The sequence below is a fragment of the Corvus moneduloides genome, chromosome 3 (genome assembly GCF_009650955.1).
Source record: "Corvus moneduloides isolate bCorMon1 chromosome 3, bCorMon1.pri, whole genome shotgun sequence".
In the NCBI taxonomy this organism is placed as follows: Eukaryota; Metazoa; Chordata; class Aves; order Passeriformes; family Corvidae; genus Corvus; species Corvus moneduloides.
The window spans coordinates 79,206,623-79,316,731 of record NC_045478.1 but is presented as its reverse complement, the minus strand read 5'-3'; the positions used below and the strand labels follow the sequence as shown (position 1 = coordinate 79,316,731).

Genomic DNA, 110,109 nt, shown 5'->3' with positions numbered 1-110,109 from the left:
AAGGAGAAAGGCGGGAAACATAAAAGGCACAAAATCAGCGTTGGCACATTGAGGTTGTATTGCAGTGGTACCAGAACCGTGGCTGCGCTTGCAGTTTTGGGGATTCCTGTGCCACATCCCCCGTCCTGAGAATGGCTCCCTCTCCACAGTCTTCTCAGGAAAGCACCTGGGCATTTCTATAAAGCAGAGCAATAACCCACTCTGTGAATAAAGCTGGGAGACAGACAGCGAGCTAACAAATTGAGAAATTTGACTCAAAGAGCAGATAGACCTAGGTTTGCGTAGTTGCAATGCTTGGAGATAAAACACTTTTGGTACAAAACTTGGCTGTGGGGATGTGAAAGTGTCATGGATTAAGCCCGGCTGGAAATTAAACACGACAGCTGCTCTCTCAGCCCTCCTCCCCCCGGCCCTCCCGCTACCCCAGTGGGATGAGAAGGAGAATCAGAGGTAAAACTTGTAGGCTGAAATAAGACCAGTTTAATAATTGAAAACGAAGTACGAATAAAAAAAGGTGAATATCCCTTGGCCAGTTGGGGTCACCTGTCACAGCTGTGCTCCCTCCCAGTTTCTTTTGTGTACCTTTTCCCCGGTGGAGCATGAGACAGACACACAGGGACAAAAAAAGTCCTTAAGATAAACACGACTCAGCAAAAATCAAAGCATCAGTATGTAATCAACATTATTCTCATTCTGAATCAAAACCACAGCACTGTACTAGCTCCTGAGAAGACATCTATCCCCGCCCAAACCAGGGCAGAAAGAAACATCTTGATGGAAAGGAAGAGCAGCGTCGCGTGTTATCAGGCGACTGATGCAACACCATCGCCACAGAAGAACTGGTCACCCTCCGCCTCTAGCAGTTAATCTGCTTTCATGCTTGCTTTCACTGCGCTTCATCCCTCCCCCAGCCCCCGGGCCGAGCCCGGAGGCTCAGCCCCGCTGCCGCAGGGCCCTTCTGCCTCCCCCTGCCCGGGGGCAGTGCGCTGCCGCGGGGGTGTTCCTGCGGGACACAGGCTGAGGCCGCGCCCGCAGGGACTCGCCTCGGCTCAGACAAAGCGGCCGCGGCGCGGCCCCGGCCCTGACTCGGGGCACCTGCGGGGCGGCCCCTCCGCCGCTCCGCTCCGCTCCCTCCCTTCCCTCCGCCGGCCCCGCGCGGCTCCCCCGCCCCCGCCCGGCCCGGAGGCGGGGCGGGCTCCGGGCGGCGCCTCCCGCGGCGGGGCCGAGGCGGCTCCTTCCGTCGGTGGCCGCGGCTGCAGCATGAGCGGGCCGGGGCTGCTGGGGCCCGGCGGCGGCGCGGGGTTGCCGCCGCTGCCCAAGAGCCTGAGCGGGTTGCTGAACTCCTCATCCTCGGGCGGCGGCAGCGGCCAGGGCGGGCGCTGGCGGGACCTGGAGCGGCTCTACGCGCAGAAGTCCCGCATCCAAGACGAGCTGAGCGGCGGCGGCCGGGGCTCGCCGCGCCCGCCCAAGCCTCCCAACCTGGACGCGGCGCTGGCCCTGCTCCGCAAGGAGATGGTGAGCGGGGCGGGCTGGGGCTCGGCGGGGGCGGCGGACGTGGCGAGTGGCGGCGGGGCACCGCCGCCTCCCCGGGGCCAGACCGGCGCCCCGGGCCGGTGCAGCCCCTGTAACCCGGCCTGGCTGCCGGTACCGGCGGCGGGAGCGGGGCTGGGGGTGGCGGGACTGCTCCGGGTGCGGATGGGGAGCCGCTTACCGCGCCCTGCGGCCCCCACCGGAACCCGGCACCCAGCTGAAAGGCTGGTGTTAAAAAACACCCCCAGTGTCGGTATGATTCGTGCAGCCCAAGTGGCTGTGATTAGGCGTAGTTTTCTACAGGACTCTGTTTTGATCCTGTAGCACAGCGTTATTACAGCGAAATTCTTCCGGCGACCTGGCGCACCTTTTGATTAAATACTAATTGGGTGTTGGAGCTTTGCTGGTGCAAGCTGCAGCTGTAATGACTAATAATAGCCTAAGCCTTACGTGCTGAGGATTCTGAAGAATCAGTACAAGAAAGACAAGGAGCTGCTGGAGAGGGTCCAGCGGAGAGCCACAAAGATAATTAGGGGGCTGGAGCATCTTTCTTATGAAGAGAGGCTGCGGGAGATGGGCCTGTTTAGTCTAGAGAAGAGGGAATCTCATTAATGTATATAAACATCTCAGAGGTGAGTGTCAAGAGGATGGTGTCTGACTCTTTTCGGTGGTGCCCAGCAACAGGACGAGGAGCAATGGCCATAAACTAAAACACAAGCAGTTGCACCGCAACAAGAGGAAGAACTTCTTTATGTTGAGGGTGGCAGAGCACTGGAACAGGCTGCCCAGGGAGCTCGTGGAGTCTGCCTGTCTAGAGACATTCAAACCCACCTGGAAGTGTTCTGGTGTCACCTGCTCGAGGTGACCCCACCTTGCCTTGGCGGGAGGGTTGGACTGGATGACCTCCAGAGGTCTCTTCCAACTCTAAAAACTCTATGAAGCATATAAAATACGATATTGCTGAAAATCTGCCTGGTTCAAGACTGGTTTTTTTAAACTAAAAAGGTGCTTGAGGACAAGAAGCTTTTTTGAAAGGTCCTTCTGTGGATTTAGAAGGATGGGAGTGTGCTGAAATCTTAGTCTGCCACCAGTGTTTCAACAGTTAGAGATAATTCTTAAAACTGTGTATTAGAATTGCCAGTTTGCACTAAAGCTCAGGAAGGATGGGTCTATCGACTGCCGGGGCTTTCTTCTGCAATGCTGTGAAGGGAAACAAGGACATATGGTCTTAGTCTTAAGCTTTTCCAAAAAAGTAAAGGTAATTCATTAAACAAGTCTAATCTATTTCTTTCCTAATGGGAAATCAAATGAGATACTTCTCAAAGTTATTTGATAACTAGACTTCCCTTTTAAACTTTCCTTTAATACTCTGCTAGCCTTGATGATAATTTGATAAAGTATTTCTAAAGAAAAAGATACTTCTAAACACATCAAAGACTTTCAAGCAACAGGCTCCTTGGTTCCAGATGTACTTTTTTGTGGCCTGTACAAATTAGAGAGACTCTTGTGTACTAAAAGGCTGCCTTTCATCAAGAAGATAAAAGCACTTTATTACTGATATTGAACACTCTTTTTGCAGCAAAGATACAATTTTCATTGAGTAATGGGTTGGCTTTAAATTTTCCATAGTGAGTGAGGAAGAAATGCACAGCACCATCTTTCCCTGCAGGGTCAAGCAAGGTACTGTGTATGTAAGCTTTTAAAGCTGAGAAAGGGATGGACTTGGATGCTTTGGAGAGGGAGGGAGGAAAGGAGAGGTCATTTCAGAGCTATGATTGTGAAGAACAGAGTTGATTGCATGGAACTGTGTGCCATAGGTTGCCCTATCAAGAGTCAAATGCAGCTTGGCTGGCATTAAAAACTGTGCTAATGCTATCAGGGTTGGACATTTCTTCAGGCTTTTCCTACCTCAGGGATCATACATGAAAGTTTTGAAGAGGCTGCATTTTTCACAGTAGGCTTGTTTGATAGTTTGATACTAGTGGCAGCAATAGAAAAATAAGATAGTAAACATAACCATTTGGTTTTAAGACTGTTATGTTAATTCTGCAAAGCAATTTTTCCCTTAAAGTTTGTGCTTGGCAGTCAGTAGAATTGAACTTCACAGAAAGTGCTGAAATTCTTAATGGAACTGAAACAGGAGAGCTGCTGGTGAAAATGGTCCCACCTTCCTTGGGAGACAAAGGTCACCTGTCTCCAGGTTGACTTTTTTTGGCTCACCTCACTCCTGATTGCTTTTTGAACAGTTCTGAACTGCAGTCTTGTCCCTCAAACATTTGGCTCTCATTCAGGTCTGCCAGGTGGGTCTCATGTTTGTATGTCATAGTGTTAGGTCCCGCTTCACAGCATCCTTTCTTACCTGAGGTGAGCAGTTTGTCTAGGTTATAAAGGAAGATGGGTATGAAAAGTAGCATAGATCTGAGGTGGTGGAAAGACTTACCAGTAATGTCCTGGCAGCTAGCACAGTGTCCCATCACTTGTCCTAAAATCTTCTTTAGCCTGTGCAGGACATCATGTTTTGGCTTCATCATTACACCAAGGAATTTGTGGTGTTCCTGGAAGATGTCATACCCTCTTTTTCTCAATGGCATTGTGGTGTATGATTTTTTTTTTTCTCCTCTTCTCACCTTCAGAAAGAGCTGCTGGTAGGATAGTTCAGCAATGTCGAAGTAAGATCATCATGCTAGCTTCTTGTGGTTTTCTTGTGTGCTGAGTGTATTGTCCTGAGAATTTAGAAGCATAAGGAGAGATTTTTGAGGTAAGAGTTCTCATTCTGAGTAAAATACAGCCTGGTGTTCAGGTTGCAGTACAGGCTGCTAACGTTATTTGTTTATTTATTTATTTCCTCTTGACATGAGGTTGTGGCAAAAACTTTTATTTGATGAAACTGAGGCTCACTAGGAACAGCCTGTCGGCTTAACACTTCCTTGAAAAATAAGGCCAAAATGGCTGTTTCTCTAAAATCTCTATTTGGGTAGTGGTTTTAATTTGATCTGACTTGGATAGGTGACAATGTCAAGTGAACTCTCTATTTCGTTGCCAGAGAGGGAGGCTGAATTGAGTTAAATGAATAGCTTTATTTCACTTTGCTGTGCAACATACTGGCTTTGTACCTGACATAAAGATGCAGACCACAAGGTAGCCTTTTTTTAATGGTTCTCCAGATCTGTAATTAGCTCTGGAACTAATATTTGAGAAGCTTAAGGACCAAAATATTAGGTGCTTAATTATAATCAAGCCTATGCTTGAGTGGCACGTGAAAATAGTCTGAAGATTTGCAAGATATGTCATATGTGCTTGTGTCACTTCTGTTTAGTTTTGCTGCCTGAAAGTAGCATGCTGTATTGTGCTAGACTTACCTGGGTTTGTCAGATGCCTATGTATGTCAATATAGAAAAGAAAATCAGAGTAGAACTACTCAGCTGGGAAGTGGAAAAACCAGAGTCCCATTTAAAACTTCTACTCCAGGCCATTTTAAAGAAAAACAGAGCGCCTGTGATGCTGTGAGAGAAAGATGTGTGAAAGACACACAGTATTTCTGGAAAAATATCTCCCTTGCATAGTGAGGAATACAGACTTTATGAATTTATCTGCCATGGTTCCGATAGGAGTGAACTGCTTATTAAAGTCAAGCACAGCATTGTAATACAACATTTTGAAGAACACTTTGCATTTGTTCTGCACTATTGCATCACATCGTTCCTTGTTCTTTTGTCCAGTTTATCCCGTGGGGCATCTGCCACCTTAGAAAATGAATTTTACTTTCATATTTCATAACTGTTCAAGGTGGAAAGAAGCTCGAACCTCTTGTTTAGCAACAAAAGATATACAGCATTATACAGCCATAAAAAGGCAATTGCAGTAATGATTGAATTGTTCCCCCTTCAGGTTGGCCTTCGGCAGCTGGATATGTCATTGCTGTGTCAGCTCTACTCCCTGTACGAATCCATTCAAGAATACAAAGGTGCCTGCCAAGCTGACTCTAACGCAGACTGCTCGTACGCCCTGGAGAACGGATTTTTTGATGAAGAGGAGGAATACTTCTAGAAGCAGGAAGATTCCCCTTGAGGCTGACTGAAGTTCTTTTGTCCTTCTCTCCCTGTAACACACCTCAACAAGAACAACTGGAATTTGTATGGATCCCTCTTCCTGAGGAGGAACACCCAGCTACCCCGAGTTGTGTTAAATTCTCTTATTTTAACAGGCTGTCAGTACAAGTTACTCATGCAAATACCACTTGAGCAAAGTGCTGTACTTTAATTTTTGAAGAGTCCTCAGACATGCTTGACAAGAGTTTTCAATTTAATTTGCAAGGTGGGTGTTTTCATCTTACAAACATTGGTAGCTTATAACTGGAATTTTAATCGTAGAAGACAGCAGCGACTTCCTGAGTTGTAATAACTTCATAAGGGGGGAGGGAAGCCTCCGCTGTGGTGTTAAATAGCTATAGGTGATTTTTGGGGGAGTCAGTGGCATTGATAAATGCATTTTGAACAGGCATCTGGATGCACGCACATCCTCAGCACTACTAAGCTAGTTCTGCTCTTACCGGCTGCATCCAGTTTTGTACTGGGTGAATTGTTTACACAGTTAATTTTTTTTTTTCTCCCGAAGCTAATTTATTCCTAGCTTGCAAGCTGTACATGTGATAGTGAATGTTACCAGCAGGTTTTTTTTTTCTCTGTTGATCTAATTCACTTTCTTGGTACTGCCACTTGGCATTAACTTTTATACTCTTCTCTGGATTTCTTGCATCGATGTAGCTCTTTGACCTGCTAAACGCTACTCTGAAATGGTTTGCTTAGCTTTTACTGCACTGCATAGTAAAAGCACATTTTCAAACATAGTCTGTCTGCCACTATGTGGCTTGGAATAACATGAACTCTTGTGCAAGTGTTCTTGATCATATGAATAAGGAAACCTCTCATATGACACAATGGGACAAATTGCAATATTTTATACTGGGTGAACTTTGTTGCTGCAAGGTAGATGACAGCTCTTTTTAAAAATGCGAAATAAGTATTTTGAGCACATACTTTGCATATGTTAAAACTTTTTATACTAACTTGTTCTTTGAAATATAACTTATTTTTGTTTTCAGAACTTACTAAAGCACTTGGTTAACTTTTTATTAATTCGCAGTGTGTACATGTAATGCTTAATCAGCTGAGAGTTGCCAACTATCTGAATCTTTACCCTTCTCTGTTTTAAGTAAAATGAACTCTCAATGTGATTTTTGTTTCTTAAATTTAATTCTGAAGATTGCTGTAAAGCACAGTGCCTGAATCTTGACACAAGGTAATAATTAAGGGCTTAAACCTCAAAGGGTTTTTGCATGGTTCATGTCTGGCATGCATGCAGTTTGCAGGAAGAATTGGAGATCACATTCTGGGGTAGCTCCTCTGTTTTTAGCAAAGGCTAGGATGTTGCAGTGATAAAAGCCAAGAGACTTCCAGGATGCATTCCCTCTAAAACAGGCTTGTTTTAGTGGAATTCAAAGGCCACAAGAGTAAAGACTGTGCTGTAATTGTGTATGTGTATAGTTCTTAATCTAGTCTGTGGCAATGGTTGGGTATTTTTTTAATGTTAGTTCTGGTCTAATTGCTTCACTCACCCAAAACTAAACTGAATGATAAGGAAAACACAGATAATCCAGATAGCTACATCTGTATTTAAAAGTTGTGTGCCTATGTGTGTATACATGTATAAATATATATACACACACATATTTACATGCAACTTTATGCTTTGACTTAAGAATGTATCAGCTTTTAGTATAATTTGCTGTGCTTTTGGTATTTACATGAGGCTTTTTCTAGTCTGTTGAAGTACTGCTATTTTCTTGCTCTTTCCCCAAAAATAAAAAGCATGATGTTTAGCATAACTTTTTAATGTTGTGTGTATTTTACTTTTTCAGTGAATACAAACCCCACTCCCCTTCCCAACCCTCCCATAAGAAAACTAGGACTAGTTATCACCTGAAGCAAGCAATTTTTAAATTACAGTGGAAAAGGTTCTACCTACCTCTGTTTGGAATGGAATTTACTGCTTTTCTGTCTTAATTGGATTTTACTTGTTTTTAAATTCAGGAGAAAATCCTGTTTCTACTACTAAAATTAATGATTCTGTTTTACAGATCTTTAGAGTGTCATTCCTTAATAGTTGCAGTGGTGAGAATGGACTTGAGCAAAATTCACAGTATTTTCTCTTAAAAAAATTAAAAAGTGATATGATTTATGTTTCTCATCATGCTCGTGATTTGGGCAACATGGAATATTTGGTATTCCCTGTACCAAGGGAAGCATAAAAGTCTTAAAACATCACTCCACAACATCTGGACTGAAAAATAGTATGGATTATAAGGACTTGCTAAGTTTTCAGCACCTTGTCCCTTTTAATAACACCATCTTGCATGGGAGAGAAGTTATAGTCTATATTCCTAAGGAAAACTCAAATGCCATGAGGGCTGGCTAGCCAGATGAAGGTTGTAAAAAGAAGAAACTTGTTTTTAAGTCAGTAAGCAGTTGCTCCAGAGGCTGATGTCTATGTCTGGTGTTGCAGTTGTGAGTTGTACCTCTTCACCACATTATAGCAGCACAAAGCAGGGAAATTGCTCTGGAAGAGAGGTGCTTGGTGGGAAAGTGTAGCTTAAATATTGAGTAATTGCTACAGGCAGCTTCAAGTCCGAGTTCGGTGTGCGCATGACTGAATGGAGTCACGTTACTACAAAAGCTTCCTACCTGTGGTCCAAACCACATCCCAACACAGCTTTCCATTTTGATTCCATAACCCCAGCTCATCTTAACATGTGAGTTTTTAAGGGTACCTTTTAAGGAAAGAAACTCTTGGACACTTCTCTACCCAGTGAACACTGCAGAACTTTCCCAGTCCCACATAGCACACCCAATAATGAGCAGGCCCAGGAAAAGACAGGTTTACAAGGAAAAAGAACAGTCAGGTTCCTGCTGCCCAGAGATGGAGAGCTCTGAGTACAGCAGTTCAGAAGGCAATCTGCCCTGGGTAACTCTTCACTGGCCTTTCTCCAAAGGGCCTATAAATGTGGTAAAGCAGTTAGAAATAATTGTTAGGTCTCCACTAGCTGTACTCGAAGTTTTATTTTTACTTCAACAGCATATCAGCCTCATTCCATTGCTATGACAACTGCAGAGTCATACTGTCATAATTACATTACACTTTAGTCCCCTGGCAATTGCCTTAGTCTACAAAACGAGAAGAGTCTGGAAGGAGTGCTCCACTCTGGAGAAAGTGGGTGTCAAAAAGTAATGGGTGACTGATACCATGGCAAATGTAACAGATGAGCATTTAGGTTCAGCTTCAGCTCCTGGTGAAGTTACTGTCAGTGCTATTGACTTTAGTGGGGATGGACTTCAAAGCAGGCATCTTTTCCTAAAACCAGAATTGCTGCTTGGTGTCTTTTATTTCCAAGACTGTGGAACAGCTAAATACTAAGATACAGGAGATATTCAAATAACACTCTACAAATGTACTACTCAAAGGTACTGCTTTAATGCACTGAAATGCAATAGGCAATCATAAGTATAACTTGTAAAAAGCATGAATGTTGCTTCAAAGAGAGCTTTCCAGTAAAGGTGGGGCAAAATTGCACTCAGTTTATGCATCGTTTAGGTGCTTGCTAAAAGTTGAGACTTCAGTACAATATTTGGTGTAGTCATGAAATTGGAAGACTAGGAGAAGAATTATGCAAAAATTGTGATAGTATTTGTAATTAATTTAGTTCCTAATCATAGGTAGCCAAATAATTTTGTGACATTTAAAACAAGTTGACTTTTTAAAAATTATGTTTACAATTTCTAGTAAATAAGACAGTTTGCAAAATTTTAAATGCAATGAAGAGAGTAGCAAAGCCCCCCAGTCTTTATAATTGATCCACTTAGTACTTATTTACAAGCCTAAGGTTTTGTGTCACATTTAGCCTTCATCCTAAGGAAACAAAGCTTATGCAGTAAATCTGTCCTGGCATTTTCTCTGTCTGTTTGCTGTAAACTAGGTCTGATAGGACAGAAGTTGTAGAGTTGCTCTGTTTTTAGAAGCCTTGTAAAAATTTGGAGCTGGAGGAAGAGAGAGACTTACTGCTCCTTTCTTGGACAGGATCACAGGTAAGATTCCCCTTTTGGCTGGTGTTTGATCACCCGGCTGCCAGAAGGCAAAAGCCGGGTGGTCACACGCCTGCTGGCAGCTCTGCAGTAGCCAGGGCACCACAGTGCTGGGTGCCACTGGGGCGTCTGGGAAGGAGGAGAGTCTTAGCACATCTTCTAGAGAACGAGGATGAAAACTGCAGATACAACAGGGGGCCCCGGGAACACCCCAGGTGCTGCCTTCAGGACTCAATGGGATGCTGGAAGGGAAGAGCGGTGGGGAGGAATGTTACAGTTCCTGGATGTGGGAGCTTTGCACAGTTTGGAAGGAGATGCTGAGGTCCTGGAACATGAGTTCTTTAAAATCCCATGATTGATTAGTTCTGCTGCTGACACCTTGGGGGATTTTTCATGTCCTTTTTTGACCCATTTTAGATGCTGGGGTTATGCTACTTGTCATGTATTTTTAACGTGACAGTCATTTGTTGCAGGTATGCGCTTTTGCTCAACTGGAAAGAACGTGTTTTATTTGACTTTATTTAGCTGCCTAGCTAAAGCCGTCCATTTGCCCTGAGGAATTAGATTGCTCTTAGGGTAGAAAACTAATTCCCCCACTGTGCTGTTCAGCTGACCGCTGGGGAGGAATGTGAAATGGAAGGATTAATCAGGTACATGCCAAAGGGAGCCCTAACAACAGGTCTTTTCTCCAATGTACTGCTCTGCGACCTTCAGTCACTTTGAAAGAATTTACTGTGTTTTTGTGATGCCTACCTGTGGAGGATATATTACCACTGCAGTTTGAGGTTCATACTTTTTTCATATACTACATGCATTTTCTCAGAAAACAACTCCTCAGAAGTACATTTTTCCATCCATTATCTTTGGTTTATCTGAAGTTAATGCATTAACTCTAGACAACACTGCATTACCTAAGGAAATAACTTGTTTGTTTCCTTAGCAAAGTAGTTAAAAGATTTATCTTATTTGCAAAGTCATCTTCTATTGATTTTAACATTTTCTGTGAGTTTCCAAGCTCCCAATGTGGTAAAGCCTCTTAACTGCCTATTCTATGATCCTGGCAACTGCAACTCTACAGGTAGCTTTACAAACAGCCAGGGTCTGCTGTGAGGGCTAGGTTCTGCCATGGCTCAAAGAGCCTGGGGGATCTGTGCCAAGGGACAAACCCTCCTGAGCTGAGGTGGTCTGGAAGAGCAGAGATGGCCCCACAAAACCCAGATGAGCTCTAAGGATTAAAGCCTAGGTGAGGCTGGATGTGTGCTGGACTGGCACCTGCAGCTTGTGGGGCAATTGCACCTTGTAAGAAATGAAGAGGATTAACAAGGGGTTCTCACTCAGATGACTCACTCAGAAGTGAGTTTGGCTATTTGATTTTAAATGACAGAGGAACTTTGGAGGGGATAAATATTCACTGCAAAAGTCTCTTTCCCTTAGTTTTTTGGCCCACTCTGTTTTATCTTTTCTATTCCCAAAACTTAATTAAATGAATGTGGAAGCAACCAGCCCTAAGTAATGAAGCCCACATCTGATTTCAGAGGAATGTGCTTTTAACAGTAGAATTTACATTTTTCAGATAAGGTTGGTATGCAATTTAAAAAGACAAAGCCATCTGCTACTGAAATACACAGACTTGTGACTATTTTGGCTCTTCTCTGGACTTTTGCTACAGATTTTAAATGCACTTGTGCTAAGACTTTATTAAGAAAATGTCTTCAAGAGAATGTAATCTTTCAGAATTCCTCAGTTTAATATGAGAGAAGAAATCCTATGCAAATAATGGATTGTTAAAATTTAGTGGCCGAAGCAGACTGTTTGGAATTGTTAGTGCACTGAGAGTTCAGTTCTATGTCAAACCACTGCCTTAAATTCATGTTAGCAGTTCAATCCTCCTCGCAGTGCTAACTACTCACTTTCAGAAATCACAAGCATTTCTTCCACAGGTCAGAAACGTCCTTGTGATTACCTGGCTAGACACATGAGTAAGGGCTTGTGAGCTCCTTTTGGCTCAAGATACCAGGCGCTGTCACAAACAATAAAGTTGCCTGTCTGAGCCCTACCAGCTCTTGCTTAAACTCTTCTGACTCGTCAAACAGCAGAACATTTTAAATCATTTACAAGGAGGCAGTGTAATAAGGTCGTTACTTCAGTTACAAAAGCACCTGGATGACAGGGACAGTACATTTTGTTGGGTTTTTTTCTCTTAACCCTTTACATTATTTGGTTACCTGAATCTTGATTTTAACAAAGCACTAATTATTTGTACTGAAAGCCCTCATGGACATAGGAAAATTCAAACATTGCATGCAGAGGTGCGCTAACAAGCGAAGTTTTGAACAGGTAAAGTACAATCTTAAATGGAACCACATTTTAACCTGTTTCATTATTCCTAAGCAATATCAAAGGCTGTTTGATTGTGGAATAAAATTACTTTTTATATGCTACATTGCACAAAAGGTAAACGACTGAAATATTAAAATAGTTTGGTGTAGGGGAAGGACATTTTATCAGAATCAGCTGAAAAAAAATAGTATATCAAAAGAGAGAAAATTAATTTCTCATAGCATTAGAGTATCAAAGCTCTGTTACCATTTGGTTTTTGTCCTGTATGAACACAGCATGTCTATATTCTTTCCAAGGGTCTTGCTATTCCTGTTTCTTCTGTTAGTATTGTACAAATCATACATGATCTTGACTTGCATCTGCAAAATACCCTTGCTCTTTCTGACTGATACTTCATCATGATGCTCAAGTTGGAGAAGCCTTTCCTTAAATACCTTGCATCATACATATAAGCTGTAGAGAGAATGGAATATATAGCACTTATTCAATGTGTAATTTGAGTGCATTTTTAGAAGAGGAAAGACATTTATGAACAGAGTTCTAGTGTATTTTTGGAGACTGTCATTGCACAGTTGCTTGCATACAGTATTAACCCTTATGGATAAATGAGAGAAGTAGAAATTTGCAGTAATCTCTGTGGGGAAGAAGGAATTCTGTTTTATGCATTTCTTTTATCCTGTCTCATGTCCTTTCTTACAGGATTTGCTTGAGTTCTGAGTTCTCATATGTAAATAGGTTTGTCTTGTCTCCAGTGCTTTGTGTGTTTACACAATAGGACTTTTTTTTCACTTATCACTAGCCAGTCATTCAAAAAGTCCTTTCTGTTTCAAATGTAGGACTGTTCTAGGCTTTCAATGTCCCTTCTTCTCATAGAGAATAATAGTCTTTTCTGTGCTTTCAATGCAGGTATGTATGGGCAGAATACATCATTCAGTGTTAGAGAAGCCAAGCATACCTCGTTATTACCACAGATGTTTATTTGTATAAGCATCTGCTAAAGTGTGCCTCCTAATGAAAATTTACACTACAATTTATTTTGCAAGTTAGGAGGGAGTTTGTATGGATGCATTTATTCTCCAGAAACAGAGATCTCAATGCATCATGTCCATTCTCTCATTCTCTGAGTTAAATACTTTCATTTGTAGGCACTGATTGTATTTTTGTTTCAGCTTAATGGTGTGTTACCCAGTGCCTATGTCCTTACAAAAAGTCTGTAGTAGATCTGAGATGTGCAGGCTGCCTTGTTCATTTAAAATGAAATATTTAATGCTTTGTGGTCCTGCAGCCAAGGAATTCGTCTGATGGATTTCTGTGTTGCTGGCTTAGCAAGGCTAAGCAGGGGGTAGGAGGGAATAGGAAGCATATAACCAGGAGAATAAAAGTGGAGGACAGAAACTTTCTAAAAGACTAAGTCACCATCTTCACCATGGATTCATCAAGTAAAATTGTGTATTTTCACAAAATCATATTGCTTGAATAAATGGTCGTAGTTGAAAAACAACCAGGCATCAAACTGTCACTACATGCAGTAGGAGCTGATAGGTCTCTTAATTCAGGAAAGGCAGCTTAGGTTTGGTTTCTGAGAGCCAGAATATCTGCCTGCCAGGGAGAACATCTGTCAGGAATGCCTGTCCATCCAAGTGGCTGGCGGAAGGACCTGATGACCTCTGAGATCACTTCTAGCCCTGTCTGATTCTGTGAAAACAAAACTGTTCCCAAGGGGGTGGCAGAGGCAGCTGCTTGCTCAGGACAAAGAGCTGAGCCTTCAGGAGCAGCTGCTGCAAGGAGTTTAGAGAAGACAGCACTTTCCAATATAATGGCATGAAATGACAGATGGCACCTTCCACCCTGCCATTGTAGTGGGGAAGGATCTGTGCACGAGGGCTTCCTGTTTTGCCATCCTCTATTGGGACGTGTTGGGAGGATTAAAAACACCTCTCTGAACTTTCAGTCAAAGTGCTTGTGCAGCTGAATTAGATTAGAATCACCATGCTGGCATTTTGTTACATGAAAGTAGCTGAGTAACAATGAGGGAAGTGAGACGTGATCTCTACATGCTTCTGATGCTCTTTTATCAGGGACATGACTTTTTTTTTTTAAACTGATACAATCTGTTCTGTTGCAGAATAATCAAACTACTGTGGGAAGAAGGTGCCTTTCTCACTGGTGGCCTTTGCTTTCAGTGTGGGACCTTTAAACAGACAGAAGCTGCACAACGTTATACATAGATAAGGCAGAAATGCACAGGCTGTAAGAACAGGATTGACCTTCCCTTTCCTTCCATCTACACACACACACACACACACACATCATTTACATAAATTGCACAATTCAGTTGAGCAGGAAACTATTTTTGGGAGAAATCCACTTAAAGAAGTGCAAAATACTTTTGAAAAGATGAGAATTTTAGTATAAACTAAGTCTTGTCATGTGGTTGTGTAAGGAAATGAGTACCTGCTATTGTGTTCATCTACAGCAAAGTTAATTTCATCTCTAAAGAAAAGGGTTCAAATAAGGTCCACCATTCCTGAAAAAATTCTTCATTAATCATCAGTGTTTTATTTCCACTTTGCTCTCTCCCAGGACAAAATGAGTAAGAGATGGACTGTGCTTTCCTTGCTGTGCAATCCATCTGCCATTTTCACACTACTAAGTAGGAGAAATGTCCTTAGAGGGAAACAGATTCCTGCTTTGGACGAATTTATAAGGTGTATGCTCAATGTGATACATTCACTTTTAGTCCCTATCCTGCAAAATCCAAGCCATTTTTTCTGGTGCTGGTATGTGGCATGTTATTATCCAGTGGATGTTCTCAATGGGAAATGTTTTCTTCCTAGTTATTATTACACTTCTGTTGGCTTTTGATTTTCAGTGATCAAAAGAACGCTGTAGTCCTACTGAGAGAGACTATCTCTACTGTAGCCAAGACATGATACATATGTGGCTTTGAAGGTTAGAACCAAAGCTTTATTCTGGAAGTGGAGTGAGAGACCAAAGAAAGGATCAAAGTTAAGGAGTGATGCATGTATGACAGCATCAGATGGGCTGCAGCTTCCCTGGCAGGGAATCACTATAAAGGTAACACCCACAGATGCTTACAGAGTGAATAAGCAGCTCTGAGGAAGGAGTGCAAGGTGAGTAGAAGTGCTTCTATGTTGTTGAGGTTTTGTTTTCTTGTTTAAATCTATGAAATGTTATTGAATTTGTTTACTGAAAATTACCAATGGTTTGTAATATTTTTTTAAGAAATATTTTTCTGCAAAACGTACCAGTGCTTTCTACCTCAAAGTCTCAAAGTGTTAAATATTAAGTACCTTATTTTTTCTTTTAGACAGCTGAAAGTAAGATCAGCTAATGTGCCAGTTCCCTTTGCTCCAAGTTTTTCAACTAATTTCAGATTTATTTTGGCACACAACAGCTGCAATAACTTCAAAATCATAATAAGGGATTAGTGATTTGCTGTATATACCCCTAGAAGCCTTCAGATGTGTACATTACAGAACCGCATGCCAGCGAGGGTCAGAATTAAAGCTTCCCTTAGTACAACAAAGACTTTAAACATGTCACCTTTAATATTCACATTCTCTGGCTCCTGGCACGTCTGTTTCATATCTGACATTCAGTGTTGACTGACTCCTAACAACCTGCAGCTGAAAGGACTTAATGCTTTTCATCTTTCTAAGCAGACATGAACAAATTAATCCTCCCCCAAATCCTATGATGGTGGAGATACAATCATTTTATGAAGCCACACATATGACTTGCTCAAGGTCACAGTACTGGTTGGTCTTAGAGCCAGGATTAGGATTCAGGTCTTAATTCAGGTCCCCAGTCCTGCGCTCAGAGAGTCATGGCATGCACTTCTGTGCAGCTTATGGACAACAGTTCTTTTGCCTAAAAATGTCCTCAGAATTACAATTAGAGATTGTAAGAAATCAAGGGGATCATCTGGATTTATTCCAGCAGCAGCCAGCACATGTAAAAACTCTTAGGTTCACACTCTTACGCTTCTATGTAAAGGAATTTAAAGCACATTTTTACCTAGGGGAAAAAACCCAAACAATATATATTATTCTAATGAATAGCAATTAAAACATCATTAGCAGTATTTCCTAGTTGCTTTGCAGACCTGTCATTTGTCTATACAGAGCTCAAAAAAAGCTTTACAAATTTAGGACAGCAGATCATGTTTAGGAAAAAGATTTTATGAAGCTCCTTATGTTCATATCTTCTTTCTTGCTACCTCAGTAATACAGTAAGCATTACTGGAAAGAATAAGAAGGTCAGAACAGCTAAGAGGCAGGAGACAAAATGGGAATCTTGTTATATACAGCTTCCTGCAAATTTTAACTGCAGAAACCTGAGTTTCAGATTAATTCAGCAACAAAAATCCTGTTGATTTTTAGCAGTGGAGGAATGCATTCATTCTCTCTTTTGCCACGTGAATTTTTGAAGAGCTCAACAAGACTCAGAATAATCCCAGCTTGTAGGACTGCTTAGGTTTTAAAGAGATGTCGTCCTGAAATAATTTGTATTTTATAGCATCCATGGCTTGTATCTTGAATTGACTTTGATACCGAGTCACCAAAACAAGTATTTTGTGACCTATTTTTCACCACTAATTTCATTCTCACATTTCTCCAAACTGAAGATGTTCATTTTTTAAAACCTTGAATTTGTGATTTTAAAAAACAAAAATTAATCAAAGAACATGTGTGTAAGAGTGTCTGTGTGTTCCTTCCAGTTTTGAAATCAATAGTGGTTTCCTTATCAGCTCCAGATGGCACTGCAGTGCTTAACACCACCCCGCTGGGGAGGGCTCAAGGAATGCAAAAGCAGGCAAGCCCCTGAGAAACAAGGGCCTGCTTGTTTTATGAGAAATCAGCTAATAGTTTTCCAGTGCAGATGTCCTACTTTACTTTCAGTTTGGTGAAGACTGGGGTAACAAATGGCAGCTTATATGCCTCTGAGATGGGACTTGTGTGGAAGAAAGGGCTCCCTTGTCTGTACGTGCAGGAGGTCACAAGCACAGTAGCCCTTGCCTGCACCAGTGAAGCCTAATGCAGAATGAAGGGAGAAGCTCTGCTGTTGCACAGCTCTTCCTATTCAGTGACTAATTCTAAGGCTGCACAATTGGAAATTCTGCTTTGTAAAAGTGTATTTGCAAGGCTGTAGTGCAAACCATTGAAGTAATGAGGTTACTGGTACCTTTTCTAGGGAAACCCATAAACTTTACTGCTTGGACGACATCTTTTGATATGTCATGTTGTCACTTAGACTATTACAAAAATGTCTACACTAAATATGACTCTTCTTTCATGTTCATCATTTGTAAACTTGGGAATAGGATGTTTTTCTATTTGCTTAATGATACACTCATAAACATCTATACTGCATATTTTCTTACATATTTTTCTTGAGATGCTATCTTCTTGGTTTTTATTGTCAACTTTGTAGAAGTCTGCCAGACTCCTACCTTCTCTTTTAACCCTCCTTAGCTTTTACTGTAATTCTCCAATTCTGCATACACTAATTTCTAAATACTTGTTACATGACCTGTGGACCCAGCTTAAGTTCCCAGTTCCCACTGTGCAATCACTAAACCATTGCTCAATCCAAGTCTCAGTAACACCCCTGGTTCTTCTGTGCATTTTATGCAACAGCATTCTGAATTTGCTCCATAGGCCACGATACCCCTTCTGATTCCAAGCAAAACTCAAAGAGTTTCTATAGGTTCACTTGCAGGCTGGTGTATTTTAAACTCAAGTAAGTCTTTTCCTATAAGTTAATGAAGCGACGATGATATATAGAAAGGGCTAGCTATTTGCCATCCATCTTCCAGCACAGGTAACTGTTTCATTACAAAAAGTTTATGGAAAAAAGATGAGTTCAAAAGACAAAAAGGAGTAAAAGGAAGAGAGATGTGATGGTTTTAAACAGGCAGAACCTTAAAATAGTCTTGGTTCTCTCTGAAGCACCATATGAACACCTTTTCAAAAGCATAAAAAATGCACACACCTGCCCCCACCCAGAGGGTGTCCTTAAGCTCCCTGTAGATTTATGAAATAGTAGTGTATTTGTCATGTTAGTTCTGGTACATGAGTAGCTTTAACACCGAACAATGCTGAATGCCCCACATTACTAATGATGCCTCGGAAGACTGAGAACCTGTACCACACCTGCTTTTGTTCCACAGCGCTGTAGCTCTTAATTGTCTTCTCTTGCTTCAAAGTTGTGTAAGGGCAGTGGTGGCTCCTGGCAGCATTACAGAATGCATAACTGACAGGTTATCAGTGTATGTGACACAACAGGTAAACACTGCTTCTTTCAGAATGTGTTCGTGTCCATTCTAGGTGTTCTGAAAAAAAACCTCAGAAAATACCTAAAATCGGTTTTTTAAAATTCAAAATAAAGTTTAATTTCAGAAAACTGTCCCCAAATAAAATTTATATACATAGTATTTACAAATTTGCTGCCGACGAGATCATGTTTACATATAATAACCTGCATTAGTTACACTTAAATGGGCTTCACTCAGCCTTAAGACTGAAACCGGTGCTAGAGCAAGTATCTAACACAAACCAAACAAAAACTGCCCGCGGTGGGGGGGTATATATAACCATGACACATATGATGAATATTAAAAAAAAAAAAAATCTAACCTAAGAATAAACCAAAGTACAGTTGTTACATCTAAACTGGCATGAGACATCATGCACATTTTTCTGAAGAAACATCCTGAGTTGCGGTGGATTGACCCTGTCTGGATGTTAGATGCCCACCAAAACTGCTCTGTCACTCCCCAGCTGGGCACTGGAGAGAAAATATAAGGAAAGGCTCACAGGTCGAGGTAAGGATAGGGAGAGTTCACTCACCAGTTACTGTCATGGACAAAACAGACTCAACTTAGGGAGATTAATTTATTACCAATCAAATCAAGATTCTTGCATACTTAAAAATGTTGCAGTTTGGGGTTTTTTGCTTTCTCTGACATGCTCAGAAAGTTGCAAAGTGTAACACAAATGACAAAAGTGCTATCAGCCTTTGACTTAATAAAAAAGAATCAGCAACCATTTGCTTTTCTGATCAAGTAACTTGCATAGCACGGGCAGTTGCATCAGACATGTTTAATGTCTTCTGTGGTCATAATCTAGACTTACTCTAAACCTGTTGGGAATTAACTTGAGGATGTTGCAAAACGTTTTTGATTCATTCTGGAAAACACAGACATGAGACAGCATCTGAGGAAAATGAAGAATGGAAGTAATCCCTATGGATAGTACACCCTTCCAGAACTCAAGCAGTAGAGTTAAATATTGGATGGAACAAATAGAAACTGGTCTGCACAAAAGTGGGTTTGTGTCCTTACTACTGTCTTGTGGACACTGATTCTGTCAGTTCCTTTGTGGGCCATTTAGCTCTACTTTTGCCTGCTGAGGAAGAAGGTGCAGAACTTCTATAGATGTTTCTTCACCAATTTAGGCCTAAACATTTTGGTTTGTTTGTTTTTTTAATGCACCTCTCTATTGCTGAATGACCTCATATTTCACTTTTTGCTTCCACTAAATGTGCAGCCAGATGAGGACTGGGTGTGGGGGATGTGACTTAAATGCAGAAGAAGCGGTATCCCAAACAACCCTGCATGTTTGGGATCAGTCCTTTCTCTTCAGCTTTCAGAACTAAGCAGCATTTATGAGATCACACAAAATTTCAAGTATTTATGAGATCACACAAAATTTCAAGCCAGTTTAAACCTATCGTTCAGAGAGATTACTCTGGAACTAGATATTTTATTACTTTGGATTGTTACATAAACTTTCCAGAGAATGCAGCTTGGTTTTCCCACTGTAGTTTTACTCTGAAATACTTGCCTTTTCTCTAATGAACTATTTGCAAATGTTCACTTTTCTCTTTGAAAATCTGGTTTTGTGGAAATATAAATTTTGGCTTTTACATTTTTCCACTGACTCCCTTCCTCTTCAGGGAACGATTCATCCTCCTCTTTCTGCCAAAATGCAGTGATTGGTAGCAGGGCTGGGTGTTTTTATGTACCTTTCTTCTTACAGCCACAGCTATGCAGCTAGATTTATAAAACTGTTAGGATAGTGAGACATTCATATTTTTAATGGGAAAATAAACAACATAAAGCTGAAGTTTTATGGCTCAGCACAGTAAATAGCCAAACTTCTAATGTTTCTTTGTTATCTGTCACCTTTATCCCTATGAGAAGTGTTTTTGGACCCTGCTGGCAGAGATCATTCTTAGAAAATTATCATAATGTTGTTGGTATTTCTTCATATCTGGGCTGACATTTCAAACATCCCATCCCATTTTCTGGAACAAGCAGACCACACCATTTTCAAAAATTAATCCAAAGAGGATGGCAAACCAAGGGAGTATTCGGTTCAAGTTCAATGTAACTGCAAAAGAAAACAGAACAAATTTATCACGTACCATTTAAGAAGATCATAGAAATCATGTGAGAATTCATATTAATTTGTGTGTATAAGAAATCACACAGATCCGTTCAAAGTCTGTATTCCAAAGACATGAATAAAATTAATACGAAATTTTGATTTTTCAGAAACTCAAAAGAATTCTATTTTATGTTTCAATGATCTATGATGAGTTGTCTCAAATTGTAACAGATGGATATGGTGGATATAATACCATATCTACAAAGAGATGATGGTGAGATAAGAGGTGCTTTTTTTCTTCTTTTTAAGTTTTTTTTTTGTTTCAATCACTTTCTATTAAAGTTTAAGTAGAACAGTTTTAAGCTAGAGCTATTTCAGTCACGTACCTGATACAGATTAAAAAAGATAACAACAATAATGACTTCTGTAACATCACATATACACATATACAAAAATGTACCTCTAATTGCCTGAGAGTTTGATATCAAGACAAACACTTTTATAAACGCGAGGCACAAAGGCGTGTAGTCGTGTTCCCAAATAACAGCTGGAATTAGCAGAAGCTTTCCATAGGTGGACAACAGCAGTGCTTTGAGAAGTAAAATGAAGTCAGACTTTCTTTTCAGCGTCTCAGGTGTCATCCACCACAAGGTAATAAAAATGCCAATGAAAAATGAAGTTTGTTCTAAAAGGAAGTAAGAGGAGTTGGAAAGAGAGAATGAAGTGCCAAAAATCAAGTCCACTTCTGAATGAATTTCAGTAAAATGACGTCCTAAATGCAACAGAGTCACTTTTTAAAAGCCATAGGCAAATACAAACATCCTCCATCTATGTTCATTTTAATAGCCAAATATTACTTAAACCAATTCAGTATCATGACATTCATAACAGTTCTATCACAGAATTCTATCTGTAGGATTACCATACTTGTGATTGCTGACTCCATACAGCACAGGCAGTTAAGCATAAGAACCTCTTCACTTTTTAGCAACAGGAGAGGGATTTTTTGAACTGTCTGTTAGGCTGTAAAACAAAATCAATACTTGTCTTCTTTGCAAAAGGTCACCAGCAATGAACCCTTTTCATCCAGCATGAGAAAGAACACCAAGGTGAAAATACCATTGAGCTACCAGAATTCTTTTGACACCGCTCCTGTGATATGTTGGCATTAATACAGATGTCAAAGAAACTCCCACAATAACGGTAAGAGATGAGTCACTACTGAAAAATCAGTTCAATATTTTTAATGACATGCTATAAAAACCTACTTAAAACAACATTAGACAATAAAGGATTTAAATTAAGCTCTGAATGTGTAAGAAAAATACTAGTTTTAGTATGCAAGTTTGATTTAAACACTATCATCTGAAAAAGTATGAGAAAAAATGTTTTAAGCAGCATAGAACAAAATCCCTCCCCTGCCTTCAAGTGTAGTCTTAGAGCACAGTATTACTTACTCTTTATTGGTGATGACACTGGTCTGTATTTTTGTGTATTTGTTTAAAAATACAACACAAAACAGATACATCTTTTCCCAATTGTTTACTTTAGTAAGGTTGTATCACCTTAATGAATAATAAACCTTGAAGTCAACATAAAATGTAGAATAAGGCTGAGCTCTACATTGACCTTCAAACTATGTCAACAGATTTCAGGGGAAGATTTCTGAATATTGCCACTTTTCAGTCTCTTCCTATCTAATGCTGATAATATCAGTCTGAACTGTAATGAGGATCAAAATAGGCATTTGCATTACATGCAGGCAAATCAGAGAGTATGTAATTGTGTAACCATACTGGGTTGGACATCACATCCATTCTGTATCAATTTTTGCAGTATGGGCTTGAAGTTCTTCAATGCTTAAAGAGTAGATAATACATATCACTAATCTTACCTAAAGAAGCTATGCCAAACATTCTATAAAAATCCCATTCTTTGGCATATCTGATTAAGTCATCAGGATCTGTATTTTGGCTTGAATCCTGTAGTTGCAACCACCTGAGATAAGCTTCACAGAGCAAACAAAATACACAGAGCTTCCCATGAATCTGGTAAATTAAAGAATAATAAAAGTATTAGTATTAAATCAGCATAAATTAAAGCATTAGTATGAAATCAGTATTTAAAATACATTTCAATGCCTCTACACAAGAAGTCTGTAGGTGTATTATCTTTCTTTAGAATATAAGCAAAATTACTTCTGTTGAGCCACTAGTTTAGGACATCATCCTTTTAAGATCTGTTAACATGATAGTCAATTTACAACATGTACAAAACTGCATGAATAGTTCTGTACAGAAGAAGGTATAGAACTGTGGTTTCTAAGGCCTGATCCATACTATTTTAAAATTGGGAAGGCTGTTCAGCTAGGAATGAAAAACCAAAATTGTGCCATGGCTAGTAGAATTATACTATCTAAAATTTCAGTTCAAGGTCAACTACTCCATTCAGCAAACTGGTTTAAGTACCCTTGTTTCTCTCTTTCCCTGGGACAATCTCCATTAGAATAAACTGATAGTGTAGTTATACCAAAATATTTCTTAGTTCATATAAGGGTGAGGCATCAAAAATAAAGGGAGCAGTATAACCAAACAAAACTTTAAAATATCCTCTGAAGTGACTGCAAAAATTATGTTGTGAGGGCCAATAGTTAGCATGTTTCCACATTAAACAGTCTATAAGACAGTGCGTATATGAGGTGATTTCTTATTTTATACAGATTTAAATAAGCTGTAACAATTTCTGTGTACAGATTCTACTTTTTCCATTAGAGGCAAATTATGCCAACTGCACATACATGCACAGGGCTTTGCCAGTTAAAAATTCAACTCAATTCATTTGAATAGATGAAGTTTTCACAGACAGAATCCTCACAGAAGAACATCATTACCAGTCTCCAGAAGCACCGAATTCATTAAAAATATTTAGTTAAATTCATGCTTGAAAGATGAGGCAAGTGTATTTATCTACACTGCTTAAACTGGACTGGCTAAGACATACCAACATGAACACAGCATACACTCATGCTTAGAGATTTTGCTCTAGATTAGCTTCCCTCTCCTAGGAAATCAGTCCTTACAGTAAAAATATGCAATACTAAAAAGTCCTACCTCCACACTCCAGCCTGGCCAGCCCAACTATGTAATTCTGCATCAACAACACTTCAAGTGAAAGCCACCACCTTTTGTTCTGGCTTTGAGGGCATGGTTAATTACACAGGAAGAAACTTGTGAGAAATTAGTACAGTAGGTTTAACTGGCATAGTATTGTTAATTTGGTATTTTATACTCCTATTGCTCATTTAAAAAAAAAAATTGTTTCCAACAGAAATTTAATTTGGAAATTAATTTGCAATTAGATCTTTCTCTTACAGTGTAATTTAGCACATCATCATTTTAACATCAATTAACATGATAGGCAGATTAGAGAGTGTAGAAAACTGCATGAACAGTTCTTTGCAGTTCCTTCTCTTTAACATGTAAGAGGACTGTGTACTTGCTGGTACTGTGGCATCACTTCTGTGAAGACAGAAGCTGTCTTAGTAACAGGGAGTTTGAGATTCCATGTGTTCTATTCATGATACAACTGGTTCAGCTTGCTGAAATCTGTGGAAGGGCGGGAGATGAACGAGTCTCTAAAGTTTTACAACTATTACAATCAATATATTTTTAACAAAAAAAAGTCACAAGGTAGGGACATAGCAACTTACATTTATCTTTGTATTGAAAAGAATGTGCCTGTATGCTTGTGCTTTACATAAAACAGCATTAATCAAGATGATAACAGGATCGTACTCAATGTATTTATCCACAGGTTTCTGGCAGGATTTCTGAAAGTCACAAAATAATAAGAATTAGGGGAAAAAAGTAGAAAGGAAGAGTTTATGAAATGTTCCTCTAATCTTAGTACAACTGGATAAATACAAACTAGCAATTCAATTATTATGAGTCTTTCTCTAATGTCATCTTCATTTTCAATACAGTTTATATCCATGCAGAAAAACTGCTTTTCTTCCCTTGGCACTACAGTTGACACACATGCTTCCCTTATAAAATAGAAAGATTTATTACTGATTTTTACAGGCTTTGGATTAAGATTAATAATGAACTGTGCAGGAATGGACTTCTTTATCATTCTATGCTCCACAGATGCAGAAAACCAAACTACTTTCCCAAGACTCAAGAAATGCACCAGTATCATGCTAAAGGTTAACTGATCATGGCTCATCTACTGGGTATTTTATTTGTGTTATTTTGGGTATTTTTTAGAAACAAAATTAGTTTCTTCTATCACTTCCCTCTTTTCAGAGATGCTTTATCCTCCTATCCTACCTTTTTCTTTCTTTCAAGGCGAAAGTAAATGTTTTGTGCTGTTGCATTGTTTTTCCATACTGTTAAATTTTCTGAATGTTTCAACCAGTTTTCCATCACTGAGCAAACTATATTCAGAATACTGATAATGTAGTTTCCACACAGATCTACAGCGAAAGAGTCAGTTGCCACTGAACAGTGGTAGGACACTAGACCATCACTTCTCCAACACAGCTGCTGGTTCCTGCTGTGTCTGCTAGAGAGGTTATTTCACCCACACCACTGGGAACTGCTTGTCATCAATCCCCTCCAGCTTTATTGACTTACCTGCATGGCTGATCACTCCTTGATTTGGGTTAGAGCTAATAAAAGGCTGTTATACTGTAAGCAGGAGGGTTAAATAACAATCTTACAAAAGACTCATCTAGCAGACCTGAGGGGGAAATAACTTCTAGCAGAGAACTGAGGAGCAGCAGAGGAGCAGCAGCCAATGCTTCAGCTCAAACAAGTGCACTTGCAGAAGGGTGCGCTTCTGCAGGTCAGCTTTCTCCTGCTGCTAATCCTCCCGTCTGGCTACTTGTTTCTTCCAAGCTGTCCATAGCTAATCTTGGTCCCCTGGGCATTCACATTAGCTGCCATGCTGAGAACACAACAGTCATAGAAATTATCTCTATTTCCATTTTAGTGAGTGCATGGTGGTGCACTACCAGAACAGAAATGTTGGCACACCACTTTCTGAAATGCTGGAACAGTCAAAAATTCAGCATCAGACAACACACACCTACAGACAACTCCCAGAAAAGAACATAAAGGTTTTTCAGTTTTATAGAGATTCATTGTGTCTGTCATACAAAAACCAACTAAGTACCACACCACTGCTCACTCGCCCTGCAATGGGATGAGGAGACTCAGAAAAAGGTAAAGCCCATGGGTTGTGAAAAGAACAGTTTAATAATTGAAATAAAGTAAAATATAATAATAATAGTAATGAAATGGAAGATAGTAAGAGAAAGAGAGATAAAGCCCAAGAGAAACAACTGCTCAGTTTCTCACCACCCACTACCCTATGTCCCATCCCTGAGCAGTGATCATCCCCTCCTGGCCAACTCCCCCCAGTTTATTTACTGGGCATGACACTCTATGGGGTATGGAGTATCCCTTTGGCCAGTTTGGGTCAGCTGTCCTGGCTGTGCTTCCTCCCAGCTTCTTGTGCACCTGCTGGCTGGCAGAGCATGGGAAACTGAAAAGTCCTTGACTTGGGATAAGCCTTAATATCAACAACTAAAACATCAGTGTTATCAATATTATTCCCATATTGAATCCAAAACACAGCACTGTACCAGCTACTAGGCATAAAATTAAACCAGCCAAAACTAGGACAGTGTCCAAAGTTAACATTTCCTTGCTATTTAACAGAATTATTTTTGTAGAATCTGACAATGCAAAATTTCACCAGCAAATTGACTCAAGAGTCCAACATCAATGTCAAGAAAAACATTCAAACAAATGCATAAACTGAAGAGAGTGTCTAGGGAATGCTGCAACCTCTAATCAGTGTTTCTTGGTCCAGCTCAAGGAAAAACTCAACTCATGTGGATAAGAAAACACTGTGTATGACAGTACACAAGTTAGAGGTAATGAATTAAAAAACTCACTGAATTAAACAAGGGTTTGATAGGTCTAAAATTAAAGTGAGTGAGATGGAAGAAAGGACATTAACACAAGACTACACTTACAGGATTTAATAGAGTGAAAAAGAAATTGCTACTTTAATTAGAAGCAGTGTTTTGCTTCATTTCTTTCTACTGGGAAATCATGAACAGATATTCCTACAGGTGGTAATTTGCATATGTCAAATCTCTGGGTTGATGTAGCACTGGACAAGTGTAATTTTTTTTTTTAATAGGTTTATTTCCACAAGCACTGGCCAAGTCCATACAAAATAAGATTATTCAACACAATGGGTGTCATAAAGGTTAGATGAAGGATATCCTACATACCCCCAGTTTTATCATGCTCTCAAATTCTCCTACAACAAAACATTTTTTGACCAGGACCAAAAATCTTTCTGAGTAAAGAATGGTATTTTCAATTGGAAGATGCCAATTAAACACTGATCAAAAAAATTGCTGTTAAGAGGTACTGAAAAATTTTCACTGACAGCTGACATGAATTTTAGACAATGAAAATTTATCAGACCATCCAGCCAGACAAAACCAACAATACAGAAATTTACTGCAGATATATAAGGAGACTGCTACAAATGAATACACAAATAGTGGTGTCTTCTGCACCAGAGCTTCTGGCAGCCTTATACCAAATCTTCTGCAGCTGTGAAAATGATGTTAAATTTAGTATTTCTGTCTTCTAGAGCTAGATGAGAGCCCTATTCTTCATATATCTTATATTTCTAATACACCTTTTTTTCTATCTGAGTCTCTGTTGCAAGAAGGAAAAGTCCTCTGTGCTTATCCAGCCAGTGACCTACCCAGCATGAGTTCATCCAGGGATTTGTGAGACCTACAAACCACTCTTCCTGCAAAAGGCTCACGTGTGCACTGCTATAGACTAACTGGATGATGGTTGCTATACTATTAGTATACTACAGAATTAATATGCCCTCTAGGAAGAATTTTTTCCATACCTGGCTTTTTCATTATTTTTTCCAGCTATACAACTAAAACATCTGACACCAACCTTAAATGCCTAGGAAGGAAACCTGTGACTGAAGCCTGACTTCAGCAAAATCACTGCAAGCAAGGACTGATGCAGTTTAAGCACACATCTGTTTCAGTAGATAGTTTCAGCTAGTTAAAAGTATGTAAGTTCGTGGACACTGATAATCACTAAGACTTTCAGAGAAGATTGGTATGAGCAGCTCAGCTATGGAGAACTGCTTGCACACTTAATTTTTAGTCAGGTAGTTTAGCATGAACTACAGTACTGGTGCTCATGTTTCGTTCCCCACTGCTGTTCTGCACAGCTGTAGTCAGTGGCCTCGGTAGCATGAGTGAAGAAGGCACATCTTCAAGAAACCTGAGCTTTTTCATCTTCTTTGGACTTTCTTGAAGATGTGCCTCAGTTATCACAACCAGTTCTAAAGAGATAAAAAGAACTGGATTTCTCTCTGCTTTTAGCCATTTTTCAACTTCTGCCTTAAATATGTAATTGATATCAGAAACAAGTAACTGGTATTTTTTCTTGAAAAAATAGACACTAGTTTGATTAAAAGATACTTTAAGATTATGTTGCAGAAGAAAAAAATCAAGCTTCACACCATAAATTCTATTTACACATCTTCTTCTGATCTGGTAAATTTAAGGAAAATTACGGATTTTTGATACTGACATACGAAAGTCCAACAGATCTCTCCTAAAAAAGGATGTTAAAAGTATATAAATATTCTAGAAAATTTAAATAGATCTTACTTTAAGAACTGTTTGACTAATCAAATATTTAGGAAGATTTGACTATGCTTGTCATTTTAAAAAACAAATCTTCCATTTTCATAACTTAGAAGTTTGCTTAGTTATCTTAAAAAAAAAATTAAACCAATTAGCAAGGGCAGATTAAAGAAAAAAGAAATCTTCAAAAGCTAGTGCAACCATCTTCTTCATAGTGTAGTGTATCAGACTCTTTTTTATCAAAGCAATCCAAAATATTTAAGGAAAGTAACATACATTTTAACATCTCAGTTGTATTAAATATGACTAAAAAAAAAATACTGATATGTTAATTCAAACTGCATGTTCATCAGCCTTTTATAAAACACTACTCAAAAGACATAACTCTTACTTTGTTCATCAAAGATACTCAACTTGCAAACAGTGTTCACAAATGTGTGCCCAATACAATACAGTGTACAAACATTTGAGAAAACACCTTCTGTCTCTGAAGGATAAAGTTCCTAAAGTATATGAACATGACTTTTTTGGAGTCATCTCTCCGATATTAAAACATTACTTATTTTTAAATAAAAATATTTCGGGATGGGGTTTGTGGAAAGTAAAAGAATTCTTGAAGAGGAAGGCATAGGACATGACAGAAAGTAAAAGTACACACTGAACAATAAAGCTTCATCCTGATCTAAAAATACCATGCAAACCACATCAGGAATACATTTGCAAATCTCTGGGAATTAGAAATATCAATGAAACAGTCTCATTATAGTATTCCTTTCCCCAGGGTTTGGAGTTTGGCAAAATTAAACTACAATATTTTGCTGGACTACAAATACAGCAAATTGTAACAACATTTACATAGATTTCACATGAGCACGGGTCAATTTACATAGGTTCATAAGGCAAATTAACACTCTTGTGAGAGTGCCCTTAATCCCAATTGCACCCTTAAATAATAAAACACATTAGCCGTGCTGCTTTCAGGAATGGATTCTTTATTAGAGATGCAGCCAAGTGTCATAATAGACTGAAAAACAAAACAGCCCAGTTTCAGATGCATTCCATTTCAGAAAATAAATTGAAAATACTGTTTTATAATTTTTTCCTGTATAATGTATTTTCCAGTTGTGAGCTGGTCTGTAAATAGAGTTCTGTAAAATTAGCATGTTATTTTCCAGGATGATCTTTGTACTCTTGACAGATTCTTACCATACCACATAAATGCTTTGCATTCAAAGCATTTGGTCTCTCTGCCTTGCTGCAATAAAAGAGCTTTTCAATTATTTTTTAATTGCAGAAAAGCTAAATGAAGTGTGCACTGCTCATGCAATTTGGCTTTCTTATTACAAAACACAAGGGGGATCCTGACTGAGCTCTAAATATTGCAATGAGTAATTTCTTTTCTTTTGTTATGGTCTGGAACATTCTTAACATTTTATTTTTAAACACAACAACATATATGAAATTGCAAACCAGATTTTTAAAATGTTTGCATGCGTCTCCTTCTATTTTTGCATAAGTGAAGTTTGCTAACTTCTTTCTATACTCATTGCACTTCACAGAATTTATTCCAGGTTAGCCAAATGTGTTCCCACCCCCACCCCAGAATTATTACTGTAGTAGCAGTGTTATTGGAACAGTATTTTTTCTTACTGTTCTTTAAGGTTGGTTTGGAACATATTCAGTGAAGATTTTCTGTGTTATTTACAGATCAATTAAATTGTAAGGATCTCAAAATAATTAACAAAAATTTTCTCTAGAAAGAGCAACCTAGGCTTACTTTCACCATCACTTCTCACTCAGAATAGGGAACACATCAGTACGTTCACAGATTAGGACTAAACCCAGACCCATGAGAAGCAAAGTGACCACCAAACATCACCTCCACTGGAGGCAATCCTAACATGCCCACACATCCCCACACCCTCCCCTGTTGCTCCCCAGTTACCACACTGAACAAAAAGCATATTGAAGAGGTCCATCTGTCCCTTGTACTGGTACTTCCACAGCAAAGCATATGCAGGACAAGAAAATGGTTCATCCACTAAATGGAAATCTCGAGCAAGAAGGAATGTGCAATGCCAGAGGTCTGGGCTAGGCTTCAGCTGAAAATGGTCTTAATTAAACAATACAGATTGTAAAAGAAGTTACAGAACTTGAGGAATTTGTAGCAGTTAGCCACATTGCAGAGTTATTAAAGAAATATATCACCTTTCCAACCCAAGTGTCATTGTACTGTGTGGACTTTCATGTTTTATAGAGGAAAGTTTCTTTAGTTTCTTCAGCCTGCATTGCAAATTTATTCCCAGGGTGGATAATAACACTTGTGAGGTCTTCAATGCTTGCCCACATGAAAATTACAATATGGAGTTCAAAGAAACTTTTAATTATATTAAGAGCAATAAAAAGTGCTGCGGGAACTAAACGAAAGCAGAACTAGGCTGAATTTCCAAAATTGTACTCTAATATTGTGGGCTGGAAGCACATGTTCCTTAATGGAAACTTTTAGTATTTGCCTCTGGAAAAAATTCATTCTTCCCTTCAACAAATTAATAACAGAATACAAAATTGTGGTATGTTGCTTAGGCATTCAAATTTAAATCTTTCACCTCAAAATCACACCCAGATCAGGTTAAACACATCCTAAAATAAATGTAGGGCTAGACAGAAATTGCTGTTGGGAGAACTTAGCTTCTTCAACCTTGACATAATCTTCCAAAAAGTGTTCAATGACAGGGTTGTCCTGAGAATGGCAAAGACCTTTTAGATGCAGATTTATTAATGTATCCAGGATAACTTTAAAATAGTATTGGGGAAAGTCTCTAGGTCAGTAGGAAACAGTGATGATCTTGACAATGTTCTGCTTGTTCCCAGTTTTCTGGGACCCTCTATTTTACTTACCATATGGAACAAATGTTGGGTTGTTGTCTGTTTTTTTTTCCTTAAAGTGTCAGTATTTCCAGGTACTACTTGAAAATGGGAATGAAACAAACACTTTTCAACAAAAAAAAATTATCTAGATGATGCCCACTGGCCTCATTTTGAGTACCAATATACAATCTTTCTATGAATTTTTCACTTCTCTCTTAATGCTACAGCGAAGTAGCAGTACTCAGTGCTCTCACTCCACAAAGACAGATGAAAAATGTTCTCAGGCTGAGTGATCACACCTTCTAATGTCACTTCAGACCTTCAATTTTTCTTGAATACCTTCAGCTTTTCTTAAGTTTTTAGAGGTCTACACTAAGTTTTATACATAACTGATATAAATGATGTTTCACACTGATAAGTGGGATCTTCATGTATTTTTAAGTGAAGACTTCTAAAAATCATTATTTTCACGTTTTATCATCAAGAAGATTCATAACATTGACACACTTATTATAGTCATGTCTCAGTACATATCACTACTCATGAAAGTCTGTGAACAGTATCAAATGACATTTGGTACTTGACTATTTTTTGTTGTCAGCAGCATGATGATGAACAACTTTCCAGGTCTCTGGCCAGAGCACAGCCTTGCCTGCATGGAATAGAATGCCTGCAGAGAGTTGGTACAGTGACAAAACTATTCTTGCAGATTAAATGGAAAAAGTAAACCAAGCATTGCTCTATTAGAAACCATGAGGCAGCTGGAGACAACAGTAGGGCTCTCCTGCCATACGCAGATAAAACTGAAGTCACATCAGTTCAACTGAAAGAATCTTTTGATCTTGGCAATCTTTTAACATTCTCATCTCCACTTTATATACCCTGAGCTCTCCTGCTCTCAGCACCTCCTGGGTGGCCAGAAATTGAGGGAAAGCTTTGAGATGATATGACATGCACCACATAAGAGCAGCTAGAACTGAAACTGAACCATGACAACCCACAACATAGCAGAGGAAACAGACTGGTACGAGTAAGTGAAAAATGGTACAGATCTGGGACTGCATGGAGAAAGGTGGACAGAATTCCAAGTTGCTAGGAATGTGTGATTCTTTGCTCTTTCTTTTACTCAGTTGTCTACTCTTTTTACATGAGTTTGGCATTTGTAATGAAAACAGCAACTGGGACTTAAGTCTTTGATTCTACCAGGATCTTTGGTCCGGAAATGGTTAAACAGTAAGGGGAACGAGTGCCATCTACTGGCTCCCAGGTTCCCTTAGATCTGCTTACCATCACCAGATTAATAAGCAATGAGGAAGTTGCAGATTTCAATGAGGTCTCCCCTCAGCCTCCTCTTCTCCAGGCTTGAACACAAGTGACCTCAGCTACTCCTCATACGGTTTCCTTTCTACATCCTTCAACAACTTTGTAGTCCTCCTTTAGATGCTCTCCAGTAGCTTTACATCTTTCTTATATTGTTTTGCCCAAAACTGCACACAGGACTGCAGGTGAGGCTGCCCCAGTGCAGAGCAGAGTGGGACAATCCCCTCCCTTGCCCGGCTGGTGATGCTGAGCCTGATGCCCCCCAGGACAGGGTTGGCCCTCCTGGCTGCCAGGGCACTGCTGGCTCATGTTCAACTTGCCATCGACCAGGACCCCCATGGCCCTTTGAATGATCATCACTCAGACCCTGACATTCTGGTCCAATGGCATGGGAGCTGTGTTCAACCACGGAGCCATGCTCAGATCTGCCCTTCAGCAAGAGCCAGGCCAAGCACACACAGCAGCAGACACACTGCAGTGTCCTGTACAGAAGGACACAGGCCAGTCGGGACAGCTCTACCACACAGGTGCACTCACGGAATGAGAGAAAATGACACTGGGAAGCAGAGTAGATGGAAAACCTACAGAATCACAGGATGGGTCAGGTTGAAGAGGACCATAAGGGGTCATCTGATCCAACCTCCCTGCTCAAGCAGGGTCATCCTAGAGCACCTGGCACAGGATTGTACAGAGATGGTTCTTGAACATCTCCAGCGAGGGAGACTCCACAACCTCTCCGGACAATCTGTTCCAATGCTCGGTCACCTGCACAGTGAAGAACTTCTTCCTCATATCCAGATGGAACTTCCCATGAATCAGTTTTTGCCCATTGCCTCTTGTCTTATTGCTTGCCAGCACCAAGAAGAGCCTGGCTCCATCCTCATGACACCCTCCCTTTATATATTTATACACATTGACGAGGTCCCCTCTCAGTCATCTCTTCTCGAGGCTGAACAGGACCCGGTCCCTCAGCCTTTGCTCCTAAGACACCTGGATTCAGGGAAAGCGGACACGACGCGCGGGCACGGCCCGAGTCCGGCAGCAGGGGGCGCTCCAACGGGCTCAGGCGCCCGCGTGCCACCGGGCCCACCACCACGTGCCGCGCGCCGCCACTGCCGCCTGCTGACGTCAAAGCTTCCCACGTGCATTCCTCGCCTCCTCCACCCACTGCCCGCCGCCCCAACTCACGCAGATGGAGATACGGAGCACCCCGCGCCGGTAGTCCCGGTACAACTCCGTCGCCTCCCCGTTGCACTCGATGCAGCGGTAGGCGCCCAGCACCGCCATAGCGCGCGGGAGCACGCCCCGACCCTGTCAGCGCTTCCAAGCCGCCTCCTCGTTTCCGCGTTCGGGAGCGCAGCCGAGCCGGACCGCGCCGCGCTGCATCCCGGGAGTTGTGGTTTTCCTGTTGCCGCCGTCCGCCGGGCTGCGCCAGTGGGGAACTCCATGTCCCAGGGGGCAGTGCGGCGGCGGCCCCGTGGGAGGGGCGGCGGGGGCAACCCGTGTTCCCGGCCGAAGCGGCGCGCATGCGCGCTGGGAAGATGGCACCTGCCGGCGGGTTGGCGCGGGGGCCGTCGGTGCTGCTGGCCGTGCTGGCCGTGCTGGCCCGGGTCGCTCTCGCCTTCACCGAGCGCTACCCGGCGCTGTCCCTGCTCCAGCAAGAGCGGCACAGGCAGCGCCACGGCCCGGCGGGGGAGTGGGCGGAGCAGTACTCGGCCGAGTGCGGTGAGTCGGGGGCGTCGCCGCGGTGACCGCCGGAGCCCCGGGGAGGCGGTGACGAGGCCACTGGACCGGCGTCCGGGGGCGGCGGTGGTGGTGGGCGGCCCGCGGCGGTGCGGGGTGCCGGTGGCCCCTCGGCTGTGCACGCCGCTGCCGCTCAGCTGACTCACAGCGAGGCATCTCGCGTGTGAGCTGCACCGACGAGCCGCGCCATGCCGTTGTGTGGCGCGGAGCCGCAGAGGCTGTGGCAGCGAGCCGAGGAAAACCGCTCACCCCTGGGACGGGCAAGCCTTAGGTATCACAGGGAGGATCCCTGCTGCCTCACTCACCTCCCGAGCCCAGTAGCTGGATTCTGCCTGCTTTTTAATTGCTGCATTCAGTAGTATGGGGATATGCCAGCACCCTGCGCTCGTATTACTGAGTTTCTCAGTACAAGATAAGGAGCTGCTGGACAGAGTCCAGGGGTGTGGAGCATCTCTCACGAAGAGAGACTGTGGGAGCTGGAGCTGTTTAGTCTAAAGAAAAGGAGACTGAGAGGGAATCTCGTTAAGGTGTATAAATATCTCAAAGGTGGGTGTCAAGAGGATGGTGCCAGACTTTTTGGTGATGCCCAGAGACAGGATGAGGAGCAGTGGCCATAAACTAAAACGCAAGAAGTTCCACTTCAACTTGAGGAAGAGCTTCTTTATGTTGAGGGTGCTAGAGCACTTGAACAGGCCGCCCAGGGAACTTGTGGATTTTTCCAGCTGGAGACATTCAAAACGCACCTGGACGTATTCCTGTGTCACCTGCTCGAGGTGCCCCTGCAGGAGGGTTGGACTGGATGATCTCCATAGGTCTCTTCCAACCCTGTCAGTTCTGTGTTTCAATGAGTGGGATGTGGCTTGATTTAATTTCAGCTACAGTTACATATATTTTGCTGGTGAACTGGATGCTTCTCTTTATGAGTGCCAAGTTTGTGTAGCAGATCTTCTGCTGTTTTTCATGTTAATTGATGTCTTGTAATATACGCATAATTAAAACTATTTTTATATGCTTGAGTATCTTTTGTATCTGGATCATGTGATTTAATCGGTTACAATTGTTGATCTTGAGCATGGTGTGAATGGGCCATACAGAAATGACAGTCTGAATCCCAATGTACACATAATATAGATAAAGAAAAAGGTTTACCAATTGCTTGGAATGTTACACTAAATTATATATCAGAGAATAACCAATGATGTGTCATGCCTTCTTAGCTGTCAGCCTGGTTTTGTGATTTTTTCCACCCTTTATTTCATAAAGCCTATGGTCATATCAGCAATTCCCATGGTCCCTAACAACTAATACAAAACTAGTATAATCCACTTGAAAAACAGACTTTGAGGAAATAACTTTTTATGAGTTTCCTGCACCTGTGTTTCTGCTTTCCCCTCTCCCCCATGTATGTGCTTTTGTCTTCACGTTATAAAGTTCTTTGATTTGTTTTTATCATCTTTTTTGTGTGTGTGTCTGGCTCAAATGGCTGAGAGCCATAGTGCGCAAACATGAAATCAGATTGTGAAAGTTATCTCAGGTAACCATTGCTACAAATTATTCAAGCTTAAGCATAAAACAAGAAGACTTTCACCCAGTGTTGAGATAAAAATCTGTATACCCTACAAGTTAATAAATGGCAAAGCACTTGATTACGTCTGTTACTAGACCTGACATGAATGATTGACTCAAGTACTCCTTCAGAGGCAGATTTGGAAGATTAGATTTTAATTTAATGGTGGATGTTGTTTTAAAGAAACCAGTGTAACTAGGATTGATACAAGGAATTCTGGTTAAATCATCAGGTATCTCAGGTACCTTGCATGCACTGATAATAAGGTAGCCCTTAGTTACAGAACAACATACTTGAAATAGCTGTATGCTAATTCACTCCTTGCTGTTTAAGTGTTAGGATTAAATGAATTGCCAGTTGAAAATTTCCTTTAACGTCTCGGCCTTTGTTTTAGTACAATTTGCACAGAAGCTGAGATTTTTTTGTCTCAAATAGTTTTCCCTGTAGCCTACTACAAGGTCCAAAGTACTTTCTCTGGTTGGTGTTTCTAAGTTTTTATGAAGTTGTTAATGTGGTTCAGTTTTGATTGTGTCTGACTTGCAGACAAAGGTAGATCCATTCTTCCCTACGAGTAAAGCACTTTGTTGCCCCAAGAACTGCAAGATTTGAGGGGGCCTTTCCCTGCTGTAGCTTGTGTCAAGCTTGTGGCTTGGCTGTCTCATTCCCTACCACCTTACGAAAAATTCCATCATTAAATCCTTGCTGTTGTGGAGAAAATTATTCCGGAGGTAGGCCATGCCTGCACCTCTTTGTTTTGGTTTCTGAAGTGAAAGTTTCTCAGTGAGTCTGCAGCCAAAACTCTTAAGTCACTGATTCACGAGCACCATCAGGAACAAGCAACGTGTTAATAACGCTGCCATAGCACAGGAGGGTTTGGCCAATGTGAAGAACAAAGGGCAGTGATGAAACCTCATGCTGGCAACACTCTTTTTGGGACCTGTGAGTGGTTTGTCACTGTTCTTACAGGACTGACTTTAAACTTTGACCTTCTGCTTTTTACCACTCCTGCTTTTGTTGTAAAACTTCTCCCACTGGTTATCATTTATGGCTCAATGTAGATCCAAGTTCCTATTTACAGGGAATGATTTTAGATGCTACTTTGACTTCTCTTTATAAGAAGACTGTTTCTTTTTCTGTTCTAGCTCTGGGCTTGTGAGAGATAGGGAACTAACTAACTGCAATCCTTAAGAAGTCAAAATATAAGAGCACACCCTGCCCCCCAGCCTTTCAAACTTAGCATCAATCTTAGATTTACAAACATTAAGGGAGATTATAAAATTTGGTATTTGTGGCATGGATTCAAGGAGATAATACTGTATATTTTCTTTTTCTTGTTTACTCTTGAAATAGTTAAAGAAGATAGAAGCTTTAGGATCCAAAGATTCAAAAGTTAACAATTCTGCTGGAATAGCAATTAAAAGCATCATGTAGGGGAAGTAGTAGCTTCTATAGTCTATCAATCTGAGGGGGTGTTGTTGATTCTTATTGTTACTTGTTTATTTGTTTGATATCTTCAGCTTTTTCTCTGCTATGCCAACGAGCTGTGTTTGACTTATTATAGAAATGAATCAGTGTTACACTTTTTGTAGTGACATTCTTAGTAGCGTAACTTTGTATGTGTTCAGTCAATTACAGTTCACTATTCTGGCTGCTTTTCACAGTCTTTATACCTCTGCTTCCTGCAGCTTTTTCCCTACCTCTTTATGGTCAATTCCATTTATTTTCCTCTCTGGGATTGAAATGATAATTCTATCTGTTATTTTCTGGGTGAGAGAATGGAATCGTAATGCTGAAAGGGGAAATGCCTACCCCAAGCTTTTGTTATTTGCTTCCAGCTTCCTCCTTTTTTAACTCTGCTCCATTTTTTTAGCACGTCTTTTTATTTCTCTATTTTTAGCCAAAAGCGTAAGTAGGGATAAAACTAATTGTATAAAAGCTGTCATGTCAGCTATTGCTTCCCTGTCTGTGCGAGTGCAGTGCTATGGGCAGAAAGCACTTCATGAAAGTTCTGCCCTGTGGGATGCCCAGTGGGGAAGCTGTTCTGCCAAACACGACGAAATGTGAGATGTGCTAATAGGACATATATGTAACTCTATGAGTTCCTAAAGGTTTTTTCTCTCTTTTCTCCCAGATTCATCATTTTTGCACTTCCATGAATCGGATTGTGACATAGGAGGGTCATCATCTTGTGAATCTATGCTTTCCCTGAATACAGAAAAAATTCTGGTATGTTACTAAGAATATAACGTAGAAAACAATTCTAATAGATTGTTGAAGTTGCAGATCGCTTCAGCTGCGTAACCACTTAGAATGAAGTTCAGGGAAATATCTGCAAATAGAATCTATTAATCAATAGGCATAGCTGCCCAAAAGGCTTAAGTATGAATAAACTCAAGTTGCTCATAAAAGTATTACATCATAGTAATCTGTCATGAGTCTCTAGGGCTGTCAACTAATTGAAGCTGATGTTGTCACTGAGAGCTAACTTTCACCTCAGTTAATCAACCAATTAATTTTTTGGTTTTAGGGGCGCAGGGGCTATCAAAAGGGGAGGTGCTGTAGTTTCTACCTAGAGTAACTTCCCGAAGTTTACCACAAAACATGTGTAGGAGTAATGACTTCTAGTTACTACAGAAGTAACATTGTGCAAAGATGAGAGTTAGAGGCTTCAGACCATATTTCACTAAATGTAATACAGACCTGGCATGTGAAGAATATTCTAACAAAAGAAGAGTGTATTTTGGTAGAGAGACTTCAAGAGTATTATTTTGGAATTTGGGTTTTCTTGCACCACTACTCGTAGTCTTTTGATCTTGAACAAATATAATACATCAGAACACAGGTTTGATGTTACATCTTCAGTCCAGTAGAGTACAGGTGTTGAAAATCTTCAAATAATTTCCATGTGAATATTCAAAGAAGCTTTGGCAAATTTTTAGAAATTATTGGCTATGAGGGAGTGTGGAAGCAATATTAAAACTGGAAGCAACTTCTCCAAAGGTGACACTTGGAATTAAAACTACTATCCTGCAAATCCACTAAGCCAATTATTTAACTTGAATATTCTCCTTAGACTTCATCATGTATTGGTCAGAAGATCTGTCTAGTCTAGTCCAACAGTACCAGTTCTTTCTAACACAGTGAAATGTGTATTTGTTGGTAAGAAATTTCCCTGTTTCAAACAAAAAAATAAAGGTGGTTTTAAAGAAAGCATCAAGCAACAATTCAACCTGTTTGGTTATGGTGCTATGATGAAAATTCTCCTGTGTCTTGAAGGCAGAATGATTGACAGGTTTTTTTGCATGTAGAGTTGCAGGATGTTTAACCTATACCTGAATTCAGAGTTTGTTGAGGAAGTGTGAAACCACTTTCTCTGCCACCCCAACTGTTCTGTTACTCTGTAATGACAAAACAGGTGAGGTAGTGGTACTTCTCTTGCTGCCACATGCAGCTCAGTAATCCATAGGAAGTTTTTGTAATGTGTTGTAAGATTCTTTTGCTTGTGGCTTATTTTCTAATACTCAGTGTGAAATCTTGCTATATCTTATCTTTGTCTGCAGACAAAGTTATGTAGACCTATTTTTGTAAATCCACCAAGGAAGAGGTTGTCCTTTAGTAAAAATGTTGTGGTGTTTTTCCTAATATTAAGACAGTTATAGAAGAAGAATGTTTTGCAGAGTTAAGTGTTAAAGATTATTTTCTGAAGTAGATTTTCTGGAAATTACACGGAGGCCATTGATGATATAAAAAGTCTGTATTTGTAGATGCATATGGATTGCAATGGAGATTTAGTTTTCTTATTGTTATACCTGTTGAACCCTTCTCATTTTTGTGCTGCTTTTTAATGACTTTTGTCTATAAGGGAAATAACTGCTGCACTCTGTTACTGTAGCAGCGCAGATATAGGTGGAGTAACAATTTTCAGAGTGTTGTGGTATAGTGTAGAGCTCATACATCATCTTTAATTGCAGTAAAGAAAACAAAAGGTTTGTAAAATCCATTTGGTAATCATTCATGCCCTCCAAAATACTCAAGTTCTCTGAGCAGACCAAACATTATCCTCATCATTAGACATACAGGGCAAAAACTGTGCAATGGGATTTGACCATTCTACTTTTGCACCTTGCAGACAAATAAGATGTCCATGTTGTGGACACAAGTATTGTGGCTACTTTTGATTGGACAGGCAAAACAACCTGAAAGGAGGACAGTAGAGGAAATGAGCTGTTTAGTTGAATTGAAAGAAGAGAACTGAATGGAGAGAGGTGTTATTTTCCCCCCTTGTTTCCTAAAACAGTTTGAAAGACCTATTAATTTAAATGAACATTTTGTATTTTTCTAACATAAACTACTCTGGTAGGCTTACAGCTATCTATGGAAACTACTTGTGAAAATAAACAGAGCTGAGTATCCCTGCATTTCTGAGGGGTTTGTCTTTGACACTATTGGTTTCTATGGGTGCGTTATTTAAGGAACAGACATCCTAGATAAGGCTACAATTTGAACAAAGTGTAGAACTGATAGAATGTCAGTGTTAAAAGGACAGGCTCTTTAGTATGGCATTGTGAAGTTAAACTTTCTATATTGATGGAGTGATACTCTAGTCAATGTTTATTTTCAGTGCTTTACTCCTCTGCAGTACCCTTCCCTTTGCAGGAGACGAAGGAATAATTATAGGGTAAAGAGTATAAACTTTCATACGAAGTTAGGTGTCTTAAAAAGACTTAAAAACTTCACCTTAAGTAAGTGCAGTACAGAAACATCAGTTCCTGGTAACATGCTGACAGTGTTCTTTCTGAAGCTTGGTTACCCTTATGTTAGAGCAGAAAACAGCAGCATCTGACTAAAGAGAAGCTTTTCTCCCTGTGGAAGACTCGGTTTCCGTTACCTTAGTGAAATCACGTTAGTTTTAACTTTGTTGTTTAAGGCATTCTCTTAAGGATTTAAGACATGGATTTTAAATGTTAAATTCTGTATTGTTGTTTGCTGAAGACTTAAAAACATGATGTTTTACAGAGTCAAGCGAGGTTGCTTGCGGAGCAAAAACGATTTCCATTTGCTACTGATAATGACAACACGAATGAAGAATTGGGTAAGATGCTTTATATAAGGTTTGTGCAGGTGAATGATGTGCTTATTATTAGCACTAAATGTTTTGAAAATTGATGATTGAAGTGATGCATTAACTTCAAATTGATCTTACATCTGGAAATACAGCAAGTTTCTCTGGTCATATAAAGCAGATATTTATTTCTGTTGCTAAAAACCTTTGCTGTTTTCTTCACTAGAATTCTTCACCATGTCTGCTTAAGCAGATGTTCAAAAAGCATTATGATTAAATCCTTTTTAACAGGCTCAGCTACTTCCTGTTTCTCTTTTCTGTCATTATTGATGACTAAAACTTTTCAAACATCCATAAAATTTTACCAATGCAATATGCTTTCTGTAAAACATAGATCTTGAACCTGTTTCCCCTCTCCACACTCCTGCCATCAACAGTTATAGGCAGCAGGAAGACTTTCTGAATTATGCCCTAGGCTGCTACTTGAAGTTTTTTCAAAGCACACTCAGCACAAAAAAATGGGGGCATTTCAAATAAATGAACAGGAAATACTTTTCTCAAAAGACTTGAGGCCGGAGTTGCACTGCTTCTTCAAATGCAGAGGTATCACGAGGCAGCAAAGAGATTGTTGAGGATGTGTGTCAAGGAAGGCAGCAGACCATCTTTTATACAAAAGGAAAGAGAGATTTTATTCCCCTCTAATGAACTTAATTAAGTAGATTTTTTTGGACACAATTTCTACCTTCATGGATTTATCCAGGAAAATTTGGGGGCATAATCTTTTTTCATATTCCTAGACTACCTAGCTATGTTCATAGAATCTTGCAAAGAATACCAAACCGTATTCAGATGAAAATATCTGATACTTTTAGTATCTGTTCTGTAGACTCGGAAGGCTATGCTAGAAGGTCTCTGTCCTCATGTTTGGCATGTAGGCTGGCACTATCTACCCACTTTAGTCCAAGAATGCCATGGTGTGAGGAGCCTGGGTTGGTCCTTCTTGTTTGTGCACGTTACTTTGAACTGTTCTGAGGAAAAGTGATGCAGAATGTATGGGGCCTTCTGAAGCCATGTTGGTACTGAAATACTTTGGCTAATGGATAATTGTTAACCATTAGATTTTTCATAGTGAAGTACATACTTGTATTTTTGTAATATTAAAGATTAAAAAATCAAAAAGATACCATTTAAAAAGAAGCTGATACTGTATCAGCTGGTAGCTGTCAACCACTTGTGATAGTTTTGCAGTCATAGTTCACGACATAGTTCATAGTTCAGTTTGGCATTTTGCCAAGTGTCTTGTATAAACTGTATACTGTTATTAGGAGCAAGACAATTGAGTGACAGTGTAAGTCTTCATTACCTTGCTTCCTGCAGTTTTTTTTTTTTTAATATTGGCATGGTTGAGTTGCTTTTACTTTACATGCCAGCTTTTCTGTGTTCTGAGATTGGAACCCTAAACATACTATATAGTATAGTCTTGTAGAAGAATGAAATGAGGAAAGTTCAAGAGCTCTTCATCCTGTCCTTCAGCCTGCCCATTTTTTCCCTTTTTTTGGCAATACTATGTGTTTGTGCCAAGTGAAGCTCTTTATGTATTGAGGAGAAAGCTTATGTTACATACAAATATTTCCTTCTTCATAATAGAAGTGCTCTGAGTATGAGACAAGCTCTGGATTAAATACATTTCTCATTTCTCTTTCATTTAACTGTTTTCCTTCTTTAATGAAATGTGCTTAGCAACACTGCCAAAACAATGTGGCTCTGCCTGCCTGAAAGATAAGTGTCTGTGTCCTATCAAAAATGCCTTTGCTTTAACTGACTTATTTGTCTCTTCTCATGTTTGAATAAATAATTAAGCTAAGAGGTGCCTCTTCCGTTCTGTTTGGATGACTGCTAAATTCACTGTAAGTGGGGAAAGGTGAAATCCTGCTCGTAGTTCCACTGCCAGCTGTTTGAACAAACTGCCTGGGGAAGAGTTCCCTCTAACTTTCATAGCTGTGGTCTTCAAGATAATAGGTTTTGCTGGCAGTGTAGACAGAGCTTAGTTCAGAATTAAGAACTGTGAGAGATTAAAACATGCAAAATGAAACCATCTTGAGCTCTTCAGCTGTCAGAACTGAACTTCAGTCATGCAAGCACAACTACAGCTTTCCAGTCTTGTGATTTGACTGTATTTTTGTATCTTATGGAGATTACAGGAATGTATTTCTAATGGTCTGTTTCTTTTTCAAACACTTGGCTTCTACTTCAAAATGGGGGGTTGCGCAAGGACTTTAAAGCTTTTCATAATTATAACATGGGTAAAGACTTGGCTGTTTTTCAGTTTCAATTTCATAAATAATGAAATCAGTTTATTTAAGGTCTTTCTAGTTAATTCAAATTAAGGAAAACCCTAATGGAATTGTCAAAAAAAGTTAGTGATAGCCAGGTAGCACTTTAAATTGAGAGACAATCCAGGGCTATTATATTGGGATCATAGTACCTTCCCTGATCCTAAGTATTTTAGAAGAAAACATGGGCACTTTCCTGAACAACTTGTAAAAAGGAGAGAAAAAACCCACAAACAAATCACAAAACCCCAAAGCAGCTCTGAAAAGCATAGTATGAATTGAGTAATTAATGAGTGCTAGGTAATGGCTGAGGGAAGTCATGTCGTTTTGGTGGCCGTTCAGGAATCCTCTGACTATTTTAATCTTCACTGCAATGTAGGAACTTAAACATTTTACAATTTGGTAGTATTTAATATTAAAAAAAAGTCAGATTTTTTTTCTGTTTTATTAACATTTTTAATGTTTTGATAGCAATTGCTTACGTGTTGATTGGCAATGGCTTGTATGATGAAGCTATACGACATTTTTCAACAATGCTGCAGGTAAGTTTTCTGCTTGGACCCCAAAAAATAACTTTATGAAATTATCCATTGCCACATATCACTTTAATAGAAAAAAATATTAAATTAAGGATTCTTAAATGAGAGTAATTATTCTGCTGTTTGTTCATTTTTTTTTTTCCATCCAAACATAAGCATACTCTTAGAACTGGGTGATCAGTATCTTGGTTATTTGGTGAGTATTTTTCTCATCTGTAGGCATAAAGTTTTTGTGGCACTTTTACCAAAAAGGCACGTGTCTTCAGAAACTTGACCTCTGCAGTGCTGAAGTTCCTTAGATTATCTGCTTATTGTGTAGGCTGAGATATTTTAAAGTAGATTTTTTTGGGTGACAGCACGTTGCCAGTAACATGAGAAAAAAAGCCCTGACAGAGATCGTTTATTGCTAGTGGAAAGTAACACATTGCTTTCACGATCATAGATGATTTTGTATGCTGGCTTTATCCTTTTTCAGTGATAAGCTTTTGATTAGTTTAATATATAAATAAAACATAACTAATACTTATATTGGGGGTGTTTTTCCTGACCAAAATAAAGAATTCAGAATCTTCTGCAGTTAAGTAGGAGGCAGTCACATTTAAAACAAAACCAGCCCCAACAATTTATAAGCTTCAACTAAAGCTGATTTCAAATACTGTATTTTTATGGCTAAAAACCTGGAACATGCAGAAGCATGGACATACTTTTTCATTTAAACTGTTTGAAGTACACAAATGCAAGCTGAAAGCAATACTGCAAATAATAGCATGTATTTTTAAAGTGTCATATGGCTTGTTCTTAAATTGAGTGGAAGTGTGACAATTCAATGGAATTATTCCAGGGAATTTATCTGAGGACAGGAATGTTGGGGTTTTTGTATGCTTTTATTTTCATTGGTTTGATATAGGTGTTTAGTGATACCTGTCTTTGATTTGTTTTAATGTGAGGGATTTTTTTGACCCTAGTGAGAAATCCTGCTTCCAAAACCACTGGATTTATGTATTGTTTCCTGTCTTTATTCAGAAGGAGACTTAATATAAGTGAAGATAACCAAGATACCCAAGTAGAAAGATAGTGGAAGAAGTGTTTATGTAATAGAGTACCTCTGCAATGCCCACATGTCAGTTTAATGTATGCTTTAATGTCATGCCTATAGTATGCCTGAAAGGCTGTAAAGTGATCGTGATTGTTCACTCTGTTTTCTGTAAGGCAATTTTAGATACATATAAAGTGAGCATTAAAACATTTAACTGAATAAAACAGCCTTGCTTAGCCATGGTATTAAAAGTAGGACGTTACCTACTGTTGATGTTAATGTTGCCAAGTGTAAACTTGGAATCAGCTCAAGTCTGGCAAGCTGCCAGCACTGATGTGCCACGTATTCTGTTGTTTTATCCACGGAAGAGTTTGTTTCTTGGCAGATGTCCCAATTAAATAACACCAAGCCTGTGCTACAAACTTTCGTAGCACAGCTGTGTTCCTTGCAGGTGTGAAGATGGTGTGATTCCTGGCTGGTTTCCAGGGAAACTGACTGCACAGGCATTGTTGTGTTGACAAAACAGTTTTGCTGTGTAGTTCTTGAAATTTGTATGGGAAACTGTGGTTGGAGTAAATGACATCAAACACGAAGTAGATTCACTGTGTAGGGTGCATCCCCGCTAAGTGCCCAAGTAGGAAAGTCATGAAATTAAATCTAACCCAAGGAAAGTTGGTTTGAATTTTGCAGAACTATTTTGGTAGAATACTTCCGGTTTTAGTTGCTGTCTGAATATAAATTTCATCAGGATGTCACAATATCTTGCTTCCAAATATTAAATCTCAAATTTAAGTTGCATACAAAATAAGCTCTGAGTGGCCAAATTGTATGTTTCTTATCAGTTTGGTGACGTGAGACGGAAAAAGTTATATAATCACCAGTAAGGATGCAACTAATGAGGATGGATAACAGAGTATTCTAATGAATACTGTGTATTCTAATCTATTCTAATGTATACTGTGTAATAGGTTCTGGTAGGTGGTCACTGGCACTACAACTGCATTCTGTTTAGCTTTTTTACCAGACAAATACTCCAGAACAATTCCATTAAATTGAATTTGAAGTTGTGAGCATATGAAAGAATGGACTGTAATACAATAAATTTCTTTGCCTGGCAACTGTGATTGTTCATTGCTTACTACTTTAGATCGGCTAGAACTAAGTACATATTGAAGAAACCAAAAAACCTACACCACAAGTTAATATTTTATTTGTTTAACAGGAAGAACCTGAGCTGGTTAGTGCAATTTATGGACGAGGGATAGCGTACGGAAAAAAAGGACTACATGTGAGTAGATCATTATTTAAATCAATATCCACCTGAATTATTTGAGTCTGAACCATAAGAAAGCCTGTAGCAGGAGTAACTAGACTGATCAGAACGTGATGAGTACACTTCAAGGTCTTTGTGTTGTCCTACTTCTGTGATGAGTCTGTCCCTTGGTAGATGCACTGTATAACATTGAGGGGTCTAGCAGATCATACTGCTCAAGCCATGGATACATTTGCTTTGTGAGACTGTGGAAGTAAAGCTGTATGACATAAGTATGCCAAAGGAAAAGATAAGGCACTATTGTGAGTGGTGGATAGTAAGGCTGTGAGCCCCAGATTCTTGACAGAGTTGCCTATTACAATAACAGGCAATATCTTGCCTCTGAGATAGGTTTATGAAGTCCCACTGAATTAATCTCCACATCTAATGTGTATTTGGAAATGAAAAGGTCTTTTATTGCAGCTTGGGAACATTGTCAGCTCTTCGGATACAGTAGGCTTCATACTGCTTTTTAATTGCTTATGCTTCTTGATAAGTATACCACCTTAAATTTATTAAAACAAAATAAAATTCAAAGTTAAATTACTTAGTTGCAATACTTACTGCTTAAATAATTTCTTGAGCAGAAAGAAATTTATGAATAGACTATGGTCCTTGTAGTTTGACTTTGTGGCCTGTTGAATCATGATTGAATGGTTGCTAGAGTTCTAGAAGAATGAATAATTGAGTAACTCCTTGAAAATTTTCTTTGTACGGAACATTTAATTATTTAGGGGTGCTGACAAGAGCTTGAAGTCTCTCATATTTGCTTGTTTTTAACATCAGCATGAGTTTGTTTTCTCACTTTGTTTTCTCAGTTTGGCTAGGTGTTGGTACAGCTTCACTCCATAAAAGGTTTTGTGTGGCACCTTCAAGGCACAAAGATGATGTTAAGCACAAAATTTCTTTGCTTTGAGAAAGAAGAAAAAGATCAATGAAATCTAATACAGAACTTGCTATATAATTACTTAGGTTTTTTTCTAATTAAGTAACTACTTCCATCCTACACTTCATAAAGGACAGTTAAAAAATTTAGGTGGGCAAGATGCTGTTGGCATCAACCCATTTATCAGTACTGCTTGGCTTAAGTTGCAGACGATGATGACACCAGTGGTGGGTGTGAGTGTGCCTATGCATTGGAGTTCATGTGGGAGCTTGAGCCAGCTTTGCTGCCAAGAAGGGCACCTCTAGAGCCGTAAACCTGATGCTTATTCACAGAGTTATACTAATAACTTATAGTAATCATTAGAGGTACAACACAAAGATGATGTGTACAAACAAAGTTTAGTTTTGTTGTTTGTAGCAGACATGGTTTTTCCAGCTGTTTGCAGAATACTGCATCTTGATGTTATTAGCCAAGGTGTGAAGGGCTTTTAATATAAATGGATGCACTTTTGGACACTTAGCCAATCTAGTTGTGCTTCATCTTGAGAGCATATTAGTCTAAGTGTGCACAGTTGTTCACCTTGTTTATTTTTCTCCTTTTCAGGATATGAAAAATGCTGAACTTGCTCTGTTTGAGCTCAGTAGGGTGATTAGTCTAGAACCAGATCATCCTGAAGTATTTGAACAGCGAGCAGAAGTGAGCATTTTTTCTTTTCAGACTTTGGAGAAGTTTCAATTAGACAGTGTTTCCAATTACATCTTAACTGATTTAATGACTAAAGCTTGGTGTTCTTCTGTGAACGTTCCTCCTTTCTTTTAAAATATATGCATTTCTTCTCAGTGTAATTTGTGGAATATTTAGTTTTAAAATAGAATATAGACCATACAGAGTTACTATAGCACATGCAATGCCATATATGTGTAACTGTTCAGTCTTTGACATACTAAATAGCAAGATCATTTGTGTTTAGAGTTTTTTTTATAAAATGAATCAAAATATCACTTGACCCTTACTGTTTGCACTTTCTGTCAACTTAGTAAATCTATTGTTAACACTAGTTGTTAGAATACCAAACTTTAAAAATTGAAATGTTTTGGGTTTATATTTGTGCATGTAATTTAAATATCATTCCAGCCCACATATATTTTTTATTTTGAAAATCAAGTTTTGTTTTGCCAACTAAATTACAGAAAATGGATGTCAAGAAGCAGCTTTGTAGGCAAACCAAAAGCATAAATATTAGTCAGCATAGTGTGTAATGATAGCTGCCATAACATTCACAGTTTTAATGTTTTTAGTGATCTCGTAGTACGTTTGTGAACCTTGACCTAAAAATGTGAAAGGCATTCAGATAATTGGAAAATGGACCATTTTCCATTGGGGGAATGTTTTTTCACATAAGGCTTAGGAGAATACTTTAATTACATTTTCATTTGAATATGTTGAAATAGCTTGAAATTGAGTATTTTGCTTTGACCAATTTGTTTTTAATTTGGAATACTGGGTTTCTGCAAATGTTATTGGTGATGTTTATGTACACTGATAGTTTTGAGAAAAATTATTCCAGATTTACTCTTTCATAGGGCTTTAAAGGCGATAAGTACTGAAATTTATAGTGGAACTTTCCAGCCTATTCTAGCAAATACGATTACTCTGTTACAGCTGAACATGGAAAAGAATAATCTTCTGTTTTCAGACAAATCTATTCAGTCTGTCTGCTCTAAACTGTGTTTTGGTTTTATACTCTTAGATATTGTCCCCACTAGGACGAATCAGTGAAGCATTATCTGATCTCACCAAAGCTATTCAGCTGCAACCATCAGCAAGGCTCTACAGGCACAGAGGTACCCTTTACTTCATATCTGAGGTTAGTGGATTTGGGGGATTCTCGTTGACTTTGGTTGTGGGGATGTTGTTGATTATTTTGTTGACTTTTGTGCTAGCTGTTCCTTTTGTTCTAGAGCTTCTTTCCTGTTCAGTTAAAAAGCCCCAAACCACTATATATATAACAAAAGCCCTGATTCCTCTAGCTGGCTTTCTGACAGTTCAGAGGTATTCTCTGAGTATTTCATTTGCAAATTTATTTAGTGCAGAGAATCAGAGGACAAGTACCTTGCATGCACACCTCAGATTCTTTTGTGTTTGAGGAGTAGGATGTGGATAAAGACTTTGACTTAATTTATAACCTGTGGCTGCATTTAATTAGCATTGATAAACACCAGTTTGAAAAGGAAAATACTTATGGCCAAGGTAGTAAGTCATCTATATACTTAAGAAAAAACACTCCTCACAATGAACAAATAAAAAACCTGTAGCAAAATGCTAACATCCCATTTTGCTATGTGACCTGTGTGTTTTGTTCTTAAAGCTTTAATGTAGAACAAGTAGCTTTATCTTCAAAGATTGTGTGAATACTTGATGGCTGATTTCCTACTTGATTCTTCTGATTTCACGTTTGCTTCCAGCTATTTTTCCATTTACTATGTTTTATACAGCACTTCCTGTAAAAGTTGGAAGTGTATTGTGCATTCTTTGATGTTCTGATTGGTAGTTGATAATCATTGCTGCTTAGCCCTGAGACTGACTTCATATATTAAACAAAATTCTGTAGTTTACTTTTATGAGAATAAAAGTATGTATTCCTCTTTATTTGTATCGTGTTTCCACTGTCATCTAAAATCTTCTTTATCACAGGATTATGCGACAGCCCATGAAGATTTTCAGCACTCACTGGAACTGAACAAAAATCAGCCTATAGCTATGCTTTATAAAGGCTTAACCTTCTTTCACAGAGGACTTTTGAAGGTAAATCTATATTAAACAATAGTTCGTGTAGAACAATACCCTTTACTTGAAGTTACTTCCATAAAATAGTAGAAATATCATAGGTGTTGATACTATATTTTCTCTCACGTAAGGAAGATTTTTAAGGCAAAAGAGTGTAAGCAAAATAAAGATTCCATGATACGATATGTAAATCTGCAGTTGCTGAATCTCAGTAGATCAGTGATAACAGTCATGTTTAAGGAGTGCTTTGAAAGATGTTTGTATTTAGCACCTCTGCTAGTATTTGTATGGTTATGTTCAAAATTTCAAAATTAAATGGAGATTTTCTAGGTTTTGGGAAGGGAAGAGGGATGAAGAGGAAAATAATTTTGAACTCTTCCTTGAATGAGCTAGGAAGTAATCAAGGGAAGTGTAGAAGCTCTGCATGTATACAAGTTTATTTCAGTTATATGTTGTTTCTGGAAGGCTGATATCTAACTTGAGGGAACATAATTGCTCCTTCAGTTTCTAAAATCAGGGAAGTAAGTTCTTCCCCTGTCTTTTTTAAGTTTTCACCATTTTGTAACTCAAAACTACTCTCTGTTTAGGTGTAGTAATATTTCCCCTGTTTCTTGTTTGTGAAGTATTTAGGTATACTGCAGCCATTTTTCATAGGGGAGAGTAATTACACAAGTTGTCTGATACCCTCAGTTTGAAAACTGAAGATACAGTGGTGTGATTCCTGAAACTCAACAGTGGAAGCTGTCTTTTTTTTTTTGACCTATCATAACAGCTTGGGGTTCATTAAGGATTGTATGCAGAACCTGGAGACAACTGAGGACTCACGAGTTTCAGCCCACTATCTTTCACAGGCAATCACTATTTTTTTATCTCTCTTTTTTTTTTTTGGTGTCTGCTTCCTCACTTTTTTAGCACCCAAGCAGGTATTTTTTTCCAGTCTCACTGTATGCTGTGAGAACATCAGATTGTCACTGAATTTTTATTATCTGTATCTTCTTGTAGTCAGAAGAGATACTTGGAAATAATAGTCTGAATTTCTGATTTTTGGTGTAGGCAAAAGAGACCCCAAAAAGTGATAGTGAAAATACTGAAAAAATAAGTGCTGTCTCAGTTTGCAGAATAGAAGCGAAGTTTTCTTCTTTCTGATACACAGGTCAGCACATTTCTGTACCACCATCTCTTTCCCCCCAGTTTCTTTTCTCAAAGAAAGCATCTTCCCTCTCTAATATTCACGTTCGGAGAGATTGTCACTGGGGTTTTTCATCCCCAGGTACACCTTAGCTTCCAGTCAGATTCAGGCTGCATGTTAAAGGAAAGCTGTAAATGTCATCTGTTAGGTTTTATAAGGCTTGCTGAAAATTGAAGATTGGGGTTGAGGGTGGCTGTGTTCATTTTTGAGTGAAAAGAGATTGATTTGAATCACTGCTTTTGGGAATAATCATTGTGCTTTTAAAACTTACCTATGGGATATGTGCCTATCAGTAGATGTAGGTGATTGTGCTACATTTTTGTTCAATAGATATTTTTGTGCGTGTTGTAGTGCTCAGAATATATTTGATAGTTTTTCTAAATAAGAATTTCTAAATTGATTGAAAATACCAGTGATTCTTTCCTTACAGCATCTAATTTATTGCATTGTAGACTTTAAGATACTTTTAAGGCATTTCTTAGTAATATTAAGTAATTGATTATTCCATCCTTAATTCTAGGTCTCAAGATTGAATATGCCAGTTTGAAAAGCTGAGTTCTTAATCGGACTCTTTGAAGAGGAATATTTCTTTAACCATATGCTTATTTTGTTAGCTTTTATTTTTACTACCTTGTATGCCTCACAACAGTAATAGCAGTAATAGCAACAGTACATGCTGTTGTGTGAAGATGATCCCTTACTCTGTAATCCCTGAAGAGAATGTTTGCTAACCATGGAAGTAACAAAGAATGCAATACGACAATTAAAGGCAGAGTGCAGATTTGAAGGAGTCTTTTGGCCTCCCAAACTTAAGACGTGCAGTATGAATGAAGAAGGAAGACTGTAAGGAGAGACTGCTTTACCTTAGGGACCAGACTTTGGTCTTTGAGCTTTGAAAGCAAACTCTGAAGGGATTTCATCTCTGAACTCTATTAAAATGCTAAAAGAATTGCTCATTCCCACTGCATATTAGACAAAGGAATTCCAGCTAAATCTGTCAGTACTATAAAGAATGTTGCAACATTTCGTTTATTATGTAATAATTTTTACTACATAGATATTGTAATAAATTCATGCCTTGTTTGTTCCTTCCAAAGGTTTTGATATATAACTAAACCCATAGCTAGTAACTACTGAGGATGCTGAAATTTAATGAATATAGTTAGTTACAAATTTTTCTGTTGGTCCCTTTCTGCAGGAAGCCATTGAATCCTTCAAAGAAGCTCTGAAGCAGAAAGCAGACTTCATAGATGCATATAAAAGTCTGGGACAAGCCTACAGGTACTCATATTCAGAAATAGTTTTAAAGTTAATTTTTTCATTTGGTTGTGTTCTTGAAAATGCACTTAAGTTTTACACACTTGTTACAAAATTGTGCAGAACCAAATGTGGTATTTGGTAGCTCCAGCAGCTGGTATGGCTACATCAGAATATGTTTAATATAAATAATTTCTATGTTTGCTTTGTATTTTTAATTTCATCTCTGGTATCTCTTTGAGTCTCCCAGACTTGAAGGTTAAATGGCAGTTTTCAGTAAGATGTTTTTTAGGTATGCTAGATGATTTTTAAATGATGGAAATGTTTAATGCAACATGAGCTATAGCATTTTACCTATTAAATCCTGCTTCAAATGTAGTGGCTTTGGTGCTCATGCATTTATTTGAAACTAAAGAGCTTTGGTTAATCACTATTTTGCTAAAAACTCTTTTTTAGCAGATGTATTTAAAACTAGTAGATCTTCTTTGTTTTTCTAGTCTTGTTTTGGTTTGGATTAATTTTGTCAAATATAATTTGATGTGGAAAGAATTTAGTAATCTTAAAGAAGTCGGTGTACTGGATTAAAAAAATTAAGATAAACTGTATACTATTTATGTTTTAATTTTCTCACAACAGTTTCTCTGTGACTGTTTTTACATGTACAGCTGTCCTTGCACATGCAGTAATTCCAGTCAATACATTTTTAGTTAGTTACAGTTTTCAAACACCATATGCTTTGTTCTTACTCAGCATTTAAGTAGTTGGTAAATTCTTAAAAACATGTTTGTACATAGAAGTTAAAAAGACCTCTCAAAGATAGTGTTTTCCAAGAACGCTTTGTGTGGAAGTTTTGTTTACTTTAGTTTCTGAAGAAATACCATAGGTATGTGTTTTTGCAGTTTAATGTCTGCTAAGGATTGTGAAGATTTGTGGTCTGGGGTTGTATTTCAGAGTACATATTTCTTTCTGGGAGTAACAAACTCTGTGCAGCTGTTCTGTTATTACCACAGAAGAATAGTTGCAAAATTACTGCTTTTGTTATAGAAATTTTCCATTAATACTGTGTTTCTCTTCAATGATATCCCCTTTGGACGCCCTTAAGCAACCTTTAACAAGTAATTTTGTTGTCACTGTTGTCTTCTGTATTTTTCACTTTCCACGTTACTGAATCACCTAGAGAGCTTGGCAACTTTGATGCTGCTACAGAGAGCTTCCAGAAGGCTTTACTGCTGAATCAAAATCATGTTCAGACGTTACAGCTCAAAGGAATGATGCTTTATCATCATGGTAGCTTAGATGAAGCACTAAAGAATTTTAAGGTAAGCAGGCTGTAAGTAAACACAAAATTTAAATGTTTTAATGAGGACTTGTATTCAACAAGTACAACAAAATGGACAAATTTCAGTTTTTCTGAATATGTGTGCATTTGGACTAGAAGTATTTTTTGTGAAGTCCATCTTAAAAGCTAAAACATAACAGTTTGTAATTAAAAACCTAATTTTGCTAAAACTAAGGTGGTTTCTTTAACTGTTTTATGTTTTTGTAAAACCAAGCTCTGGCTGAAATGTGTTATTTTTCTTTTTAAACTGGTAATTGTGTTCTTGCTAATACTTTGACTTGAAACCTAAAGTTCTTTTCATATCAGATGAAAGATAAAATGTACTAGTCTGTAATTTTAAGCTGAAAATAAGTTACAATGTTTATCTAATTTTTCTGGAGTATTTTTTTCTGAAAAATTCAGCATATGTTGTGATTCATTGTGCTTGCAAAAATTTTCATGTTGCCAAAATCTTGCCTATCTCTGTTGGCATTAAATAATTGCCTTATTTTGTAGAAAGAACAAAAAAGGCAGATGTTATTTGTATGCCCATATTCTTAAAACAAGGAATGAAGTAAGATCCCTTTCCAAACGAGTCTGTGCTTATCCCAAGGAGAACACTTTATGTGCGTTATTACATGTTCACCTTCTATAACCCAATTTGTAGATACTGGTGTAAATGAAAAGATACTTCAACTTCTGAGATGGAGATGCTCTTCTAAAGACATGTAATTGCTGGAAGAATTGGAGCATTCATTTCTGAATCATAAACAGGAATTTGCTGTGTGTTTAACATACAGTAAATAGCTGACTAACATAGAGTGTACTAATTCATGGAGTAGTGAAGAAATGAATGGGGGAAATGACAGAAAAGATACGTATCTATATAACTAACCCGAAATGAGTTGTTATATTGTCAGGAGTATATTTTGTCTAATTTCACTCAGCTAACATTGAGCTAATATTGTTAGAGCCAAGTGTGCAAAGTGTGTTTGCACTGGCAGAATTTGGGTTTTCAGGTTTTATCCCCTTTATTAAAGCTGAAAATACTTTTTCTTACATTTTCTAGCATTTTAAGTGCTCAGCAACATTTGAAAGAAAATTATGAGGGAAGTGGATCTTAATAATCAGTATGTCTTTTCACACGTCTTCTGACCAGCCAGGTTGGGTTATTTGAAGGTACTCTTTCTGTCTCTTGATTTATGGGTGCTTTGTTCCTTTAATGTCCTAGAGATGTCTACAGCTAGAACCATACAATGAAGTGTGCCAGTACATGAAGGGTCTCAGCCATGTTGCCATGGGACAATTTTATGAAGGCATAAAAGCTCAGACCAAAGTTATGTTAAATGATCCACTACCAGGACAGAAGGCCAGTCCAGAATATCTGAAGGTGAAATACCTCCGAGGTAAGTTGGGATTGGTTGGGGTTTTTTTGGTTTGTTTTTTTTTTTTTCTTAAATGTTTCAAGGACCCTAAAAGTGCAAGCTTTCTTGAAGTTATGGTCATTTTAGACAAACCAATGTACATTCTCATAAACACTGTTGAGTATGTATGTCAAAAAAAAAGTACACTGATTCTTCTTGTTCATACAGTTAAAACCTAGATCCAAAAATAGAACATACATTTCTATATAAAGGTAAAGACTGTTGTGATACTTAGTTGAAAAAGACTTATTTCATTCTTGGAAATTGGCTAATAGCAAAATTATATTATCTAAAAATAATGACTTGTGAAAATCATGTTGTTTAACTGACAAGCATATAACCTGGTTACTGTTTTTGTGTAATGGCATAAGTAAACTGATTATGCAAACAGTATTTAATTTTATTTCTTTCCTCCAGAGTATTCTAGATATTTGCATGCACATTTGGATACCCCTCTTACAGAGTATAATACTGATATGGATCTTCCTGGAAATTTCAAGGATCACTGGGCCAAAAATCTTCCTTTTCTTATAGAAAATTATGAAGAACAGCCAGGCTTACAGCCACATATAAAGTGAGAATTTTTATTTTTTAAAGCCTGTTCTAAATGGGGGGGGGGGGGTGTGTTCAGTTTTAAATTGCCATTCTGAGGCATTTTTACAATGTTTAATATTATATGGACGTACAATTTCACTGAGTGTATAAATTCTTTTGTACATCATAAGAGTTGGTTTATCTCATAGGAGGAAGAATTAAACTTAGGACAATGTTCTTCACTTCTCTCTTCACATAATAATATTCACATATTGTTTGATATTCTGTGGCCTTACTGATTAACTCTTGTATTTCTTTTTATTTTGTAATTAATGTTAAGAAGTTGGTAAGTTTGAGATGCTCAGTGTAGTGCTTCCTGATGCCCTTATTACAGTTTCTGGTTGTGTTTTAGGTTTTTATTTTGTTACAGGTGTAATTTCTAGATACTTAATATATCTTTAATGGCAGCTCAGTTTCACTGGGTGAACATCTTCTCTGGAGTAACTTTGGAGTAACTTTAGGAGGAGGGTGACTTCAGTCAAAAAGTAGGGGATTTACTAGAACAGACTTCAAAACTGTGTAGCTAAAAGAAAGATAGCAATTTCTCAGCAATTTCTCTGCTGTAAACCTGTTTCTAAGTATATTGTCATGTGTTCACTTAGTGTAAAAAAATTGCCATTAAAAATTCATGGCTTTTGTGTATATGGGATAGAATCCACCTTTTTAGCACAAGAAGTTTTTACAGAATTGTGGGAGAAGGTAATGGAATAAGAATTCCTTTTCTTAGTTAATCAGGGTGAGTGTAATAGTGAAGAATAATGTATTATTTATGAGCTTTATTTAATATCACTTATGAGCAAGTCTGAAGTGAAATACAGGTTGTGACACTAATAAGATCTGCCACTGAATTCAGTTAAGAGTGAATTAATTTGAGATATTGGGTGTAACTGCAACATACTGTGTATGTGCAGTCAGCTGGGAGGAGGAATGAGTGTTCTTCATCCTGTGTTTAAGTGTTTCTCATACAAATGGTATTGATTTGTAAAACAGAGATTTGTTTGCCAAATGCTTTCAGGACTTTTATAGCCAAGCTGTGTCTGATGCATGTTTTTCTCCTCTGTAAGAGATGTGTTATTTCAGAATTTTGAAAGCTATAAGCCTGATGTGCAAGAACTCATATGTGTAGCTGATCATCTGGGTTCCATGATGCAGTATGAGACGCCAGGATTTCTTCCAAATAAAAGGATACATAGAGGTATACTGAAAATGCTCTGTAAACTTGAGTGGGGGAAAAAAGTCAATGTAGTGATAATTGAATGCTATATCTTTGCAATCTGCAAATTAGTTTAATGCTCTGTTTCTTTCAAATCAAATAGAAAGTTTAAAATTAAAATATTCATTATGTCAGCAGTTTCTTGACCTAGCTGGGGACTGGAAATCAGGATCTCCCAGACTTTTTGATGTTGTCCATTCTTTTCCTGTAAATACATTGCTTTCCTGTCAGTTTTCCTGTCTGTGCAAAACTGAGTATTTGGCTCTAATTGGTTTTCTGTTTCTGCTGTTGGTACCTCTTTCCTTGTGCCTCACCTCAGCAATGGGATTGGCCACTCTAGAAGTAATGCAGGCTGTGCAGCGGACTTGGGCAAACTCCAAAGTTCGGATGAATGGGAAAACCAGACTGATGCAGTGGAGAGATATGTTTGATATTGCTGTGAAGTGGCGAAGGTAATGGTCACAGAGGACAGAGAGCAAACCTGTATTGGTTTTAATAATGATGAGTGCTCCAGCTAACCAAAGGGCTGGAGTCATGGAGAAGAAAATGAACACTTGCTACCATTCTGTAACTAGAAAGGTTCTGATAAAAGAAAAGGATGGTGTGCACTTCTGAAAATACTCCATTTTTCTTCTTCTATAATGGAGGGAAAAATTCAGAATAGCATTTTCCAGTTGAAGCAAAGCTGTGAGAGACCATAGGATCCATTGCAGCTAAGGGAAACAAAAACTAACAGTTTCAACTCCAGAAACAGCAAATATTTGAGTTGTATGGTTTTTATAAGAAAAAACCCTATGTTTCAGGAAAAGTTATTTTTCATAATCTCTGCATTCTAGTTTTTGCCTAAAATTGTTCTGTCTGTGAATAAAGCTCTGTTAAAAATATTACATGGATTGAAATGTGTGCCAGTGTTGATGTCCTTTGTCTTTGTAGGATAGCTGACCCTGACCAGCCTGTGCTTTGGTTGGACCAAATGCCTGCCCGGAGCCTTAGCAGAGGTTTCAATAATCACATTAACTTAATCAGGTAGGAGAGTTTTACCCAACAGCATTCCCACACACACTAAGGGATTGTACCAAAAATTACCAGCTGTTTGTGAAACAGCATTTTACCGTATTGAATGTGTATGTACTTATTGTTTAATATTTATTTTATGTTTTCTAGTGGAACATTTGGCATTTGTGCATAATTTTCCCTCTTGACATTTCCTCTTTTTCCTGAATTTCAGTTGTACAACTGAGTTATAGCAGTATCTAACAAGGATCCAGAATATGCATTATTTTCATGTGCTGTTTTTGTTTCCCAAATAACCTTAAATGTAAAATTTTGATTAAGTTCATCCTAGTTGTAATTTTTGCAAATGCTGCCTCTCAAAGGTAGTGGCATCAGTATTGAAACAATGCTGTTCTATTAGCTTTAATACCAATTTACAGTGGAGAGGAAAAACATAATTCTTACAGTTGCTTTCAAGGTAGGCCAGAGTAAAGCAAAAATGACAAAATAAATAACCTGTGGAAGATAACAGTTGCACTTTCAAATAAAGGTAAAATTTAAAAGATTCAACCACTGTTGTACGTTCCATCTTCTCCCATGCTGCAAAACTCTGTATTGTAGTCATGACAGTGCTACTTCCCTTGAAGTGGTGCAAGTGTGACAGACTCGATGTGGCAACATCACTGTCAATCACAGGAGCAGAGTGTGTTTGTGTAAGTAAATATGTAGCCAGGTTTCATCCTATTCCACCCCCTCATGGGAAATACTGAATCTTTGATCTGTCATTCTGCTTTTATATATGTCTATCTCTTTATTCTTTGAGAAGCTGTACTGAAAAATGAGGATAAGGGAGACAAAGCCTTCTCAAGAATTATTTCAGGCAGAGAAAAACAGTGATATTCTAATGTTCATATGCAGAGGCTAATGAGGATTTGTCCTCACTCTTCCTTCCACTCTGTGAAATGGACCCTAGCACTGCTAGGGACTCTGCTTTACTTTATGGAGTGGTTAATGCATTGAACTCCAGTGCAGATCAGTTACTTTGCAAGATGTGCTGCTTCTTGAACAGTCTTGTGCTCAGGCTTCTCTCTTCACCCAAGCCAAGTGTTACATTTGGGCTCCAAGCTGTTTCCATCTTTGCTGTTGCTGCATTTCTCTCTTGTCGTATGTACAGTGCAGCAGAAACCACAGCGGTCTGTACTGAGACAGAGATGCATTCCATACTTCACCTGTCTCTTCATGGTTTTATTTTTAAATGGGAGAATAAAAGCCTAACTTCTAGGTGATCTGTGTTGGCAGAAAGGCATTAATGCAACAACACTTAATTAATGTCCTGAAACTAATACTGAACGTTTAACCTGGGGAAATATGTCCTTGTACAGAATCTGTCAGGAACTCTTGTTTTGCAGTGGACAAAGTACTTTACTTGTTTACCTTTCATTAGAGAACGCTGGCAAAACTGGCAGTGTAGTGTTAGAGCTCTTTCATTCATTTTATCGAAGTCTGAAATAAGCTTCGTGAACATTCAGAATTGTAGGCCCACAGTGAACCTAATTCTAACCTTTTGGGTTTGGCTCAGCCTTGGCTTTTGGGGATCTCATCAGCATTTTGGTTCTGCTTATTTGATAACTAAGTAGTGGTTCTCTGAAAAATACTCGTTTGGCACCTGTTTTGAAGAAACAATAGATTTGAAGCAGCCTAAATACCACTGCCTTAGGAGTTGATCGTGCTTTAGTACTGGATGGTGATTGCATTCTTTTTGACTCTGGAAACCTCTTCTGATTTGGTCATTCTCCAGCCTTAAGTAATAGCCACTTTCTTTGATCAACTTTCTACTGTGATTTGTTTCTGCTTTTGGCTCCATCCTGATGATTTCACATGATGTGAGGGATAAAAATAAATGAACGTATTACGTGGTAATGGTTGCTTTTTAAAATTTATTTTCATTTTGAAGCATGTTCTAGTTCACTATGATTTCTAAATGATAATTTCTTCTTAACGAATTATGCAGATTTGTATAATTTCCTTTTTACATTACTCAGCTTGTCAAATGGCTGTCGGTTGAAGAGACTAATCAGGCACAGAGCTAGTAGCCTTTTCTTGATAACCGAGATGGCTTTATGACTGTCTTTTGACTGTCCTTCAGGAAGATATACTTTGTTTTATAGTTAGGTTATGATTCAAAAGTTATCCCATACCCATATGACTAAGGCTGAATTCTTTCTATAATAGTATGGCTACCTGACAACCAGGTGTAACAATAGATTTAGACTGGCAGCTAGCAGTTTGCATGGTTATAATATATATTAAGATAAAAGCTGCTCAGTCAAACAAGAACAGCAACAGTGGTTGGGTGTTCTTCTAGTATTTGTAACAGATCTAGTCATGCTGAGCTCAAGCTGTCTGTAGGTTTTGTTTCATCTGAATTAGGTACCAGGAATTTCTGTGGGCAGAAATACTTGGATTACCTGTCTGTTAGCATAACCATTTTCTTTACTCAGATTCTCTGCATTGAAAGTCCAGTATTGTTCAATTATTCCTGTCAAATGAGTCTTTTCATGGAGGCATTAGCATTCAGTGTCTGCTGGAGTTTTTTTTTTCTTTTCCAGAATGGCAAAATGTTTGGAGTGTGTCAGAAAACAAAAACCTTTTTTGTTTGTTTTGTGTCAATTTGGGGACCTTTTTTAAAAGATATAGAAGAAACATCTTGCACTTCACAATTTTGGATAGGCTTTCAGATCTTAATGTTCTGAAGATGCAAGTGTGTCAGCTGTCACTTTCTTTGTTGATCTATAGACAAGGGTGAATTTCCCTTATCTCCTTTCTGGCTTAAATGATCAAAGCTAGTAAGTTTGATTTAAAGTAGAGAAAATGTTTTGGAAAGCTTTAGTTGTTTTCATAGACAAAGCAAGGATTTGTGATCAGCTAAACAGTGATGATATGCTTAATGTTCTTATTAAAAAAAAAGACACTCTGGAACACTGCAACTTTTGAATTCTTGGTGGTACTGTTTACTGAACAAGGAGAAAGAGTGGGAATAAAGAGAAATCACTTTTGGCCACCCACCGAAATTCTTTTTTGGTACGACAGCTTCTAGATGGCCTTATAGAATGATAGGTCTGCTTTGGATATATTTTCCAATGTGACACTAAAGGAGAATCCACTTTCTTATACTGACACACTACTGCCTGTTGTACAGAAATTTTTTTAAGACAGATGGAAAATGATGGGACGTACAACAAGGGCAAATTATGTATATTAGATTTGTCTTCATCCTTCCGCTTTCCCTGCCTCCCTTTCCTCTGTGCAGATACGTGTATGTGTTCTAATTCTGTTCAGTTTTTGATGACTGATTCTGCTGGTTTTCTGAGACTAGGCCTCCTAAGGTGAGAGACTGTCAAGTGAGGCATTAGGCAGGGACTTGAGCTGCCAAAAATCACTTAAAGTGGAGAGAAAAAGCTAGCTGTACACAGCTTCCTGTGATTGACAGTGGTTTTGCTTCCTCAGAGAGCGATAACGCTTGCTTTATAAAATCTTGTTTTGTAGACTGGGAGAAGAGGAAGGACTCCTACAAATGCAGTAATGGTATGTAATTTTTCCTCTCAGAGTGGTTATAATCCTAACAAGTTTCTACCACATTTTAATAGAGAGTTTCTTTTACTTAGTTGTCCAAGGGAAAAAGCAACACCTTTTCAATGTTTTTGTTTTTCTGTTACTACTTGTAACTGTTGGGATTCAAGGCAAAATTAATTCAATATACAGGGACATAGGTGAATAAAGAAAAATATATGTGGACAATCAGAGCAGATCAACATGTTTGGCATGTATGTATATTGCCAAATATGTAAACTGGAGAGTGTTGGTTCTCCAGATGTGCAAATTGAGAGTTCTTTTCTAGTTTTGTTGTATCTGTGAGTCTAGGGAAGATTATATCTTGTACTGATGTCTTTTCCTGGTCTTAAAATCAAGAGTCAAACACAGTTAGAAGGGAAAAAGGGATTTTACCTTGGTATTTATTTTAAGGATCCTTAGGTGCACACGTCCAGGTCATATGCACCAAAATGCACACTGCAATGCACACCCCAGAAGATTGGTTATAGCATTATAGGTTTTCCTAATTAGCATATCTATCAAAAATTCCCCAATGAGAGCTCCCCTCCCCAAGGAGCCTTCCCCTGGATGGTTCTAGCTTCGTTTACAGAATGTGTTCTGGAGAGGACCTTGGGGTCTGGGGCACACTGATCTCTAACTACAAAGCTTCTAAAATGTTTAGTCTCTCAGCTTGACAAACAAGTCCAAGAATGTAGGCAAAAAGCACTAAGAACACAGAAGTAGTAAAAAAGGTATAACAGGGGTATAAAAGCAAAGGCAAAAAATCTTCATGGCATCAGTACAAATTGGTAATTATATATATAAGATTTACTGGAATTAGGCATACTGAAAATGGGGAAATATGCATGGAATGTAGTTTATCAGAGAACAAAAATTCTAATGATACATGAGTTTGAGCAAGTTCACTATGTAATCCATATTTAAAACGGGGGATTGGCAATTCACCATGTAGATAAACCCTACGTGGTTCATTCCTTTAATTTACAGAGCAACTGTGAATAAAATTGTGTCAAATGTTAACGAGTAATATTTGTGTCCTGGAATGTTGGGTTGAAGAACAAGACTTCAAAAAACCCTTTTTTTTTCTTTGTAGGGGACAGGTCATTAACATGCGGTACCTGGAATACTTTGAAAAAATTCTTCATTTTATCAAAGACAGAATCCTTGTTTATCATGGGTAAATTACAATTTTTTTTCCCCCTGCTTCATTCCCCTCGTAATAGTGATCTGAAATTTACATAATATTAATTTCAGAAAGCCTGAAAGATTTTTTTCTTAGTTTACTCAGTTCTGGTTTCCTGGTAGATATAATTGTTTTAATTCCTTTTGGAGATGGAAGATCCTATTCATTGCCACATAAAGAAACTTAAACTAATAGGAAAAAACCACTGTGAGTTACAGTGTACCTAGAAACTAATAACTGTTTCGAATTTGTAGCCATGGTTCTGTCATGATTGGATCTTCATTCTTTCTAAGCATATGATTTATTAAAGATGTTGGGTTTCCTCGTGGTAGAATCAAGTACAGTTACTCTGACTATTGAGATTAATTTATTAAGAAGTGAGGAAAAAAGAGAAAAGAAGATATGGAAGGTAATTTTCATTGAAACACGTTTCTGGCAAGTAGTTTTAAATGAGCAGAGAACCTTTACTGTCTGTTACATAGATGGGTTGGTAGATGCTGTCCTGGAACTGAAGAGAGTTGTAGACTTTTGAATGAAATAATGTGACTAAAGCTAATATGAAAATTGATGTTGGCATCTGTACTGAATACTATGGCTCAGTATTCAATAACATAAATTAAAAAGCTCTTTTAGCTTTAAATCCTATAATTTTCCTTTGGCCTGGTAACTTTTATTAAATACTGAGTTCTGTTTTTCAATCTCATTATACTACTTAAATATCAAAAAATGAAAGTGTAGAAAATCCTTGCAACAGCTGAAAACATTTACGTTTTAGAAAATTTGTGATAGTTGCTGAAAATACATGAGTTCTGTGGTAACTGGCAGTCTGTCCTCTGTTGCTAGGAAGTTTGTTCAGAGTACACCCAGTAGCATTTGACCTTAAACCAGACCAACTGGTGCTGTGATTTCTAAAATAATGCTGTTCTTAAAAACTGGTATAGTGTAATTAATAATTATTAGAGCAGTAATTCAACAGGTTTCTTCATGATCCAGCTGTGCCTGCATCTGAAGTATTTACTTGCCTTTGAGGCTACACAGATGCGTGTATTTTGTGAAGAATATTTTTAATGTTAACTCTCTTCTACTTCCTTATCTATCTTTCTGTCTTTCCTTATCTAGACCCTCCTGCCCACACACACTCATGCAAACACTGTTTGATGCTTTAGAGCAGCCAATAGCAAGAGTAAAACAGAGTAGTTGATTAGAGTTGATTAAGAATTGAGGTTTGAAGCTGAAAAAAATAACTTGAGCTGATACACTTTTTGAAATACAGGAGAGCATGTGGACAAGTATAAAGGAACTAATTTCCAGAAAATAAATAATTAAATAACTTACTTCACTATGGCTGATTAAGTTAAAGGTAGGTGAATTTCCAGAAATTCTACTTAAGTTCAACTGTTGTATTGCATATTTAATTTTTTTGCAGTGCTAATAATCCAAAAGGACTGCTAGAGGTTCGAGAAGCTTTGGAAAAGGTACATAAAGTAGAAGATCTTCTTCCCATAATGAAGGTAAATTATAGAAAAACTTTAATACATGGTAAAAATAATAAAATGTGTTCTGGGAGATATTCAGTTCCTCAAAATAAAACCATTGTGTATAAACTTAAAATGAGTAACTGGAAATAGTAGTTCAGGTTATTCCAAATCTGCGTATGTAGGGTTGGACCTTCCCTTTGATATGTGCAAATGGGTGATGTATATTTGAAGTCCTTGGCCTAACTGTGAATTGGTAACAAAATGATCGGAAAACAAAATGTAGAATGTAATTCTTTGAAGCCAGCCTTCTCAACCAAGAGGGTTTGTGATCAGATCTGCCATAGTGGGCTCATTCTATGCCTGTACAATAGGGAGGAAAAAATTGATTGATGTGCCTGAAAGATTAGGAATATGGAAGCTGTTTTTACTTAGGTTCATTGGTGCAGGTCAGTATGTGGTGGAGCTGGCATGGGGAGGTGGGGGAATAGTTTCCCTTAGTGACTGATAGCTAAAATGAAATCCTGGATAACATTTTCGTGCTTAGGAAGACCTGGCAAAAAAGAGGTGGGAAACTTGTAGATTTTCTTCCTGCTGGTGGTGGTCTTTGTAGAAGGGCTTTGGATATATGACCTGCAAAATGATTTATACTCTTATCTCAACTTAAATAGTAAGGCTTGAGCTGGGTTTAAGTAAAAGGTGTTCACCTATTCCCCCATTCCTCCAAATGAATCTAGGGTGAGCAGTGTCTAAGTATTTGGGTTTCGGGAAACTATGTTACAAAGTATGTCTTTTTAAAGGATTGTACAAGATTTTAACTAGAGCAGAGTAAAATTTGGGAAGAAACAGTCATGCTAAATAGAGAGAAATTCATTGCTTTCTTATCTTGTGTGTCCTCATTGGAATTTAGTATGTAAGCAAAGCAGCCGGGTTGCCATAGAGCAGAGTTCTCTGAAGCTGCGTTGCTGCTACTCCTGACAGACTGTCTGGCTTTGGATGTGTTCTTGGTAGTAGTGCTCACTCGTGCACTACAATTATCTTTGCAGGAGCTAGGTGGCTTAAGCACTAAATTTTTGTATGGGTTTTTATAATGTGTTGTGAAAGTATGTTCTTTGAAGACACCCTAATTTCAGAGGTCCTTTTTATATTACTGTCTTGTTCTTGGCTTTGAAAGATGAAGCCAGTGGATACAAACTGAACCTAAACAAAAGTTTTTGCTGAAGAGGTAGTCATGTTGGGTTGAGTGAACAACTAAGTGTTCCCTACTGACATACAAATGTGCAAGTAGGGCCCTGTAGAGTATCTAATATGATTACTTTTGAATTGTAGGCCAGAAAAAAAGCTACTAGTGGAGTTAAAAATACAGGTTACTCCAACAGAATGATGAAAATATATAAACATAGTGCACTGGACATTATTATTTCAAAGTAAATGTCTTAACTGGCAGCAAATATTCTTCCCAGTTTCCATACCTGTACATTTCAGTCCAGTTTGAGTCCCCTGCATCCCATTCCAAACTGTATAAAAGTGGAACGCTGTCTCATTAGAAGCTTTTTGTTTATTTAAAATAAATGCAGATTCTCTTAAAATATCCTGGATCACAGGTTTTGGGTTAATATAAATAACTGCCTGAGTAAACACTAGTGCATGCTAGTCATTATTAGTGCCTATATAAAATGAAAGTCTTTCTAATAGTGATGTAATCTGGTTATTTGGGTAGCTGGAGAATGCTGTATTGGAAAGCTGGGCTTTTGGCTTTACTTAAATGCAGTTCTGCCTGGTTTATACAAGTCTCTGGCTACAGTGTTACTTTTAGATAATGTAGCTTTGTAAAATTCTTAAACCTAGAGATATTTTCCTTCTGATGAGGATGAACATCAATTGAAACTAGATCACAGTTAAGAAACTTTTGCTTTGAGCTGTATTCTGGAATTCACACCTGGACTAATGCAGACACTTCTTAGTGTAAACATAAAATGGGGTCTCAAATTCCTGCTTTTGCATTTACACCGTTGCACCAAAAGGTTACCATTAATATGCAACTTGGGGAGAAATCTGTACAACTTGAACTGCTTTGTACAGTTGCTTTTCATAAACAGCGCTTTTTATTCCCCATTTAGTTACAAAGTTGAATGCCTCACTCAGTATTTCTGGTTTTCATTCAGAAGGAAATAAAGGATGAATGAAATAATGTTGCTGACAGAAACTTTGTTTTGTTCCCTAAGTTTGTCCATTTTTGTTTCTACTCCACGTGTTTTAGGTGCTTCAAAGCAATAGGTAGGCAGTCTGTCTCTGCTACCTCTAATATTACTTTTTTTTTCTTTTGAAAGCAGTTTAACAGTAAAACCAGAGATGGGTTCACTGTGAACACAAAAGTCCCCAGCTTGAAGGATCAAGGGAAAGAATATGATGGATTCACAATTACAATAACGGGAGATAAGTATGTTTGCTATTTTCAGGGCTTAGGGTACATGAAGTAATGATGAACTTAATTAGCAATTAATTGTCTGATATGCCATTTCTGTGTGCATAAGGTGGGTTTTGTTTTTCACTAGTGGCATTTTTGTAAGTAACTAAAGTTTATTCATTTGAGGACTTGATTCCTTTTGTGTTTTCAACAGAAGGGGAATATGGATAACACTGATGGCGTAAGCCTGGTTGACTTGATTCTCTAACATACAGCACAAAATTGAAAAGAGACCTTGTTTTTCAGCTCAGACATAAAATGCCTAAAGGGGAAAACTATCAAATACCTCAGTCTTTATACATATCAAAATTCATTTCTTCTTGTGAGACCTTGTCTTTTGTGTTGACTGAGAAATCCTGAATGGAATGGAAATTTCTGTGGTCTAAAAGTAGAAGACACTCTCTTCTATTTGAGATTTTGGCCTTTTTTATGATTCAGATGTTTGCAGACCTTCTAGCTGCAAGTGAAAATTTAAATAGTACCTGCATGTATGAGAATACATTCTCTGGGTGAGATAGTAAATTTCTCACTTTATGGATTCTGATTCCTTGTCTTTTTGAAGAATGAGCAAGTCTGAAGCTAGAAGTGCTGTCCTACTATTAAATCAAAACTTTTTAAAATTAAATTTAAAATTCTATGCATTGGGATTTTTCCCAGAATTTGTCTGCTTTCAATGAGTGGCATGGAAGCCAAACTTCCCTGCTAGAATGTTAATGTATCTCTTGGATTTTCATTTTACATTCTAAATCACGGGCCTATATACAGTGAAATGGCATTAAGTGTATGGCCTCACTATTTTGCGGAAAATATTTTGGTGTCAGTAAATCGCCTGACTTTGTTCTGGACAACCTTTGTTCAGTATCACTCAGTCTGTTTTGATCCATAGTTTGTAACTATGCTTTAATACCAAAACAATCCCGTTTTGGTAGTTTAGGAATGAAGAAAAACTACACTCTACATTCTATACCAAAATCCTAAGTCTGTAAAGATATTTTAAAATTTGATATTTCTTATTTTTTACCCACAATTTAAGTGAAACACTAATGCTTGTCAGGTATCTTGGTGGCAGTCTTTAGATATTCTTTCAGACTTAGAATGTGATGTAGCATTTTTATTTCAGTGATTTTTGGGGAAGTAATGCACATATCTTCTGCTTAAGGAAGATGATAGGAAAAAGGTGATGTGTAACTGTAGTGGATTTGTAATTTACCCTGGATATGCATCAAGTTCTGTTCAAAAAACTTCTTTCCTCCTTTTCTTTTCCATCTGCTTAATAGAGTGGGGAACATACTATTTTCAGTAGAAACTCAGACGACAGAAGAGAGAACACAGCTGTATCATGCAGAAATAGATGCGCTATATAAGGATTTAACAGCTAAAGGAAAAATTCTAATTCTGTCTGCAGAGCTGGGGGTAAGGCTGTTCAAGGAATTATTAATTCCTTGAAAAAAATCCTTTTATGCTTTTATACTCTCTTTTCTGTAGTGCCTATTCTAATACTTTTTGACAGAGTTCTTAAGTAATAAAGTTACTTAAACCCAGTTATGACGAATATCATAAGAAGTTGCTGTAATTCTTTCTGTAACTGTAAAATTTGCTGTGCTTTGCCTGAAGTACTAGAGGGTGTCCAGGCAAGGTCTCAATATCACAGTGTGTTCTGTTTTTTTCTTATTTTTCTCATGGGTCTGTGTTCACCTTTGTCATCGTCCCTGTAAGTACTGTTCAGGATTTGGCACACGGTGGTTACACATAAGATGAGTAACACGAATTCATGACAGGCACTAGAACTGTGTTTGTGCTGATTTGATGTGCAAGGAGAATCTGACTACATTTGGGATATAACAAAGTAGTTTGACTAAACATCTGTTAGTCAGACTTCAACTTCACAATTTGACATTTTCACATTTGAAATGGTTCTTAAAAAGACAGTAATTTCAGTAACGTAAGACTTTGCAATATGTGTACCTTTATAAGTTACTACCTGGCTATTAAATTACCTCTAATTCACACTTTTTTTTTTTTTTTCTCTTAGGAAGTAGATGCTGTTTGCAACTTGATCCTGTCACTAGTTTATTACTTCTATAATTTAATGCCACTTTCAAGAGGATCTAGGTTAGTGTTTGTATTCATCATGTCTTGGATGCATGCTGTACAATGTCCGTGTGTTGCAGTATCTTAATATATTTTTTAATATTAATACTATTTTTAATAGACCTGTGTGCCCTTCACAGTCTCTCCTTTTGTGCTGCCATGACAATAGGAACTGACTTAGTATTGTTTTAAAAGCTAGTTTGTAATTGCTGATGGTAACTATTCATAGCTGCATGTATATTTAAAATGATGAGTAGTCTGTATTTATAGACATCAGCTCACACATTGAGAAGCGTCATTTTTAAATTGTAACGCTTGGTTTTCTAATCCATATTGTGTTACACCACTCATTTCACTTGAGGCTTTTCTGAAATGTGTATTTAAGATGAAATATACTTTGACATAACTTATTTTAATAAAATACACTAAAATACTATTTTAGTAAATTGTTGCAACTGTTCGGGTCACTAAATGAAACCACAGGATAAAGTTCCATATGTCCCAGAACTCTTCAACTGGAATTCTAGTTTAATGCAAACCTGGTTACATCTAAGACTTATGAGTTTCTGTTTCACAAAGCACTTAATATCTTTAATATTACTACTAGATACAGTTCAATATGAAAAAAACCCTGAGATTTTGGGATTTTATAATCAGATTTTCCCTTTTTCATATAGAATGTAAAAATTAAGATAAATTCTGTCTGAGATCCACAGTTCAAAAAAAAAATTAAATAACTGAACAGCTTTACAGTGCCTCTAGCTCTATTGCAGTAGAGTTCATAAACTCTTCTGGGCTACAGCTAATCTTCTTGGGAACAGGAGCTTGCTTTGTTTTCAGCCACGTGGAGTCTTAAGAACTCCAAAGTCTAAAAATATGGTTCTAACTAATGTAGAAACCATAGTAAAACCCCATAGGTTCATAACTTCAGTGATTTCACTTTTTACATGTTTTGTGCTTTTTTTTCTTCTAAAATAACTAGCACAGTAATCTTTACTAGCCTTCTATGAAACAATGCTATGTTCCATTTGTTTTGTAGTCTTAAATAGCATTATGGAAAGACTTCTACTCCATTTGTTGTCTTTAATTTTATTCTTTTAGTGTGATAGCTTATTCAGTGATAATGGGAGCATTAATGGCAAGTGGAAAAGAAGTATCAGGAAAAATTCCTAAAGGAAAGGCAAGTATCAAAATACCGAAGTACACTAGTTCAGTCTTGATGGAGGAAGTAATACTTGTAAGTGTGGGGAAAGAGCTGTAAGAATAAAAAAAAAAAAGAAGTTGCATGCTTATTTGCTGGAGATGGGTTAGCTGCAGTCTGTGATGTCTTGCAGCCTGAGAGTGTTGAAAATTCCATTGCTATTCTGACAGCAGGTGAATTTGGAGATGGTATGTGCAGTAATTTGGATTTGTCAAATTGTAGCAGTATGGTCTCATAGGAATTACAGATCTGTTAGTGAAGCATTTCTGGTGGGCTGAGATGCTCTTTTCAGCTTGCTTTGAGAAGGGTTCTGAGAATACTGGGGCAGGAAAAGTCACTCTTCTGGCACACAGCAGAGATTTTCTGTCTGTACTCTCAGTGTATTGTAGAGCTTTTAGGGCTTGGTAAGTAGAAATGGATTTGCAACTTCTTTTGATTTCTCCTTCCCCTCTGTATTCTGCTGAATTTAAATTAAGTCCTAGTTTTTAAGTGACTCAATTTGAATATTATACCACTGTGCTCAATAAAGTGACTACATTTGAATATTATACCACCTTGCTCAGTGGTTTCCTTTTCTTCAGCAATTGGGGGTTGTTAGCTGTATTACCTTTACAGCATGAAAGGAGTGAGAACACCCTTGTCTCTTTAAAGTATTGTCAAAAGAATCCAAGTTGTTGAAGAAAATATCCTGCATGGATAACTGAAGAAAGGGTGACTTTCTATTTTGTTCTGGAAAGCCCTGAAAACAATGTACTCCTTTTGAGTACAGTGAACTCTAGTAGGTTTTAGGAGCAAACTGCATTTGCTTAGCAGCAAGAAAGCTTTTCAGTACACCATGAAGCTGGTATCTTCCCCATTCTGAGGGAGTTCAAGCTAAGGTAAAATACTTACGTGGGCTTTCTTAAGCAATTTCTTAGGACTTGATAGAGTAGTATTTTGCTGACTGATTTTATGCCAGCAAGCAGAGTTTCAGGATTACTACTAAGCAGGATTTCTGATTTACAGGAACACTGGGGACATCTTTACATTTGATGGCTTTTCCTGAAACAGAGTTCCTGAATCTGAGTAAACCTGTTTTTAGGAAAGTTTTCACAATGTGGAAGAGGTTGTTTTTCCCAGTTGAATGAAACTGGAATTTGTTTTTTTGCCAGAGTTATTAGAAGGGCTAAGCTGGTCCCATGCTTATGACAGCCTGCATTTTCAGGCTGCTCTGAAGTCAAAGGTGCACAGTAGTCAAGAGTCCTGTTGTTGCCTGGCAGGTCATTCAGTAGCCATGGCCAGTGTAGCTTCGAGTATCGTGGTGGGGTGTGCAAACCCCACAGAGAGTTTTAGTGCCTGGCCAGAATGCTGACTTCAAACTGATGGTGAGGGACAAAGCAGTCAGGGCACAGACTGGTTCGTAAGCTTACTCCTGTCTTACCAAGAACATAGGTAGCAAAGCCCTCAAAGCCATTCTTCAAGTTAGAGAACTTAAAAATTCTGTAATTTCTTAATATCTTTTTTGTTTTCTTGCATTTTTAGCTGGTTGATTTTGAAGCCATGACAGCACCAGGGTCTGAAGCTTTTAGCAAAATAGCAAGGAGCTGGATGAATCTAAAAAGGTAAATCCTTTTGTTTGGATGGGGAATGGGGAAATAAAATATGAAAGACTGTATGTAAAACTCAAACCTATACTAAGAAATGTTACTTAGAAATTATGAGTTTAGTAAAGGATTCAGTGTATTTTTTAACGCTCTTTGGAATTGATGAGACAAGATTTGCATTTACACACATAGTACTGTATTTCTAGTCTTACAGAGTAGTTAGTAGTCCAGACATTCAGTTATGTATTATCTTCTGAGGAAATTATTTGGGTTAGTATTTTCTTCATTTTGTCCAGTGGATCAAATTTATCTTTTTATATTATGGCTTATCATTAGTAGATCTGTCAATGAGTGAACAAAGCAAGGGGAAATTTTGACCTTTTTTAAAAATTCTTTTGGATCTCTTCAAACTACATATCCACAGTAATTTGCTTATCCTTTAGTGCTATTTTGATTCAGAGAATAAGTGTTTCCAAAGTAGATGGACATTTTGAGTACGGAGAATTACATTACTTAGTATAGGTGCATGACTTTTGTGCAATGCTTTAAAATTTTGATTTTCATGTGAATTTATAATTTAATACCGCATGCGTTGACAAGGAATTAATATTATGAATCTGGTGCATTTGATTGGTCCCCTACTGGTTATTAACCATACAAAATCTAAAAATCAGGCCAGACACACCATCAATTCTAGTATACTTCCAAGTCAGGGTCAAGACACTTAAAGGGTTCTGAGAGAGTTGTCCAAAGTCCTTACAGGGCCATCTATAATCTTGGAAACATGGTGCACATCAGGGGACATTCTTGGTTAGTGCAGGAAAGGAAGTCTTGAGTTCCTCTTCAGGAAGGCCAAAAGGAAACCCAGGGAAACTGTAGGCTGGTCAGCCTCATTTTGGTTCCTGGGAAAGTCATGAAGTGAGTCTTCTAGGAAAGCATTTCAGTTTATATGAAGGAAAAGGTCACAGAAAGCAATCCATGTCATCTTACGAAATGTTTGACCCAGTGATGGTTCTCTGTGGTAAGAACTGACTTTTGGGGATGATGAGAGCAATCAATGTTGTTTATTTTTACTTCAGCAAGGAGTCCTGCAGTACTCTCATATCAAGATAGCACATTATGGTCTGGACAAACTAGATGGATTAAGAAGGTGTTTGGATAATCAGATTTAGGGGCTATTCAGCACTTTAGACCACACCTAAAATACTGCATCCAGCTGCAGTAAAGACTGATAAACTAGATTATAAACCAGAACAAATTCAGTTGAGAGCCACCAATATGGGTGGAGAGAGTTGGGCTTGTTCAGCCTGGAGAAGATGAGGCTTTGATCTAACAGCAGCTCTGCAGGAACTGTGAGTGTTTGGTGGGAAGACAAAAATGTGCATGAGTTGAAATGACGTTTAGACTTGGCATAATCTTTTCATTAGCAGACTGCCCAAAGGGGCTGTGCAGTCTCCACCGCTGGAGATTTTCAAGACTTGGCAGGATAAAGCCCTGACATGCTGATTTGACTTTTTGGTTGACCTTGCTTTGAACATGATCTTAGATCACATCTCCTGAGGTCTGGTCCAGCTTCCTAGACACTGTGGAACTCAGCAGCTGCTCTTAGTGCCGAGTATCTCATACTGATTAGTGTTGTTTATTATCAGGGGTTCTGAGCCTGGTGAATTTCACTAGACTATAAAATCCCTTCCTAAATGAAGAAGGCTAATAAGATTCAAGGACATCTTTGTCAAACTCAGGCTAAAAATCTACTTGTAAATGAGTCAAATTCAGTAGTCATTAAGGATTGACATTTCTAAACTATATGTGTACCAAGTTGTGGTTTTTATTAAAAGTAGTCTGCACAAATATTGAGACGTGCTTGTCTTAGAAATATAAAATATTTATGGTTCCCACAATTTTTTCTGTAATTCTCTCAATTATGTACTCTTCTTTATTAATCCTCTAGTCATGCTGGTTTTTGTTTTGTGGGTTGTTTTTTTTTTTAAAGACATATCTTTACCAAAGAGAAACTCCTCTCTTGGGAATAAAGTCAGTTTAAGCCATTTCAGTGCTACTCATGTGTTTTTGACTCCCTCAGCTGTGTTGAAATTTACGGGAATCCATGTCAAACCAGATCAGGGAGCTCATTTGTGTTAAAAATAAACTTACCAAAACAATTTCTTTTTAATCAATACCATTTGTAGGATAGTACAACCTAGAGTATTGCTGGGTCAAATTAGAGATGTATAATAGGTGAGGAAATGAGCCAAAGTGGAGAAAATGCTAAAGTTGACTTTTTGAGAGAAAAAAAAAACATCTGAAGAACTACAGCCCAAAGGACTTGATGTAATAATATGAAGATAATTAGCCTCAGTGTCTTAATTTGTCTGTAGTAGACAAATAACAGTGGATATGCTAAATAAGGCTGGAAGACTTAAAGCAATACATTTCTTCTTTAACTTCTGCTGCTTTTGAAAGCTCTTCTATGTAGTCACTGTTTTCATTTTGTATGGTGACAGAGGCATCATGAAAAGCAAGAGCTGGTTGTGAACAACATTCTGAGAATCATTGAATCATTAAGGTTGGGAAAAAACTTTAAGATCATAGAGTCCAACTTCCAATGCTGCTAATCCAGCAGCACTGTGTTCACCACTAAACCCTGTCCACAAGTGCTGCATCCACACACTTTTTGATTGCTTCCAGGAATGGTGATTGCACCATTTCCCTGGGAAGCTTATTCCAATGTCTTCACCCTTCCCATGAAGAAATATTTCCTAATATCCAATCTAAACCTTCCCTGGCACAACTTGAGGCAGTTTCCTCTGGTCTTGCCCCTTGTTAACATAAGAGAAGAGACCAAACCCCACCTGGCTACACCCCCCTTTCAGGTGGTTGTAGAGAGCAGTAAGGTGGCCCCTGAGCCTCCTTTTCTCCAGGCGAAACAACCCCAGCTCCCTCAGCTGCTTCTCCTAAGACTTGTGTTCCAGGCACTTCACCAGCTCCATTGCCCTTCTCTGGACTCACTCCAGCACCTCAGTGTCCTCCTTGCAGTGAGGGGTCTAGAACTGGACATGGGACTTGAGGTGTGGTCTCACCAGTGCCGAGTACAGGGGGACAATCACTGCCCTGCTCCTGCTGGCCACACTATTGCTGATAGAGGCCAGGACGCCATTGGCCTTCTTGGCCACACTGCTGGCTCATGTTCAGCTGCTGTCAACCAGGACACACAGATTCTTCTCTGCCCCGCAGCTTTCCAGCCACTTTGCCCCAAGCCTGTTGCATGGGGTTGATTCTTGACACAGGTCCCAAATTTGTTGGAGAAAGAAGTCTAAGTTAATGTGTTAACTTGCAGGTAAATTATAAAACTCATCAAAAAATAACTTTTTTTTTTCTCTTTCAGTATTTCACCTTCTTACAAGAGTCTACCATCAGTAACAGAGACTTTTCCAACCCTGAGAACAATGATTGAAGTACTAAATACAGATTCATCTCACTGTCTAAAAAAAACTATAGTTGTTGTATAATTTATACAAATAAAAGGCCAAGAGGTACTGCTTCATAAATTATTTTGAACGGCAAATTATGGTCAAAATGGTTTGATTTTGTTTTGGTTTTTTTTTTGATAGAACAAACTTATTTGACTATTTATCACCAAAGTAAAAGAAATCTTTCTGTGACCAATAATATTAAAAAGGAAAAAAGAAGTAGAACAACTGATTTTTCATATTAAGTCACACTCTAACAGAAATAGTTATTCAGGGGCCAAACTGAAGAGCAGTAAGAAGCTTGATCACAGTTATGAACTGAACATACTGCAGGTGAAAATTTAAGAAAAAAAAAAAAGAAAAGTAATCTTCATTGGAAATAATGCTATACTACTTCTCACTATTTTTTTCAAAACCTCCGAATTTTGCACAGAAAACTTAGAGCTGTACCATATGTGAGTAATTGGAGAATACACAGGCATTTCATGTAGTGCAGTCCAGTGAAGGAACAGATGTCAGCTTAAAAGAATGGGGTTCAGGGAAACATCATTTGGAAACAAAACCAAACAAATCACATATAATTACATATAACTACAAACAAAATACATACTACTTATTAGAGTTATGCTCTTGGTGAGTAAATGTCAGAACCACAACGATCTCCCTTTCCAAGTACCCATTGGTGGTGGTGGTTGGCAAAAGTTCTCAACAGATTGACAGGATTGAAGTATACTAGGAGCACTAGCTGGGGTTCCTTGAGTTGTGTTTGTTGCACAGACTTGGCAGAATTCTGGAAAGACAGGTTTCCTGAGGGCAGGGCTATTTCAGTCCAAATAGCATGGACAGTACCATGAACCAATTTCTGACTGTAATAGTGATGATGGCATTTCTGGTGAGTCCTTACTGAATTATACTCATTTTAGCTTCAGCTCCGTGACCTTAGAGCTCTTTATCAGGTTAAGTGATTGCAGGAACAGCAAGCAATCATGGGTCAAATATCTGGTTTCCTTAGTGGCTTTGATAAACCTTTTTTTCCTACCTGAATATTCATTATTTCAGGAAATGTACAGAATTGTTCTGTTTCAGATACACCTTTCAACTGCTTAAACTTGATTCTGTTGCTGTCATTTTCTACATGAATATTCTTCCAGTTTCCCAGAGGTTTGGGCTTTGCTGGGCAATTGCAAGTACCTGGCCTAACCATGTAACATGGAATATGCAAAAGAATAAGTTACTTACCAAGGAAGAGGGGAAAAGATCCTGCGTATACCCCAAGTGTACCAATAGCAGTGGTGTGGTTGCTTTTCTCTGAGTACAGTACAGTGCAATCTCAGTCCCCTCTTTAATGAAGAAAGGAATGCAGCAAAGCATCAAGAATGTTGATACAGGTGACTTAATTTCAGTGGGATTGACAATGGGGTGAATTTATGGAATGGAGGGTCTCTCCTTGATTATTCCACAAAAGTATTTATTGGATTCAAAGTGGGCTCTGTGTGTGTGTTAAGTACAGGAGCTGGAAGTGCCACAAGGTTAGAAGCTGTGGTGAATACTGACATCCATTATATGAAAAGCTCTGTTGATTTAGATTTCACTATTTGTTACCTTATTTGCAGAATATGACAGATATGGGTAGCTAGAGACCTAAAAGTTTCTGTATGCAGGATTTTCATGGAGGTAAAAAATGAATCCCAGAAAGTGGGTGCATACTGTATCTTCATTGGGAAGCAGTACATCCCAGACACATTACAGGCATTTTGGAGTTTTATTTTTGTCCGTTTGTCTAGTTGATGAACTGGCTGCTTGTTGCATTTAGGCTGAATCTTAGCAATGCATATTCCAGTCTGGACTTACCTATTGGATGAAACAACAGGTATCTCTCAGCACTGTGAACCAAAATGTGGTAAATGGAAAAAATGAGAAGACCCACTTCAAAAGTGTGCTTCCAATTTAAATTATCCCAGGGTGCATATGTACCTATGGGAAGTTTTTTTTCATGAATTTTCGTATCCTAGGATTGTACATTGAAAATACAAGGGTAAGGAAAGAACATGCTTTCCTTCCATATGCAACAAATGTTGCTGTTGCTTCCTCTCTTAAAACAGACTCGTAAAATACTAACTTCTTGCCTTAATTTATGGTACTGTTACCAGATTTATAAGCACAGGGAAGTAACACTGTATGAAGCAGATACTTTGTTCACTTTTTAATCCTATTTCTTGTATGTCTGAAAGTAGGCTTAGAATGTATTTCAAAGTTTGCATGCATTGTACTGGAGCTACACTGATAATAACATGGTTAGATTTGATCAAAAATTGTGACCCAACATCCAGCCAAGGGTAGAATGATCTAATGTGCAATATCTTGAACTGTAGAAATGACCATTTGCTTTGCAAATACCAGAAAGCAAATGGTATGCCCATGTCTAAACCCGTTTTTCCTAAAGCCTCTTTTTCTCTTCTCCTTGTTTGCTTGTTAAGTTCAGGTACATATATCTGATGAGGGGTGTGTAATAGGTGAGTGCCCTAAATACAAGGAAATCTAGAAAAGTGGGGAAATAGCTGTTTGGAATCCAAGATGTTAGCCTTTAGTAAGCACTGACACACTTTGTAATGCTTCTATGCTTTTGGAAGGATAAGTGTGATTCTGAGTTAAGTAAAACTCATCAGGAGAAAAAAAAAAGGCAGAATTTCCTATGCAGACCCAAGGGTCATTAACCAAACCATAACAAAGGCAAATTTGACCACCTGTCTGTTTAGTACCAATGAACATGCATTCTAAACTTTGTTGATCAGAATTTCGGTAAAGGGCATAAGTAGGTATTTCTTTGCAAGTAAGGATGAAGGAGGCTTGTGAGTTTTCTTTGAAATAATTGTGTTACTGTTCATTTGTGACACACATATTTTCCCAACATTCTGTTCGTAAGTACCTTCTTCTATCCCACTAGAAATAAGCGCGATTTGCTTCTTCTGTTTAGAAGTATAAGAAACCTCTACTACATTTCATTAAGGAGGAAAGGAGTTACTTTCCTGGAAGAACAGCAGCCTGGAAAATATGTCTAGCTTTATGCCTTGGTTTTGTTCTAATGTTGTGATGTCTTGTAAGCCTGTAAGTTTTGTTATGCCTTGTCTTTTTCATTGAGAAAGGGGAATCAGCATTGGCACTTGACCAGACAATCTTTGGAACTACGAAAAGGAGGGGTTTTGGTTTAGGGATTAGACCAGAGGGAGTGGAGAAGGGGTGGTGGGGAAGAAAAAAACTGCCTGTCCAAACCAACCATGTACAATTGTCTGGGTTTCCTTGTCCTCATTTCTTACTCCTGCGACTGACTTCATACCCACCCCCTGGTGGCGGACAAAAGAGGTTAATGGGGGATCACGGGAGGGTTAGGTGTAACGTGTATTACACCTCTGTGAGTGTGTGTGTGCCTGCAAACGTGTTTAAAAGGCTTGTTTCTCTGGGCGTGATGCAGATGACTAAGAAAGAAAGCAAGCTCAAGTAAGCTCTCTCAAACAAGTTTAACAAACAAAACAGGATTATATAACTGGGCTGGTATGTGATGACTTGGGGAACTGTAATTACCTCCTAAGAACTAAGTCTGTGGAGAAATCTAATTGTCATTCTCCATCCTCTTCTGTGTCATCTTAGACAGCTGCTCTAGCGATACCATTTGAACTCTTAAATGGGAACATTAATGTATTGTAACCCCAATCATTTATCTATTAAGAATGATACTAAAGAAAGCAGAATGAGGGAAAAAAATAGGCTAAGCAATGAAAAACCATTAATCTGAACCTCAATATTTGTGCTACTTTGTAATATATTTTGAAGATAATAAAAATTCCCCTGCAACTACCTAGGCCAAAAGTCAAAGTAGTTTTAGTCTCACATAAATCTTCTGACATATTTGCCTATCTTAGGGAAGCTTGCTTTCTTTTTTTTTTTTTTTTTTTTTTTTTAGTGGAAAGGAGCTATACTTCCCTCACCCCAGGAGACTCTTGGGAGTTTGCGTGTGGGACCTCGGTGAATCCTTTGCCAAAATGAGGACTTTTTACAGGAAAAGAGCATTTGTACAGCAAAGGAAGAGACCAGAAAGCCTAGTAATTTCAGCCTGTAGGAAATCTCTTTTACCAATATAACTAATGCTTACAGCATGGACTTGTTACACTTAGGCTGCAGCTTTACTATCAAATTAATACAGAAGCCTCGGACTGGTTGAATTGGACAAAACAACCTGTGCCAGGTTCCGGTCTCTTCTGAGAGCAGCTGCTGGACCTTCTGTCGTGTTAAGAAACACTACGACTTATTTAGGAGTTAGGAAACGCAGGTTCTTGGGCACGGTGCTCCTCTGCCAGCCAAGGCAAGTCCTTTCCTTTCCTGGTGCTCCTGGCCCCGGCAGCGCGGGACTACTCTAGCTTCCCTCCTCGGGAAAGAAGGGCAAGGTCTGTGGGACACGAGCGCTACGGGGAGGAGCACTTGAGGGCCGCGGGGCCCGGTCAGCCCCACGCTACCGACGGTACCGAGACCGAAGCAAGCCCGGGAGGCGGCGTCCCCGCCTCCCTCCGTCCCTCGCCGGCCCGAGGCCATGGGAGAAAGGCGGGCAGGGGCTGCCGCGGGCTGGGCGTGCGGGGGGCGGGGAGCGCGGGGCGGCGGCCGCCCGGCTTTATAGAGAGCGAGGGGAGGCGGTGTCTGCAGGAGGGGAGCGGAGGAGGCGGTTCTTTTCCCGGTTCCATCCCCATTCCCGCCGTGCGAGTGCGGGGCTGGCGGCGGGGTGGCCATGGCCTCCATGGCGGCGGCGATCGCCGCCTCCCGCACGGCGGTGATGAACGGGAACCGGCCGCTGGACGAGCGGGAGCGCAAGCGGTTCAGCTACTTCTCCTCGCTGAGCCCCATGGCGCGCAAGATCATGGCGGAGAAGGAGCGGATCCGCGAGCGCTACGGGCCCGAGTGGGAGCGGCTGCCGCCCCGCCAGCAGGACGAGATCATCGACAAGTGCCTGGTGGAGCCGCACGTCCAGGCCCGCTACGCCGCGCACCGCGGCACCACCCGCCCGCCCGCGCCGCCCGCCTCCTACCCCAGCCTGCGCCTCAACACCGGGCAGAAGGTGGTGCGCTTCGGAGACGAGGTACCGGGCACGGCGGGGCGGGGGGAAGGGGCGCCGGCGGGGTCCGGGCGTGAGCGCCGCTCCCCATCCCCGGCAGCGCCGCAAGGGCGGGGCGGCCGCGACCTCCCCCGGGCTGCGGGGCTGCCGCTCCCGCCCGCCGGTGCCTCCGGCGCTGGGCTGCCCGGGGCCGCGGGCGTTCCGCGCCGTCGGCAGCGGGGCGAGTTGCCCCGGTGATGAGCATTGTTCCTTTCCCCGCTCCCTGGCTGTGCGGGAGGGCGGGATGTTCACCGCGCGAGAGGCACTGGGTCACAGTAAAAGCGGGGAAGGCGCCAGCAGCGATAGCGCTGAAGTGGATTTTGCGGAGACTTGGAGAAGAGGACGGTCTCAGTTCCCCCGACGGCGGAGCATGACCGTGGCTGGCGCTGGACATAGTCCCTTGCTGAAAATGGGCTGTAGGGAATGTTTACACTGAATTAAATCTCTTCCTTTTCGTTTCTAGTTTTAGACACAGTTAAAAATACAACACTGAAAACATTCCAGCTCTTGGCATGTTTGACACCTTAAAAAAATGCAGCCTGTTCCATGTCACATGCCAGGAAAAACAAGGGAGTGGAAAGATAGATGGCAGAAAGTATGGATTTTGAACCTTCTGAGAGCCATCTATCTAATGGTGAAGCATGGCAGTCCTGGAAATCCATAGTATACGAGTACCCAGTTTGGAGCAGTGGGTCATGTTACCGAGTATGAGCCCCTGAAGAGGAAAGTCTAACAATCCCTGAAGAGACATGACAGTACTCTTCAGATACTGTGTCTTTTATTCTGTGTATTGATTCCCTTTGTTTTCTATTCTTTTACATTTCTATTCTATTCTTCTATTCTCATATGATTACAGAGCTGGTTTCTTTCACTATGTCCCTATAATAACTTTAAGTGACCTATTGTTAATTAAGTTCTGTGGCTTCTACCAGAAAAGAAAAAATAATCTGCTTCTGCATTTGGAATCATCAATCCAATTTAAGGAGAGCAGTGCTACTTTTAGCCTCCTCTCCAGTATCCCTTGCAATGGGATTTCTAAGAAGCATAGCGGCCCGCTGATACTGGGCATCGTGGTTCCCAACCAGCTTTGTGCCAGGAGACAGACTGCTGCCTGTGTTTCCCCTGTCAGGGAGGTGTGATGCTGTGCTGCACACACATCATATCTAAAGCTAGAGAGCATAGGATGTAGCTCAGTTTTGTCTAGTCCATGATACCCAAAATTATGGATAAATATTTGATAGTAATGGCAAAAAAGAGGTGTAGAAAGACACAAGACAACAAATTTGGTTGTGCAAACAACCTTTGAAAAGAAACTTAAATCTGAAATTAGATGTGAAAGAATTTAGGTTAATGAGTGTAGAAAATAGATCTGTTGAGTTTTCCCACTCTCTGAGAGTTCTGATGTGCTTTCTGCTTTGAATTATGTGGATCTGGAAGGAAGGCAAGCATGTTGTAGGCTGTTGTGCTGCACTGTATGGAAATAATAATTTCCCGCTTGACAAAGCAGCTAGAGTCCATCTGAAACTGGGCAAATTGTTTTCTTTTCCCTTTTCTCCCCAAATACAGTTACAATATGCATAATGTTAGCGTTTCTGTAGCCATTAACCAAAGAAGGCATGGTTCATCCATATACTTGATACAAAGTGTTTAATTTTGGAAGCATCTGCCTCAATTGACTCTCTATTTGACATCTAAGCAGAAGTTAATATAAATTGTTCCTCTGAAGAAAAGAGATTCCACTCATTTGGCATTCTCCATTTTCATTTTAGTTCTTCCAACTGTACTATTGAGCCTTGGAGCCTTTCCTGGCTCTTCATTTGATAGCTTCCTCTCCTCTGGCTCCCTTGCTGGCGTTCAACCTGATTGTTGGACACTTGCCCCGGCTGATAAATTGTTCCTCCTTGTCTTGCTGTTGCAGAGCCACTGCTGCCGGTTTCTTGCCAGTTTGGTTCAACTTTCTGGGCTTGCAAGCACTTGGCCTGCAGAACTCTGTTACCTCGTTGTCTCTTGGTCAGACGGCTCAGGGAGCTGTGCCCCTGCTGGCTTTGTGAGACTCAACTGCTGCACGCACCGTGGTCACCCAGCCCTCTCTCAGGCCAATTAGATCGGTCCTGGCTGCTCTCCCTGTCTATTGATGGATGGTATCCTAAGGCAAGGAAACGGAGGGTAGCCGGCACATCTCAGAAGCACTTGTGGATGTTGCAGCGCTTTCAGTGAGAGTGTTTTGGTCTGGTGATGTTCTTGCTGATACACCTGCTCCAAAGGTTTCATGTTTCCAGCCACAGCTCATCTTCCCTGTTAACTGATGTTGAAATCTGTAGTGATCCTACCTGTGCTTGCTTAAGCATGCAAATTTGGTCTCTTTCACCTCATGTTCTCTGGAGGACTTGGTAGAAAGCAAACCAAGGATGAATACTGAAGATACTGATTTACTGGTCCAGGCCTCTCACTATTTCAGTCCCGTTTTCATGCATTTGACCATTATGTTAAGGTGGTCCAGAGGATATATATATATTGGTCTTGTGTCTCTGGACAGTTGCTTCTTTCTTTCTTGCCCCCGCCATTTCTCGTATATCTCTTCTAAAACCAAATTTATCTCCTGAACTCATAGCCCAGTTTATAGTTCTCAAACTATAAACATCACTTACATTTTCCAAACACCTTTGAGTATGTTGGCTGTGTGGGAAGGGTGTTACAGAAAATAGACGTGCAGTAACAGGACCGTGGCGTCCTGTAGCCATGATCCAATCATTTTATAATGCTGGAGCACTGCAGCACCATGTGTGACTCTTAGCAAATGCCTAGAGTCAGCTGAATGCCACTGCTCCTTCTCTTTCATCTTATCCTCATTGCAGTATCACCAGTCATGGAGTTAATAGCAGAAGCTCTGCAGGCACTGTGAACACAATTTTGAAAGAGAATTAGGGTAACAGGGTCATTTCACACACCCATGAAATAAGTTTTGTCCTGTGTACTGAAGATTGACTTGCTATCATTGCACATGAGCCCAGCACCATTAGACTATTTGTTGCTTCACCATAATTTTCTGTGTCTAGACAGCCCAGGCCTCCTGATCAAGGGCTTTTGGATGCTGCAACAGACCTTCCTCTTTCTAACAAGCCTCCAGTTGCTGGCATTTCTCCATTTATAATTTCTTTATTCTAAGGCCCATAGTGGTAGAAATGAAAGTTAACTGAGCAGAGAGAAATCTGGAAATACAAGCTGAGATTGAGCATGAATGTAATATAGATGGATTATTTTTGAAATATGGCATAAACCTGAGTGGAATAGGTGGAAAACCAGCAGTATGTGACAGGCTAGCACCCTTTGCCCGCTGTAGTGGCCAGCCTTTGCTAATGCAGCTGATTTGGTGTCAGTTCATGCCACTGCGTTCTCTTTGGTTCAGTTGAAAGCTAGTTCAGATATTCAGTTTACAGCAAGTTCTCACTGTTCTCTTAATACTGTCCCTCTTTATCCATAAACATGTGACATACACATGGAATCAAGGTCTGATTTTTCCTTCTTTTTAAATTCTTTTTTTTTTCTTTAAATGGATAATCAGTATTTGAGCAGTAAAAGAGTTGGACATGAAATAACTAAACTTTTCATTGGAGAAAATGCCATATGCTTGAGGAAGTGGTAAATTTTATGTGGAGGAAAGACAGGTAAGAGAGTTTGGTTAGCTTCATTCATTGTGTTTTAATAGGGAAGTTTGACATACCTGCCTTCAGGCAGAGATGGGATTTGTTTTGCTTAGCCTTAAGATCTTTGGCACCAAGCAGAGGATCAACCCTTTTACCTCCCTACTTAAAATTGCTTTAAAGCAACAAATAATCAATATAGCAAGAACTTTTAAGTTGGGCCTGTTAGAAACTTGTGCTTTTTAAACACCCAAAAATGAAAGGCAGCTTTTGAGTGCAGTAAAATCTCAGTAACCAGCAAGTCCTGTTCTAATAATACTTCTGAGTTGCATTTATTGGTGGGTTTGTGTCTTGCCCAGCTACTGTCAGCTGTGCTGAACAATGCTTATGTCAGATACACAGACACGTTTCTACCAGTGTCTTCCATTTTGAAATTCAGATGTTGTTTTGCAGCAAGCTGCCTACATACAGCAAATGTAATCTGTAATTCTTCTTTATATCTTTTGCAGCTGGTTGTTGAAGTCAAGTGTATGACCAGATTTTTGCCTCTCTTTCTCTTTCTCACTCATCTTTTTCCGCTTTGAAATATGTTGCACGAGGCCCCATTTCTTACAAATGGGTTCTTTTTTTAACCCTCGTGAACAAAAGTTTATTTATTTGCCTTTTGTCTGGAAGAAGGCATTGTTGTGTGCTGAAAACAAAAGATGATCAGATATGGATTTTTTTTTAATCTGTGTTGATGATAAATAGCCTTGAGGCCTTTTTATCTAGAATTTCCATTCATAATTCACTTTTGTTATTATTGAAATACTTGATTTTTTGCTCCCGGTTTCTTCAGGCATGTAAGAACTTGTTTATTCTACAAAAAATCAAAGTTACTTCTCATATTTTGTTGGTGATAAACATGAATCAAGAGTTTAGATAGAGCAACACAGTTCAATAGTATCCTATCTTCTCACTTGGTCCTCTGTGTGAGGGCACAAGAGGTGGTGGCCACAAACTTCCTTCCCTTCCCTGACAATGGACGGAAGTTTTCAACTATCTCCTTCATCCTAGCCTCAAGTACTCTTCAAATAACCACAGACATCAATTGCTTGAAGGTTGTATCCTCCTACATGTCTTATCCTGTTTTATTCTTTGCTATATCCCATGGAAGATCTTTTGAATGTGAACAGAGCTTCTCAGAGTGGCTCTGAGTGCTGGGCTGTGCAGCCCAAGATACAATGAGCCATCCTTTTAAATTTAAAAAAAAAAAAATTCTTTCCTTTTAGGGAACTGCTGCCTAACAAGTGTCTACTACTTCCATCTTCTATAATGTATGAAACTTAGATTTCTGACCAGAACTTCTAACAACTGTTACCAAAATTAATTAATTTCGGGAACTTCTTGCTCACCTGTGCTGGAGGTTGAGGTTACAAGTTGCAGTGCCATCAAGGGCAATGATGGTTGAGAAGACATGAGATTCTGTGAAGTGGGAGGCTGACTTGCTCTGTCCTGGAGGGAGTAATGTATCCTGCTGCATGACAGCTTCATACCTTCACTCTGCCTTCCCCATGCTGCTTTTTTATCCCTCTGTTGTCGGCCTTTTGTCATCAGAGCTCACTCACAGCAGCGGTATGATTGCTGAGCTGAGGGTGTGCAGGGAGCATTGGGTGAAGAAGTGTCCCTCCCGATGCTGTCTTCTCTTGCCTCACATACAGCAAAATAAGGAACTGTATATCTTGGATCTAGGATGAGGATGAACGTGGCTCATTGCCAAGTTTAAAACTGGTCCCTAGCTGGTTTGCTTGTCCTGTAAATGGCAAGAAGACAGAGCTTCCTTTAAACTCCTTAGATAAAACCGACTGACAGCTATGCCTACACGTCTGGAGCTTTAAGGTGCTGTGACTGCATGTAGGAGTGTAACAGTGTTTTCTGGACTTCACTTCTGTCCTTTACTGCTGTGGTTGAAGTCAAGCCTGATTTATCCAGACCCCATGCAGACAGAAGTGTTATAGTCCTGCCTTGTGTGTGAGACTCACTCCAATGGTTAGGTTCTCCCATCTCTCTTCGCTTCTGGGCCATGATCCCCATCTCATGCATGCTTCAGAAATGAAGTGCCAACTCCCATTTCAGAGGCAAAGGATATTGTCCTAGAAGGAGTCTGAAATAATTAGACATACCTGCTGTGAGGCATCACACATTGAGTGATGTAGTGTCCCCATGCAGACAGCAGCACACCACAGTGCAAATGCTGATAGATCGTAAAAAGCAGACTTTTACTCTCTCTTTTCCTTTAAATGTTAATATATCTGAGTATCTGTTTCCTGGATTGAGAGAACCTGGTATTAAATTTGTGTTCTAGGCAAAAATTTCCTGTACCAAATTTCCTTTTGGCCACAAAATGTGGTCGAGCAGAGCCCGGGCCTTTCCTCTTAGATGAGCTCTATCAGCCCAGTTCTTTCCAAGAGCATGGGATCACCCTCATGTATACCACAAATACTTTGCTGCTAGAAACCCTGTATTTCACAGATGAGTAATAGCTGGAGTATGACATGTTTTTATGTTCAGGAGATGGTTTTAGACACTTCTAATCATGATCTCATAGCTCTCGGCCATGAAAATCTGCCTACGGTGAAATACGAGATGGCAGGTCAGGAGAATGTTATCAGATGTCTGAGAAAGATATTCCTAGAAAGGCAGAGATCGGAAATAAGAGGAAAAGAGCAGCCATAGTGAAATGTGGGGTTCCTGTGTTGTGTTAAAACATGGTCGAGTTCTGTCATTCCCTGAACAGCAGGAGTGGGAAAGTCCTGCGTGGTTCCTCCTGGCCTTTCCCTTTCCATACAGTGTTCTACCTCCTGTTCCCTCCCTGGAGTGCTGCGGCGTCCACAAGCAGTGATGTGCTCAGTATGGAGGGTGCAGCTCACTACCTCTACCCGTGGGACCATCCAATGTACCAATGAGTCCCAGCCCCGACAAGGAATAGAAATGCAATAATTTTGTTGTAATTCTTCAATAAATATGAACAACAACCATTTTTCAAATTATATTTCACCCTTCCTTTTTCAGTGCAGGTCATAGGTATTTCTGGAGGACATGCCATGTATGAGGAGATTGTTTAAATTTCTCAGTTTGGGATTATTTTAAGAAATGAATCTTCTTAAAAGAATGGATTTCAGATGGGGATTTTGTGCTGTGGATGCCGTGTGGCTCCTTCAACACCACTGACCATGTATTTCAGAGCGACGATGTGTCCTGTTGGGGCTGGATCCAGCTGTGGCTTGGCCCGGTGGCCATGCAGCTGTTGCACTGAGCCATGACTGCCTGGTTGTGGACGTGCTCTTTGGTCTGCCAAAGGGAGGAAATGGGACTTTATTTCCCTGAGGCCTCTTCTCCTTTTGTTGTTTCTGTCCCTGTGTGCTGCTAGTGGCTACCAAAGAAATGCCTGGTAGAAAACTGGAAATATAATACATTTTAAAGCTATTTGTGGAGAAACCATTTCAGGAGATTTAGACCAGGTTAAACCTTCATATATTTTGTAGATTAAATTGGTATAGTATTGATAACCTTCCCCTCAGAGAAATTGCTTTCAGTCTGTCTTAAAATGTAATCAGTGCCATCTTTAAGTAGTGCTTTCACTTTTTAGTCAGTTCTGTAGCAGTGGTTGTTATAGTTCCAGCAGTGTAACATAATGTCATCTGTGTGATGTTTCTGAGAAGATGAAGCTGCTCTTCTGACTTTTAGTCATTCTTGAATTTTATTTCAGGACATAACTTGGCAAGATGAACACTCAGCTCCGTTCTCCTGGGAAACGAAGGTAAATAAACAGCAATTTTCTTAAAAATGTTGGTTTGTCATTTTATACTGATCCTTCTGCATTTATTGTGTTCGTTTTGATACTTGATAGATTAATGTCACCTTTATTCTATGAAAGCTGTACAAAGTGACCATTCTGGAAATTAAACAGGACTGGTATGCTTTGATTTACATCAGCAGAAACACAAACTGTACTTCAAGAACTAATGTTCTGGCTTGGAGTGCAGGTATAAAACCAATTCATTACAAATTATTTGATTTTTTGTTGCAAACTTTTTAATCAGCTTTCCATGTTTAGTAAGACCAATGTCTCAGATACTCTGTAAAAATAGCTGCATTTCACTTTTGAAGTCAGGAGTAAAGTAGCTAGAAAATGGTATGAGAAATGTGCAGGTATCTAGTAGCTTCATTGGATTCTTTCTGAAAGCCTGTCTAGTACTTCATCTTTTTATTATGAACTAGAATGTTGTCTTAGGACAAATGTAGTGAAACTTGTTAACCTGGGGCTGTGCTAGAAGCATTATGTTATTTCCTCTCCAAAAGGCTTCTTAAAAAAATTACATGTTTTTCTGTGGTGGGTTGGTTTGGGGTTTTCTTTTACACCTCACTTTACCTCTGGTATTTTGTTAAAGCATTATTTATGATGGGATTCTCATATGGCTAACACAGAGCCAGAGTTCTTCATCTTTCTGAACCTGCCATGTGAGGAAACATAGTTGTGCCATATGTGTGGTGGGAAATCAAGTTTAGTTTTTCTTGTTGAAGAAATTCTGGGAGCAAAATCACAGCTCATTGTCTTTCTCAACTGGGTATGGCAGGCAGGTTAATTTAATCACACATTTCAGACTTTTTTCTGCTTTTATCTACCACAGAAAGCTGCTACTGCCCTGTTCCCTGTTTCTTTCTTCTTCTTTTTTTTTTTGCCCTTGAACTATGTAGATAATCATGTACGACCTTATGAATATAATCTTAGCCTAATGCAGAGTAATTATTTGGAAATGCCAGTGAATACTAAATTAATCCAGTTGACCCAAGACTTAGCCCTCCCTGCTCAAGGTCACTGCCTGTAGCTGCACCCCATCTGTGCTTTCCAGAAGCTGATTAACCTATAACTTGATGTGACTCCTGGGTCCGCCTGCAGTGCTGTGGTTTAAGAGAAACCAATGCCAGTCTTCACTTGCCTTAAAAGTCCCTTAAAAGCTGTGATGGTTCAGGAACCAGTGGAGGATTTCCTGCAGTGGAAGCCTGATTGCTCAGGCAAGCCCTCCTGTCTTTCAGGACCCTTAGAAGAAGCAGCCACTGGGTTTTAGTATAATATTGAAGAGGTTTTTAATGTGGAAATTCTTGGGTGAAGCTGCCAAGAAAGGAAAAATTGTGAGAAAAGTGTTGATCTCATTGACAGTAAGGTGAAATAAATAATATGTTGGAGACAGCAGTGTTGTCTCTCCCTCCCTTATCGGTCCAAACCCAAAACTCAGGGTTGGAAATGTGGCAGCTGTAGTCGTATTTTTAAGCTCTGTCTTGATAAGATTTTGTAAGTTCTGAATACTTGAACTTCCTAGAGATAATGCTTCATGTAATGGACTGACGAGTGATCCATGATGAGATACATCTGCACTTGAATGGATTTTCCCTTTAATTGGTAGTCCTCTTTTCTTTTTAAAGCTTGCATGTCTACTGAAGTGTTTTTAAACTCAGCTTGTGGTTTATCACTTGCTGATGAAGGGTATTTCTACTGTCCTCCTGGTGTCTCCAATGAGGGACCAGAGTGGATAAATGCACTAGTTTCATCCTTTACTGCACTGAATCGAGGAGCACAGAATGATATGGGAACGTTCATGTGGTCACTGAAGAGAAGCGGGGGGGGGGGGACGTTGCTTTAGAAGTAATTGTCATGGCTTATCAAGCTGTGTTTCCCTCTTTCCCTTCTCCCTCCTTGCTGACCAGAAATAAAAGCTGTGCCACAGCTGTAGGCCGAAAAGTTGCATGACCTTTTCCTTTAGCATAAGTCTAGAGAATCCATTTTGTCTGGCTTTACAGGATGTGGATTGGTTGGTTGGTTCCTGTGGGTTCTTCCTTTTGGTTTTTCCCCAGTGCCTTATATTGTATCAATCTTTCAACCAAATGCTTCCACTGCTGAGTCTCCCTTTTCTAAAGTGGAGATCTTGCTTTGTGCTTACTCTTTGATCTTCCCTAACCAGTACTTTTATGAGATAATATTGGAAGGCAATTTTTAATGAGGTACCAGCTGAGGAAAAAGTAGCCTTACTCAAGTGGTCCCATGTGAGGAAACCTGAGTGAGCTATTCGAGAAGGTTGATGTGTTGTAATGCATGTTCAACATCCTGTGAGCCAGATCTGTTCCCACTGTTACTTAAGGTTGTCAGGCTCTTTCCATTCCATGAGCTCTCCCCATGATGGGTTATTCTTTCCACAGTATTCTTCTCCCTGATCTCCATTTAATGCAGAGTTTTTTGTTTGGTTTGGGTTTTTAGTGTGTTATTGCCTGAATGTGCAGGAGTGTGCTCTGGCTCACCCAAGGAAGAGAATGCGGCTTTTGCAGAGCAGAAGAAAGTACAGATGTAAATCAGTAAAACCAATAGGCTTTTTTTTTTTTTTTTAAACACTGAGACTCAGAAGAATAAAGCAGCAAAATGAATATTTTCTATAACGAACATGAGGGAAACTGGGAGGGTAGTGAGAAATGTAGAGAAGAGGGGAGGGCATGTATTCTCCCAAGCTGAAGCCTGTCAGCTGTGACAGTGATGCCAGTGGGGATTCTAGTTGATAAGGTATGGACAAATTTTTCTCTCAGTAGCTAGTGCAGTGGATTCCCTGCTTCCATGGCGGTCAAACTTACCCAGAGAACAGTGTACTGAATTGCTGTCATTTTGTGCAGAACATTGTTGAAGGGCTTGAAGACTTCACTTGCGTCACAAGTAAACTTTCTGTATTCTTATTTTAAATACAAATGTGAGATACGGCTGCAGTCGTTCATATCACAACAAACACTTGCATGAATATCTCCACTATTTTTAGCTGTTAGATGAGTATTTCTTGTCTCACCTTTTTATTTTTAAATCCTCAAACATGGCAAACAAAGTAGAAATACTATGTAAATTGCCAAGTTAGCTGTTAGACAGCATTTAAAATAATATTTTTAGTAGATAACGATAACACTTCTCAGGAGGAAAACTTGGGAAGCCGCAAGTTCTCTTGGCACTGCAAATGGGCTGACATTTTAAAGCTAAAGTTTGAATTGGAGGGAGTGATTTGGTTCATGGGTGGAGCCATCATGGACATAACATGTCTTGAAATGTGGGTTACATTTTTAACTGGAGCTCTAGCCAGGTTTATGAATTCAGGGCATTCTATTTATGGGTTCAGGTTTACGTGAGATGAAGGATGACATTTTGGCTGTGTTTAGCCTTTGAGGTTTCTTGGTTTGTTTGAAGTAAAAATTCAGTGAAACTCAGCACGGACCTCAAGATATAAATGGAAAACAAGAACCATGCCTGAGCTTGGAAGTAAAATTTCTCTGCAACTCTTCCTGAACTCAGAACTTTATGGGGTTTAGATTCGGGGTATTTTTAAATTAATTTAGTAGTGGGCAGAAAATATTTCAGTCTGCCACCTGAGTTAACACACGGAATGCACTGAGCAACATGGGAATAAATTGCAATCTGCTTCTAATTCATGGTATTAATGAAAATAGGCTTTATTCCAGATGCTTGAAATTGACACATGCATATCTAAAGATTTCTTTTTCTTGATACAGGTAGAATAGTTGCCGGCTCTCATATATTTTCAACAGGTCCTCAGGTATTTGTTGCAAAAAGAAGTCTCTGCGGTGTGTTTAAAATAAACAAACCAAAAAAAAAAAAGGCAAAATAAGGACATGACAAGCTTCGATCCCTTCAATAATCTGGTTGCTGCCTCCCTGTCTGAATTCCCTAATTATATTGGTACAGAAGTGATCTAATCCCAGCAATGATTTAGGAAGAAAAAAATTATGTTCCACTTAAAATAAACATGGTTTACAAACCGTTTCCTTTATCTAAAATTGAGGCAGTCTTCATTATCCTTCTTTGTATGAGTCCTAGTTGGTGTTTTGTTTTGTTTTAAATAGGAAAACAGTGGCAGAAGAGAACATTTTCCTTCCTTCCTTCCTTCCTTCCTTAGCAGCATGATACTATAATTGTTACAAACTATAATTTGGTGTGATTATTTTTACCAAGCTGACATAAATGGTAATGTTTCCTTGGAAGGAGAGGGATCCCTGAGCTTTTGAGATTAGCCTTCCCTTTTTGATTTAGACTACAAATGTTTAAAACACAGTGCTGTAAAACTTCTGTTGACTATTAGTTCTTGAGCAAAAGAAACCCTACCAAACGCAACTTGTGGTAATAAAAGCTGTCTTCAGGGTTTATTTTATTCTGTGTGGCCAAATGTAAGGATTCAGTTACCTGCATCAATCTTTGCTGGTTTTGAGCATAAAACTAGGCACTGTCAGTATGAGCTTGCTCAGGCTAGCCAGGAACAGTGGCAGACTTGATTGAGTTCATATCACCAGAGTATATCATGGAATTTCCTCCAAAGCTCTGTGCTATATAACTCTGGCATTGTCTTTCTGTATGGACTAAAATTACTTAGATTGGTTTTTGAGTGCTTTGCTCTATTTTTTGCCCTTGCAATTTGCTGACCTAAGGATTTCTTTCTGACTCTGAAAAGATCCTGAAAACACCCACGGTGTGCACAGGAAACACAGCAAAAACTGCAGCTACTTTGGGCCCTATATTTATTTTGGTTTTGTCCATTCAGCAAAGCAAAATCATCTTCTAAATCTTTTAAAGTTGGCTTTCTTACCTCGGCATTTATCAGGCTGTGCTTAAAACAAGTTGCTTTTGACAGTGTTTCTGTAGTCTTTGTCTCAACAATTTGGATTTTTCAGCCTGCCAAGCAAAACAATTTGTTTTGGCTGTATTTGCGTGACTGTTCAGTAAAATACTACACATTCCTGATGAGTGAATAAGATGCTTAAAAAGTTCCTGGGTTCTTTGTGGTCATCTTGTTTTTAATATATACTTATGAACTGAGACCCAATGTCCTACAGGAATATTAAGTCGTGGCATTCTCAGTGTCTGGTGCCTCTCTTTCAGCAAACATTGTTTCCCATGAGTATATACAGCCACTATTACGATTCAGCGGATTACTGCTGCCTTGAGACTGAAGTTTGGTCTAAATTTTTTAATACAGTAAACAACATTTCTGAATACCTTCATACGATCTTTTTAAGGAAAGATGGACATGCAACCTCCTAAAACCTGCAATTTATAATATTATTTATATTTATGATACAGAAAAATGATCAAGACAGGGCATCCTTTATTTGAACCCTTGCAGTGGTTTGGGACCAGAGGGATAAGACTGAAAAGAACACAGACTTCTAGGTTTGCTCTGCCTCAAAATACTATTTTGTGCATGCTTTCACATGCACTCTCTCCCGCCTCTCTCTTAATGTGTTGAGAAAACTTGCTCATGCAATATCTTGAAAATACTACTGCTGTTAATAGTGTCTATTTGAATTCCAGTGATTTCTAGGAATTACAGTTGGGACTTGTCTAGTCTGTCTGTAAACTCTTAAGACTTTCTGGGCTGAACAATTCCCAGAATATCATTTGGACAGATGGTAGGAAAAAGAAAATATTTTTATTTTATTTCTCAGATGGGGAATTATACATACAGAAACTGCAGTTCATGTAAAGTAATGCAGAATCAATGAAAGCAGCGGGGGACTGAAACCCTCTCTCTAGAATCCCAAACTGTGCCTAAAAGACTATTTACTTTTGACCATGAAATCACACCCCACTGTTCAGTGTTTGCCTCCCCAAGGTGGCAGCTGATAGAGTGCTACAAGTGCTGTTCTCTGCTGCTGAGCGCTGCATGTGCAGGTGTAGCTCACAGCAACTCTGCCCCAGCCTGGGGAAGGCAAACCTTTACAGGTGAGCTGCTACCCTAAGTTTGGCTGGGGCCAGAGAGATGTGCATCAAGATAGTCTCATGGCTGGCAAATGTAACGGAAAAGGACATTTTTTTGGGAGGAGGAGGAGGTTACTGTCTTTTAAATATCATTTCCTTCCTTCTCCTGCTGACGCAACCAATTGCCAATTTGCAATCTGATGTAAGAAACTGAGAGCAGAACTCTAATTAAAATCACATTTGTAGTGTCTAGTGACTCATTAGAGTGTACAGTACTACTCATTACTTAGATGTCAGCATAGGGTGTTTCACACATGGGCCTTTTCCGTCTCTGCGAAATTATCTTCCTACTTAGGCTGCTGCTCTGTTGTTTGGTTTGTTTTTTCTTTGCGGGGGAGGGTGTTTTAGTGCCAATTTTTTGACTGGAAAGATACTGCCTATTAATCATTTTCTTTCGTCAGCTACATTTCTTAGGGGTTTAAATGTGTTAAATAACCTTAAAAGTCAAATAGAAGCATTATATATTTCAGGGAAAACAGAATATCTTGTGACTGGTCCACAGAAGTTCTTGGCTTCTGGAGTTAAATGCTAGAAGCAGAATTATCCGTCTGACCTCTCAGAGCTGTATTTACATCACGCTGAGACACAAGGCTTTCAGAACCTGTCGGGGTAGTCTTGTCTTCTTTGCCTTCCTTGTGGGAGAATGAAAACTCCTGAAGAAGTATTTTCATTTGGATTATTCCGTGTCAGGCTATGAACTGTTTGGTCTCCAAAGCATACAGTGACACAAATATGCAATCTCAAATGTCAGGTGGTCCTGTCTTCTGAAATGGGTACACCCCGTGGTCTCTGTACAAAAGGGCAAAGAGGACATCCTCTCCAGAGCATGCATTCACAAGCAGGCTGGAGAGGTACAACTGCCTGAAGTGCTGCTGCAGTGCCACGCTCTTCTCTACACTAGGAGTGATGTGCCACTTCCAAACCACATCTCTGAGTTGATATTTTGACCCATAAAAAAGAACATAAAATATCACCACAGTCAGTGACTTTAGCTCCCCAGCCTAAGAACTTCTCAGAAGGCCTGGCTTTGCTTGTCTGTCTGGCTGCTGTTGAAATGCAGAGCCATCTTGTTGGTTTACTTTTTCTAATTTTGGTTCTAACTGACAATTTTTGTTCTAACATGCTTCCCTTTCATTGATGTTTTTCCTGGATTTTATTTCCAGCACTATCCTGGTGGACCTGGGGGTTATGATGGCTGCTCTGCACTCTGGGCACTGATCTTTCTTCTCCTTTGGGCTGGGGGGTGAAGGAGTCATTCTACTGAAAGTGACTGCTGCTGTGGTGGCCTTTAGCTACTGTCATCCTTAGTGTTTGCCCTGGGACAGGCTATTCAGAAGACAGCAGACTGCTGAAGGACAAAAAGTAGCACTGTTTTAATTCCTACATGACAAGTTTTACATGACTAAAGTCTTCCAAGATGGATTTTTTTTTTTAGCCTGCCTTTAATTTTTTAAATCTGTCTTTTATTTTTTCTCCTGGCTACTGGGGAATTGCAGGTCTATTTTATATTGTGTTGTGGGTTTTTTAAGCTGGGATTTTATCAGTTCTAAAGTCTTAAAGCATCTTAACTTCAGGGTGGTAAATCACTATTCAGTAGCTCTGCCAAATGAGCTTAGGGAAATAAATCCCTATATTTTAATATAGGGAATGGCAGTCACTGTAAATAATCCTCAACACCATAGCATCTATGGTTTGTTTATACAAAATTTATCTACGGATAAATGTCGTGCTCTTAATTTTACGTCATGACTTGTTTAAAAAAAATAGAGCACTTAGGTTTTTTGTTGTAGTTTTTTGCAAGGCAGGGTGGGGTGTTGAGTTATTTGGTAAAACTTGAGTATATCCTTGTACTCACCTTATTTTAGTTGACCTATAATTACTTGCAGTTTGTTTATGTTCTGGATCTTTTGATAGCACAGTATATCCTTCAGGAAAACACAGAACTTGGTGCTTTCTTGCCTACAATCTTGGAAAAATGATGCATCTAATTCTTTAGAAAGGTCAGATCTAAGTCCATGAATCAAATTATGTGTAGTCAGCTGCTGACTGTTTAACAAAAATTGTTTTATAAATAATCAGCTGCTGGGTTAACAGTTGTTCTTTGATGAGAGATTTCTGAATATTAACTAGTAGGCATGTGAGTCCTGCTAGATCTAGAGTCCCTTTGAACTTAACATGCACAGTAACGAAGGACTCAAGATCAAACACTTAAGTGAAAACGATATGCAACTAGGACTTGGTTTAGACTGAAGCCCATAGATGCTATTGCAGTTTTATTCAGGAAAGGCTGGGCAATGAAGTAGAATGAAAACATCACAAATTTGTAATGAACTTCCAAAGTATCTTTTAACCATTTGTAACAAAAGCTACAAGTCCTCTGAGATTTTTCAAACCAAATCAGGCCCATGATGACAACAGCATAGCTTTAACAGTAAATGCAATTTTTTTCCCTTGCATTATTTTTTCCTTTTTACGAACACAAGTCTAGGCATTAGGTTGTTCTTTCCTGGCACATACACTTAACATGTTTCTCAGAGTAAAATAAGGCTTAACTTTTATTAGCCTGAAGAGTCTCTAGCTAGTTGAGAATCGTTTTACTGGTGGTAAGTAAAATGGAGTCTTGAAGTCCATGTTCATTTTTCTGTGACTTGGAAGATTCTTTTTGTGCATTAACTGTGGTCACTTGCTTCCTTGGCGCAGTGTTACCTCTCAGAAATGAGTACCACTATCTGCACTGCAAGTGAAAACAAACCAAGGCTCTGGAATAGGTGAAGAACTGGTCCTGTTGGAGTTGTTTCTCTTCCTTCAGAGGGGCATTAGAATTATAAAATTACTTACCCACACATACCCATTACATCTAATCCTTTATCTTGGAAATAGATGGAATTGTAGCGAACTATTTCAAAGACTGTAATGGAAGATTGCCTTTTGAACTGCACTCTAAAGCCTTTTTTGCTTAAAATTTTCATGTAAAACATCTCTGACTTTCAAAATGCATCTGCAGCTGTTGTAATGTTTTAGTGCCGCTATTCTTGTGTTTCAGTGCTGTGCATGCTGTGCACTGCTACCTTAGATGGCACTGAGTAACTCCAATACAATTGCTTTCTCTGACTCCTCTGCAGCAGGTCTGGGACTTTTATGTTTGCTTGCAGTTCAGACTTTCAAAAATCATTATTTTTATGAAACTACAAAGACAGACATTTATGGAGAAAATAAGTTAGCTTTGCTGTGGTATCTGTTGTCTGAGAGCAGTCTCACAGTGGGCAGAGGTGTTATCTATATGCACCAGGGTCAGAAAGTCAAAACTGTATCATGTGAAGGGCTTTGAAATACTGTTTTTCTGTCCCTGAACAGAGTCAGATGGAGTTCAGCGTTGCATCTCTCTCCATACAAGAGCAAGGTGGTGCCCAGCTGCAGAACGAACAGAGGCAGCCTGTTAAAGCAGCACCTGGCATCCAAGTCCCTAAATCTTCTCAGGCCAATAAGACCCCTGGCTCTGATGGGTTGATAGCATCCAGAAAGGAAGAGGAGTCATCTTTCTGGAAGATAAATGCAGAACGCTCAAAGTTTGAAGGAGACAAGTCTGAGTTCCAGTCCCTGACCCCCAGCCAGATCAAGTCCATGGAGAAAGGAGAGAAGCCCCTTCCCTCTTTTTACAGACAAGAGTCTGCTCCCAAGGAGATGACCAAAGCTGAGAAGCCCAGCATAACCAAACCAGAGAAGTCTGCCGCCCCCAGCCCACCTTCTGTATCCCTCGAATGGGAGAAACCTCGACCTACTCAACTCCCTACTAGTTCTCTAGATGACTTCTTTCTTCCTGATCCACCACAGGATCTGGCATCTTCTAGGACAAACAAAGAAGATACTGATGGTAGTGCACTTACAGACCCACAAATGCCTGGACAGGTAAGTACTGCTATACCCCCTGTCCTTATATTTAAAAACTGTAGAACACATTAAAATCTGACAAGGCCACTCTGGAAGTTTAGAGACTCCATAAAGCACTAAGCCATAGCTAAGCTTGATGGCTTTTTGTCTTTCAAATGTGAAGAAGTCTATTTAACCTGTTATGTAACAATCTGTTTAACATGTTAACTTCAATTAAGTGCTTTTTAACGTATAGGATAAAGGCATAATTTAAATACAACACCAGAAATGCTGACAAGGCACCAAGTAGCTAATTGACAGCAAGCTGCCTAGCAAATTGCTGTATCACATAAAAGAGGTTGTGGGGTTTTGGGGTTTTTTTTTTTTGAAAAAGCAAAACACTTAATGGAAATGATAAGCTTTTTAACTTGAAAAGTAGGTGAACTAGGGTCTAGGATACTTTATTGGTACACAGAGCATAGTGGTGAATGGTGAACTACTTTCTCAGCTGTTCTAAGCAGTAGACAGCCACTTCCCAGTGCTTTGTCCCAGGCAGCTGGGCTGCTTTCAAATGTGTTTTCTCTTAAAGTCCAGAATAGAAATAGAATGAGCTTCCAGAATTAGCCTTCTTAGTGTTTTTTTTTTTTTTTATGAAAAAACCCAAACAACCCAACAACAAAAAATAACCTTAAGCAGCTCAATCGCCAATTGAAGCTATTTTAAAAAGCTGATGCTGATCTGTGAGAAAAGAAAGGGAACAGCAGGATATGATATAGTGAGGGGAAAAAAAGAAAGAGATCAAAAGCTTGAAAACTGAGAAGTAGAGGAGTGGTACTTCAAGCAGAGCTGTGCAGTTCTGCTTGAAATCTGTGGCATCACTTTGGCAATAGCCTGACACATTACTGTACACCTTCAGCACATCACACAGCTTTTTCTCTACTGTAGTTTCCCAACTGTGATTGTTTGAATTCCAAACAAGATGATGTAAAGTCAGAAAGATACAGGGTGAGGTAACTAGTTGCAAGAGCAGTAAGTGGCAGCACTTAGGAGAGAACAATACTTAAGCCACTCGGGTATTTGAAGCCCTGTGTTTAGTTACCATTTTCTGAAGCTGAGGGATAATGCTTCCTGAGCTGTCTAGCTACAGATCGTGAACATGGTAATCTTTTAATTTTAAAGTTAAAATCATGTTTATCATGTTTTTTTACAAATTAGCAGTTTTAATTCCTCTGTGAACGTTTTCAAGATAACTGAAATAGTTTGAAAAGCCTGGTTTTTCTCTCTGTGGAGAAACAACCCTCCCATGTCAAAATGTGAACAGAGTAGCAGGCAATTTTATGTATGATAATAATTTTCTTCCTTTCTTCTTTTCTGGATTATCTTCCCTGTTCTGGGAAGCCATGCTCTTAGGAAGAGAATCCAGAGACTCAGCTGTGCCTCTTGAATACTCTTCCTGAACACTAAAATCACCTTAAATGTCACGGCTAACACTGGCAGGAGTGAGCATGTTCTTGATAGCATAGTAAATAACTTGTCATCAAAGTTTAATCTGTGTAGTTTTCTGGAAACAACTGGCTCTAATTGCAACAGACAATCCGTTGAATTAGTGATGCTTGCCTTCTGTGTTTGTTTCATTCTCTGCAATTCCTACTGTAGTCTAAAAAATTGATCTTTATGAATTTTTTCCATGAGGAAAGAAAAATAACATTTTGCCTGTAGACCACTAGAATAATTGTATTTTTATCTGGAATTGCCTTTTTGGGCACTTTGAGTATTTTTCCATGTCATGTCTAGCATTTTATGGTGTAGGTACTTAGGTATCCTAGGGCATGGAGAAGACCTTGAAATATTGGCAGGCAACATTTTAAGCATTTTTTTGTAGATAGGCAGTCAAACACTGAGTTTGTAATACCATAATTAACAACTACATCTTACTTCTTTTTTTTTTTTTTACCTTGCAGACTAGTACAAGCAATGTTATCTTGAAGACTGGCTTTGATTTTCTAGACAACTGGTAAAAGAAACTTCAAAACAGATTGAACCAATTTTGGGGAAGGAGTGGAATACCTTTCTCCTTGTATGTTAATTTACTAGCATTTGTGTCTTTTTCTAGAAGTAACTTTCAAACTCTTAAATGTTGCCTTTGTATAAACTTTTGTAATACCGTATGCGTTTTTGTTTTTAAAACAGTGATAGAAGTGTGGTTTCATTTGGATATTTTTTTAATATCTGTTAAAATTTTTAGTAGCTACTGTATTGAGAGGATGAGAGAGGTTACTGTACACATGTTAAAGAAATATAAATGAGAGTCTCTGTATCCTAGAAATGGAACCTACAGGACCTGATTACTGTTTTGAGTTGAAAGCTTGCTAGCATGGCTTGTAAGAAATAGTGTTGCACGTGCAGTGGTTCCAAGTAAGAAAACCATTCCATACTTCAGATAGCTAGCAAAAACAGTATGAAAAGCAAGCATCCAGAATTGCATTGATTTGTAGATTTTGTTTAGTTTGAAAGTATCTTTTGTATCACTTACTGAAAACACTTTTCTTCTGAAGAAGGCAAAGGCATTGCCAAAATGATGGATCCAAAAAAGCACTGTGTTTGTACCCTACAAATCTGCTAAAATAACTTCAGTGTTAGGAAAATGATCTGGGGAACTGGTGTTTCTGGTCTTTGGATTGAAGACTTGGAGGTGGGTAGAGGGGAATGGGACAACACCTAATGAATTGGAGAAGTTCTTCAGGGAACACAATTTCACTGCCTCGTTACTAGAGCATAACTCTTCATAACACTAGTGCTGGAACTACAGCACTGAGAATTTCTGGAGTGTAGATTACCTTTGTGTCAGTAAACCACTATGTTTATGGGAGGTCATAGCAGTGTGAGGCTTTTTTGTTTTTTAAGCAGCTTATTGTCTCAAGGACTCATCAACTTTGGTGCTTTTTCCTCCTTGTGGGTACATCCTCTTTGGTGTTCAACATCTGGGTTACATTTATTCCTAAGGTGCAGAGAGGCGTCTCAAGGTGGCCCTTGACAGTCTTGCCTCCAGTTCTGCTTTTGAATGATCTTTGGTGTTTAAAATATAGAGAACAAGAGTAGCTGTCGTTTGGATCTGTTGTCTCTGAAATGCAGCATGATTTACACACTGATTCTCACTGTGTTTACCTCACCTTGAAGCCTTAATTCCCCTACGCACAGCCAGTGACTGGTCTGCTCCAATGCCAAAGGTTTGACTTTTCCCTTTACCTCAGCAATAGTCCCATAGCATTTGTTTGGGGTAGAAGGCAAAACACAGGGCTCTAATAGGTCCCAGCCAAGGCTGTAAGAAGGTCACCATCTCCTAAGCCATAGTTGTGCTAGGCTTCCCATGGATTAGCACTTGACATTTGGTTCAGTGCCAGGGGCAGTTAAATGTGCAGAATTGGATGCAGCAGGATTTTTTCTGCTTGTTACAGGAAGAGTTTGCAATGTCCTGGAAGAATCCGTACCTCTAATTGGTGTGCCGCTTGCTCTGAACAAGCGGAGTATGCTGATAGAGCATTAAAATTTACTTGTTGGACAAGGAAAATGCTGTAAGCATATCTCCCCCATTTCTTGCCCCCACCAAAAAAAAAAAAAAAAAGGAAAGAAAAAAAAGAAGAACCACCAAGGCCAAAACCTCCACTTTTTCTAGTGTTTTCTTCAAAGGTTCCTTAGCTAAAGGCTAAGATTGCCACAGAGTAGAAGTCATTGCATAGCATACTCTTATTTATAGGCTTCTGAAAGCTTCTTTACATTCCTCCTGAGATGTTCAAACTCCTGTAATTCGTGGATATTATCTCTGCATTCAGCAGTTCAGAAAATATTTGTTGTTACCATCTGGGACTTCACCGCTGTTTTTTTCTTTTGTAGCATTTGCTACAAGCATCCAGAATTAATACAGCTTACAGCAACTTTAGCACAAATTCTTTAGGTGTATGATTAGTATTGACTTGCACCTTCCTTTTAAAACTAACAAATGTTAATCTTGGGGTTTACAGTTACCAGTGAATCTGATTTTCTGTACTTTCAGCTGCTGAAAAGTTGTAAAGCCAAAATGAAGATGCACATTCTAATCTTACTCTGATTTGGGGAGATCTGAAAACAAAGTCTCCTACTGTTGAGGAGCATTACTTCAAATCTCTGGTAATACCTTAAAGCTTCTTAGGGAAGAACCTGGGCTGCCTGTCTCTTCCATCGGCTAACTCAACCCTAATACACATTGGGACCAGCTGGTAGAACATGCTGCAGAACTTTTTACTTATCCTGGTAGGTTTTTCCTGTGCTTTGACAAGAGTTGATGCTCCTTCTTTCTTGAATATGTTTTTATTAAACATTCTTACCAAAAAAAAATTGTATTTGGTCACATTTTATATTAACAATGTTTTAATAAAGTCACTTTAAATAGAACTGTCAAGGTTTTTGTGCTGCTTTGTGTGTTGTCCTTAATACTCTGCTTTCCTCAGTGTCACTGGAATTGTTTGGGGTATCTTGAATCTGCCTGACAGACAGCCAAGAATGATTTGACCCAGAATTTAGAAAACTAATTTTTTAGATCAGAAAAAAAAAAGAAACAACACGCTTCAGCTGTTTTTTCAAGCCTTTAAGTGAATCTCTTTGGGGAAGTATCCTTGCTTTATCATTTCATCTGACAACTAGGGACAGGATGACATTTGGAAAAGACTAAAACCTATTTGTACTTCACTGTAATAGACTTAAACCTAACACACACACTCTCCCACTAGTATCTCCTGGTAATCTAAAGCAGTATCTGGATCATTACTGCAGGAGCAATTTGAAAACTGGATGTTGTGGTTTAGCCCCAGCTGTCAATTAAACACCACACAGCTGTTCCTTCACTTCCCCCAAGCAGGATGGGGGAGAGAATGTAAAAGCATCTCACAAAAATGAAGGTTCTAGCAGAGGCCACTGGGTAGTCTCACTTTTCCTGCCTTTTGTCCTGTGCAGCCAGTTCTCAAATTGTAAGAGAATCAAATGTGCAGCTACAAGGGTAGCTTTTCCTCTGTATGCTCACATCTACTTCTTCCAGAAATGTATTTGGAAAAACAATTTGGTTATACCCGAGCTGAATTTCCAACAGCTAAAAAGGCATTTGAAGAAGAATTTGGCTTGGGAAGACTCCACAGCCAAGTGAGGGTGGTATTCCAACTATATTTAGGATCTGGCCTACACATAATTTGCTTCAATCTTGTCTAAGCTCCCTCTCAGCTTTTAAAAATTCTCTCTGCTAAAGGCAAATCCACAGCATCTGGGCACTGTCTCAGCACGAGGAGCCAGCAGGTCTGATGTATGAGTGAAGACTTGTAAGGGCAAAGTAGAAAAGATACTGTGGCTGCCTACCGAAGAATAGTGATTGACTAATTGAGTGACTGATTGATTGATTGATTGATTGATTTAGTGGTGACTTTAGTGGTAGTTGCTGAGGTTGGGGCAGCATTTGAGGTCATGGTTGTGGGTGCTGGTGTAGCACCCAGCAGGCAGAGTCCTGCTGATCACTCAGCAACAGCATCCCCCAAAGAGCTTGCAAGTCATGTCCCTGAGATACAAACCCAACTTTGTAGGCATTATTTACAGACAGACCCCTGGGCTTTGCTGTCCAAGTTTGCCCATCAACCACTTGAATCAGTATGTTTATATTACTCTGAGATCAAAGCCATAATGTGGTGACCGGTGATAGGACCTGAGGGAATGGCCTGAAGTTGTGTCGGGAGGTTTAGATTGGATATTAGAAAAAAGTTCTTCACCCAGAGGCTGGCTGGGCACATGGCTGTGAAACTTGGATTTTATACAGGATCAAGATACAGGGCGTAATGCCCTTGGCAGGTCAGGATAGGATGCCAACAAATCAAAAAACATAGAGCTGCCCTGAAAATAGCTTACTGTAGTTTTCCTATAATGCTTGTCTCCAAAATGAATAATGGAATGAAGAAAAAAATTAAAAGCTTGGGGGAAAGAAAGAGTCTTCTGTGATTTTTGTGGGGTTCAACTTCAGTGACCAACCAGAGGTTTAAACAAGGGCCTGACCTGAGCCCTAGCTTCTCTTCTTACCAGAAGTGTCAGGTGCCAGTGACCCTGAAGTTCAATGGGCCATTTGTCTCCTGAGCTTGTTCTCTGAAGTCCAATAACCAGAGCTGAAGGCAGTCTTAGAAACTCTCCCACTTGCAGTAGGTGCAGATTATCTCAGGAGAAATTTTTTTGTTGCTGTGAAATGCCAGCTGCTATGAAAAGATGCAGTGGCATCACGGTGATGATGGGAGAAGAAGAAAACCTTTTCTGATGGAAGAAAAAACAAAGTTCAGCTGGGAGGAGAAAATTCACCGCATGGGTCCTCTCCACCCTGGTATTTCCAAGCTATGTGATCTGAAGCACTGGCTCCACTTAGCTTGGTGGCAAAATTTATTTTGACTTGTAGGAAGCCCAGGCTTTATTACAGCTGTTTGTTAATAAAGTTTTGACTGAACATGCTGCTCTCCTTGCCACATTTTTCAGACCTTACATCTGCCAAGAAAGAAACTTGTGGTGTGTGCCTATAAGCTTATGTTTAAGAAACCCTGCTCTGGCCTGAGTGTTGTATTGATCCCTTTGGGTTCCACCCATTTGGCTGCAGCTCAGTTGCTCCAAGGCAAGAATACTGCAAATGTTTGTGGCCAGTAATTAACGCTTTTTTTTTGTAACTTCTCCGTCCTGGAGAAACTGATCTGCTGCCAGTGAGTCAGAGCACGTAGGAGGACACCTTTGTGCTCCCACCGGGCTGGCAGCAGTGCAGGCAGTGACTGCTGGGGGGACTGAGGTGCTGGAAGCTGCTGCCTGGGGCTGTGCCACTGCCTCTAAGCCCTCCAGCACATCCTATGGCCTGCAGTCTGAGACACACTGAGCTGACTCCAGAAACTGAGTCTGGCCAAAGTCCCTGCAAAAGTACCGACAGGTGAGAGTTTTCTTGGCCCACCGTCCTGCCAACACAGGAGTACTGCTTTTTGCTTGTCCTCTGTTTCATCCTCTCTGGCTCCCATCTCCAAGAGAATGGTTTAGCAGTCACTAAGAGTCGTGCAGTGTCTTATTAGTGAGAAAATGTAAAGTTGCAAGACATTTTAATAACATAACGAGGCATCAGGGACCTGCTTTCACTGGGGGACACCTGGCATGTTAAATTTCATGCAGATTTTGTCTGCTTTTCCTCCAGAAACCACTGAAAGGAGTTGAGAAAGGGGAAAAAAATCCCAGATCAAATAATTCTGAATGCCCAATCTTTGGCCAAGTTGTACCATATCTCTGTCCCCAGACTTGACCCAAGCTTTGAGTCAGCCAGCTAACTTTGGCGTCAAATCATCTGACTGTGGAAATCCCACAACAGTCCCAGGGAAGCTTCTCATCACTAAGGTTTCACAAGTGACATTTCAGGAGCACTAGTGACTAGGAACAAGCTTAGCAAAAAGCAAAGTACCCTTCTATGTGTTCTTTTCACCACCTGATTCAAAACCAGCCCTGGCTGGGAGCAAGCAAATCTTGCTTATGACTTAGATGAAGCAACTTCTCCCCTCCAGCCATAGGCAGTTCCTTGTCACTGATGTGTCTGGCACCTTTCTGCCAGGAATGATATTCGCTCTCCCCCTTCCCAGCATGGCATGAAGTGCCAAAGCATGAAGCCAGGCCTGTCAGGCCTACAGCCAGGGACAGAGACCTCTCTCTGCCCCGTCACTGGTCTAGGTCATTCCTAGCAGACAGCTGTCCCTTTTGGGCTGTCGGGGCTCTCCAGGACTCAAGGCATAGGTCGTTGTTGATGGATGGAGCAAGAATCAGGAGTTGGCAAGGTGGGCACTAACTTGTCAGCCTCCAGTCCAGCCTGCTCCAGCACTGGGCTTGCCCTTTTAAAGGAAGCTTTCCCCCCCCAGGCTCGCTCTCCAGCAGCAGGAATTGTGCCAGGATGGGATGCTTTCCTTACGAGGCATTTGGCCGCCAGTAGCCCATAAGCCAGGCACCAGAGCCCACCTGAAGCCCACCAGTGCCGTCCTCGTGACCCTCAGCACAGAAAAACTTTTCATCTTGAGCTGTTATTCACTCTCCAGTTTTCTGCCTTCCTTCCAAAGCCCCCAGCCCTGCAGCAAGCACCTCGGTGGAGAGGCCACAGGAAGGCTTCACCAGTTACAGCAAAGTCTCCTAAAACACTCGCTTTAAAAACCCCTGGGCGAGCTTCTCACGCATGCCTGGAAAATCAGGCACAGAAGTATTTGCAAAGCACGGCCATTAAGAGACCACTGGAATTTTGTGGGCATTCTTTAAAAATGTTATTTTTGTCTCTATCAACTTTTTTTTTCTTAAGGGTGCAGCCAGCACCCTTGGTCCCTCTGCTGGCATCCCCCCAAATACCAGGTCCCAGCCTCCCCCCTGCCATTTCCTCACACTGGAACCCAACTCCTTTCTCACTCCCGCACCACTCCCTGAAGTCAAATGACTTTCACCAGTGTAGAGCCAGAAGAGCAGATGGAAAAACTGGGTTGTAATGGTAATGTCTGGGTAAGGGAAGTTACACAATAATAAAAAACAGAATCAGGGGTGGCTTCTGAATCTGGTCTCACAGGTTTTACCCAGCTGTCGGTGACCCCAGTTACAGAGGATTTCAACTGACATGAAAAAAATCCAACTCCTGACTCATTTTAACTGTACAAATTCAGTTAAAATCCATAGAAGCAACATCACAGAGTTCTTCATAGTTAATTTGCAATGAGTCCCCCAGGGTATTACTTTTGCTAGAAATGCCATTAGCATTTACAATTAAGTTCACTGTGAGGCACTTCTGGTTTTAATTATATAGTGTTTATAATGCTTCTTCTGGCGCTCTCTTAGCATGGAAAAAATGAACCTAGGATGTAGAAAGATAAAAAAGCTATTAATTCCAGGGCCAGAAATGCCAGATCGGTATAGTTACAAACAGATTGTTCTCTGTAACCCAGCCCAAACAGCTGGCTTTCAGTGTTCGGATAGGAATGCACCAAAAATGACAAAAATGTCTTTATCTGAGGAAGCTAATTTTAAACACTTTTATTTTGGCCAGGCAGTACAAATACTTAGAGAAGAAATCATTAAACTTCCAATTTAAAAGCTGGTTTTGTAGGATACATTGCATGCAGTGTTTCTGCAGCAGCCTCCCTGTATGTCCATCACAGGGAGACTCTGGAGAGGCTGCTCAACCCAACCTGTCCAACACCCAGCTGAACACACACGGGCTCCAGGGAAGTTGCATTTGCCAGTGGCTCCCACAGGGCTGTGAGAGGTGTTTGCCAGCACCTGTGGAGTCTCAGCTTCCAGACCAGCACCCACCCTACATCCTCACTCACCCTGGAGAGACAAAGGTTGGGCACTGCAACCGGTGGGGGAGCAAAACAGGTTCCTGCCCCATGAAAGGGGAAAATCCAACATTTCAGAGCTTCCCACTGCCTTAAGACAGGGCTGAGGTTCTTCACAGTTTAAATTAATAAAAAAGGACCCACCTGCTCCAACATCCTCCTGGCACACAGGTGATGTGGCTCAGTCTCTGCTCTGCTCTTGAAGCTGTTCAGGGCTGAGAGACTCCAAGCCCACCTTGGTGAGGGCAGTGACCCTCCTGAGATGAGAGGACCAGGTGCCAGCTGTCAGACTGGCTCAAAAAGAGCAGGCAAGCCATACAAGTGCATGCACCACACATAGCTTTGTAAAGAGAGTGATTATAACCCAGTTAAAGAGAGACGGAAAGCACATGGCACATAAACAACTTGTTACTGGAGAGGTGCACTGAAAGATTTTTAACTGATCCAGAGCTCTGCTCTTTAAAAATTCATAGGCTTCAAGTTACTCTTGCCACGTTTAAAATCACTTTGGAGTTTAACAGCCTCAGCACTTGCAACCAGCTACCTACAAAATGTGGTCAGTTCAAGACCTCACGAACAACCAATTTGTTTTTGTGTAATAAGTGTTCTCTTTCCATGCCCAGTCATTGCAGGAGACAGCACGACTCAAAACCAGTGGTGGTTTTAGGGAACGGGCATTCACAGTCCTGAAGGACACCAAGTATCAACAGGATATGAACAAGGACATACATATATTTTTAAACTCAAGAAACTGGGGCTTAGAAATGCTCACTCTTTATAACAGCAACTGAAACACTGAAAATCTGCCAGCGGTTCTGCTCTCAGCAAAACTCCAAGAATCAGAGTCAGCTCCATCTGTCATGTTGTTTCCAGAGCAGATTGTGGCACAGCCCAGCTCTTTGCTGTCCCTTTTGGCAGCAGCACTGGGCCTCCACCCTGAAGCGCCTCCTTCTGCTCTGATGCTGAAGGAATGACCTGGGATGGAAGCCATGGGCAGCCAAGCTGCAGTGACTGAGGCATTGCCGTGGGACACCTCTGCTGAAGTCTTTGCCTGCTAACTTGGCGTGACCTCAGATCCCTCACTACACCTAGAGATGTCCTTACAGGCTGTCCTGCAGGGATGCTGGTCATGTGGGTGTGTAAACACATACGAGCCCAAGGACAGTAACACTGACATTTGTTGTCATCTTTTGAGGACCAGCGAGATAAAGATCATGGGGGCCTGTGAATTAGGTTTTTACATATAAAATAGAAAATTAAAATAGACATAGAATATGAAAACTTCCTGGCTGGAGCAGTTGCTAATAACCATGGTAAAGATGAGGTGCTATGGCCCCCCTGGCCTGTCTCAGCCTCAGTGAGACCACTGATGGATGGCAGTGCCTTCCCAAATTACTTGCAGCCCACAGTTCTTCTCTGTGAACAGCCAAAGAGGACACCCCTGTCTCAGCTGACTGTATGAGGTATAGCCCAATGAATGAACGTGCCCATTTTGTTATTACAGGACATCATTTTTTTCCAGTGTTGAAGTTATTCCAAAGAACTTTTCTGCACTGAAATCCTTTGGATATTCTCTTGATGATGCAAAATACATCAAGACTCCTGTTCAGAGATTTCCAGTGAAAGCAGTGGGCTCTGATCCTGGCATCACCTCTGGCTGAATGCCAGCACACAGCTCAAAACATCATTTTAAACTCCTGAAAAGCTGCAAAAAACATCAGCTGAAGTCACTTGGAAGCAGCCTCATGGTAGGAAGGACAAGAAATAGACATTTTTAAGTCACTTGAGATGGTGGCAAAGATGCCTTTCTGGACACTAGCTGAAGGCACAGGCTGTGGTGGAGTAAATATCCCCACACTGTGATAGGCTCCATGCTGGGACCTGAACAGGAATGCTGCTGTGGGATGAAATTGTGGCTGGCCAGTCTACCCCCAGCAGCCACAAATAATTTCCCACACTGAGGTGTCGTGCAGAGGTGGCACCCACTGGTATGCAATAAAGGCAAGTCTTTGCTGAAGCAGTAGAGTTTATGGAGAAACTTAAATTCAAAATACGCTTGCAAACAGAAAAGGCTGCCAAACATGCCTGAGAAAGAGCTCTCTATAGCCCACAGATGTTTCAGGACACTCACATATCCCAGCTGTGTGTAGGTGGTGGCCCTTTCTCAGGGGGTGCTTCCCAGTTCTCAGCAAGGGCACTCGCCCTCATATCTCTGTGTGTTGTGTTTCTGGCAGGCAGTTGCTGCCCTGAAATGGAAATGTTTTCCTGCTTGGAAAACAGGGGCTTATTGTGCCTCCAAGTGAAAGCAGACCTGGCATTTCAGCGGTGCTCGTGCTGACAGAAAGAAAGGCAGCACATCCACAACGCCTGCCACAGTGCACATTTGGAGCCAGCTTTGGAGCTTTTCCTGGATGCAGTTTCTACTCAGAGATCTATAGCTTTTTGTTTATTTTGAACCTCCTTTGCAAACACAGCTAAACATCCTGCCCCTTGCCCAGAGGCAGTAACGAGGTTTCTGCACTAATGGTGTCCCACCAAAGGCCAGTTTTGCAGCTTTCACAGCGACCTGCACAGCAGATCCCCTTGGGCCAGGGGGGCACTGCTGGGCTCTGGCAGTCACTCCACTGTGGAGCATCTCATCCCGGTGTGACAGCCAGCAGGGCCAGCTGGAGCAGAGGAGGGCATCGTGTGCTGCCAACGCTAGGATGTAACTGCCACGTCTAATTTTAGCCTCCAGAGCCCTGAAAGCCCTCTTGAGTTGCCACATACCTTGATAAATTGTTTAAGTCAGTGCTGCTTGGCCTAAAGGTGGCTTTCAGATGGGAAAGGCTAAGTTGTTATGTTAAACATAATTTTGGCTGGAGCTGAAGATGTCTACCTTCAGTAGTTACCCCGGGCTTCTGAGGCTTGTAGGGACTGCGGACTAAATGAGACACAAAGAAGAGGCAAAATTGCCTGGGATATTTTGTTTTGCTGTCTCATGCAAACTTGACTGAGAAGAAATCTGTGCGTGCAGTGTATATGCAGGGTGAAAGCTAGAAGGATGGAAATAAGGAGAAAATATCTGCAGGGTGCAGAACGTCCTTCAGGTCTGTGGTTGGACACCAGGGACAGCTGGTTCCTTCTTTAAAGAAGACCAATCGAGCCTTCAACAACCTACACAGCAAAGGGAACAACTGGTAAAAAAAGACATTTTACAATGAGTTCTGCATTCACTGTTGCCTGCTTGGCCCTGCCACTCGGACAATATTTAGAGTTTTGAAGTCTGGCTCCCATTTGGAGGCAAAACAAGTAGTGCAAGATTGATAGGCCTTTGCCATGACAAGATTTGTTGTACTGACCACAGGGGGCTCTTCCTTAAGAGTACCACAGTCTGGTTCCCACATGGATACACATGCACCTGCCTATGTCTCCCTTCAGAGGTCCATGAAACACATGGGAAATTTTTTGCCTTCCATGTTAATGAGCAACTGGAGAAACAGAACTTTGTCATTGGGACAGAGGTGAGTCTGCGACTACGGGCAATTTTCTGTGCAGGGGCTTTGGTACCCTTTCCCAGTTAACTGTGAAATTGGATAATCCATGCATGG

General features: G+C 39.7%; 4 protein-coding genes across 7 annotated transcripts; 3 read left to right on the top strand and 1 right to left on the bottom strand.

The window, feature by feature from the left end:
- The first annotated feature begins 1,218 nt into the window (after nt 1–1,218).
- Nucleotides 1,219–7,414, top strand: FAM89A (family with sequence similarity 89 member A). Its single transcript, XM_032102356.1, has 2 exons — nt 1,219–1,515; nt 5,419–7,414. The coding sequence occupies exons 1-2, from the start codon at nt 1,261–1,263 to the stop codon at nt 5,575–5,577; spliced, it is 414 nt and encodes a 137-aa protein (XP_031958247.1). The 5' UTR covers nt 1,219–1,260; the 3' UTR covers nt 5,578–7,414.
- Nucleotides 7,415–14,616: 7,202 nt separating this feature from the next.
- Nucleotides 14,617–74,769, top strand: TTC13 (tetratricopeptide repeat domain 13). 4 transcript variants are annotated; one of them, XM_032102352.1, is made up of 24 exons: nt 14,617–15,139; nt 21,484–21,625; nt 37,766–37,860; nt 40,651–40,726; nt 43,501–43,571; nt 45,827–45,892; nt 47,406–47,498; nt 48,553–48,669; nt 49,497–49,607; nt 51,977–52,059; nt 53,213–53,354; nt 54,585–54,759; nt 55,195–55,351; nt 56,436–56,566; nt 56,904–57,036; nt 57,518–57,610; nt 62,283–62,366; nt 63,799–63,883; nt 66,178–66,287; nt 67,592–67,727; nt 68,347–68,426; nt 69,507–69,585; nt 71,128–71,207; nt 74,575–74,769. In XM_032102352.1, the coding sequence occupies exons 3-24, from the start codon at nt 37,831–37,833 to the stop codon at nt 74,696–74,698; spliced, it is 2,256 nt and encodes a 751-aa protein (XP_031958243.1). In that variant the 5' UTR covers nt 14,617–15,139; nt 21,484–21,625; nt 37,766–37,830; the 3' UTR covers nt 74,699–74,769. The 4 variants fall into 4 exon arrangements, with proteins under 4 accessions (XP_031958243.1, XP_031958242.1, XP_031958241.1 ...); XM_032102351.1 differs by lacking the exons at nt 14,617–15,139; nt 21,484–21,625 and adding an exon at nt 33,836–34,049 and having other exon boundaries at nt 66,181–66,287; XM_032102350.1 differs by lacking the exons at nt 14,617–15,139; nt 21,484–21,625 and adding an exon at nt 33,836–34,049.
- ARV1 (ARV1 homolog, fatty acid homeostasis modulator) lies at nt 18,394–33,698 on the bottom strand. The gene is made up of 5 exons (XM_032102355.1): nt 33,513–33,698; nt 24,132–24,251; nt 22,317–22,470; nt 20,883–21,107; nt 18,394–20,425 (listed from the first exon to the last, which is right to left on the bottom strand). Exons 1-5 carry the CDS (start codon nt 33,609–33,611, stop codon nt 20,319–20,321), a joined length of 705 nt encoding a protein of 234 aa, XP_031958246.1. The 5' UTR covers nt 33,612–33,698; the 3' UTR covers nt 18,394–20,318.
- Nucleotides 74,770–79,349: 4,580 nt separating the features above from the next.
- Nucleotides 79,350–100,798, top strand: C3H1orf198 (chromosome 3 C1orf198 homolog). The gene is made up of 4 exons (XM_032102354.1): nt 79,350–79,781; nt 87,186–87,236; nt 96,627–97,178; nt 99,101–100,798. Exons 1-4 carry the CDS (start codon nt 79,434–79,436, stop codon nt 99,155–99,157), a joined length of 1,008 nt encoding a protein of 335 aa, XP_031958245.1. The 5' UTR covers nt 79,350–79,433; the 3' UTR covers nt 99,158–100,798.
- Nucleotides 100,799–110,109: the final 9,311 nt, after the last annotated feature.

Excerpts from the sequence above, each read along its gene's own strand:
- FAM89A (XM_032102356.1), top strand. The coding sequence starts at position 1,261 with ATGAGCGGGCCGGGGCTGCTGGGGCCCGGCGGCGGCGCGGGGTTGCCG. Across the intron at positions 1,516-5,418 it reads CCCTGCTCCGCAAGGAGATG|GTTGGCCTTCGGCAGCTGGA; the intron begins GTGAGCGGGGCG and ends TTCCCCCTTCAG.
- ARV1 (XM_032102355.1), bottom strand. The coding sequence starts at position 33,611 with ATGGCGGTGCTGGGCGCCTACCGCTGCATCGAGTGCAACGGGGAGGCG. Across the intron at positions 24,252-33,512 it reads TGCTCCGTATCTCCATCTGC|AAATCCTGCCAGAAACCTGT; the intron begins GTGAGTTGGGGC and ends TGTGACTTTCAG. Across the intron at positions 22,471-24,131 it reads TTTTCAATACAAAGATAAAT|ATTCATGGGAAGCTCTGTGT; the intron begins GTAAGTTGCTAT and ends TTAATTTACCAG.
- TTC13 (XM_032102350.1), top strand. The coding sequence starts at position 33,851 with ATGCGCGCTGGGAAGATGGCACCTGCCGGCGGGTTGGCGCGGGGGCCG. Across the intron at positions 66,288-67,591 it reads ATTACAATAACGGGAGATAA|AGTGGGGAACATACTATTTT; the intron begins GTATGTTTGCTA and ends TCTGCTTAATAG. Across the intron at positions 71,208-74,574 it reads AGCTGGATGAATCTAAAAAG|TATTTCACCTTCTTACAAGA; the intron begins GTAAATCCTTTT and ends TTTCTCTTTCAG.
- C3H1orf198 (XM_032102354.1), top strand. The coding sequence starts at position 79,434 with ATGGCCTCCATGGCGGCGGCGATCGCCGCCTCCCGCACGGCGGTGATG. Across the intron at positions 79,782-87,185 it reads TGGTGCGCTTCGGAGACGAG|GACATAACTTGGCAAGATGA; the intron begins GTACCGGGCACG and ends ATTTTATTTCAG. Across the intron at positions 87,237-96,626 it reads CGTTCTCCTGGGAAACGAAG|AGTCAGATGGAGTTCAGCGT; the intron begins GTAAATAAACAG and ends GTCCCTGAACAG.